At 33.1% G+C, this 128,086-nt stretch overlaps 1 protein-coding gene across 3 annotated transcripts; it reads right to left on the bottom strand.

The window, feature by feature from the left end:
* Positions 1 to 8,944: 8,944 nt before the first annotated feature.
* On the bottom strand, positions 8,945 to 123,170 carry LOC129225158 (protein hu-li tai shao-like). Of its 3 annotated transcripts, XM_054859719.1 has the most exons (18): positions 123,120 to 123,170; positions 85,185 to 85,367; positions 79,643 to 79,937; positions 75,359 to 75,589; positions 60,077 to 60,220; positions 50,103 to 50,201; positions 49,307 to 49,534; positions 47,938 to 48,068; positions 42,421 to 42,547; positions 37,172 to 37,282; positions 21,635 to 21,727; positions 18,348 to 18,543; positions 17,453 to 17,581; positions 15,220 to 15,279; positions 14,950 to 15,015; positions 13,361 to 13,440; positions 11,874 to 12,035; positions 8,946 to 11,048 (listed from the first exon to the last, which is right to left on the bottom strand). In XM_054859719.1, exons 2-17 carry the CDS (start codon positions 85,349 to 85,351, stop codon positions 11,877 to 11,879), a joined length of 2,316 nt encoding a protein of 771 aa, XP_054715694.1. In that variant the 5' UTR covers positions 85,352 to 85,367; positions 123,120 to 123,170; the 3' UTR covers positions 8,946 to 11,048; positions 11,874 to 11,876. The 3 variants fall into 3 exon arrangements, with proteins under 3 accessions (XP_054715696.1, XP_054715694.1, XP_054715695.1); XM_054859721.1 differs by lacking the exon at positions 37,172 to 37,282 and having other exon boundaries at positions 8,945 to 11,048; XM_054859720.1 differs by lacking the exon at positions 14,950 to 15,015 and having other exon boundaries at positions 8,947 to 11,048.
* Positions 123,171 to 128,086: the final 4,916 nt, after the last annotated feature.

Raw genomic sequence — 128,086 nt, 5'->3', positions numbered from 1 at the left:
AAATGGGAATTAATGAAGCTAATATCATAGATTAACAATGGAAATTTCAGTGTCCAAGCTGCTGCTGAACTCCTTGAAATTCCTAACTTCACACTCATTTAATGGAAACTGAAAAACTCATCAGTAGTAAAACATGCTAAAGAACTATTTCCTACACCAGGGGTGCCCTGTCTGCGCCATACCCCCCCCCCCCCCCCCAAGTGGGCATCTCTGCCTATACTCCTGCAGAGTAGGAGAATAAATTGGCTGCTTACCTAATAAATGTGCAAAAGATTTGCTTTGACTACATTAAAATAATTCAGATAAAATTTAAAAAATAAATGAGATTCCAAATTCATTCGAAATTCACTTACGAAAATCTTGTCTCAAAGATGATATGCATGGGTGGTTTAAGATTTGACAAGTTCATTTTATTCATTAGTACAATCTGTGAAAAATCCCTCTTCTCAAAAGATCAAAAGTAGTGGCCATTTGAACCATTTGTTAGTTACGAATCCCATGCCTTACTTTTCCTTTTTGAACTTCAGAAGATGAGCCTTCTTATGCTTATTCTATAAAAGAGCAATTTTTTACACCCATTTAAGACAAGACCATAGCTGTCCAAGGTTTTTGTTAAAATTAAAGTTAATTTTGTAGCTTTTTTTTAATTATCCTATCAGCTGATTGACTATGTCTTGCTGATTTATTGATCTAATGTAGTGCTTGTTAATTAGTGTTAATCACTCTTCAAGTACTTCTGTATTTAAAAAAACCTGCAAGATCCATAATTGTCCCAGAAGAAACTCAGAATTAATTCCGAGTCAGATAAAATTTAAAATATTTCAAATTGTATATTAAAGTTAAAATTTTTTGGCAGTTATCAAATTTTGTTTGGGCTAACCATAATGCACACCACTTTCTCCCCTGCAGCAGCAGCCATTTCCGTTTCTAAGCTCAACCGGCAGTCAACTATGCTATTGACTTCAGGCAATTGATACCAGAAAAAATTTTCCACGTTGTTCAATCTTTTGCAGCAAACTGCAATTTATTTTACCCGTTTTGTGTTTTTGTGATTGACGTTTAAAACGGTAAAGATCTTTCCTGGATACTCTGTAGTATCCTTCATGAATTTCAATTTTCTTTTTTTTTCAACTAAATTGTCAGTCATCATTTATTTATTTTTTTTCAGCATCATAAGTTTATTGCATGACCTAACCAGTAAACCATACAATAGTGCAATAATGAAAACAAAAATTAAATAACAATTGATAGGATATAGTAAAACATGTTTTCGGATGCATAAATTATTTGCCTTTGTGTTCCTGTTATCAATATATGAGGTCTTTAAGTTTGTAAGAAAAGTCAACAAACTTAGCATGTTTTGGTAAGTAGTAAAAGACTTCTTACACACGCTTTTCAGATGAATGTGCTACCACATGCAGGTGTTGAAATCGAGAGGTTACTTTCAATTTCTCCTCAAGTCTTTAAATTTGGCACTTTTCTTAAAATTTTGGTCAACTTTAAGATTAAATATCTCAATAATGAGGACACGAGGGAAAATAATTTTCGTGTCTTGAAAATGTCTCAATATGCTCTTTAGTTAGCTACCGTATACAATATTTTTAATTATTACATTATTCGTGTGGCCCCGATACACATGGCCATAGCCATAGGGAGGGGCAAGCATAGATGCAACAAAATAGTGGCCTTTAGTTGGCCCCCCTCCCCCCAGTACAGACATCAGAAATTGCTTGAAATTCTAGTCCTCCTCACCCTCTAAAAAAGCATTTTATGCTATTTTTGGTCAGGTGAGAGCAGAAAAAGCGGTGTCTCTCCCCCGGACATTTTTTCAAATTGAAGTCCTACAATTGCAATGCTAAATAAATAATCTTTGGTGACACGGTGACAGTTGGAAAGTGTGGGTGTTTAAGATTCCCCTCTAGTGAGGAGCATTTGCCCCTCTCTACCCCCTTTGGCTATGACCATGCTGGTACATACCAATATTAAACACGTCAACAACATAAAACACTCAAAGAAGAGAGACATTTATAAATAAATTAGTTTATTTATAGTTTCATCTGGCTATTTTCAACAAAATTGCAATAGCAGCAGTTGCCTCTTGAGACAAACTACACATAAAACATGCAGTTTCTTTACAGAATGTAAATTTAACATTCAGTCTTCAATAAATAAAATCAACATTTCTTAAATCACATAAAACAATGAAAAAAATGTAAATGTTTAACATGTCTTATAACTTCTATATTACAGATTTAAATATCAATATTGCTGGCGCAATTGTAAAGCATGCATATTGAAAACAATCCATAAATGTACAATTTAGAAGTAACAAATGCTCTTAGGACTTATGCAAATCATTATAAGTTAATAGGAACTAAAAAAAATTGTTTTGGAAGTAGAAAGAATCCCTGAATCCACAGGAAATACTCTGAATTTCCGCCAACAATTAAATATATATAAATGTCAATCAATATACTGTACTTTTAACTGTGAGGAATGAATTTTTTTATCTCTGTTTATAAAATAAATATAAGTATATGTAACTGATTTTCTAAAATACTACACATTTTTTATTTTGAATCAATGGGACAATGTTAAAAGAGCATTTTCAACCAAGAACATCATTCTTATGAAATTTTTATTGCAAAAGAATTAATTAGATTAAGAAAATATATTTTGCTGCAAATAGAACACAAACGAATAGTGTAAAACCCCTTTATATGAAATCTAGAATGTAACGGTTCTCATCTTTCCCATAAACTGAAATATTAACCCATTTTAACAGCTTAATAAAATAAACTGGGAACAATATTCAAAAAGAAACTTTCATAACAGAAGGAAAAATTCTTAAGTAATTGATAAACAATAGATATTTTTCTTAATTTAATCAAACATATACCTTATACTGAAGCTCGGATCTACAAATTTCGGGCCCCCCTGCAAAAAAATGTGCAAGGTCCCTCCTCAAGGGCCAGCAGTGTATATTTGCAAAGTTAATAAGTCTTAAATGTTTTTTTTTCCTATTTTTTTCTTCAATTTCTTGGGCTGTTGGTCCCCTTAAGGGCGTGCCGACCCCCCCCCCCCCCCATCCGCACCTGCTCATACTAAAATGACAGCAATGTAAGGTTTAGAACTTAATAGTATAAGATTAGCAATTTTTAAAAGATCTTAAATACATTATAGATTTTTACTGATTCATCACTTATTTCATATTAATATAGTAAGCGAGGAAAACTTTATAATGCACCTAAATAAAAGACCATCATTTATAAATGACTGGACGATCAATGATAATGTACAACAAAAAGTGCAGAAAATAATGAGTAAAAAGTTGAAGTAATGATGCCAGAACAGCAGCAAGTACTCCCCCGAAGGGGCGGGGAAGTATTTCTCATGAAAGCAGTTTATATAAACTCTAACTTAGTAGAGCACTAACTACTTGCAATGCCTAAATAATCAGCGCTTAGCTTGAAATTTTCAACAGTTTAATAAACATTAACAATTTTACTTCCTTTCACTTCTTGTAAAAATTATTATCACTTAATTTTACGCTCATTATTTATTTAAAGCGAACTTAAACTATTCTTAACAAAAAGGAAATTTTGACAAGAACAATAAAATAAATATAAGTTGCATTCTAGTGAATTTTAGTTTCACTTTAACACGAAAGCATTAATTTTCATAAATTTATCAGCCTTCAACATTTATGTATGCAAAATTTTGCTTTAACCGTTTTGTCTTTTTTTAATGTGATTTTAAGATGAAATCTAAGACAAGCAACAGACCATACAAATACAATTCTATCTTTTTTTAAAACTATCTAGACACCCTTAAAGTAAAAGATGCAATTGTGTATGTCACAATCAATTTGAAAGGTAAAATTTAACAATCTACTTGATATTGTATAAAAAAACTCCAAAAATTATCAATAAAAATTGGATTAATGGAAGCTACTTTCAATACTTTAAATTTAAAAGAATTTGCTAACATACATTTTTCTTTAAATTAAATAATTTTCACATTGCTTCGAATCATTTGTTATAAAGCCGATTATGTTCATCTTGCTATTTCCAACTTGTGAAATATTGAAAAATTAAAATAAATTCATAGTTTGAAAATGATAATTATTAGCATTTTAAAATAATATATCATTTTTGTACTTAAATTTACAACATTGAGATAATGATAAATTTTGCTTTTGAGTAGAGAAAATTTAATTATTTTTTTTTTAAATTTATGAGCAAAACCTGATAGATAGCATATCTAAGGAAAAAAGCAAAACTTAGATCCATGAACTAAGTTACGTTTGAAGCTCAAAAAAAAAAAAAAAAAAGATTAACATTTATTAAACATATACAATGAGATGGACCAACATTCTTCACACTAATGCTCTTGGCTGATATTAAATGAACCGAGTTTAATTCATAAAATATTGAAACCCAAATAACATTATGCCATTCATTCAAAGATGGAAAATATTGTAATTGATTTGGAAAATTTAAAATATTTATATATAACTCTACAAATTCAAAATACATTTCAAGCATTCACAGAATATGTAAGCACCAAATGTCATGAATTTCTAAAACTGTAATATAATGTTCAATGTACTTGAAAAACAGTAAAATGGCAGAATTCCTTTAAAACGCTGTCATGTAAAAACACATTGTCGAAATAGGGATTCTACATAGCCAGAGAACAAAGACTTTGCTCATATAAAAACAATACCTACTATCTATTATCCAAGTCAAAGTTTTATTGAAATACAAACAGAAACAAGCAATGTTTAAGCATATAGTATAAATGTACAATTACAAATGGATGTTTTAAATTACTTGCGTCAACACTTGCATAAAAATAAGCGAGCTGTTTAGGTACATTCATAGTTCAAATTGACATTGCCAGTTCCTGAAGTATTTCTGTCATACTTGAAGTGTAAAATTTGCAATACAAATATTTTTCAGTGGCAGTGATATTTGTAGAATATAGCAATTTAATGGAATAAAAAATTGTAATCAATGGAAAAGTTCAGCAACAACTATTTCAATTTCATAAATGAGAGTACAGGATGTGTTTACAAATAATCTTTGTTGATGTCAAACAAAATGTTCTATCTGTATGTTAAAATAAAAACATAAAAAAGAGGGAAAGAAATGTCATGGTGTCAATAAGCTCTTCAAAGCAAAGAAAAAAAAATTGTGCACATGCTAAAAAGTAACAAAAACAAATGAAATTCATATGCTTTTCACAAGCATAACTTTGTTTAAACCATTGAAGAAAAAGTATTACATATATATGTATGTATATTTAATGCAAAAATGCCTCATTAAAATACAGCAGAAATATTAGTTGCTAACACAAATGAATCAACACTTTATTACACTTAAATCTTTATTATAAAGGCTTTTCAAATAGCCTTCATTACTCTTCTGTTTTAAAAAGTAAAAGTGGTTGTGTTTCCTCATAAAAAATTATACCCCCCCCCCAGTGGTACGTTTGATTTTAGCATATAATGCCAACCCCAATGCATAGTATCTAATATATACAGGCGTCCTTTGAATAACATGGTTAATTTGTTCCGTGTAGTATCGGAAACGTGTAATACGAGACTTTTTTAAAAATACATTTTTAACTTAATTTTTACACTAGTTAATCATAGTAAAAATCATGTAAATATGTATCGTGTTGTATCGAAATCTTATTTCGTGTTACATGTAAACCGTGTTATACAAGATGTAGAAATAATGTGAATCAAGGGATGTGTACCATGTTATATCAAAACCAAGTTTCATAAAAACAAAGTAAAAAATTATCAAACATTAACAGAATATATTAAACAAAAATTTAAAAAATTTCATCTTTTTTAAACATAACTTTCATTTAAAATCAACAGTGTTATGCAAGTACTGTGTTATACGAGAGATGCCTGCATGTATATGTATGTATATATATGAGGTAGCGGGAAGCAAAGGGATGCAAGTGGCAAAATTAAAAATTTGGAGATAACCAGCACAAATGGTAGGTGAACCCCTCCTCTGTCTTGGGGCAAGAGATAGTACTAGTAGCCCTGGTAGGTGTGCTGCTGTACCGCATGATTTAAAAAAAAATTCAATGAAAGCCTACCAGGGACGTAATCTTTATACACGTTTTACTCATAACTTGAAAATGTCCCCTTGCATCCCTTTGCTTCTCACTGCTCATATGTGTGTGTTGAAGGACTTTCCCCATATTTTGATAAATTTTCTTTTGCCTTTTTCTATTTATGTTATATACCCACCTATAATTCACTTTATGTCTCATTTTAATAAATGCAATGGGCAAATTCTGCTGTATTCAGATAGTTCATGTCACAAAATGGACGAATAAATTAGTTTTTTTAAACTAGTAACGTGAAATGCCTTGACTAGAATTTTAAACGAGCTGATGTGTGTGCATCACATGACTTCCTTTTACTCCAATTTAATGTCATTTCCCCATTACTGGCAATTTTAATGTGATTCAATAGTTTACTAGTAGTTTTATAGTATATCACCAACAGTGGCCAAATTGAAATCAGATTTAAAAAAAAAAAAAATCACCAAATTTTTTGCCAAGTTGGCGACAAAACTTGGCGATCAAAAGACTGGCGATATATCGCCAAGTGTCCGCCAAATTATAACACCACTTAAGTTTACATCGAAATTAACAATGGTTTCTCCCCAGAAAGGGACAAAAGACCTCTTTAGAAATACCCGAATGCAACCAGAAGGGGAGGTGCACAACTAGACCCCACTAGGAGCCTACGTACCAAATTTCAACTTTCTAGGACATACCGTTCTTGAGTTATGTGACATACATACGCACATATGTACATACAGATGTCACGAGAAAACTCTTAATTAACTCGGGAATTGTCAAAATGGATATTTCACATGTCTATATGTTCTTAGGCACTTATCCACGTGTGGTCCAGGGTCGGATTTAGGGGAGGGCAGGCGGGGCTACTGCCCCGGGGCCTCCACAACAAAGGGGCCCCCACAATAAAATTTTTACAAAACATCCTAACTTTCACGGGTCAGCAAATTTTACGTTTTTCCTCCCCTATAAATTATAATTATAAAAAAATAAATAGCAGTAACTTCAGGATGTATTTACTATTAAAGCGCTGATCGAAAATATCGGATATATACATATATATCAAAATATTCGGATATATATCAAAGTATCGAATATTTTCGAAAATATGATGATGTTTTCGAGCCCTGATTAGGGGCCTCCACTCCTTCATTGCCCCGAGGTCTCCACACTTCCAAATCCGGCCCTGTTGTGGTTGAGTCGAAAAAACCTCATCATTCATTCGGGGTGAGTAAAATGGAACTTAAGATCGATTTTTGAGTGAAAATTTTTTCGCGAACACATTACTTCCTTTTTTGTAAAAGGAAGTAAAAAGCAGTGATAAAAAATGGAACCAAGCTAAAATAAAGAAGCAGGAAAAAATGTTTTCAAAATTACCAAATAGCAATTTCCCATAAATATTAAACACAATACATGAAAATTAAATTTCAATTTTTAATATAAATATCAATAATCCACTCATTTTAAACATAGTAAAATATCTCCAAAAAAGATCACTTTTTAAAGAAAGATGTTTTGTTTACTATGGAAGGTATATTCCAAAAATGTCTGTCATATGATATTCAAAATGTGTTAAGCATAATACAGGGTATCCGAGAAAGATCCGTTCAACATCAAAAATTTATTGAAAAAGAAACAATAGGGTTACAGCGAAACTAATTAGTACATTAGATAGAATAACTCAAAAAGTTTTTTTCTGCAGTATATTACTGACGCTATATGGCACTTCACGTCACACAAAGGAATATTAAAGCATTTTAGTTATTTCAATGATGGATCGCGTGAAGAAAGCTCAATGTGTTGGGTGGTTTATCGAAACAAAATCCGATACGCAAACACAACGGAACAAAACATCCAAACAGCTGTAGCTACTGTTGATGCTGAAACGGTTGTGGATGGAATTGGATTATCGTCTTGATATTGTTCGTGCTACGAAAGGGTCTCATGTAGAAATTTCCTAAGGTAATAACTTAAGTTGTAGGAAAAAAGATTTTTAAGTTATTCTATCTAATGTACTAATTAGTTTCGCTGTAACCCTATTGTTTCTTTTTCAATAAATTTTTGAAGTTGTACGGATCTTTCTCGGACACCCTGTATGATCACATGAATTTCTATGCAAGAGCTATGCATGTTTTCTGTTTTTATCATCAAAATAATACAGTGTGTTTAATTTATGAAAATTCCACCAACACAATTTCAAAATGGTGATTGCTTACATCAACACTGCTTAGTGAGAAGTAGCTGAGCAGTGATCTAGGTTGAATTATGTTTAATTTGCAAAAAAATAATGCTAATGAAAAGTGTTTATTATATAAAAGCAGTCTGCCAGATTTTAATATGAATAAAACTCCTTTTTTTTTAGATATATCATAGAGAAAAATAAATAGGTGCATGATCTCAATTTTTGTGTATTAATTTATTTGAATTGATAACATCGAAAATTTGATCCGATATTATATAAAAGTCAAACTACGCACTAAAGTACTTGGAGAAAATGATTTTGCAGAAATTCATAGGAATTTATGTGTTCATAGAAAATCATTAATTATTCCAATGAAAATTCTTTGACTAACATTTTGATTACATTTGTTATGAAAGGAATACGTCTGAACGTAATATAAAACTATGGGATATGTTTTTATGGATGGATACAAATGTTAGAATAGCCCATAATGTAATGAAATGCTCTTTTAAAAAGCTCTAATAAGAATCACAATTTTGTAATTTGCAAAAAAAAAAAAAAAAAAGAATAATAAACAAAACAAAAAAACTAACAGCTTAAACATTCATGAATTGATAGCAAATAAAAATGTAAAAAATCCTATTTACTAAAAAAAGAGAGGTCTTCATATTAATTTTTATATTTGTTTAATTGGATGGAGCACAGTACTAAAGTCATGAAAGGTTCAAATTTTTTAATATTATTTTTCCCGACACTTAGGATTTTCACTACAGCTAAGTTGTGGGGGGAAGGGAAGAATTGTAAATTTACAAAAAGTTACGGAATTGACTTAAATTAGTAAAATGGCATTAGAAAAAAAATTACCAGGAACAGCAAAACTAATGAGTTCAATTTCAAGAATTATTGCAATTTTTCAGTAAAGATAATGCTTAACGTCTAAAATTTATAGTACATGTAAAATGTATCATGAAAATTGATTTTCCACTCATATGATTGTTTTGTTACCCCAGGTTATACTCCGATCAATTGCTGGGCTTAAAAATTAATAACAAATTTCCCATTTACCAAAATTCAACCAACTAACATGATGATTAAAATATGGTGTAATAAATACTTATTTTAAACAGGAAATGAAAATACATTCAAACTCAATGTGATATGTAGCCAAGTCTACTGAGAAGACTGCAAACCAAAAAAATTCTTCCACAAGTAAGGTAAATTAAAATTGTTTTGGAGCTTATAATGTGTCTACATCATGAGGGATCATTTATACCTAATTGAATCAATAAAAATAATTGATTTTTTTTTAAAATCAGAAAAACAATTGTAAAAAACTAATTTGAAATTTGGAGTGTACTATTGTTACACAAAAACAATATGCACATGCATAATTTTCTTTGTTGTAGATTTATTCCTTCCCCAACCTCCTAATGGAATACTTATAAACTGTAATCACCAGCAAATACTGAAATGCGACATAATATGTATTTTTAATTTTAAACTTCAACACCAAGTATGTGTGTGTGATACGGTTTGTAAGTTTTTTAGTGCTTATTTCTTCTTGATAGATTCTGCCTTGTATTTCGGTGGGTTTTACAGTAGCCTTTGAAAAAATAACAAATTAAGCTAATTTTTTCCATTAAGCTTAGTTAAATTAAAATTCATTTTTCTGTGACTAAGTTTGATTTTGCTTGTGAAATGAGGAACCATTTTTCTTTGTTACTTAATCTAAACAAAAATAGTTTGACTAGAATTAAAAATGAATAAAAATGGTTAGTGATGCAAATGCTTTAACTTATGCTTGGATGATACACATACTAGTGCTTATATTAACGCAGTTCAACTCCCCTAACTTAACAAAATTTTTATCAGAGAAAATTAACTAGAATGACAATATTGAAATCTGTTTTTTTTTTTTTTAAGAGATATATAATCTATAGTGAAATCTTTAAATTTTCACAGATAAAATACTTTTATGTGAAAAAAAAGTAAAAATAAAAGGGGGGAGGGATTAAAATACACTTTTATGAATTCTTACATTAAATTTTCAAGGGTATTTTTCAAATACAAAAATCTAAGTAATTACAGAATTCAAGAAAATTATTTTTTTTTTCAGTTATAACTATTTTGTTTGATGAAATAATCCTTACAAAATAGAAACTAAACAAGACTCCCTTTTATATCTACTAACTATCTTAAAGGAGTTAGCTGCATATCTAAAGAAACATATTTCCATCTGTTTTACTCAAAATAAACACTTTGAAAAATATTTATCACAAAATCAATTATTTGTAGACTAAAAGAATACTACAAATAATAAAATGGGAAAAGAAAATATCTATTTCAACATTTTGATTAAAAGCAGATCAATGTAAAAGTTCAAAACATTGTATGAAAACATTAAAACCTTTTACAAGTGAGTAGTTATTAACTTTTAAAACAATTTCAGTAAATATTTAAAAGCCAAAATGAATTTAAAAATGCAAATCTAGCATAAATAACTTGTAAGAAACAGCTAAAATGCAACTGTTTTTTGTCAAGCACATAATTACATTTTGCAACGGTAAATTTCCTCTCGATAAAACGCTTCTCCTCTAGGTCAACCAATCTATAAAAATTCAGCAATAAAATAAATATATGTATGAAAAATTCTCTAAAAAGCACTATTGAAGTGTTGTATGCAGATAGATGAATATTATGCACATTTCATGAACAATCACTTCACATTCTTTTCAATTCATTCCAAAAATATCTGGAAAAGAAAAATGAAGACAATGATCAACAGAAAACGCAGCAACATCTACATTATTGGCAACCAATACAAATGTGACCACCAGCAACAGGCTCTGGGACCAACTAGGCTGTTCTTAGTCAATTTACAAGTCCCGAATGAAGATAAATAATGGCCCTCTTAAAGTTATCCACCCTTTACTCATTACTGCCTCTTCCAGTAAGCTGTTCCAAATACCCACGACTCTACTAAAGAAGTAACTTTTCCTAATAATAAAATAAACAAGCACAGGCTCGATAATAAAGTAAAAGTTTTGGTTAGTACTGTAGTTAGAAAAAAATATTTAGGGGAACTCACCTTGGGGCTCAGGGAGACTCACCAAAAGAAAAGGTAGCTAGGAGTCAATTAAAGTTACAACAGCGTCCTTTTTATGATTCAAAAAAATATTTCCAAGGATGGCGTCCCTCCATGTTCCAACCTAATTACAGCACTGGCTTTGGACCGTATTTTGTTTGAATTCTAAATGGACGAGCTCTTTTTGTTTTGAGCTTCTCCATTACTTGGACATTTTTGTCTGAGATATGTTTATTTGAGTAAAAACCACACACAACCAGCCCACAAATAACATTTTTTTTACAGTTTTGTATTTTTCAGTATGTTGAAAAAAAAATTGAAAGTGGTACACCTTTAACATTTTTCTCCAGAAACTGGCACTGTTCTGAAAAAGTCTGGCCACCCCTGCACTCAATGCATTTATTTACTTTCACAAAATTTTCAGATTATTGTATTTCTCCACAAACCTGCTTACTTTACATCATTGACTATTTTTCACAACAAAACAATTACCTTTTACATTTCAGATGCCCCTTTTTCTTTTCTTTCCTTTTCTTTTTTGTGCTTTTTCTTAGACTTTAAAAAGGATGGAGCTTTAATACCACCTTTCTTCTTCTCTTTCTTTTCTTTTTCTTTTTTAGGTGAAGTTTCACTTAATTCTTTAGTAGGAGAACCCTATAAATGAACATAAATAAGAATTTGAACAGTAAAAGTCATTAAATTTCTCATAAATATATTTAAAGTGTTGGCTTAAGACAGTCTAAGCATTTCTTGATTTTAAATGGCAATGTCTGGGTGAATTAAACTAGTATAAAAAAAAATGTGAGAAATGAATTAAATTGAAATATTTCGACAGTTAAATGAAAGTTGGAAGCCCAGTGGTAGCGCTTCGTACTTCACACTGCTGACCAGAGGGTTCTATTCTCGGGTTGGCCAGTGTCGACTCAGCTTTTCATTCTTTCAGTGGGTTGATAAAATGAGCACCAAGCATGCTTGGGAACTAAACTAAGGGGGTTCCAAGTTCGGATAACTATATAACTGGAATATCTGCCTTGCACCCCAGAGCTCTTGGTCTAAACTGAGGTGGGCACAGTAGGCTTTGACCCCCATGGGCTATTGCACCACTGAGTTTAGTTCAGTAAATGAAAGTTGTCTGCTTCTATTTCTTCACTTTTAATGGGATTGCATTAATCAAATTATAAAAATATTGATGTGAATAGTAATTGCTATTGAAAGGTGTATTCACTTTATTCTTCCAGAAAATGAATTAATCTTCAAATAATTTGAATCTAAAATTAAATTTTGGAAAGAATGTATTTTAAAATATGCAATTTCTCTCTTCATCCAATCGATTTGGCTGTTTGATCTTGGTTGGACTGTTTGATTTTGCAAACAGATCAAACTAGGTTACATCCAAAAGGTATAGGGGAGGAGAATTTTTTTTTTTTTTTTGAACAACACTGTTCTGGTCACTTGTTCACACATTTAGGTAGAGTAGATCTAAAGATCAGGTTTCAACTATAAGTGCAGTTATAAAATCAGTACAATAGTGCAGTTCTACACAGTAAGAAGTATGGATCTAAAATTGTGGTTTCATCCTCTTCTGTGGTTCTATTTCATCTTCATATCTTCTAGTCAAGTTTTGGTGAACTTGAAAAGTTTGATTTCATTGTGTCACGGGAAAGAAGGGCTAAGAAAGAAACAGGAATTTCTAAAAACAGATTCTGCACATGTTAAGGTAAACTGGGTTCATTTATATGCATTCAGTTAATCATCGCCAGAAAAAAAAATGTGTTTGAAAGTGTGAAAGGCTGCAGATAATTGGGAGTCTACTGTAGTAAGAAAGCATCAATAAAAGCTTTTTAACCAGCAAACATTTTTACCCCAAAGATTAGGAATGTATTCCTTAGAAATTGATAACACAATGGTTTTAGAAAATAAACTTTTAATAAATACTTAATTAAATCATTCATTTAAGCAGTAATATCAATTCAAATTACCTCTTTGCTACTTTGCGAGGTTACAGATACTTCACCACTTCCCAAGGACTTCATTTTTTGTCCATTGATTACTTGTGCAGCTGAAAATTCAGTACACAAATTATGCAAATTTTTTCAATAGTAATTAATGTCATTTTTTTTTTCAGTAATAAGATGAAGTAGCTAAAACAATAAGTGAAAAAATGCGTAAAACAGAAGAAAGCTTTTAAAAACGTAGAATCTTCTTTGTTTTTTTAACTCGCCAAAAAGTTGGAAATTATATTTAAACAAAATTATAAGTAGAGGAATTTTTGCTTTTAATATTTGAAGACTTCTATAACCTCTATATCAATTTCCCCCCGTAACTTATTTATTTTAGGGTTTGTTCACCTCTAATTCTAAATAATTCTTACGTTTATCATGTACTGTGCCTCTCTTACATTATTTATGAATTATTGAATGCAAAAAAAAGAAAAACTTTTTTATAAAACATCTTTGTTTTATTTAATTTTTCATTTTTTCTCCGTTGAGGTTCTTATGAATAAAAGATATCAAAATATGAATTAAAAGATATCAAAATCGAGGCATGTATGAAATATGCAAAGTAATAAAATAGGTTTTAGGTAAAAATATGCAGTTTCAAAAAAAAAAAAAATCTCAGATACTAACTAGGCTTCATCAGATTACAATTTTCTTTAAACATCACTTCAAAACAAAACTCAAAAAATTAATTTCAAAAATAAATATTTTTTTAGGGAAATGTAAAATTGATATTTAAGATGATAGAGAAAATTCCTGCCTGAATACAATTATGAAAGAAGACTTATTTCACTCATGCTTTAATTTTTAACTAGTGATACTTCATGATGAAGTTAACACATCTTATCAACTTATGAGAAAGCATTGAACATAACTGCAGCTTCATATTCTGGTTAAATAAACATTTACAAAAATTCAATACTCTGAATGAATGTAAATTTTTATTACATACATTTGAAACAGAATTGTGGATAATTAGAGAGAGGTTTTCTAAAAGCATTATACAGTAAATCCTCATTTATCCATACCATAAAAGCTACACAGCTGTTTAGATGGGCATACTGTCTAAATAAAAGGCAAGTTAGCACAATAATGTATTGTAGGCCGTATTTTGTATTTTTAATTTTCTTTTCTGCAGTTTTATATTTCATTCTTTTGAACTTAAATACAATTTTTACTGTATACAGCAGTTTGTTTCTGTACACTGGCTAATTTTATAGTGATTTTGTTTGATCCATGCTTCTATTAACTTGGGACGACGTGGATCCCCTATTAGTTTGGATCAATGAGGTTCTACTGTATGATTAAATAGCATGAAAATATATTGAATATTGTTGCTTATCTATAACTTGCCAGTATGAAGTAAAGAGAGAAATTTTTTTTGAAAACATCAAAACATGCTGTAGAATTAAAAAGCAGCGTTTATAAAATACAAAGTGCACTGAAGTATGCTTCCAAATGTTTGAATTTAGTAAAAGAAATAAGAAATGTCCATCAAACTTTTTAACAGTAATTAAAATGTAAGAATATCATTAAATAAATAGAAATAAAATCACAGTCTAAGTACTCACATTTTGTTTTAGATTTCCTCTCAGAAAAAGTGCGTTTGAAGAAATTCGATTTTTTTTCTATACTGTCTAAAATACATGCAAAACATTTAAATATTTCATGCACAATAGAAAAAATACTCAAATGCACACTTTAAAATTATCATGCATAAATTTACAAACTATAAGCAAAAATGAAGTGATGTAACATGCAAAAGTCTGAAAGACATTTAGGTTAAAACTTTTAAAAACAGTTGATCAAGCTATAGAGAATATATTTGAATAGAATTATACCTTGCTCTGCAATAGCAGATGACATTGCCTTCTGGACAGCAACATTTTCAGAATCCTTACCTGTGTACAAAAACATTTTCAAAATGAGTGCACTTATGTGGGAAATAATTTAAATAACAATCACTATCAAATATTAAAGCACATTAAATCAAATTGTAATGCAATAAAAATTATGCTTATTTTAAGCTGTTTAAAATACTTTTGGCAATAGGACATTTTCTTTCAGTTTCCTACAGTTGAAAGTGAAATATTTAATGACTTTTTCAAGTAAGCAAATACCTTCTTGAAATTTCATAAGTGCATTATTAGCATACGCAACAATGAAAGATGATTCATTTCCAAGTCATAATTTCAATTAGTTTGTAATTGAGTTTGTTTATAAGGATGCTATACCTTTTGAAAGATCTATAAGACGAACCAAAATTTGAATGTTATGACTACAGAACTAAATATATAACTATATATGATAGTATATCACTTAACTCTAGTCAGTATATTGATTCCAGTGAAATTTACAGGCATTGAAGAAGTCACAGTTGGTCTTTGCCGAAAGTCCTTTAGAGCCTTGGTGCAAGTCTCTTGAATGTTGTCAAATATCTCAAAATAATGCTATTTCATATTAGTTTTGAAGGAACAAGAATAAATTGAGGGAAGTCACTCCAGAATTATAGTTAAGCAAGGGCATAGTTGCCACCTTTGAATATCAGCCAAAAGACTGGGCACAAGCTTTGCACACTTTTCACGCTTGTAGACAATTCATAACAATCTTTTGAACAGCATTTTTGGAACGCTTAATGTCTGTGCCATCCAAGAAACACTCATTAGACATTATGAGTTCATGATTTTGGCCACATATTTCCATCTGTAGTGGTTATTGAGGCCCTTTCACAGAGCGATTCAACGTTAAACCCTTCACAGCCTTAAAAAATGATTGTGTCCTTCAAAATCTGTTTTAAAGAAATGGAAGGTTTGCCATTTTGTTACATAACCATTACCAATAGCTCTCTACATCACGCAAAAAGTTCCCATTTCAGACATGCCGAGTTTCATACAAAGCATGTCATTTTTCGGAATTGAGTGCGACTTGCATGGAATATTAAAACAAGATACACAAAAATGCCCGTCCTTATTCATCCGAGAATTAGAACTGTCATTGGAAGCAACATATTGACTCGGGAAGAGTCAACTTCAAGCCTTTATATATATTTTCATTTTCCGATCAACATATATCTTAGAACCAATTTTGACATCAGGGTAAAAGCACCAAATATGGGGTACCTTTTGTTTTTGTCACTTACAACTAACATGGTTAAGAAAAAGAGGAAAATATTGAGCATAATACAAAATTCGTTCTGAGATTAGGACCATCTGAGTTCAAATGCTTAAATCAAAAATTTTGCCAATAAATTTTAATTTTTTTTAAATCCAGAAAAAGTTTGTTTTTACAACACATTTCCAATTTTGATACCACAAAAATAACTTTAGAAAACAACCATTTGCATTTCATAAATCATTTATTTGCACTTCTAGCAAATGATACTATTTTTTAAACTATCAGTGCAGTTTATACTTTCAAATTGGAGTCATTTTTGCCCCAAACCCACTACTCACCTCCTGGTCACTAGAAAAGGAGTATGCAACACAGACACACACAACACTATTTTCATCTTCACATTCACGTCACAATTCTCCCTTTTCAGAAGAAAAAGAATCTTCCTTCACCCTATATAGCATATTTTTCAGGATATTGCACCCAAGCCCATATTACGTACTTATCCGACTTGATTTCCATTCTCAATCAGATGCATCAACTATGTTGGAAGTCATAAAAATATTGAAAACGTATGTATTTAAAGTGAATACTGAAAAAATAATAACTTATAAAATTTCAATTTTCAACCGATAAGAATGGTGAAACGTTACTACCTCAGCACTGTAAAAACACTTTGGAAGTGTCAAACAAACAGTTATAACCTCCAACTACAGGTCAAACCGCCTTTACTAGTCACAACAAAAAGTATCAACTTTTTCTCAACTTCTTCCGACATTCTAGGTGTTGGATAAGTACGTACAAAAATACATAAGTTCCCCACCCCATATTAGGAAGTACCACACATTATCCTACCTTCCAGACAGACCAGTGAAAATAGAAACTTTGAGAAAATAAGAGATTCAAATGTATTAAGTGTGAATAATAATTTTATAAATATTTAACGTTTGTGTCAATTCTTACTTTTTGTTGGACGAGGAGAAACAGGTGGCGGTGATTTTCCAGTGGGCGGAGTCGAGATTTGCGGTTTTGATGGTTGACTAACAGGTTCCATTAATAGATGCTTTATTTCATCTGGAACTTCTTCTTCAACTAAAAAATTGGTTATGGCATTTAGTTCATGTTTCAAGATATTCAAAACAATCATTCCCAAATTCAAGCAGATCTTGTACTTGTGTAAATTGCTATCAGCTCAATAAATTTGAACACTAATAGACACGAATGTCTTCGACTCACAAGGTACACTATAAGTTGTTTTCAGCTTTAAAAACAATTCTACAACAAAATTCAGAATTTAGTCCTGCATTAAGAAAAAAAAAAAAAAAAAAAACACACACACACACACACACAAAAAAAAAAAAAAAAAAAAACTTTTAAAATGGGATTTTTGTTTAATTCTTGTTTAAAATCTAATGCAACAGAAAGTGTACAATCTTGTTTATTGGGACTAACTAGGATAGCTAAAATTTGTTTTACATTCTAAACACAAGAACATTTTAAATAAATGAATTTTAAAAAAGCCACTTTTAAAAAATGAAAAAGACTTCTCTTTCAAAATATAGAAGTGCAATTTTGCATCATTAATGATTCTTTACTAAGTTCAATTATCATCTTGAACTCTATTTTTAATCTAATTAAAACTTCTTATCCTTAAAAATGTCTGCATAAAGAGTTAAATAATTTAAGTTATTTTCCAGTAAAAATATTGGCAGATAAATACTTATACAGAAAGTATAGCAATTACCTTTGAATATAACGTGACTGCTATAATGCTGATTCTAATTAAATTATTGGAAAAAATGTACCGAGTTGAAAATCATCAGTAAAATTGTGTAGTTGAAAATTGTACTCTACTCACTTGATTCCCCTCTTTGCCTTCGTTCTACAATGTTCCTGTACTCCTCTAAATCTTGTTCTGTGATGTTATCGAATGGATTTTTGGAATAAGCACTCTTGTATACCATAGCATTATGCTGATATTCACGTTGAATTATTCCCTTAGAGGCAGCACCAACTAAAACAACTTGGTCTCCAGCTGCATTTACCATTGCATCCTAAAATTAAATTTAATGAAAGCAAAATTAGTGTTGCATTATCATGCATGAAAATTTTAGCAAAGAGCAGTATTTTAGTATTTCATATAAATAATTCATTTTACTTTTTTTTCATGAAATTTTTATATTGGTTAATATTAATTTAAAAACGAGCTGATGTGTGCATCACGACTTCCTTTTACACCAATTTAATGTTATTTCTCCATTATTGGCAATTTTAATGTGGTTCAATAGATAACTCTCTAAATATTGCCAATAGTGGCCAAAATGAAAACAAATTTAAAAAAAAAAAAACTGCCAAATTTGTCGTCAAGTTGGTGACAGAACTTGGCGAATCATTCAGATACTTCCATTCAGCTAATTTAGTAACTTGTAATTTAAAACTGCTTTTAGTTCATGGGCGGATTTATGGGGGGGGCAGAGGGGGGCAATGCCCCCCCAGTTTTGGGAGGACTTTATGTAGTGACAGCACGTCTTCCAAAAATTAAAAAAATATATATATATATTATTATTTCTTTTTTGAATAGTTCAGAAGGGCATGGGTCGATTTATAGGGGGCAATGCCCCCCAGTTTTGGGAGGACTTTATATAGTAACAACACATCTTCCAAAATCTTGAAACAAAAAAATCATGACTTTTTCTTTTTTGAATAGTTCAATTAAAACGAAGAGAAAAGCGAATGTCCTTTTCTGATGGGAGAAAAGAAAAGGAAAAAAAATGAACATTAAGTACAAATAGTAGAGGTGTCACTGGGGTGCTGAAACTGTGTCTAAATTTACTATTTTGGATTAAAAACCATTTGGACAAGTATATAAATGAAAATATAGGCTAAACGATCTATACATTAAGCTGCAATACTTATAATAATTGACGATTATTTTAATAAATTAGAACCTAAAGCAAAGGGGAAAAAACTTGAGTCATCCAAAGTTTCGGAAAAATTTGCTGAAATTTCATAAAAGTCTATAAAAACCTAACAAAGATTGGTAAAATCATAAAAATCCTTTAACTGTAAAAACTGACGAATTTTCGTAAAAAATACAAAAAATCAAGCAAAAATCTGCAGGTAAGAGTGAATTTCAAACAGGGCTGAATTTGCCTATAAGATAAACAAGCTATTGCTTAGGGCCCCTGCTTCGAAGTGGGTTCCTAACTTCCAAAAAAAAAAATCATGATTCGTCTCTTAAAAAATGAAAATTGCTTGAAAAAACTAATTTCATTTTTAAGTGCTTGTAAACCTTGAATATTTGGAAACGTATGGCTACAAACCTTAAATTTTAAAATTTCTAACAAATGGTAGAGGGGGAGGAATGCCAAAATATGTTAAATTCAGATCCCTGCCACATCCTGTATTAAAAATGTAAAAATCATGATTCTCACATTTGTAACATATTATTTTAAAAATAAATTTTTGTGACTCACATGTTTCATATCTTGCTATTTATTCAATCCCAAATGCAGTATTTTGGAAATTCTTTTGTATTGATTCCTTTTATCGTATTTCTTCTGCATATTGTCTATCTGTTTAGCACGGAAAAAAATACACACTACTTCTATTTCTTTTCGTTTTCTGCCCCACTTGCAACTGAAGAAAAGTTGTCATGAGAAATCTATGGTTTCTTTTTTCTTTTAAATTTAAAATAGCTATTTCTTACAAAGTTGGAACAGGACTGTAAAAATTTACAATCAAGTACTAAAATATCAGAGACTGTAAAGTACAAATGAAGTGCGTTAAATAATTTTATTTATTCTAGAGTCCTTGAAAATAATAAGATAAGTCTTTGAAAATCCTAAGCAAAGTGTTCTTAAACTCTCAATTACTTCTACTGCATATTGTTAATCTGTTTAGCCAGGAAAAAAAATGATACACTACCTCTATTCCTTTTCGTTTTTTGCACTACTTATAATTAAAAAAAGGTTGTTGTAATGAAAAATCTATAGTTTATTTTTTCTTTCAAACTTAAAATGGCTGTTCCTTACAAAGTTTGAACAATGCTGTACAACTGTATAATCTAGTTATCAATTTCTATGTCTATCCAATTAACCTTTATAAAGCTTCAAAATGCAGAATTTTATATCCATTTTACAAAATTTCCTCCGGGGGAGAAACCCCCGGCCCCTCTAAAATTGGAGATATTCTATTTCCCACTTAAAAGGGAGCCTTGCGCCACCCTCTTATACCAGCTCCCTCTCTTAAGGTCAATGTAAAAAAGGACAGCATGAAAACACACATCAATGAAAATGACACACAAAAAAGTAAAGCATGGACTTATGCATCACAGGAAACAGACAAAAACATGGGAGTGGGGGGCAATAAAAATGTTGCTCAAAAAAAAAAAAAAAAAAAAAAAAATCCTGCCCCCCCATGAACTCGGTCCTAAATCCGCCTATGTTTTAGTTAAGTCATTGTAATTTTAATTTGCAAAAATAAACGTTTGTTCTAAATCGAAAAAAAAAAAACATTTTATTTGTCCTGGATTTTTTTCGGTTATTGTTATCAGTCGCTTATTGTTATCAAATTGTATTTGTCCCAAAGTGATCACATTAAGCAGTGTCTACTGTATATAATAAATGATTACTAAATTAAACCTATAAAACACATTTTTCATCTAAAAATAATTCTGAACATGAAAAAGCATTATTGTCAAAAAAAAAAAGGAAAAAAAATGCTGTAGAAAGGTAGTATATAATAATGAGAACTAAAATAAATCTTTAAAACACATATTTCACCTAAAGTAGTTCTGAACAAGTCACACACAAAAAAAAAAGTATTTAGACTTGGCAAAAAAATGAAGCCGAAAATTAGAGATTAGTAAGTTGGGCATATAACGGTAAAATATAAACACTATTTACCCCCCCCCCCCCAAAAAAAATGGTACTTTAACAATGACCAAGAAAGAAAGTTAGGTCAGCAATTATACAAATTTAAAACACTCTAGGCTAATTTTTTGATATATATAGGATGGACATTTGAAAAATATGAATAATATTATAATTCAAAAAATTCAGTGCATCTCTATTATGGCACTATATAATTATAATCTTCCATGAGAAATCATACTCGACTTATATAAAAAATTTGAGTACTTACTTGCATTTTACGAATTTCTTCCCATGTGACTCCTTCTAAGATATTTGATTGAGGACCAGCTGTGACTTTGGATTTCATTCGATTTTCTTTCAACTACATGAAAAGTTTAAGCATCGAATTAGAACTGCATTTCTTAAGAAAAAACTTAAAAATTGAATTTATGAAATTAAAAAAAAACATTTATAGAGATTTTTAGGGAAATACAACATACCATATAGAACCTCACTCAAGAGAGAGTTTTTTAATATAATATCTTCTTAAATTTCACAGCAAGTATCAATCAAGGGCTTCTTAATACAGTGGACTTGCACTACAACGCGATTTGACATATGAGAAATAGCTATAACGATAGTTTTTTTTACGAGTAACAAATTTTAGAGCTGATTGAAATTCCTCACCCGCAACAGGAAAATTTTTGGAAGGGAATTGTGGGTTTATAGTGCCTTTATTACTGGCTACTAAATATTGGTTTCATGAATGATTTCATCATGGGCTTTTCCTGTAGCATCACTGAAAGCAGAAGTTCCCTACACTGTACTAGTCTAAACATCGCTTTGTTAGTGTGTAGAAATAACCATTTATAGTTTTCATTAATTTTTTTTTTTTAAATTCTAAATATGAAATTTGATGAAATATGTCACCTAAATATGCTAGTTATCTTAAGTTTGTGAAAATGGAAAGAAAAAAAGAAAGTATGATAATTAAAGGTTTTCAATATTCTTACACTAAAAAGTGTGTCGAATACAAATACTGTATCAACTGTAGAGTGCTATAAGTGATGCATTTTGTTATTACTACATACCCTTCACACAGTAAGTACTGTTTCATTTCATGCCTCTCTCTCCCATTGATTTTGTATATTATAACAGTATTTTATATCGAACAACACAGCTTTATTTTACTTATTTATTTTGAAATACAATGAAAATCCAGTCCTTTATGTGAAAGATGCTAAGATAAAGAAATTGGTTAAAACAGTTTGAGGGAGGTTTAAAAATGTCTAAAATAATTCGGTATCTTCATTAAAAAAAATGTCGCACCCTTTTCTATAACGCGAAATTTCGACTAACAAGGAGACGTTACGGTCTCGGAAATTCAGATTGGGATGAGATTTGGCAGATTAGTAGTATCCCTTAAGGGTACTCTCAGGGTAAAGTAATAAAGCACACTAGCCATAAAATTCCAAGAAAACAGCCTTTAAAGACTTACGCGCAACTTATAAACTAGTAGAGTTTGTTCGTAAATAAGTGCCCGGTGGTCATGTGAGCAGCGCTCTGGGGTTCCATGCGGCCGATCCGGGTTCAAATCCACTGCAAGTTTCTTTTTGGTTCATTTATAAAGTGACTATTACCACTTTTTGCAGTTTGAATTGAAGGTAATACTTAATTTTAAAAATATGATGTATTTTTAATGTGTGATAGTACATTAAAACTCTATTTACTATTCTCACAAACAAGTGATTGCACATTGTTAGATATTATAAACTTTGACGAAGTAAATGATTTTTGCAATAAATACATAATCAGTTTCTTTGTGGAAGAGTGAAAATGTTGTTTTATTGCACATAAGCAGGCAGTCAAATTTTAAAAACCCTAACCGTACTTATCGAGCAATGTTTTTGCTCTATGATTCTGTTATTTGTAAATTTATCATCTGCTGTATTTTACATTGAATATTCAACTCTTTACTTTCCATCTATTATCGTCTGCAGTGTTCATATTTGTTTTCATCATTAAATTTATTTATTGTCTGTGCTGTATATTAGACTGGAACATTCTATACCATGAAAAAGGATTTCAGTTTTTAAAATATTAAGAATCGAAATGGTCGGTTATTGAAGTAACCCCGAAACAAATAAAATCTGTTGGCAAAATGGATCAAAATTTATTGCACAGTGAAATGTTGAAGCAGAGATTAAAAGATGTGGTCGTTTATTACGAGAGCTTGTTTACTGAAAATCATTTGATTGCATCAGAATCATCAAGTTCAATTTCTCGTGAAGCGATGTTATTGGGCGAAAAAATTTATGAACGTGCTATGGATATGCTGGTTGAAAAAATATTTGTAACTGATGACGAACTTGCTCGTGAAAATGAAAACTGTGAGGAGGAACCTTTTGAGCAAGTCGAAATTCAAAGCTCATCAGCTGAATACGAACTAGAAGAGAAAAAAAGAAGAGAGGTAGAGCATCTTCCTTTGGATTACAAAATTAAAGTTGTGAACACAGCAACGGCTCACCATACATGGAATCTACAAACATTACAAAAGAAAGGATGCAGTCGGTTTAAAAAAAATGAATATTTATCGCAATGGGAGAAAGAAATAAAAAATGGAGGAAATCTATTCGATAAATACGATGTAATCAATTCTTGGACATATGATTGTTTTCTAGAAGCTTGAGAGAATTACCAACAAGTTTCTGTATGGAACTTGCAACAGTGGGCTTTAGCAGGAGCACGACAGTTTACAGATTTTGAATTTAAAGCATCTGACAGTTGGGTAAAAAAATTCAAAAGCAAGCATGCCATTCATCAACGAAAAGTCACAAAATTTGTTTCAAAAAGAGAAACTGCGACGATCGAAGAAATTTTGGCTTTTGTAGACACTTTTGTAATTCAGACGTTAAAGTTGATACCGAATTTCAAAAACGATTATGTTATCAATACTGACCAAACAGGTAAGTAATTAAAAACTTATTTTACGATCTTCAGAACAAGGGCGGATCCAGCTTCTGGTTTAGGAGGAGGTCATTTTCGGAAAGGGAGGGGTAAAAGGGTAATTTTTGCGCAAAATGGGCAATTTTTTTTTTTTTTTTGAAATATGTCTCAAAAATGCAATTTTATTCTATATTTGGTCATTTAAAAGATGGGTCATGACCCCCCTCCCCCCCAGAACCCTCTCTCTGGATCCGCGCCTTCTTTTGACAAAATATTTTAATTCCCATTTCCTTTTTCTTGGATGTCAGTATCAGTCGGTGTACAACAGGACTTTAGCTCAAAAGGGAAGTAAAACTATTTTTGTCAAAAGGCACGACATGAATAGAGTAACGCAAACGCATTCATACACCGCTCAATATTCTCTTACCCTGTCTGGAAAAGTTCTGCTCCTTGCATTTCTTTGTTTGCAAGAAGTGACTGGTATTTTTCTCCCCCGAATTCAAAAAACAATTGATGAATACTCGCAAAAATATAAAAATGTCATAATAACATCTTTGAAATCAGGAAAGCTAACGACAGGACTATACATCGAATTTTTGAACCGTTGCTTGAAGTTTTATGTGGGAAAAGAAGAATTTCTATTGATTATCGACTCTTGAGGAGGACAAACAAAACCTGAACTATATGAACAAATTTTCCAGGATGATGAAAAATCTCCAACTTGTACAGTTAAAGTGATTCTACCAAAATGTACTCCCCTTGTTCAACCTTGCGACGTCTATTTTTATCGACAGGTAAAGAATTTAATAAAACGTATACAAAATTGAGCGTATCTCGTTGAAAATAGAGAAATAAATACCCGTGAAGACTGCATAAAAATACAATCAATTGTCCATCATCAACTGTCATCGCCAATTTTTGATAAAATGATTCGATATGCCTGGTATACTTCTAAACTTTCTGACAAAAGAGAAATTTTCCTGAGTGTAAATGAAGTACGTCTTCCAACGACTCTTTCACAAAAAAGTTGCTCCTGTAAGCAATCTTCCTCTATAAATTGTGCGAGATGTCAAAACAGTTATTGTTTCCCATGTTTTTATGATAAATATCATTCTGGTGTATGTATATAAATAACAACTATATTGTTAAAAATCATCTATAAATTAAGCTCTACAATAATTTTGTAGCCGTTGTAATTCAAATTTTAACTTGTATCGATTTAATTTATCTGCCTTTTCTCTATTAAAGTGCCTTACGTGTTTAAAAATTTTGCATTATCTTCAATTCAAATTGCACAAAGCTGCAACAGTTACTTTTTAAATTAACAAAAAAGAAACTTGCAGCGGATATGAACCCGGATCGGCCGCATAGAACCCCAGAGCGCTGCCCACATGATCACAGGGCACTTGTTTACGAACAATCCCTACTAGTTTATAAGTTACGAGTAAATCTTTAAAGGCTGTTTTCTTGGAATTTTATGGCTAGTGTGCTTTATTACTTTACCTTGAGAGTATCCTTAAAGGATACTACTAATCTGCCAAATCTCATCCCGATCTGAATTTCCGAGACCGTACCGTCTCCTTGTAAGAGTAATTCTCACATTGTCTGCAATGTTTTTCACTCCCTATAACCAATGTTCGGTCAGTGTTACCATGCCATCTCGTACGGAATCTCAATGAGACAAGCAACTAGATATTTGACGTCCATCCAGTTCTGAGAGATGACACAGTCGCATTTCAGTGGTCTCCCCAAGATGAGAGCGCTATCTCTCTATTAGGTGAATACTGTTGTTAGAGCAACCGGATATTTCACCGAAATCTCTGCTAGTTTTAAAATGTAATTTTTGTTGAACGTTGTGAAAATTAAAGAGCTTTTTTTAGACGTACATATATAATTCTGAACCGCAGGTTGAACAGAAAAGATCCTTAATAAAATCCATAACGCCTGCCTACAAAATCAAACTCTTCATTTTATTTTTTTCTTCGAACAATGCTTACAATGCCAGATGCTAAGTTTTCCATATACATTTTAGCGAAAGCACATTTACTAGTTATATTGCCATATTTTTAATCTTTAAATTTAATTATAATTTAAAAGGTTTTACAACCACTGCTGCCACTTTTCATCTACCAAACTTAACAATTGTCATATGTTTTACATGCATCCGCAGTATATGAATACTTTTCCCCTTTTGGAAAATGTACCTCCGTCCACTTATTGTGGTGAATGTGATCTTCAGACTTGTGTGAATTACTCCTGACGCGAGGTATCTTGGAACACATCCCTTGCATAAGTTGCGACTGGACTGTACAGATGTTTTTTTTTAAAAATGAGGCAATTAAAAAAAAAAAAACTACTTAGAACTACCTCCTTTTTGATTGAATTATATACTGTGTAGAGTGTAAGCTTTCGAGTTTCATGCAGATGCCTCCCCCTTCCTGAAATATTAGCCAAACTGGAGATGCGTATAACAGCAATCATAGAAGCAGTCATTGTAGAAGCAGACATGCTTGCAAACATTTGGGACAGATTCAACTATTGTGTTGACCAGTGGTTGGAAAAACTACATTTTTTTTGTAGCGAACTACAACTACAACTACTTTGTTACAAATGTAGGTAACTACAACTACAACTACTTTTTTCAAAATGTAGCAACTACAAACTACTTCTGAAATGTAGTCGCTACTTCGCTACTTTCCAAAAAATAAGTAAATACAAAGCATACACAATAGGTTGTCCCTCAAAAAATGAAAGTCAATTTTTCAAATTGCATACACTCTTGTATTTTTCCTCGTGTAAAAACAATCGTGAAAATAAATTACTTTTAAATTAAAAAAAAAAAAAAAACCACCTTCAAAAAAATACCCAGGAACTAAAAAGCAAAAAATAACTGATTACTCTTACATTCTATTTCCTACCCAAACATAGAAACGAAATTTATTTTACTATTCCAGTACGTAAATCAATGAAACTAAACACCGAATTATAAAATAATCGGCACTTGTTGCCGTTGTTCAAATTATATGATTTTTTTTGACGTAAAAGGATAAAATATAATAAAGTGTGCGACTTGAAAAAACAACTTTCGATTTTTTTTGGGGGGGGGGGGGGCGGGACACACTAATACACAAACACACCATAAGAGGATTGAACAAAAACAGGTTGATAAATTAGCTCATCAGAAGACACCAAGAAAAATTTCCGTTATCATACTCTCATACACTGTAATGCTCGCATTTATTGTAAGGCCTCCAGAACAGTTCAATATCATCCTTTTCTATAACAGTTTCAGTAGCTTCTTTTTATTTGGTGAATACTGTCAAAAATTTAAGCCTCGCTAAAATATCTTTGTTTTTCAATCTTCAGTCTGTTCATATAAAATTCACCAAATTTTCAACTCGCGAAATCACCGATATCTTCATTTTCACGAAAATTAGTGCTTTTTTCAATGTAAATATTGGTGAAATATAAAAATTACGACGGCAAACAAACTAAAGGCGTCGAACAGATAGCAGGTATGGCGTCAAAATGAAATACCTGAGGTTAGCTCGTATTTTTACTTATTTCTTATTGCATCTGCCAATGTACTTGTGTAAAATTTGCGCCAGTCAAATTCGTTCGAACATTGATTTTTTTTTTTTTTTTTTTTTCAGTTTATTTGAAAGTAGTTTCCAGGAATCGCTACAAACTACTATTTTTTTGTAGTTAACTACTCACTACACTACTTTTTTTAAAAAGTAGTGCGCTACACTACAAACTACTCAAAAATGTAGCTACTACAGTAGCGTCGCTACTTGTAGCGCGCTACTTCCAACCACTGGTGTTGACCATTATAGTCAACACAATTGTTGAATTGCTCGTGCTCAACCTTTTATTTACCTGAGGGTAACATCTCATATCAAGATCAGTCTGGCAGGCCATAACACTTATAAAATTTAACTACATTTTTTTTTCTAGATAGCATGGGAAAACAAGGAAAAGAAACCTACAAACTGTTTTATCATTTTTACAAGCTTATTTTATTAATACAAAAGCTCCATTTGAGGCAGTGAGACGCAAAAGGGAAGTAAGTGTTAAAACTAAAAATTTGGAGATAACCAGTACAAATGATAGATGAACCTCTCCTCAATTTAGGGGCAAGAGACAGTAATTGCAGCTCTGGTAGGGGCTGATATACAGTATGACTTAGAATAGTTTCAGTGAAAGCCTACCTAGGACCTTATCTGTAAACACGTTTTACTCAAAACTTGAAAATTTCCATTTACATCCCTTTGTAACTCACTGTCTCATTTGTATTTTAGAAACTAATTTTTGACTATTTGGCTCATATTTTCAACAATCATTCCAAAATCCGAACAGAAATTTTTTTTTTCGAAGGTTAAAGAACCCAGTTTTTGAAACCTACTATCAAACACAGCAACAGGCTGCATGAATCACTTTTGTGGGTTATAGATTGTGCACCACTGGGTTAGACATACTTGTATGTCATACCAGTCAAACCCCTTCCAGAACTCCAACACATTCATTTTTCTCCCACAAGAAAAAGAAGAAAAAAAAACAGTATTTAAATGTTTCCAAACAAAACAGGTTTTAACAAAATAACTTAGTGTACTCAGGAAGTAATTACAAATTACTTTCCAATTCTTAAACATTCAAGTTCTATTTTGTGATTAGCACCCCAACTGATATAACTAAAGTGCTAAAACGGTGGTCTTAGTAAAATTCAAAAGCGGATAATGATCAGCGACCATGATACTACTGCCAGCATCCACTGATCCCCACTGACGAATATGCAGAAATTTTTAAGGAAACCAAGAGAGAGGATGCCCACCACTCTGGATTTTCTGCACCTGCTTTCCAACTCGCATTGAGAGATTCAAATCGTTAGTAGCCTGCATTTTAAAGTGACCTTACTATTATCCTGGTTTCGACCTACATGCATACTTCACTTTGCGAGAATTTTAAACAGATATTTAAGTAACATAAAATGCTCTTCATTCATTTCTTGAACTTAGGACTTCTATACACCGATTTCAGAAAAAAGATTAAATTGCCTAGCTCTCATGTACATTCAGATGTGTAGGCTCGGGAAGGGGGGGGGGGGGTAAATAATTTTGCAAAAGAAATCACGCAAAATGGATAATTAAATTAAAATTAATATAATGATAAGCACACTGGTGTGTAAAACTTAAGAAACAGGCGGCTTTTTTAGTATAACTCCACGAGAAATTCAGAAATGAGAGATGGCATTTTGCACTTAAACAATGACGAAAGCATAGTTTCAGAAAAATGGAAAAAATGGTGCTGGTGGATGGAAAAATTGGTGCTTTTTTAAAATCCACTTCAAAAAGGAAGTGACTATCAGTTCATACCATATGTTTGTTTTTGTTAGCTTATAACGCCTCACTGGGTGAACCGATTTTGACAATTCTTGTTTTTGATAGATAAGGAATGTTCTAACTAAAGTCTTGTTCCACCAAATTTGTTCTTCAGAAAAAAAGTTACGGGTAAAAAAACAGCAAGTGTAACATAATTTGTATGTAAGGTAAGATATTTCTTTATCCGAAAGGGTTCAAAAAAGGGCTACTGAGGGGGCTTTCAGACTTAGATTATGATGCCAGGCTTAAAAAACTTTAGTCAGAAAGGACATTATTCAGTTGTTTGAATTTATCAAAATGAAAGATGTTAATGGGTTTAATTTTTGCACAGAAAGCAGGACATGGGGTCCCTCTTAATAGCTATTCAAATCTCAGGCTAATCTGGAAATTAGGAAAAATTGTTACTTTAGTAAGGTTGTGGGCACTTAAAACAGCTTACCAGAAGATGCTGTAATGAGAAACAGTGTAGATAGCTTAAAAAGGGCCATTGACCTTCATTGAAGACTAATAAACTGACTAGGACCTGCCTAGCTGGGCCTAGAGCCTGCTGCTGGTCGTCATGTTTGTATTAGTAATTTATTTATTAAATGATTAGCTATATAAAACTCAATGTTAAAAAAATTGGTTTGCCATAAAGCAGTAATATTAATAGCATTCACAATGAGAATTTTGAATGAAGGCTTCTCTAAAGCAAACAGGAAATTCATTCACTATCATTGCTTGAGTGGTACAGTGAAACCTGTGTATAACAACACTGTCTATAACAATAAACCTGTCTATAACGATATTTTCCATGGTTCCGCCAGCAATATGTCAGCATTAATAATCAAACTGTCTATAACGATAACCTGTCTATAACAATACTTTTTTTAGGTCCCAACAGTACCATTGTAGACAGGTTTTACTTTATTAACTTTATCTATACCAATAAACAGGACTATGGAAGAAAACATTGGATTTTTATCTTAAGTTACTGGGCATGACTTAAAGTAGAGACGCCATACTAGAAATTGAAGCTGGAATTTACACTGATGTATCCCAAGCTTGTTAGATTCTAGTTAAAGATTTTGGGAATACATTGATTCAAAACATTGCATCATTGAATCTCAATTGAGTGTTAATTTAAACTTAGGTATTGTTGCAATTTTATGAGGCAAGTTTTTGAAATTGTATTAATAATGTGAATTAAAACAAACCATTTAGCCAGCTCCTTGATTCGTTCGCTTTGCAAGATTGGATAACCAATCTCAGGAAACGACCACATTATCATAATCCCTCTTATTTCTGGGATGGTTTATCCCATAATTGCGCATTTATTTTCATTTTCTTTTTACCATAGCTGTGTCATTCTTACCAAGTAACTTGTATTTCGCGATAGATAAATCAGTTACGGAAACCATATTTGAAGGGTTCTAATTACCATCCAAATAAATCCCAGGGAGGAACAAAGATTAGTTTTTAGTGCTAAACGCTTAAAATTTTTGACATGTTGATAGTTTATTTTTTAGTATGAAGCATTTACATGAGCAAATGAGGTGAAGTTTTGTGATCGTAATATCAACTTTTTCGGAATTATATTTACACTAAAAATAAGAAAAATATTTTCGAAAAAAAAGAAAAAATAGAATCTACTTCAAAACTGCAGCTGAGAATTGCTCTAAAAAGTAAAAAAAAGTTTTATTCTCTGAACATCATCAATACTACTCTTGAACATAGTTTTTGAAGCAGGTGCAACAACAATAGGTAAAAGTCGGTCGTAACCACAATTCAATTACAGTCAAACCTTGATATCTCGAACCTCCTTATCTCAAAACCCTTGATGTCTCGAAACAAAAATTTTCCCCAGCATTTTCTATAAAAACCCCTATGTATTTTCCATAGTTATCTCGAAATTTATTTTTCGAAACCCTTGATATGGCGAAATTTTTTACACAGAAGCAAGTTACAACTGTCGTTTTGCTTCGACAATTTTTGTAGTAAAACCAGTTCCAGGACAATTGCTTAACGTTTTTCATCTCTTTTTTTTTAGAAATTTGTGAATAGGGGATTGGGGCAAGATAATAGGGGAGTGTTGGCATGAAGGGGGTGCAGTGTTTTCCCCAGAATTTAGAATCTTTGTGCATTTCTCTCGAACATGTCCATTTAGAGGAAAGGGGTTCGATTTTTCGTCCGTCAGTTTTCAAGCGAAAACGGAAAATGCGTTCCTTGTTTTCTTCATTCAGCTTTTTTAGCTCCTACAAAATGGCTGCTGAGAACATTTTGAATGTGAGGTTACTGGTTAAAGATAAAATTAGAATTTTTAAATTTTTAGGTGAAAAAACCAAGTTGAAATTTTTGTTCATTTCAAAATCTCATCCTGTGCACTTTCGACAATTGGAAAATTTCAAATGTAGTGAAATATTGAAGACTACTTTATTGATCGTAATTCGATGTGGTCCAGTAGTACATATATAAATGCATATAGCGTACGTGTGCAGGGCCGATCCTAGCAGGCGTGCAGAGTGTGCACCGCACAAGGGCGGCCAAAGCAAGGGGCGGCCGCAGGCAGCATCATACAGTTCTTTTAAGCAAGCAAAATTCCTCAAGAATTTCTCAAGATAACATAATAAGTCAAATAAATATGCAAAATTTGTTATGTTCAATTATCAAAGTAAGTGCCAGTTTTCCAACAGCATAGCATATTAAGAAAAATGGAATGCTAGAGCACATTGTGTTACTCCATTATCCATTAATATCAACTCTCAACTCACATGCTTCATTTGATTGCAAAATTTGTAACAGAATTGGTAATCAGGTATGGATACAGGGGAGGGGCAATGACGGAAATCCCCCCCCCCCCCCCCCCGAAACATGAAAGGGTGCCTTCTAAAGGCCACTAATGCTCATCCCCAGCCTCCCAAACTGTTATTGACCCTTAACAATGAAGACATATTTTATGTGAAAAAAATAAAACTATGCTGATAGAATACTCTCGCAAGTATTTCAAACAACAAATTCTGCGTCCAGCAGTCGTGGATGCGTGGAGACTGGAGAGACAATGGAAAATTGCGACTCCCCTGCGAGTCTGGGGGACAGCCCTTCCTAACGTCATCAAAAATTGCTCAATAATATTTTTCGAATCTCTTTTTTGAAATTTTTACGGTAGACGGCTCTGAAATTCATTCTCTAAGATTACTACCAAAGATGGTCTGAATTAGTGTCTCTAAGAGAGGCCCCCAATCCTACCCCCTCCCCTCACTTAACTTATTCAAAAACAAACTAAAATTGAGTTTTTCAATCATCAGTTTCGAAGAACTTTGGGGGAAATACCGCGGATCCCCCTTTTCTCCAACGTAATCACTATAGCTCAAACTTTCGTTTTTAGATGGTTCCGTGAAACCCTTCCTGCCTAAACTAGCCTGAAATTGACTTCAGTTTCAAAATACTGTTCTTGAGGGCACACTGAATCCCCAACCGCTCTTTGTCCCATCGTTATCAAACAATGCCTAAAATACGATTTTGGGACTTCCATTTCTAAAAAATTCCGGATGGCTTAAGTAAATTTTCACGGCGCCAGGGCATCCGGCATCCCCCATCAATCGGAGACACGTCTTTAGTTGTATTTTTCAGATATTAATATCGAAAAATATTCAGAAAGATCCCCGCTGAAGCTTCTCGGTTTCCTTAACGTCACCAAAGACGGTACAAAATTGCGCTTTTTGGAACCCCAAAACCCTTCCTTCACAAAAATAACTAAAAATTGATTTTAATTCCGAAAAATATTTTTCTCGGTTCGGAATATTTTCCCGTTTCCCCAATCGTGTCCAAATCTAGCGAAAAATGTGTTTTTGAAACAATTGTGCCGATAAATTACCAGAGGAAAGATGCCAGACCCCCTACCGTCACCAAAGACAGCCCAAATTTGAGTTTTAAACTTCAATTTTGAAAACTTTTGATAGGAGACGACCGAATCTAATTCCCTCCAGCAACGTTAACAAAGATAACCCAAAATTTCTAGTTTAAAACTTCCGTTTCAGAAAATTTTCTGGAAGAGCGCCGATTCTTTCTATACTAATGTTACAAAAAATAGCTGTAATTTAACATCAATTTTGAAAGAATTTTAGGAAAGAACTCCAACATTACTTTCCCCTCAAGTCTCGAAAAATTTCCTAGAATTGCAATTTTTGACGTCCGTCTTGAAAATTTCTCCGTGGACCTTGAATGTTCCCGACTCTTTTGTCCTTGCAATCAAACACAACCAAAAATTAATTACAGCTATTTTTCATACGCCAATTTCGAATATTTTATGGGGGAGATCACCCCCCCCCCCCCCCCCCCGTTTCTCCCTCCTCCGTCTTTCCTCTGATGACAGACTATAAAATGCGTTTTTACGACTAGTAAATTTTTTGTACCTATTACTTTCTTCAAAGATATAAATTGTACCTAAAGAGTTTTTCCAAACTTTTTACGTAAATTCATCCTTCTTCTGTTTTTTTTTTTTAACTAGATACAGAAATTTGAAGGAAGATTCATATGGACGTTATAGTCAAAACATGCAAATTGTTCTTCAGGGGGGGGCACATTAGGTCTTTGCACACGGGCTGCCTAGGATCGGCCCTGTACGTGTGTGTGTAAATTTGAGAGTTAGTAGTGTAATTTTTTAAAAATCTTGATAACTCGAAGTCTCAAATTTTTTCCCCGTCCTGTGAGATTTGAGACATCGAGGTTGTACTGTACAAACATGAATTTAAATGAACCCAGGTTCTTCGCATGTGTAATAGTGATAACATATCTGTGTAGCATTTGAAATGTTAAGTCTTGATTTTAATCAGTTTTTTTTTTTTTTTTTTTGAAAAATGTAAACAAGATATTAATACACATCATTTTACCTATCGGTTTTGTGCCAATTTCAAAAATTAGTAGAAGTAGTATTGATGGTGTTCAAAAGTAAAAAAATTTTTAAAGTTTTTATTCTCAGAAACTTATTATTCTCCGATGCAGTTTTGAATTTTTTATTACTTTGTATATATAAAATTTCATTTTTTTTTAAAACTTGTTTTTTGATGTTCTTCATCTGTTCTGCATTGTTTAGCTACATCATAATTCCCTTTTTCTTCTTTCATTAATTTACTACATACTCATAATTTGTATTTACTTGATTCTAGATCATCCAATATTTTAATTTATTATTTTTAAATTATGTTTACGGTCAAATGTTCTTTGACTGAAATTCCTATTTGGTTATTCCAATATTGTTAGTATTACAGGGAGAAAACTTGAAGCTACTAAAAAGTCAACTACATTTTTAAACCTTAATGTAAATGTCTGGCTTTGTGAAAAATTATAGAACAGCTGTTCTAAGCCTGCTCTCTAAAACTTAGATTGCAAAGGAACTCATAGATGTGTTTAAAGTCACAGATGTGTCTTTAAACACATCACATGTGTTTTTAAATCAATTTTTGATGGGTCATGGCTTTTTGTTGACTTGTTTAGTCTTATCTTTAGATCGGATGATTATTCAGCTTACTAGAATTTTCTAAGGGGATAGCATGGAGGATGGTGGCTTTAAAACACCTCAAAAATTCTTGTGTGTGAATGGTAATGAAAGCAATATTTATATTAATTATGATTAATTCAAATGCTATTTTTTATTTGTAGTCTCTTATTCTTAAAAAGCATAGTTTATAGCAAACAGTAAGTTGAAAATATTTCAGCAATTTTAATGTACAAAAAAGCTTTTTCTCATATGAACCACATATGGAGTTTAATATTACAAACTGTAAAATGTTTAACATGTGCAAGGACACGTGGTGTTTTCAGGTACGACCCAATAGGAGTTCACTGGATGTTAATGTGGCCACCAATGGGGGACTTATGTCCTAAATGTCACATTTATGAGGGGGTTCCAACAACCATAGAGCTCATGAAAGGAATTTAAAAATGCAAATGATGTTTTGCACAATTCTGGGATAGACAAAGGGGCCCCAAAAATGCAATGTGCCCAAACTTTTAAATCCTTTATTGGCGACCACCAAAAACTTTTCTTATTTGCAAACTTTGACAAGCGGAAAATTTGGAGACATTGAAAAAATAGCTTTTATCTTTTTTTAGTAATGCCTCATGTAACTTCCTCTTTGAATGTAGGTATGCATGCTCACATGTTTTTTTATTATTATTTCAATCATTCAGTAAAATTCAGGGTCTCATTCAGTAAATAGAGAATTTCCTCCCTTACAAAAATTTTGTTTTGGGATACCCCTATGATTAATGCAGTATCTAATGTTTAACATATACAAGGCTCAATGCTTTCCTACTTTTTAAAGGCAAGCCTAAACTAAGGACTTTAAACAGTTAGGTGGTGATGGTTGAGATAATTTGATACATTAAAACTTCAGTTAAACTTCTAATGTTGACGTTAGACACCAGCATTGTAATAAAGAAAAACAGCAGATACATCACATTTTGTACCAACATGATAGATGTAAGATTGCTTTTAGAAGATATAATGCAATAGTGAGTTTTAGTGATACAATAGACAAAGGGGGGGGGGGGGAGTGCAGTACATGCTATATAAAATGTTAGAATGAATTTTGGCAAATTAACTTGCTGATATCTAGTAAACGCCAGATGCAGAATAGCATCTGAACGATTTAGTCGCTGAAGAAGTATAGTGTAAAAGAAAAAAGCTGAGCATCAAATGCCAATTATAAAAACATTTTCATTTTTAAAAGATTTCAGTCCTAGTGAGATTGGATTACTAAAGATGCAAGGTACTGTTAAGTTATGTATGCATTAAACCTCATTATCCAGTTACTCTTGGCACTTTCTAAACATATTGCAAGCAATGTGATGTCTAAACCAAAGTTGGTTCAAAACACATAATTAAACATATAATTAGCTCCTCTCAACTTCATAATCTGATTCAACAGTGACCTGACAGTCTGAAAATGTCATCCAAGCATTCTAATAGCAACGTTTTTTGAATGTGTATATATTTATGAAAAGAGTGAGAATGCTGTTTGTATTTGATCAAATAAAAAAATGATTAATCTTGTGATATCTTAATATTTACTGTAGAAGATATGTAATTAAATTTTTAATGTCAAGCTCAAAAATGTCGAGTGATCACTGCCAATTCATTTTTTTAAAGAAATTCTCAAAATTGATATTTTATGTAACAGTCAAAATTATTCTCTTCATACTCCCATCAATTGTTTCTTGATTTTACTTCATGTCGTCGGTTTAAAAAAAAAATGCAACTTATGGTTTGCACTTTTAAAATTTTATATTCAATAAATAACATTTTAAGATTCACATTTCGCATATTATGCATGTAGCAATACAAATTGTTAGCTAAAAATAAATAAATTAAAAACAATAAGAAGGAAGAATATTTCATCATTTTAAATTCTAAATATTTAAAAAATTAATGATATAATAATTAAGAGGTATTTCATAACTTGGAAACATTAAAACTGATAAAGATTAAAGCAAAATATGCAAATAATGAGGTATAAACTGACCTCTTTCTGTTTGCGTTTAAACTCTCCAATGTCACTAATTTTGGGAATGAACTGATGTGGAGTCTGAATTTTGATAGCAGTGCTGTGCGATGGGGAACCCTCCTGTACCCACTGTTGGGAAAAGAAAGAAGAGGGACAAAGTCAAAGAAAAAGTATTTGACACAAAAAGAAAGTAAGCAGAGATTTAAAGAGAACAAGCTACATAAAAAAGAATGTTTTCTGCCATAGTTTCAATTTCTTTTTTTTTTTTTAACAAACTTTGAATAACAACTTCTTAATTACAATATTTTAAATTCAGAACTGTACATAACTTAGTCTGTACTCAAGTATAATTTTGAATACATTACTAATTAACAGCATATAAAAACTTTTCCAAATGTAATATAAAATATTTCTTTTGTAATTCAATGACTTCAGTCAACAAATGAAACTTGTTTCTACAGCAACTTTTGAAAAAAGAAAAGGAGAAAGAAATCATAAAGAAGGAACGATGGAAATCTTTTATAAACAATAAGGTAGTTTCACAGGAAAACTTAAACTTCTTAACTAATTTCGTTACAAGGCAATTAAAACTGGGAGAAAACGTTAAGCAATTTTAAAAAGAAACAGGACACATGTAAAAGACATTTGCTATTTGAAATTAGTGGGTACAGCATAGGATTTTCATGACAACAGCACTAGCAACTTCTGAGTGTTAGTGAATTTAGGTAATTAATCAAATATTATTTCCGGAAATAATGTTATGTTGTAAAATAGTCTTTCAAAACATTAAGATTTTTCATAGATTTCAAACTTTATCATACTTGCAATGGTTAAACTTGCATTGTTATCATATTCAGTGACATACAAAAACGTGACAAAAAATGATTATTATCTTTACTTTAAAAGGATAACGTGTTTTATTGAAGCCTGAAAATTTCATGTTTTTAGAGTTGAAATTTGTGTTATTTGCCCTAACAGAATTTACATTCTTAGAATGGTTAGCATTCCAATAGACTACACAAGCATTAAAATGGATAATGAGTATTATTAGTGTTAATAGGAAACAGAAAAAAAACAACACAATGAGGAATTTTAAGGATTTTAATATTGCTTTTGTTTAATACATTTAATATTATAGCAAGATTTGTTAAGCTAATATAAACTACAGCTTAAAAAAATAAAATATTAAAGATGTACATGTCTTTTATATCATTTGCAAACTGATGTACAAGTATGGTAAATTTTAACAAGTTATTAACACAAAATAAAAATTTGCAGTTGATAAACAGATAGTAATCAATTCTAGCATGCTAGCATCCAGAACCAAATTACAAACATAATTCAACTTGATTCTTCTCCATTAATATTTCACCAAGATTCTCTTTATATAAATGTAGACAAGGCGATGCAAGAATTATAGCATGATAAAGTTAATTTACTGAAACATTAAAAGAGATAAACAAAGGTGGTCTATGGCATTAAATAGCTGTAAAAAATGCAAGTTACTCGTAAACAACATATAACAGCTTTTAAAGAAAGAAAAATACATGGATTAGATTACGTTGAGGTTAAGTATTTTTACTACAATTAGTATAGGTAACTGTAGAAATAAAATTTAAGGATTATACTTGAAATACATTTGAAGATTTTTTAAAAACTGCATAAGCAAAACATTACTAAAATACTATAGTCAGATTGAAGAAACTTGATAGGACCTCAAAAGCTCTACCAGTGTCTCTAGACTTATTACTGAAGGTAATATCACAATTTACACGCAACTTGTGAAATGCTTAATATTAAGTGAAGTAAGAATGTATTAAAATTATTTCTATATTTTAATACTTTGATTAAATTTCTATTTATGTATTATTTGCATTGGAATATTTGAAAACTCAACTAAAAATAGAAGTTTGATTTTCCTCCTTTGATAAACTAATAAGCTTAAAAACCTGTAGCACTTAAAAAGCCATTCAAGTAATAACTAAAAAAGTTGCATTCAAGTTATTTTTTAAACATTTAATATTTGTTAATGCAACAAAATAATTTTGGTTCTAAAAGCATCTAAGGAATCAACAAAAAGAGATTTTATTCTAAATCGATTCAATTCAACTTCAGACTGAATGGATTCTGAAATATGTTTAAAATATTGGAATACATTTACTCTGCAAGAGTAGCTTTGTACATAAAAGAAAACTTAACAAATTTTCACGAATTTAAGTTTTTCCCTCAGCCAATCAAAAAATCTTGCATGAGGAACAGAAGTTTGCTTCTTATAATAACCAGAAAAATTACATTTATATAGAGTGACTAGTACACCTCAGAAATGCCCAATATGAAGTATAGTCGAACTTGCTTCTTGGCATCACAATCTTGATATAGCACAACAACCACAGGTGCAAATGCAGAGTGCAATATGTAACAATTTATACACCAGAAGATATTTATATAGTAGAATATTTCACAATTAAGCATTATTTATACATAAAGTTTCATTCTTGAGATTTTTTACATGGAATGATGAAAATATGATAAAACACATATGCCTACAATAAATGCAAGAGTTTTCAGAGAAAAAACTAAATAAACTTCACGTTAATAAGAATTAAAAATGAAAAATACATGTCAAACAAAATATTTTACCCAAAAAAAATTTAAAAATAAACGCACAATAAGTTCTACAGAAAATCAGAAACAAGTAATAGTGTGTATAAAAAAAGCATATATAATGCAGGAACTTCAAAACTGTATTTAAAATCAACACAGAACTAAATAATAGCATCACATTTAAATCAGTCTAAGTATAAAAATACAAAAAAAAAAAAAATGCTAGATAACTAAATAAAAATAATTCTAAATGATAATATAAATTGCATATGAAATAAATCATATGCACTGAACAACACATTTTAAATTGCAATACAGAAATACACATGTAAACATAAAGCTGAGACCATCCTATCAATGATTGAATAGAATAAAAAAGATGATGACATTATTAAGGATTCATCCTTAAATTATAACTGAAGTTTTTCAGTTTTCACTGTGGAAAATATTTTAAAAAAGTTTTAGCAAAAATATGAATCAAACTAACAAATTTAGGAATTTTTCTTATATTTAAAAAATTTACAATTTAATACATTTTTTAACTTATGTGTAATTTTGTTAGTATTTTACTTTTAATACTGTAACCTAAAATTATGATAAAAGGTCTGAAACCAAAATACGTTTTTTAACTTTCATACTCACTGATTTTTACTCACTGAAAGCAGAAAAAATATTTTTAATTCCATTATGTCTTTTAGCTTTTCTTGCAACATTCTTTAGTTATATTCAGCATAAAATCACTGCCCAAAAGTAGGAATGCTTCAGATCTGCGCTTTGCGTCCCTTCAAATGTTAAATGTCCTCCAACAGTTTTGGAGTTTTTACTGGCCCCAAAATATGAAAACTTATCCAATCATTTCCCTCCAGTAACAATAAGGAAGGAAACACACATGGAATTAATGGACATAGTTTACAGGATTTTGGGAATTTCTGGAGAATGTCTCTACAAAATTATTGTATAATGCAAATTGGCTGTGTACAAGGTGTCCTGAAATAGAGTGATTGTTTTCAAAAATTTATCACAGGAAAACGGTTCGTGGTAAAAATATAATTCTTGCAGAAAATTCATGTGGTGAGCCAAAATTTTTGTCCCCCAGAGTAACAAATTTTAGTTCAAGAACTTTCCAATAGATGACGCTGCAGACCGTAAATCAAAGAAATTTTGAAAATTACAGCATAGTTTTTCGAAAAACGTTTTTAATTAGCAAAATTACACAACATTTTCAAAATGTCTGCCAACGGCTGCAATCACATGTCGCAATCAGAGGAAAAATAGATGAATTTCAATTTATTTTTTTTTTGACTTAAAGGCTTACTATCTGCAGCACCATCTATTGAGACTTTTTGAACTAAAGTTTGGAGCTCTGGGGAAAAAAATTTACGGCCCATCACATGAATTTTCTGCAAGAATTTGTTTTTTTTTATTGTTAACTGTTTTCCTGTTATACATTTTTGAAATCAGTCAGTCTATTTCAGGACACCCTGTATAAAGTTCAAACAGATGCAGAATGACGTTAAAAGTACCCTCAATTCCTACACTCAGATATCAGCTCTTTTTCTTCAAAAACTTAGAAGTCTAAAAAGCAGGATTTTCTCAACATTATGTCTGAAAAAAAGATGCTTTAACATACAAGCCAATAACTGTGGGATGCTCAAGCTATGCACAATAGGTGAGCATGTTCAGAAAAGCCTCATAGAGAAGAAAAGGTTTCACATACCAAAAAGAGTTAACATGTAATATTTTATACATGATTTCTTTTCCTTGTTTTCTCAGTTGCATTAAAAAGTTATGCATAAAAAATTATTTTAATGTGAAAGTTAGAAGTTATTACTGTGCTTTTTCAATGTGAACTTCCAATGTTTTACAACAAAAAAAAGTCAACTAAATGTAGGTGGGGAAAAGGAATTTTCAGGTTCAGTACCTGAAGAAGCATTGAGCTCATTTAAAGTATGAAATACATTGAGAAAACAATACATAAATTCTTCATAACTGTGTAGTGTGAAAAAAAAAATGGAGAGATATTCCACAGAAAGGTTTCAAAAGATGCAACCTTAAAATCTAGAATAAAAAGTTTAGCTTTTTTTTTGGGGGGGGGGGGGGAGGTTAAATTTCTAACTCTTAACAAAACCTATTCAATGGAAATTTCTAATTTCAAGTTCCCACAGACAATTTGTGATTCACTTGAGGTAGGGGGGGGGGGTATTAATATTGAACATAAAAATTCTTATAGATAAATACATAAAATGGAAACTAATGGAAGATCCCCCATAATCAGAAATCTTTGGCATTTTCCATCCATTTATGACTGACAAAAACAAGTATAACATAAAAAAACAAACTAAAATATTTTAAATACCACATATGTTTTAAATAACATAACATAACTTTGATCTTTAAGAGAGTTGAGTCAAATTCAGTTAAACTGAATAGAAATATTGGAATTTGTGTGAAATATGAATTTTCTTTCATAATACACAACCATAAAATATCAAATCACAATTTAACCATTTATCATAACTTTGATGAAGAAAATGCAACACTATAGTAGCACAATTACAACAAATTTTCAACAAATACTTAAGTTACTCAAAAAAATGAAATTTAAAGCAGGTAACTTTAGCACAATTAAAAATAGGTCTCACAACCAAAAATCAAGCTTCTACCTTAGTAATTTTTTTTGGGTCAGGTGTTCCTGTTTCCAAAACTTCTACTTTTTGGTATACATTTGGCGAATTTACCCAGCGAAGTTTATCCTGAGTTTTACGACCTTCTACAAGTTTCTTCAGTGGGCTATAATAAAAAATAAAAATAATTTTTAAAATCTTTCATTGGAGATTGAAAATTTGCATCATTTCACATAAATGGTAGAGTTGGTAAAAAAAATTTTTGTTTGAAAAAAAAAACTAGTTTTTTGGTTTAAAACAGGTTTATTTGGTTTAAACACTATTTCTAAGAAAAAGAATTTTATTTTAGGGAAATCATGAAGATTTTATGAATTAATTGTTAAAGAATGTTTTATATTTATATTTGTACCTTATTTCTTCATGAAAAATTAAATAATTAAGAGAAATTTTGTAATGTCATTCCTCATATGTAGACATTTCTGTAGGAGAACAATGTTTGAAAATCTTTAAATATTATACAAAATACAATATGTAAATAGACCTTGGTATAAATAATCAAAGAAATAATTTACTGTGACAGCTCTGACATTAGTAATTACAAATAACCAAGAATAAATTCTTGTAAATTAATTTCCTCATTATCATTTTAGCTATCTACTATAAATAAAAAAATAAAAGTAAAATTAAAATCAGGAATTCTTTAACTTGGAAAGTATTTTGCAGTATGTATCTACTAATGAATCACAAGTCATTTCTTTCTTTCTCTGACTGCATCGTCTATCAGAGCTGTAAAAAAGTGTGCAGGTATAAGCACAATTTTAAGAATACTCTAAGCAGGGGCGGTTCGTCACTATGGGCCGGGTGGGCCAGTCCCACCCAGAAAAATTGTACACAACTAAATAGATAATGTCAAAATAAAGTTTAGTATTTCGCTAAAATATTTTTAAAAAAAACATCGAATTGGGGACATGAAACACATTTTAAATCTCTAACACTCTGCATATCGCTTCTAAAAGGTGAAACGTTTTCCATCTGTTAGCGTTTGCGCTTGCAAACTCTGAGAATGATTCTTGGGTCTTCGACTGGTTTGCCCCTCGACTGACTTGCCACACCTCCGCTCCTAACCAATCACGATGATTCAACCAGACACCAAAACGGCAAGTCCGCGCCACCCCGATTCCTTCTGCTTGGGCTCCAGCTCCCTAGCCCTCCGAAAAAACACTTTACCCAATAACAGTAGACGAGCAGTAGCAGGCGGGGAAGGATTTGACACACGTCACTTGTACGAAACAGCTCGAAAAAGGCTGAAAAGGACAAAAAAACACTAGCCTGTTGAAGAATGAAAGAAAGTGCTCTTATCGTTTTCCACCGTCCTTCTTTTGTATTTGTCTTTAATCTTAAACGGCTGTAAATATCTGGAACAGGCATTTTCCATTTTATGCGTTCCTCCAGATTATACCGCATCGAATGCATGCATATTTTTATTTATTTTTCTGTATGGAACTAATATGATCAGAATTTCTGAATGAAGAGTTTTTTGTTTTCGAATAATTGGTTTTGAGTGTGAAAAGTTCTGAATTTTTACAAAAAAAAAACTTCACTTGGGCGAGATCTATTCAAATTTCTTTTTTGTTCTGATATTTGGCTAAAGTAATAAGTATTAATCGTAGAATAGATCTTATCGATATGTGTTTTCTATTCTGTAGTACTCTAAGGCGGCACAAACCTAAATTATTTCAGTTTTTGATCCGGTACATCGCTTAAAGTCCTTAAAGGCGTAGGGTCACATAACCTCAAAAATAACCAAACTATTCGATTTTTTATTGTTTATTTTAAAACTTCAGATTGTTTCAAACTTTATGAAGGGAGTTTCAATGCTCAAGTTTAATTATTTAAAAAGTTATTGGCTTTAGGTCACTCACACTAGGTGCGCTTTTTCTCGATTTCGAATGGGGTGGGTGTCTTGTCTTTAAATTTAGGTTGTTTAACTTGAATTTTCAAAAAATGCGCAAGTGGATATTTTTCTAAAACAATTTCAACTTTGAAGTGGAAGAGAAGTTCGAAATGAAACAACTGCAATAAGGACTATCTTATATTGTTCAGCATTACTAACTGCAGTCCTCTCCATTGTATATGTATAAATATTATTGAGGAAATCTTAAACAGCGGAGCCCACCCGCTAAATTAAGGCACGATCCGCCACTAACTCTAAGTGTTCTTGGACTTTAGTTACTTTTTTCTTTCGTGTCATTTAAATATTCTAGCCTTAAAATTTATACACTATGAAATGCTGCAATGGTATATAATCTATCTCAATAAATCTTAAGTAATCAAGCAAATTAGAAAGTAAATGATATTTTTGGCTGAAATATGCTTTTTGAAATATTTTGAAATGCAAAAGATAGAAAAATAATAATAACTGAATAAATAAAAAAAAGCTACTTGGATTTTTCCTCCATATAATTTTAGAAAAATTAAGTTTGTCTGCCTTCTATATTTACGTACCTAATAGGAAAAAATGCATTGGTAGAAAAAAAAGAAAGAAAAAAAACTATTTAGCAAAATTGCATTACCTTAAAAAATATAAGTTTCTAAATTTAATAAATGTAATTTATCTATAAAGCTTTACTGGTTACTTTGCTTTAACTAGATTTTACTCTTTGCAATAATGTGTAAAATTTATCAAAACATTTGAGGAAAAATGATGAAGTTTTCCAAAAAAAAAAAAAATATATATATATATATATATATATATATATATATATATATAAAACACTTGGTTTAAACCACGGTTTAAACGAAACAACCCTGGTAAATGGTACACATGTTTTTAAAAACCTCACAGTTAGAAGCAATTCATTTTGTAAGCATGTCTGATTTGATTCTAAGAGAGCTTTGGATATGATTCTACATAAAGTATTTGAAAATATGCTACTTTAGGCACATGATGTTTTGTCAGAAAAATATGCTAACAAGAGTAAAAAGACATTTTATGCAAATAACAAATTTTTAATATACAAGTTGATCGGATAATATTTTCTGTGAAGAGCAAAGAGAACTTTGTTTTAAATCTGAGGAAATGAAGTTGAGCAACCGGTGACCCATCATCACAGGAGGAATTGATTTGGGATAGAAACTTGCAGGCATAGCTCCTGGGGTAGGGGACCAATGCCACCGCTTGGGTCAGCAGATTTTAGGGGCGGCAAATTTCACTATGGCAAAATGTAACAAGAAGTTCTGACTAGAACTTAATGAGCCTACTTTCCCGTATACCCATACTACTTTCTAGTACCTGATCAATATTCTCAAAAATAGCTAAAATCGCAAATTGTTTCACACATAATTTTTTAATAATTTAAGCTGATTTCTAAGGCTAAAATATGTCTCACTCATTTAAAAAATTAGATGCGTAATAAATAAATAAACGAACAAATAAAATAGCAGCACCTTTTAAATAAAGCACTTTTTTCATCAAAAAAAAAAATTCTGTAACCGCTTTCAAAACGAAAAAATAATTAAAATTATTGAGCTCATTAAAATAAATACATCGAAAAAAAATCGTTTCTTTTTCCCCTGTTGCCAAAAATAATTTTTTAAATGAATTAATGCACTTACCAAAATAAATAAAAACAATTAAATGTCAACTTAAAGAAATACTTTTAATTGTCAAAAAAAAAAAAAACATCGTCTGCGCATATCGTTATGTAGAAACATAAATGACCGAGTTTACTCGCCGAAAACTGAATACCTAAATTAAAACTTTAGAGGAAAAAAAAAACAAGTCATATTAACAATAATTATTTCATAGTTAAAACCATGGCTGTGGAGTGAGAGTCAATCTCATTTTGGGATAAAGGAGTCGGAGTCGAATATCCAAGAATCGGAGTCAGTCATTTATCCTTCCGCGTATAAATTTTTGCCAAAGCTACGAAGTCAGAGTCGAAATCGGAGTCCGATTAATTGTCGGGCACAGGATTTGGAGTTGGAGTCAGGTGCCCCTAAATTCTTGGAGTCCGAGTCTGGAGTTTGGCATCAAGAGCTATTGCCAACAAAATTTGTTTTGAAGTAAATCCTCCTTCAAGTACGGAATCTACATTGACTTTCAGTTTCCCGTAGGCACTAATGTTAAGGGATTTGAACTGTTCAAAATTGAACGGAAAATTGTTCAAATCAAAAAGATATTTTATATACAAGTTTTTCATCAAAAGCTTTTTCCTACAACGTTTGTTTGAAGCAAATTCGCCTCGCAGTTCGGAAATGGCTTGAATTTCCCCGTAGGTGCTAATGTTAAGTTTTTTTGAACTGTTCAAAATTGAACAAAAAATAGTTCAAATCAAAAAGTGAAATATAGGAATGAGGTGTCCTTGACGAAAATTTTTTTTGTTCGAATCAGACAATTCACTCAAAAGATATTAGGGGGGACAGGCCGACCGTCAGACAGACAGACCGACAGACAGACATTTCCCCCCATCTCAATACCTACTTTCCAATTTTTATTTTTCGATATTTATTTAATTATTTTTCTTATTTGACTTTTTTTTATTTTTTGTAATATTTTCAAGATACATTAAGCCTTCTTTCATGCTTTTTCTTCTTTCTCCAACTTTTACTGGGAAAGTAGGCTAAAAAGGCAAAAATAGAAAAAAATGAAAAACTCAAATTTGTTCCTCAGTTTTTTTTTCTTTGCAACTCAAATTGCAGCAATGCATGAGAGTATGCTCGATGATTTTAAATCATCTTGGGCGACACTTGCCAACATCACCTGGGGTGGCAAAAGGACTAGAGCAGTCTTCGAAACTTGGAGGACTTTGCGACCATGACAGATGCATCAGATGCCATTTGCATACACAAAAGGATCTTCCACTGGCTGGCATTGATACAATGACTCTCTAGTTGCAAGTCCAATACTTTACCGATCAGTCCACCAACACCTTCATACATTGCACTCTGGGGTTAACGTACCTATCACTAAGCATGGTTCAACCGGTTGGATGGGGCCTTGGAGACAGCTCTGTTTTTCTATCAAGATCAGGAGTCTAGAAACCTCTGATCCAGAACCCCCATAGGTATTAATTTGGAATGGGAACTTGAGAGAACCTTGTGACCATGGCATATTTAACGTACCCCAGTCACCTTAAATGAACACTGAGGAACTTCGAATGGCAGGCATCAATCCCAGAACCCTCGAGTCACAAGTCAACTGCCTTATTGATCAGGACAACATGGCCCTATAAATTTATGCATCAATCCCTGAGGGCCAACAGTACCTGTCACTGTCATGACTTTCCCTACATATCTTTATTGATCACTTCATACTCCAGGGTTCCCCGTACCTTAACTGTTTGTGATTTTACTGGTTGAACGGGCCTTGAAGAAAGTTCTATTTTTTTACTCAGACCAGAAGCCGAGCAATACCTGGTAAAGCAACTCCAGAGGTATTGATTCACTTGGAAGACTTTGTAACTTGGACATATTTAATATGCACAAGTCACCATTGTGTGCTTAAAATTTTCATTATTAAATAATTATTCTATTTTAGAATAATAAACACATTACCTTAACCACTTGTCTTCTCCAAAATACTGAGAATATGAAGATGCTGCAGGTGGAACCTCTACATCATTCTTTTGCCGTACTTGATCTGTTCTAATCATAGGTTGTTTAAATGTGTAACCAGTACGAAAACCCTGAAAAATAACAATTTCTTTGAAAATTTCATTTTTACTTACTTCGGTGTGTTTCAAAATTGATTTGGTTTTGAAAAATACTTTTTACATTCATAATTTAACTTGAAATAATTATCAGACAAAAATAAATTATGTAAAAGTTCATCAATTATTATATTTTAAACTTATTATGAGGATGGTTTTGTTAGGGACTGGATATTTAATATTCCAGTTTACTGCTAATTTATATTAATGCTCTGTGAGAAACAAAAAAATTAGGTTATTGAACTTACTTAAATCTAAAACTTTCTCTTTAAAAAAATAAAAAAAAAAAAGACAAGAAAAATGAGTGTGCCTATTTCCATTCAAACTACAAACTTAAAGAAAAGTAACTTAATTTTAACTATGCACTGGGAGTAAACAGAAAACAAAAGGTAATGGCCAGTGCAGCAGGAAGTGTATAGAAAAGGAGAATTGGTATCTTTAGAAAGGAGGAAGAATCTGAAGCAAAAACATTTTTTGTAGCGATTTGCTGAAGTTATAATGTTGACTTAATGCTAGCATTGTTTGGTTAAGCTAAAATTTCAGATTATGTTGTATGCTGGGGGAAAAAAAAAAACAAAAAACAAAAAAAAACAAAAACTGCCATTTGTTGGCATATTTGGTATTTCCAAGACTAATATTTGCCATTAGAAGAAGTAGAATACACACAAAAAAAGTTTAAGATTAAATACTGAATTGTTTTGGTATGTTGCAGCTGAGAAAGTATTGTTGTTCGAAAGTTTTTACTATTCAAGAACAATGTATCAACATCGAACAGAATAAATACTGAAAAATAAAACATGAAACTAAATCACAAGATGTTCTCAATTTAAAATTTTAAAACTGAATAACTAACAGACCAAGAAAGATTTACTACAATCCTTAAACAATAAACCAGAGTAAAAGATCTTCAACCGGATATTTTGCATTGAATATCACAAAATAATCATTATAGTGAAATCCCGTTACAAGGAATAGCAATACAACAAATATCCCTTTCAACAAAATAAACTTTCAGTCCCAAATTGAATTTCATTACATTGATTGAATTCCATTACAGCAAAATTATCGTTACAATGAACAAAATCTGCAGTCCCTTGAAGCTTGCTGCAATGGAATTTCACTGTATTTTGTTTTGTAAATGTCAGTCGAGCATGGAATTGCTCCAAAATATTTTCAACAATCAAATTAACTAGAAAAGGACACAATCAACTCACTGCATTATCCAACATTCTCATTAAAGCTTCAAATTCTAAATCCCAGATTCTCCATTTTTTGGGCTTTTCTTTCGGTTCAGCACGTTCTTTGTCTTCATCTCCTCCGGGTGGTTCATCATCTTTAATTTCCGGGGGATATCCGCCAGCTGCAATGATATCTCTTTCATGCTTAATTGCTTGGTCAGACATCATTTGGATGTTATCAATTCCAATTGGCATCAACCTGACCTACAAAATAATTTATATACTTAATATTGATGATGTGAAAAGAAACTAACACTAAAACACAAAAGCAAATTTAATAAGTCAAGAGTGTAAAATTCAAAGAATAGATGAGCAAATACAAGAGCAATTTTCCTTATTGGTCAAAGCTTTTTTATGACAACTATATTGAAATTCATTTGTTTTCTTCAAAATATAACTTTCTGGTTCACCAAACAGGTTTCATCAAAAACATACATCTAATAATATATATGTAAAGATCTTTTAGCCTTCAAAAAGTTTCTACTTAAAACATTTTAGAACATAAATATTTGCACAAAACTAAATCCGCAACATTTGAAAAGAAAGTATGATCAAATTGCTGTATTTTGAACATTGATCTAGATCTAAATTACAAATTAGTTTCTCCTATACAAAATAAAAAAAATATCTTTTTTAATTTTGTTAGATTATTCAGATTCAAATATCATGTTAAACATTTCTAGAATTTAGCAAGAAACATTTATTTGCACACAATATTTAAAGTAATAATAAAAATTTGGTACAAACATATATTAACTAGAAATACATGTACCTGAGTTTCACAAGCCGCAACTGCCTTATGCAACATAAACACAGCTTCTTCAATTGATTCTCCACAAACTAGCAATCCTCTATTTCTTAAAATCAAGACCTGTTAAAAACAAAGAATTATACAGAATGATTACCTTTGCACCCTTCCTTTAAAAAAAAAAAAGGACATGTTAACAAAAACTGCTGGAATTAGATTTGTTAAGGCACTAAAAATATACACAAAGGTACTCTAAATTTGTTTATGTTTTGTGAGTAACAGTAGAAATACTATAGTTGGGGAACACCTAAGCTGGCAGGGTCTTAATACTATGCTTAGAATCTGCGTAGCCTTCATAATGCTGCCAGGTTAGGTTTGTCCCTACTGTAGATCACATAACAAGCACTTTTCAACTTTGATCAACTAGCTATTGAAGAAAAGAGCTACCTGAATGAGCAGTAACCACTCCATGGCTCTTTACAGAGATCGATTCTTCAGGTCCTGATTACGTTATTTTTGTATTAATAATACCACCCACTTTCAAGTAAAAGGGGTAGGAAGGAGGGATTCCAGAAGGAGGGGTGGGAGAACAGCCCAAAAAAGGAACACTTTAAAGTAAAATGAATTAATAAGATTTTAAAGAAGATTTTAAATAATTTACTTCTTTGATGATTAGACATTTAATTAGCATCCACTAGGAACAAATAAATGAAAGGCTTTCAACTTAAGACAATGGAAAATTTTGTGGTTATGAATCACCTTAATATATTTTTCAACACAAAAGTTTACCAGCAAATAAACTTTCAAAGAACATTATTCATCCCAGGGTTCATGCTACAGTGCAGGATTTCACAATTCCCACAACTTTTTTAAAAATCCTACTCTATAAAAATTATTTTACCCACAGCACACCCTGTTCCCCATTAATAGACATACTATAAAATATCCCAAAATTTTTCATCTCTGGTTTTTCTGTTTCTCGTACTTGTTTTAGAAAGAAAGCCAGTATAAATGGAATGGCTGACAATAACTTTCAAAAGCCATCTCTTTGTTACCAATGAAAAGAAGAATCTAAGAATTTAGCCACAAAGAAACAAGAACAGATCACAAATAGTGTTATTCTTTTGCTTTGCTGCATACTCAGATATATTCAAGCTTATCTTCTGCTCCTAGTTGCAGAAAACAAAATGTGTTTTTTCACCCACATGGTGCCCAAGTTGCACCAAAACGCATTTCCTGTCAAGGTCACCATTTTTAGACTTTTTTTTTTTTTTTTTTGAAGCACCAAGATCCTTTTTTAGGACAGTTGAAAGTTGAAAGTACTTCATTAGCAAAATGTTTAATAGTAGCACATTGTTTCATACAAGGAATAATGAATGACTGATACGTAATGCAATGAAACTTCAATCCAGGGGCGGACTGGCCACGCGTGAGATGTGGAAAATTCCACATGGGCCGTCCTTAACTCGGGCCGTTTTCTGTGCATTCAATGTGTACGTGCCGTTTTCCTCAATTTTATTTAAAAAAAAAGTTCTTAGCTAGGCCGGCCGTTCTTGTGTCGTGGGCTGCAGCCAGAACTGCTCTTTTTTGGGTGGGGGGAGGGAGAGGAGGACAGCCGCTCCTTTTCCAACGGTCACTCTCAGGACGTTACTCTGTTCTTGCCTAACTATTACCGTATCTTGTTACGTAGGGAAAACGAAACAATGTCTTTGTTGGGTGGTCTTCGTCCGAAGCGAAGCCTTCAGGGTCCATGGGTGTCTCTCGTATCTGTTCGGGATTGATGTTTCCTGGAATTCTGGTAAGGAGTTTTATTGGGGGTGGGGATCTTTTTTTGTGGCCATCTGTCTGGGAAAAGATTACATTGAACCTTTTTCAAATGAAATAAGAGAAAGGCGCCATCCTAAGAATAGAATGAATAGGAGCAAAACGTCTGCTAAAAAGCTTTTTTTTTTCCTTTTCAACCTTCGTTTTTTTTTTTTTCCCTCAACAATTAGATAATTTTGAGAACTCCTCAATTTCGTCTCTGAGGAAAAAAAACGAGTCATTTGTTATACACCGTGTTGACTGCTCAATGGGATTGCATGTGTTTTAAATCCAACGGTGACAAGAATTTTTTTTAGGTAAGTTTAATATTTTTAATCATCATGTGTTTTTTATTTTTTTTATTTTTATTTATTTATTTATTTATTTATTTATTTATTTTTTGTTGTCATCAGCACTTTAAATAATAAGAACTTGAACTATCGGTTATAATTATAACAAACTGACGATGTTACACAAATATGGGTCAACCCACCAAGCAGTACTTTTGAGTAAATTGAGTTCTAAACTGAACTTCATAGATGGCATTTTAAAATAGAATTTGGCTTAAATCGTCTTTGTATCCCCGTAGTGTATCAGTTTATCTGCCAACCTATGTGAATAACTCATTATTTTTTTGATAATTTTTGTTGGATAACTCTTTTTTGTATAACACCGTCCAATTCATCTATTTTCGTTTAACAAAGATAAAATTTATAAAAGTACTAACAGTATAAATATTTAAGAGCCATTATTTTGAAATTCAGACAAAAAACGGAAATTTTGGCAGTGACCATTTTTGATTTTCCTAATTTTTTTATATCTCAAAGTAGGCCATAAGAAGTAAACATTCTGAAATTTTTAGCTTTCCAAAAATTGTTTTTCGCTCGTTAAAAATTCCCAAAGTTTGACGTTTTGTAGCGCTTTTTAGAAAAATTCTAAAAGTCGCATTTCAGTTCGCTTTAGCACTTTACAGAAACACCACCCCACGGTTATGTTTATATTTATTGGTTGTACTGTATCTAGTGATGACGACTTCATAGTTATTTTGGTTGGGGGTTGTTGCTTTCTTCAGATAAGGGGTCGCAAAGTATGGATTTTATCCGTTTTCGCGCAAGTTGAACCTGCGTTATTTCCCCCAAAAAGCCACTCCCCGAAAAAAATGTAACATATACTGAAAGTTTATGCTATGAAGAAAGTAAGTGACACAAAATTTGTTTGAGGTTTAATTTTTTTTAGGAGAAAAACGCCCTGATATTTTTCAAATTATCAAAAAATGTGCTTTTTTGATCACAATTAACTCAAAACAGCATCACTAGGAAAAAAACCTTTTATATATTATGGTACCTGGCTATGTGTAAAACATCATGAAAAAGAAAGCAGCATGGGATCTCTTCTTGTTTTCCAGAAAATAATTTTTTTTGTAGCTCATTTTATGCATTTTCTCGTACGTAAAACGTGTGTCCAGCATGCAGATTAGATCTTTTAAAACTTTAAGGATGTAGTAAGAATGTATATATGTGTGTATAGAGAAAGAAAAAGACTAGTAATCATGAACAATATCTGTTTCACTTTCCTCTAAATGCCTTTTTTCTATGTCATCTTCAAATACCTCTAAAAGGCTGTCGGTTCTTGATAAATCAGTATTATCTGCTTTTTTTTTCCTTTGTACATCGGTTAAAAGCAGCTTCAATTTGACTTTTTGCCAGATATTCGTTCGGTTGGAATATTTTTATGTCTTCAATCATCTCTATTCTCATTGCATGTTCTGCAACAAAAGAGAAAACAAAGAAGAAAACATTTTGGAAATCTCATGTGAGGGGTGGGCTCTCCCAACTTGTAAAAGTACACAATTTTCATTGAAACAAATAGAATTCCTTTATGAAAAGTTCCTTTATGGTAAAAAACCGGCAGAAAACAGACGTCCGACCAAGTAGAACATGCAATGAGAACAGAGATGATTGAAGACATAAAAATATCCCAACCGAACGAATATCTGACAAAAAGTCAAATTCAAACTGTTTTTAGCTGATATCCGAAGCAAGAAAAAGCAAATAATACTGATTTATCAAGAACTGACAGCCTTTTAGAGGTATTTGAAGATGACATAGAAAATAGACATTTAGAGGAAAGTGAAGCAGATATTGTTCATGATATTTATATATATATATATATATATATATATATATATATATATAATATGGATTTATCGTTTTCTGAATTACCTGCAATTAAAATACCATCAATTTGTAAAAATCAGAAAAATAAAGTATTACTAGTCTTTTTCTTTCTCTATACACACATATATACATTCTTACTACATCCTTAAAGTTTTAGAAGATCTAATCTGCATACTGGACACACGTTTTACGTACGAGAAAACGCATAAAATGAGCTACAAAAAAAATTATTTTCTGGAAAACAAGAAGAGATCCCATGCTGCTTTCTTTTTCATGATGTTTTACACATAGCCAGGTACCATAATATATAAAATGTTTTTTTTCCTAGTGATGCTGTTTTGAGTTAATTGCGATCAAAAAAGCACAATTTTTGATAATTTGAAAAATATCAGGGTATTTTTCTCCTAAAAAAAATTAAACCTCAAACAAATTTTGTGCCATTTACTCTCTTCATAGTATAAACTTACAGTATATGTTACATTTTTTTCGGGGGGTGGCTTTTTGGGGGAAATAACGCAGGTTCAACTTGCGCAAAAACGGATAAAATCCATACTTTGCGACCCCTTATCTGAAGAAAGCAACAACCCCCAACCAAAATAACTAAGAAGTCATCATCACTAGATACAGTACAACCAATAAATATAAACATAACCGTGGGGTGGTGTTTCTGTAAAGAGCTAAAGCGCACTGAAACGCGACTTTTAGAATTTTTCTAAAAAGCGCTGCAAAACGTCAAACTTTGGGAATTTTTAACGAGCAAAAAAATTTTTTTGGAAGGCTAAAAATTTCAGAATGTTCACTTCTCATAACCTACTTTGACATATAAAAAAATTATAAAAATCAAAAATGGTCACTGCCACACTTTGTCTGAACTTTAAAATAATGGCTCTTAAAACAGTGATTTCCAACATTTTTTTATCCGTCACCCCCCTTACCTTTTCCTTTAAAAAGGCAAATCTTAGAGCAACGTAAAATCGATATTAGGTATTTTTTGTATACAGTGAAACCTGTGTAAGTTGACCACTCGCGGTGCAGTACTTTGGTGGTCAACTTATAAAGGGCAGTAATGATTTTTTGAAATATTTTTTGTCATTTCTCGCACTGTGTATTCATTTTTCGAGGAATTCACCTTTTATTACTCTTTCTGTTTAACTAACTTTCATTGTTTAACATTATTGAAAGTGAAACCATAATTGAAAATACTATTTAAATAGTTTTATTATTTTTTCCTTGTTTTAAACTATATTAGACGCCATAGTTTTAGAAATTCCATATGTGCCAGCTAATTTTCTCCGACTTTCTCCTTTTTCAGTTCATTTTAATATTTCATACTTTTTATTAATTTCAAGTTCAAAACTTTCTTTTTGAAGTCTTTTTATGTAACACTTACAGCCCAAAGAGCAACAAGCTCGACTCTCTCAGTTCATAAAGGCAAAATTAAAATGTCTTATATCTTAATCCCTTGCACCCAAAATAAGCCAGAAGGACTCTTTAGCAAGCCCATATCTGCGTACCCGCAGTGCGGGGGGCTCACTTCCTCAAGGGGGCTGACGTCCCTAGAAATTGAAGAAAAACTGGCATTAAGACTTATTAACTTTACAAATAGACACTGGGCCACTAGGGAGATGCCCTATCCATTTTGTTTCAGAGGGCCCAAAATGTACAGATCCGGGCCTTAGCGCAATTACAGTATTGCCACAACCTATTGCAACTGAAAGAAAACAATTTGTACTTTTCTACTGACACCTATTTTTATTGAACAAAGTACAAAAAACTATCTCAAATAGAACAACAAATGAAAAACAAGTTTGGAGAATAAAGAGCAGCATAAGTTTTATGCTGCTGTTTAGTTAGTAAAATGCTAGTCCGTCATCAAAGCATTAAAAACATTCTTGGGAAGCTATCAAATATTAATAATAATACAATAATAATAAATTAATAAATAATAAAATAAAATAATTTACCGAAGAAAGTTTTAAAAAATAAACCAAATGATAAACTTACAAAGGTTTTTTTTTTTTTTTTTACAATACTCCAAACCAAATTTGGCGTACATTAGTGGTCAAGATAGACAGGTGGTTAAGTTACAGAAGTTTTCCTTCATTATATAAGATAGGACTAATTCCATTCCTGACAAAAAAGGTCAACATAGACAGGTCGTCAACTTACAAGGATGGTCAACTCTACAGGTTTTACTGAATTTAATTTTAATTTAAAGCCTAAATACTGTACCAATTTTATCCACTTATTGTTACACACATTTTTTATGTTTTTTTTTCAAGAGTAATTAATTTGTGAAGGGAGATAATAAACTAAGATTATTAATATACTTCTCAAAGACAGCAGAACATTTTTCTCCCCCCCCCCCTTTTTGGTATAAAATTTAGGATTTGGAAGAATAAAATACTTTGACAGTTTAAACTTGAAGGAAAAAAAAAACAGAAGAGAGAGAAGGATTTGTTCCGGTATCCAGAACCCAGAACCTGCCATGAGTACAATTCGTATGCTTGTCCAAGATATGAGGATGTGCATAGCCCTCCTGAACTTCATTTTTTTAAACTCATGATTTTTTGTCTAACCCTTTCTCAAGAAAATTTAGAAGCTCTCATGTTGATGTCTGTAGAGAAGGACACTTTAAATCAAATAGATTCAGAGGATACCATTGATGTTGTTGCTCAACAAAGTAGACTTTTTGTAAGAAAGATTAATGTTGTAGAAATGTGTTTTTTACGGGAACCGGACAAAACGTCCAGATCCAAAACGTCCACGGACATAACATCCATGACCAAAACGTCCAACGGACAAAACATCCAAGGGACGTAACGTCCGACGGACATAACGTCTAACGGACACAATGTCTGACGGACAAAAGGTCCAAAGACAGAACGTCCACATTTTTGGACAGCTAGGACATAACGTCCAGTTTTCTGAGCAGGCTGGACAAAACGTCCGGATTTTAAAGTTTTTCCTTTGTCTCAACCAATTTTGTTGAATATATTTGTGTTTGTGTTTCTTTTATTTTTATCTTTAGTACCAAGTAGTCTTTAACGGACATTCATAATCTATTACTTTTAAGAAAAAAAATATAAGTTACATGCTTTGAAGGAAATGTTTTGATAAAATCAAAAAGGAATGCTGAAAAATTTAAGTAATTATTATGTCTTAAATACTGTAAAATTTTGTTTCCCTATCTTTTAAAGGGATACACTAAGTTATAGAAGAAAAAAAAAATAGCTTCTTTAACCATATATGTATTAAGTATTTAATAATATTTCATCAAATAATCTTTATTTTTGAAGTTTTTTCCTGTTAAATGATTTGTAATGCTTGTTTATAGATTTTTATTTCTTAACTAGATTGATAAGTGTGATTGCTTTAAGTGTTTTTGCCCATTTTAATCATAAATAACGTATCTATTTTCACTTATATTTTTAATGTTACAATCGTAAAAGCGAATCTAAAATTTCCGAATCTGAAATTCAGTATTCCCAGAAACTATTATTTTTTAATTCATAAGTAGCACTACCATATTGCAACTAGTACGAAAAGTACATTTTTAAAAATCTTATCATATACTTTTCAATTTTAATGTTATTATTCAGTGTCAAATTGATAAATGCAATGTTTAAATTCGTTAAGTAGCATACATTCAAATTTCGGATAAAATTTTTCCGGATAAAATGATAAGATTTAACACTAATTTGAAATTTACAAAGTTATTATTAGTTTGACGAAATTAGGGCCTGGTATGAAAACATTTTTACTGGTTCTTGAAGAGTATTATTATTTTTGTCATTTTTAGTTTATTACTTTTGAGTAACTTTTTTTCAAATATTATTTCGTTTTCATTCATTTCGTTTAATTTATGTCATTAAAAAGGTTTAAGTCGGACCATTTCTGTGTTGTGCTTTCTTTCGTTACTCGATTATTATTTATTTTCAGCAAGCATGTAAACTCGTACAATAGAAGTATAAATAGTTATATTTTTGGTTTAAGCGGTTGAGTCTCACTTTGTTGAACATCTTCGTAGGTTAAGCTCTACTTGAACATATTTACTTACGATAAAGAATACGCACATCTTATTGCTTTTCCCAATACATTTCTTTTTCGTTTTCACTTTAAATCTTGGAAGCTGATAAATAAATTGTTCTTACTTGAAAAGGTTGTGAGTTAGTGGAATATTATTATTAAAGGCAAGTTAATATGTAGCATAGGCCACACATATACCATAAAGCACAAGCGCTGCCAGAACTTGCCTTCTGTGGAGAGGGGAGTTTGGTCATAACCATCTTTACATGCATATAAACTACTGTATTAAAATTATTGGCAATCTAAATCTACTTTAAAACCAAGGGCTCGGGAAGGAGACCGCAATCCCCCCACCCCAAGTGTATATCCCATGATTTTCACTTTAGTTCTTAGAACCTGACAAATAAATTTCATTCACTGGATAACAATTTGAGAGATATCTTTGAAAATCAGTTTTCTGACTGAGACAAATGGCAACTTTTTCGGGCGAAACTCTTTTTTTTTTTTTTGTAGATTTATTCGGGCTTATCCGATATTTCCGATCAGTTCTCACTGTCTCATGATCTGTGATGTATTCATTCTGAACGGATCTATTTCGTTTGGTTTAGATGAAATTTTTCATCAGTTTGAATACGTACAATACAATTTAAAGAAAAGACTTTTAAAAAAAAGAGTTTTTTCTAAAGGGTAAATAGTACCGCTTATAGCCATATGAGGTAGTGAGATGCAAGGGATGCAAGAGGAAAAATTTAAAATTTGGAGATAACCAGTAGAAATGGTAGGTGGACCCCTCCTCTGTCTTGGGGCAAGAGATAGTACCAGCAGCCCTGGTAGGTGCCGCTGTATAGCATGATTTAGAAAAAATTCAATGAAAGCCTACTTAGGATGTAATCTTTATATGAATTTTACTCAAAACTTGAAAATGTCTACTTACACCCCTTTGCTTCTCACTGCCTCAAATGTATTACGTTTTGTTTTAAATAAAATTTTTATTCACTTTTACATAACCGAAATACTCTTAAATGCGGATTTTCAAAGAAGCCACACAGTTCACAGTGGTTTTTTATTTCGTAGAGCAATTTAAGCTTGCAAATATTTTTGAGAAAGTTAGATCCTTGAAAGATCATCTGTATATTATGGGCGTTTGCTGTATGCTTAGTTTAAATCAATCAGCCCACTAGTTTGCTTCAAATGAAAAGTTAAATAAGGATTTCTGAAAAAAAAAAAAAAATCTTGGTATTTCAGCAGGAGGGGGGGGGGGGGGGAGAGGTAAGGGCTGTTGGAAGAACCTTTTTTTTTTTTTTTTTTTTTTGAAAAAACACACTAGAAACTTTTTAGGTTTGGAAAACTACAGCCAAATTTTTTTGGATGGGGCCGGCATGAATTTTTTTTTCCACATTAAAGGTTTAGGGCCAGTCCGCCCCTGCTTCAATCTGTGGATGTGATATCCAGGTGTATGGTATATTGCATGAAGTTCTGCCTTAGCCCTGACTTAGTGGCAGTAAATTACTTCTGGTACCAAATGGTTTGTACCTTTTTTAACCGATGATACAAGGGCGCCCATATAGGGGGGCAAGGAGGCTCAATCACCCCCCCCCCTTGAAATTAGAACTTCCTTGCTTTTAGTACTTTTTTCTTTGCAATAATGTGAAAACATTTCTTCTGCCATTAAAATGATTAAGTTATTATCAAATTTTAATAACTCTAATCTGCACTAAAATCAGTTTCCATGGGGAAAAATATTCTGTTAAACCATGGGGAAAATATCTGAGCCCCCCCCCCCTTACAATTTTGCATATGGGCACCCTTGCGATGATAGTCAAGGGCTTTTTAAGGAATTCTTTATTAGCTGGATACAAAATCTCAATACACAGTAAATCAGTACTTTTTTTGTAAAAAGAAAAGTATTTTGCAGAAAAAGCTTTGAATTTGATATATGGTACTAAACTTCCAACACCATCGCTAAAATAAAAAACTAACTATATTTACCTTATTGATAGGTCCTAAACTCCGAGCAATATGTTCTCTTTCCGACTGATCAGATGGCACACCATGAAAATCACAGTAGCTGATTTCACCCAAAATTGCCGCTTCTTGACTAATTGGTAATAAACCGCATTTAGTTGCAGAAACCTGGAATAAAATGAAACATTGAAAGTTTTGACATTCTTGTAATTTAACAAATGATCTTATTAAGCTAGAACATTCTGCAACGAATTAATTACAAATAATTAGTTTATGCTTTTTCGAGCCAATTAAATGGTTGCAAAACAAGTAAACCTTATGCTCAAATTCTAAGCAATTGACTCTTGGGAACCAGTCCCAACAGTTCAACAATGCACAATACTGAAGGAGGGTGGGGAGAGAGAGGGAGAAAAAATATGGGGTAAAAAAAATTTTATTTGTGTAGTTGGAGGACTAGCCAAAATAAGGCTTGCCAGATGTCCCGGTTTTTTGGACAAGATATTGGTGTCCCGGCTAGATATCTTCACTTCCAGGTAAAAGAGATTTGATTACAAATGACCAAAAAAGGCTAAAAAATGATAAGGCTGAAAAATTATTTTGGATTATTACTTTATCATTTGTAATATTGACTTGTAAATCTAATATTGGATTAGCTGTGGGAATTTTTCAACATAGTTAAAACCAAAAGAAAAAAAAAAAAGACTTAGTAAAAAAGGTAATATTCAGTGAAATGTACATGTAGATATTGCTCAAATTTTTATTCCTCATTTAAATTGTTCAAAGCAACTTATAAATATTAACATGAAGGAAATAAAATGTTGAAATTTATCTGCTTCTGTCACCTATTATTACTCCAGGTTTAAGGTTCATAATTCGTAACCATTTATTCACTGCAATGAGAATTAACTGTCCTCCATAAAACACTAAAAAAAAAAAAAAAAAAACCAGGGTTGTGTACCACCTAGGGGGAGAGGGGGGCGGCATTCCGGCATACTGGTGGAACATTTCAGAAATCCGGCAAGCCTAACAAAAATGTACGCTACATAACTTTTTTAAATATTTGACACTGCAAAAAACTAATTTTAGAAACAACAGACATCAAAATAAATATTAATTAAGCTTTTTCATGGTTCTCTCTGTACAAACTCAAATAAAATCAAAAAACTTTTAAAATAAAAAAAAAACAACTTTTCGTTCATTTAACTAACCTGCAGTCAATATTAGAAAAAAAATATTTCCAACTTTTTTATTTGTATTTAACACAATTTACAGAACATTTTAGATAAAACCATTAAAATCACTTTGAGTTGAATTTCCAGACCAAAAGTAAATTCATTTTATAACATTTAAAACTCAACCTTTAAATTGAAAGAAATACCATTGACAGGGGTGACCCCCCCCCACCAAAAAAAAAGCAAAAGTGCACTCCTTAAATATTGCAAAGCCCCCCCCCCCAACAAGAGCCTCCCTTAAGGCGATACGGGGGTTTAAATTTTTTTTAAGTAATTTTCAATGAATTTCTTTGAAATTTTCAGCATAGTTACATGAAGCTAATACCACCTCAAATATAAAATTTCATTGAATTATTTTAAAATTTAATTTATTTTTAAATTTAAATTTAGATTTTATAACGCTTTGGTTATATTACTCCTTGCAAACGAAAATTCATCAAATTTATAAAATACTAGCTAAATATGATGCGTAAAACAACCGAAATTAGGATGTTGGAATTACTTTTTCAAAATTTTGTAATAAAGATAAATAATGAGAAAAAAAACCAAAAACTAGACGTTTTCGATAAAATATGTTCATATTTCAATAAAATATAGCAAATAAACTCCACAAAACTAATCAAACAGAAAAATCTTTCACAACAAATGTTAACAAACCACTTAAATACTTGGCATAAAATTTTCAGCAGATTTAAATAATAATAATTCGTTTGCAAGGAGCAGTTTGAGTTTTGTAATTATGTCGAAAACTAGGTTTTGAGGAAATCGGCATTTTCTGTTTTATATTGCAAATTTCGTTATTGAATAAACAATTTAGTTTTTAATACTAATTCACCACAAATAAGGTCTTATGATTCATTAGAAATGGTATTAGTATTAAAAATTTAAATATTACATGCTTTTTTTTTTATTCATGCATTTTATATGCATTTCTTATATGCATTTTTTAGTAAAAAAAGGGGGCGTGGCTCCCACAAAAAGTGTCATAACTTGGCCAGTTTTCCACCGATTCAGTTTTTTTTTTTTTTTTTAAACGGTTTAGCTAAAGGTGTAGTTTTTAAAAAATTTAATGAATGAAAAAACTTTTGTTTGACCAATCTTTACTCATCTGAAAGCCCCTTATCGCCTTAAAAAACTAGTATGTTGTGGCCATCACGAAACTTTCTTCTATATTTTTCCTTTTTCTGATCCCTCCCCATGCTTGACGAGGAAGCAATATTCCCATACCTGCCAACATGTCTACTTGGAAAACCTTACAATCTCCCGTTCAAAACCTTACAATGATTCAAAATTACAATAACACTCTAATTTCCTTTACATTTTTATTACATTACAAGAAACATAACTGTACTAGAAAACATAGAAGGCCATTGAAAACTAAAAATAGATCTTGATGAGGTACTGGGGTACCTAATTTTGGTCCAACCTCATACTGCAAATTAAAAAAAAAAAATTACTCTGCCTCCATACTTTTTAAATGTTTATACGAAGCAGATTTAGCCTTAGCCAAAAACTCTTTATTAAAATTCTGTTGATAGCAGAATTGTTTCTGCATGTTTTTGGCTAGTAAAACATTTTCTAAGTTCTCGTTTGATAAAGAACTTCGGGTTTCAGTTCTTGTTTTCCGCACACAGCTGAATACTCTTTCACATTCACAGTTACTGTGTGGTATTGTTAAGATGCACAACATGAATCTAGCTATTCTACTATATTTAAGTGATCCATCCGCTGCTTTAAGTTTCCCCAAAACAAACCACTTTTTATCCACTGTTTCTTCATTTATTACCTCAAGTGGTAAGTCATCAATTTGTAGAGCACAAAATTCTGCTTGGAGTTGATCTTTGGCCTCATCTTCAGTTTCGTTAGAATTTTTGAAACTAATAGCTGGAAGGATATCTAAAAAATAATGCACATCCATGAAAGACTTTTGGGAAATTTTGTCAATGTCCGCAACTTCAGCATGCATTAATACATCGCTATTAATCGGAAACTTGAGTCGGATATAATTGCAGCATGCAGAAAAGTACTGTCTAACATCAGAATAAAATTGCTGTTTTTCCTTACTTTCTAATTTACTAACTACTTTTAAGGTAGCACTACCAATTAACAAATCTTGGTCATTTTTCTGGTTGCATCTCTCAGCATACTTCACATCAGTTATACATACACAACTTTTGAGAACAAATGGCTGAACAAATTTGCATAAAATATCTTTAAACATTTCTAACAATAAAGAATTCAAAATATGAATTTTCGGTTCTGCAGACTGCAATATTACATTTGTTTTTTCAAAAATTGGTATCATGAAGTTCAAAAATAAACAATAAGCTTTGTTCAGATCAGAAGTTAAAACATAAGTAATTGTTCCTCTCTTGTCAAATAACTCTGAGTACATACAGTGCTTTTCTTACTTGAACTTGGCATATTCATAGCACAACTTGAATTTGTCTTCAATTTTTTGGTTGGCTGCTCACTGCTGCATGAAGAGCTTTTCTTAGATGTTTTCAAGGGAATTCGGTATGATTCAAGTGAAGAATTTTTCTTAGAATTATCCGCTTGCACGATCTGATTTTTAAAAAAACTACAATGTACATCCCATTGTTCTAATAACCGTTTTAAACTCCTGCCTAGAGACAGCCACCTAGTACACACGTGTTTAAGAATTTTGTGGTTTTCCACATCAAATTGGTCTTGCAAATCCTTTAACTCTTCTTTTCTCTTTGCACTTTTCTCCAAATAATAAAATATGTCGACTAAAATGTCATCCACCGATACAGAAAGGGAGTTGGCTGCCTTCTCAGCAGCTAAGTGAATAAGGTGACAAACACAGCCCATGACAATGAGATTTTCATTTCTGCTTTTAAGATGAGCAGCAACACCCTTCTTATCGCCAATCATTACATTTGCATTGTCTGCACTATAAGCTATGCAGTTCTCTACACTAATGCTTTTTACCTGTAAGGTATCAAGTAATAATTTCCCAATGTTTTCTCCAGTACAGCGCCCAGATAGCACAGGAAGAGCTAGTAGAGAATTTTTTATTTTGCCCTCTTCAGTGTTGAAATAAACTACCACAATAGGATAAATTTGTGCATTCGAATCATTGCTACCATCAACAGAGATTGTAAACACTGTTTTTTGTAGAATGTCCCTTAATGAGTTTTTACCTTCTAACGCCATCTCCTTAATTATGGCGCTCGTTTTAGTCCGACCACATGCAAATTTTTTAGCAATTTCACATTTAGGAAACATTTTTTTAAAGAGTTGCCCTGCATGATCAGCTATTACTATAGGCAGATTATGCTCTAATATGAAACTGGTGAAGAGGCACTCCGCGCGTATGACATCACTTCCCGCAGCATCGTCCACACGATTAAAGAATGTCCCGAGTCTCTGAGATTTTTCTTAAATTGCCATATAATCTTGGTGCTTTTTAGTTGCAACATGGTCCTTAATATCACTTTTGCCACCATGCGCAATTTTTATATCGCAACTGCAAATGGTATAGAGCGCAAATGAGGGCCCTTTCCTTGACTGTTTTATGCAGGGGATTTCTTGTGCATAGGATTCCAGAAACACTTGATTATAACTTTTTCCTTTTTTTCTTTTCCATTTCACGGCAGTGACGATTATTCAATCCAGAAAGAAAGAACACTGTTACGGAAGCAAAATCCAAAAATAAATTCACACGAGGCGAGCAACGCCGATTACGCTATTGCTGCACGTCTTTCTAGCCGGCAGGAGTGGATGCTCAACGAGTTGCTAAAAATCACGATCGACGCATGGAGGCGGGCTTAAGCATTGCGCGGTGGCTCCGGTCGATCGTAGATAGATGGGCTTGAGCGCGTTCGATTGTTTGAACGAAAGTTTTGCATTTTTAGGTTTTGGGGGAAATTTTACGCGAAACCGTACAATTTTAGTACATAACCTTACAACCGTACAATTTGTACCAAAACCGTACAATGTACGGCCAAACCGTACAAGTTGGCAGGTATGTATTCCTAACAAAAACAAAATTACACATGCAAAAACTTGACGACCATCCCAATGTCTGAATTATTGTAAAAACAAAACAAAGAGCGAAAATTGAAAGTTACTTTAAAAGCCTTACTTGAATTAATTACAAATATTTTATTTATCAACAAACATAAGATGGCAACAGTTAAAAATTTTAAATCATTGAGATAATATTTCCGATCATTTCCATACAATTAAAATCACAAGAAATACGCAGACGACAATCTATTACGATTTATCTTTCTTATTGTTGCATTAATAAAGCTATTTTTATTCGCAAAAAAAATAAAAAAATCAACACCTCTTGAAGCGATTGGAGTCAAAATTGAACCAAAGCCTGTTTACGTATGGATTCACATACATTCCAAATTTCAACCAGAGCGTAGCATTACTTCTTGACATAGGGCACTCACAATGGAAAAAAAGAACGGGCGATTGCGCTACCCCCCCTTTTTAGCTGTTGACACCAAAATAAAATCAGCTCTTATACCCACTAAGGGCTACTTGTCAAAAAATTTTTGTTAGAGTCCGTTCGTTATTTCTTGAGATACAGCAGTCACAATTGACGACAAAAAATGTTCTATAGCTCAACCCCCGTTAGAGTTATTGACACCAAAATTGAATCAGCACCTGTTCCTGTTAATGGCAACATATGGACCAAATTTTGTTTGATTCCGCCAGTTACTTCCTGAGGAATAGCAAGCACGCGTAACTCAAAAAACGTCCCATTGCTCCACCCCCCTTGGAGGAATTCGAGCCAAAAACCAATGGGCACAAGTTCACATAGGGGCACATATGTGTACCAAATTTCGTTCAATTTCATAAGGTAGTTTTTGCTGTAGAGCGGCCACAAAAAACTGGTCACACACAGACGTGACACACACACACACATAGACACACACACACATACACACACACACACAGACAGACAGACATTTTCCAAAAATAGTCGAAATGGACTCAGCACACCTCAAAACGTTCAAATCCGTCAAAATTCGAAATTCGAAAATTTGCACAAATCCAATACTTTCTTCTATATATTAGATATAGAAGAAAGTAAAAAGGGAAAATTACCCCTCAAAACAATCCCCCTGAAAATTTCAATGGGGCTTTGGACATCAAAAATATTTACATGGAGCAAACCAGTTTTGCTCTTGCATTGAGAAGCATTTCTTATCTGCCGGGTTAAAGGAGGCCTTCTTTTAAAAATAGGGCTCAATTTTCAGTACTATGTTAAGAGCATTTCTCTAAAAGAGAGGTTCGATATCAATGCCTTTGCTCAAAAGGGCAGCAAGATACTTCAAATGGTCACAGGGTGCTGAGTTTTCAAAATAAGCTTAGCATCATTTTTAAGTATGTTGTGAAAACCAATTATCAATTTAAACATTTCTACTTGTTATTTTTCAAATAGAGTTGCAACCTTGCAACTGAATTGTAAACAACTTTAATGCACTAATTGCACATGATTCTTTCTTGCAGTGCCACAAAGACACTCTAGTTTTGAATTTTACTTTTGAGTACCAACCCCCCCCCCCCCCCCCGGATCAAATACAATATATTCCATCTCCCTGCTCACTTTCAAACTACATTAGCAGGGACAGAGATGGGTTTCACTGTACCTAGTTTTCCTCATTCTTATACAGTGAAACCAGTGTAAGTTGACCGCTTACAGTGCACTACTTTAGTGGTCAACTTATAGAGGTTGATTTATATGATATAGGACTAATTCTGAAAAATGCGGTCAACTTAGACAGGTGGTCAACTTACAAGGGAGGTCAGCTTTACAAGTTTTACTGTATAAAGTTTCAAAGAAATAGTTCTACAGATAATTCTACAGAAGAATATCCCAAGGAACACTTTTGCAAAAGATATCAATGGAAAATGTCCACAAAAGCATTTTCATCAAATTTGTATACCTGTTAAATTTTCAAGAAAAAAATCCAGTAAATAATTGTAATGTAATGGTACGCTGCAGTGTTTCTGAAACAATTTTCAAGTGGTCCACGAACAGCTAGTGAAAATTAATTTTATTTTTGTAGTTGTAATTAAATGTATTGAAGAAAGCTTTTGGGTCCCATTAATTTTTCTGAGGGTATACTCCTGGTAGTCCATTACGCACAATATGTGTCTGCAGTGGCGTATACAAGGGGGGGATTACCCCCCCCCCCTTTTTGACAAAACTTTATGTTGTAATGCGAACTTGTGTGAACTTTTTATGATGATTTTTAATGATATATATATATTTCATTAAAACTCATCGTATGATCAAATCTTCCCCTTGGAAAAATCCTGGATATGTCACTGTGTGTATGTGATCACATACATAGTATGTCATAATATGAAATTTTATGAAGCTTGAGGGTACACGCTATGTCTAAAAAATGTTTGAGAATACACAGAGTATATAGAGTTATACCCTATAAGAACACCACTGGTCATCTCATTTTATGTAATATAATTGTTATGGAAAGATTATTTCCATCTTATGTGGTCTGCTTAAGTTTAGAGAGGGTACCAAGTGGTCCTCAACAGTGAAAAGGTTGAGAATCTCTGGTATATTGGGTTATTTGTTGTTGTTGAGCAAAAAATATAAGTTTTTTACTACCGCTCAAAACACATCGAATGCAAGTTTCTTAGGTTGTGTACACATAGTGATGTGGATCGGGTAAATACCCAGCGAGTACGTAAATATTTTTTGGGTATTTACCCCAGGCCTGGGTAAATACTCAAAAGCTGAGTATTTTACAAAAAAAAAAAAATGCAAAAAGTGAATGGGCTTTTTTTTTTTTTTAAATCTAAATATGAAATAATTGGTAAAACTGATACATATACATGAGGCAATGAGAAGCAAAGGGATGCAAGTGGCAAAATTAAAAATTTGGAGATAACCAGTACACATGGTAGATGAACCTCTCCTCTGTCTTGGGGCAAGAGATTGTATTAGTAGCCCTGGCAGGTGCAGCTATACAGCATGATTTAGAAAAAAAATTTCAATGAAAGTCTACTTAGGATCTAATCTTTAAACGCGTTTTACTCGACACTTAAAATAGTCCACTTGCATCCCTTTGCTTCTCACTGCCTCATATGTATTACAGAGTTTATAATATTTTTTATTGAAAGACTTGATGAAATTATGAAAGAAACATATCGTGAACCAAAGAATCTTTCTTTTCAATGTCATACTTGGAGAAGTATAAGCAATTCAATGATGAACATCAGGATTTCAAAATCACAATCTAGGTTAGTCATATCCAAAATGAATAAAAAAGGAAGCATGAGGGATGTTTGGAAGAATAAACTGAAAAGTTATTAAGACTATAATGTTATTTATTTTATTACTTTTTAAGCGATAACGTGGCAAATATAGAAACAGTTTTCCCATTAATAAGCAAAAAACAAAATATTGTTTTCTGTTGCCTTGCTCATTTGCATTTGTTCCCGGTATTTCATGATGAAATTTTATTCGAACTATTTTTAATATACGCAATTAGTGATGTAGGGTGGGAAAGCAAATATTTTTTTGGGGTATATCCGAAGGCAGAGTAAATCCCTTAGTAATTGCACATTTGGCAAAAAAAAAAAATAGGTATTATCAAAAGGTGATGATTTTCTTTTTAAAACATAAACCGTAAAATGAAAGATTAAAAATATAAAAATTTATAAATTATATTTTTTTTTAAATTAAAGGCTTAATGAAAAAATGAGATGCAGAATAGGCCTGAACACTTGCACTAGGTATGGAGGAAATTTCTGCAAAAGATATAAGAAAAAAAATAGTAATAATAAATTGAGCGACATTTTGGTACATTTTGATGGTATGCAGAGACATATTACTGGGTTATAAAAGACTAGAACCTTAAAAAATTGCTTTTTGCTTTTTTTTTTTTTTTTGTTACTAGTTAAGCTTTTTACACCTGAAATTCGGCTATCAACATTGATTAGGCATATCCAACACATTTAATGTGAATATCATTTTAGATTGCTAAGTTGTTTCACACAATAATTCTTTGAATAGGTGATCAAAATACAATTTTTGGCCAAATACAGTGGTTGGTTATATATATATATATATAATATATATATATATATATATATATATATATATATATATATATATATATATATATATATATATATATATATATAAAATTAAGCAAACAGAATTACAAATATTAAACAAATTATAAAAGTATTAATGGCAAAGCAATGGGAGCTAATTTTAGCTCTACATTAGCCAACCTTTTTCTTTTATATTATGAGCGAAAATATTTAATTGACAATCCTTCCTCTACACCTCTTTGTTGCAGATACATTGAGGACCTTTTGTGTATAAATTTTCCTAATTTTTCTGAACTTAGCAAAACTATTTATCATAGTTCATTAACGCTCAAAAAGACCAGTTCTAATCAAAATAGCTTTAATTTCTTGGATATCAACATACAAATTGACTCAAATTGTTCCACTACAATCTATGATAAAAGACGTGAATTCAATTTCACAGTTAACAGCTTACAAGATTTTTCCTCCTGCCTAAGTAAAAAGGTTTTTATTGGCATTATTGTTTCGCAAGCTATCAGAATTAAAAGAATTTGCAATACCATTTCTGCATTTAAGCAAGAAATTTCAGTACTCAAAAACTTACTTTTTAATAATAACTTCCCTAAAAATCTAGTTGAAAACATTTGCTTAAGTATAGCCTTTGATGAACATTTCGCTTCCTTTGAAACTGTTTAACTGTGTAAATGTATGATACAACCGTGACAAACCATTTTTTATGAATCACCGGGGTGGATGAATTTTACACGTGCGAAACAGGCGACTCGGTATGTCTATGGACTGATTTCTGGATATGTTTTTATGTTTTTAATGTTTTGTTGACAAATGGAATAGTTTTTTTTATCAGGTTGAACAATGGATTTGATTTTGTTTACGTGGATTTCAAGGTAAGACAATTTTGTTATTGGCAGGTACTGTCCCGTGGAAGGCTAATTATCGGAACTTGTTTTCCTAATTAGTCGAGGCGAAACCCCCTGCTTTTAGTTTTAGGTTTGAGCTCTAGTTTATTGTTTTTAGCTTAGCAAGTGGTGCTTTTGCCCATTGTTACTCTATATTACATGTACTGGAGCTTAAACATTCTCTTCTAGTTCATAGTTAAAATTTTGGTCTTTTGACCATAATTAATGAATCCTCCACGGCTGATGAGCTCTGGATTCACTCTTTATCTATTCCTACTTAATAGCTGTTTGCATTTTTCCTTTTTATCATCATTTGTTATTTATAATTTGTTTAATATTTGTAATTCTGTTTGCTTAATTTTATATTTACTTGGCTTTTTAATTTTACTGTGTTGCGCATCTATGGGCTCTTGGTGTGGTCTTTTCAATATTTTTCACTTTTATTATTATTATATATATATATATATAGTGTATTTTAGTTGAATATAAATTTTTGAAATAAATACCCAGGTAAATATCCATTTTGGGTATTAACCCGGGTATGGGTATTTACCCCTAAAAATAAATACTCTGGTATTTCACATCACTATGTACACATAAAAAAAACTGATTGAAACATGACTGAAGAATACAATTCAAATTAGCACTTAGTATATAATAAAAGTTTATTTAGGAGAAAATAGGAGATTAAATAAATTGAGAGAAGATCTATGGGTCATTCCATACAAAATGAGCAAAATTCGCAAAAAAGTGGTGGCCGCATGGAAACAGATTTTTATGAAATTTGGTATACAGGTTCCTTTTATGCCTATATAAAAATATCTAAAATATTTTTGTTTAAAATTTTTTATTTGAATAGTTACATGCAATCGAAAATTGGTCAAATTGAACAGCATTCTCATAAATGCTAAATGTTGCATTTTTGAAGGCTTGTATCTTATTAACTATTTAATGAAAACATAAAAGTTATATGTTGTTGCACTCTATGGAGTAGGATAATTAATCTGATGTCAGTAAAATTTTCAAAGTTTTTATAGTTAACTCTTAACTGAGTTTCAAAAACTGAAAATATTTCAATTTTCTCATAATTAAGCATTTTATTTTTTAATCTCAATCTTTAAGGAATGCATTAGCTTTGATGAAATTAATACCCAATAATGTGCTAAAGTATCATAAAAGAAATACCTTACTTTTGAAGTTGTATTTTAACTCCTTTGTCTTCAAAATGAGTTTTAAACTTAGTGCCATTTTGTAAAATGATGATTTTCCCCTTCACATACACACAAAAATTCAAATGAGGTAAAATTCAGACAACTTCAAAATTTTACAAGAATATAGAGCTGTGTTTCTACTATTTGCTTGGAGAAACTCAAAATTGGTTTTTGATTTCCAAACGTAAAATAAAATTCAGAAAAATAGCATTTTCTTTGTGTTTTATGGGTCAATCCATACAGGTTAGATGGATTTGTGCGCTCAACCATTTTTAATTTTTTTGAAATTTATATCCCTAAAAGCTGGATATTAAAAATGTTTAAAACACTTTTATTTTTTCTCTCAACTGGACCTTTGATTTTTTTAGAGGTCATCAAAAGTGATTTGTCGTAGTCAAAAATGGTACTTTTAGATCTTTGCATTTTGGCCAAAATCTATTTGAATCACATTTATGACAATTACTTTAACGCTTTGATGTCAAAGCGCATAAATTGATAGTCTTACATGCTGAGTTATGTAGCTGTAAGTTAATAATTAAAATAACGGCAACAGGTTAAAGTTCAGGGCCTAATGTAAAAATTTTACTCATTTCAAAGGGAGATAACTCGCGTAGGAGACGGAAACACAAAATGAAATACTGCAAAAACTAATCACTGGAACCATGTTTAAAAGAATATGTAACTGTTGCTGTGTGTTTGTGCAGTCTTTATAGATTACAGCCCCTCAAAAATCGGAAAAATGACAAAAATGACATTTTTAGACCCCTGTAAACCAAAAGGGGATGGAATTAAAAATAAAATTTCGTGGTCAATTGAATATTCCATTCAAGTACTATGCATATTATACATATTGTTTTTTGTATTTGGTTTGTAAAAAAGATACAGGTCTTTGAAATTGAGAAATTTTGCTAGTCAATTCACACACTAAACAACAAGAAGTTCTGTCTAGAACTAGACGAGCCTACTTTCCCGTATACCCATACTACTTTCTAGTACCTGATCAACATTCTCAAAAATAGCTACAATCGCAAATGTTTTCAAACATATTTTTAAAATACTTTAAGCTGATTTCTAGGAATAAAACATTCCTCACTCATCTAAAAAATTAGATGCGTAAAAAAAAACTGAACAAATAAAATAGCAACAACTTTTAAACAAAGCAGCTAATACACTTTTTTCCATTAAAAAAATCTTTAACAGCTTTCAAAACGAAAAAATACTAATTAAAATTAATAAGCTCATTAAAATAAATACATCATATCAAAAAAAAAAAAAAATCGTTTCTTTTTCCCGGTTGCCAAAAACAGTTTTTCAAATGAATTAATGCACTGAGCAAAATAAATAAAAACAATAAAATGTCAACTTAAAGAAGTAATTTTCATTGTCAAAAAAAAAAAATCGTCTGCGCATATCTTTATGTAGAAACATATATGACTTCGAGTTTATTCGCCGAAACTTGAATACCTAAATTAAAACTTTAGCGTAAAAATAAAAACAAGTCAAATCAACAATAATTATTTCACAGTCAAAACCATAACGTCGGAGTCGGAGTCAATCTCATTTTGGGATAAAGAAGTCGGAGTCGAATATCTAAGAATCGGAGTCAGTCATTTGTCCTTCGTGTATAAATTTTTGCCAAAGCTACGAAGTCAGATTCAAAGTCGGGAAATCGGAGTCCAAGTAATTTTCGGGCACAGGAGTCGGAGTCGGAGTCAGGTGCGCCAAAATTGTCGGAGTCGGGAGTAGGTCGTCAAGAGCTATTTCCAACAAAGTTTATTTGAAGTAAATCCGCCTTCAAGTAGGGAATCTACATTGACTTTCAGTTTCCCCGTAGGCGCTAATGTTAAAGGATTTGAACTGTTCAAAATTGAAGGGAAAATTGTTCAAATCAAAAAGATATTTTATATACAAGTTTTTCATCAAAAGCTTTTTCCTACAAAGTTTGTTTGAAGCAAATTCGCCTTACAGTTCGGAATTGCCTTGAATTTCCCCGTAGGCGCTAATGTTAAGTTTTTTTGAACTGTTCAAAATTGAACAAAAAATAGTTCAAATCAAAAAGTGAAATATGGGAATGAGGTGTCCTCGCCGAGATCTTTCGAACAAAAAAAAGTTTGTTTGAATCGGACTATTCATTCGAAAGTTATTAAGGGGGGGGGGGGACAGACAGACAGACAGACCGACAGACATTTTTCCCCATCTCAATACCCTACTTTCCAATTTTTAATTTTTCGATATTTATTTAATTATTTTGTTTATTTTTGACTTTTTTTTTTTTTTTGTTTTTCGCGATATTTTTAAGATGCATTAAGCCTTCTTTCATGCTTTTTTCTTCTTTTTCCGACTTTTACTGGGAAAGTAGGCTAAAAAGTGTGAAAACTTCATTGCATCTTCTTAAATTACGTATATTGTGCCCTATATAATACATTATACTGAAAAAACATTGTAATTTTCAAAATAATTATTTTAATTTTTTAACTTAGAACTATTTGAACATGAATGAATAGTTTATACTGTATGGAACATGTATGGATTGACTCTTATGTGAAATTACGAGTATTCAAAACACTAGATAAACGACTCAATGATGCAAAAGCAAGTATATTTAATATTTATTTCGATTTTAAAAAGATGTACATTTTAGCAAATACTTCATAAACATGCTTTTGAGAAAATGAAACACGAAAGAAATGGTTAATTTTGCTAAACTTAAAATAAAAAGAACTAACTAATGAAAATTTGCCTAAATCCAAATTACTCTAGTAACAAAAATACGCTGATACCAATGATTAAAATTTAATAGCATCTAAAATACACTTTAATATATTACATAAAAAAACTTGAGTAAATTTAGAGCATTCCCTCATCTCCAAAAAAACATCTGAAATAGAGGAAAAAATGAAATTTTCAATTTTTTTAAGTACAATTTCGTCATCAAGAAATTCATAAACAGTTACTACATTAGAGCAGATAGTTACTTATAGATAGTTTTTCAATCTGAATCATTTTTACTGTTATTTTTTCATTAAAAGAGCTAGAAGAGATTTGAAATCTGAAGTAAATTGGCAAAATTTCAATATTTGTTAATATCTAAGATTCAAAAAGAGATCCGAATAAATTTTACTTTGCTTTTTCCCAATAGAGATTTGTTTATAGAATGCGGAAATATTTATTTTTTAAGTGTACGTTTATAACTTATGGAATTATTGAGTCACAAACTGGCAGCAATGAACTCCGAAAATTTAGGCTTAGCGTAAGCATCAACTTTTAATGTCAATAACGAAGCAACAAACAGTTTTTAAACTCCCATACTTTGCATTTCCTCATAGATATGCATGGTTTACCTAAATAAAAATTTTCATTGAAATCTGTGACATGTCAGTCACAGCTGATTTGCTCATTTCGCATGGAATGACCCCTATGCAAAAGTAATTGTACTGGGACTGTTATTCATTTTTCAAAAATTCCCTAAACAAGGGGATTTTTTCCCCCTAAGTTTTATAAAAGCCTGTAGATTTCTATTAGAAATTGAGATAAACTCAAAATCCAGGAAACTTCTGAAAAAAGCAGTGTTGGCAGGTATGCATTTGATTAGCCAAATGCATAACTATGATAAATACACAAGAAGCCAAATTATGAATATTATACTAACCACGGATTGTATGGAAAGGCAAACATCCGGTTTACACGCGGAAATGGGAGCATCTATTAGTTTTCAGGGATGTCAGATTTTGCAGATGTATGTTAGCCTCTGAATTAAGCAGAGTCTCATTCAAATGAGCGGAATACGCACATCAAATTTTTATTTTTCCCCTCATTCAGATGGAGTCGCCTTAACTGGATGTTTGCCAATTCCATACAATCCGTGGTCAAACAGTACACAAAACTACTCACAGCTATACATGGAGGATGATGAACTTGAATGATGCATTTCAAGTCAGGTCTGGCAGCATGGATGGCTGCATGAAGAGAAAACCCAGATCGATTGAATGTGTAATTTGTTGTACCAGGATCAATGACATTCCCCTGCATGTCCACTTTCAGCAAAGCAGATGCAGTGATTTCATGATACTGTAAGCCATACGGATGTAAAAGGAAATGCTCCTGGTCTTGACTTACACGAACCTACAGAAAAAAAGAGTGAAAGTAAAATAAACAAGAAATAAATTTTAATATCATACAAAAACACAACTTAATGAATGATTTTTTTTTTCCTAAAAAATTATATAATATTACTGTATAAAATTTTATAAATTTAAAAGTTTCAGTAAAAAGTCGTTCTTAAAACTATTAACCAGGAAAAAGAGTTTGTTGCTGGATGTTGATTGGACACAAGTGCATAACATTCAAAATTTTAAAAGATTATTGGCTGTAAACTAATTTAGTAGATAAATACAGCAATATTTTCACCATACAGCAATGCAAATGAAAAGAATCTGAAAAATACAGAACATTTCCAGTTCTAAAGTATCACTTTTAGTACTTAACCCATTCCATGATCAGATCAAAACCCTTAGTGTGCATGTCACAGACAACCAATGGAGTTGCTTTTTGCTACATTGTAAAAGCACTTTTCTCCCCATTTTGCTATCGGGATTTTAATGTTTTTGCTGTTGTGCTGGCTTTTGAAAATCGCTTCGTTTTATTAGTTTTTAGGCACTGGATTAAATAGTGCAATAATATACAAGCTTGCTAATATGTACTGAAATATTCATTAAATTTACACAGTGCATAACGGGGAAAATAATAAGCAATAGATGATAGGATATAAAGCAATAATTTTTATAAGACTAATTATTTTATTAATTTACTTTTATTTTTACTTCTTAGTATCATTTTTTTCTCTTTTTGTAAACCTAAAAAACTGTAAGATGATCTATCTTTCTCAAGGCCTCAACAAAACATTCTTCAAACCATTGACTGATAGACTCAACCTGTGAGCAAGGGAATTGAATGGACAAAAATGCTTTAAGTGTGTGAATGATTTTCTAAGAGGATAAAAAGTATTCTTCGATGCATTTTGATACATTGTGACACTTTGAAACGACCAATGTACACAGAAACAATTCTTTGCTGGTCAGTTCTTTTATCGTAACTCCTATGACTTATAAACTCCTTCTGAGTGCCAAGATATCAGTTGCTCAAGTGTGGGAAGTATTTTAAAGATAAATGAGTACAAAAGATCAAAACTTGAGGCTAATCCCCTATTTCCTTAAAGGATATTTCTGTGCATGTAACCAAGGTCGGCTCTAGTAGTTTTGCCGCCCTAGGCGATATTGACAAGTGCCGCCCCTTCTTTTGAATAATAATGATAATAATAATATAAAATAATATATTTATAAAATAAAAATAATAGTAAAGTGCTTAAAATGTTTGTGAGTTTCTAGTTAAATTCCAAACTGGGTTTTGTATATCCAAGTACTGATACACACTTTAAATTATCTCTTTCAGCATTAAAGTAGTGCATCTTATGACAACTGAAACAGATTACAGTCGGACCTCCATATATCAAAGTAGCAAATTGCCCGAAAAAAATGCGATATATAGAAATTTCGATATATAGAAACGATCTTATTTTATCCTAAAAATCTCCTAAAACATTAAAATTCAAGCTTATTTTCGTGTATGAAACCCAATTTCTAATTTATACGAGCATCAGATTAAAAGTTAAGAATTGAAAAATTAACAGAAATTACACTTTTGCTTCGTCACACATCTTCATTTTTCGTCAATTCAACTTGATCCGCAATATTAGGGTATTTTCGTTTTGACAATGTGATCGAGAGAAAAAGAAAAAAAACCACAATCTATACTTAACCTGAATGATTTTTACTGAAGTTAAAAGACTAAAAATGATAATCAACAGACAAAAGGGATAACTTGAAACTGATTTTACAGTGTTACTGGTAATAAGATTTGAAATGAACTTGACGGAATTTTAGAACTCCAGAACGGAACAACGACATATCTACACACCTCTCAGCCCCAGATTCCATATGAGTTTCATAGCAACCTTTAGTGAACATAATATTCTCCCCTAACCTTCATTTTTCATGAGACAAACAGTTTAAAGTGGAAAAAAAATCTACGAATGTCTCGAGAAAAATTTCGATGTATAGAGATTTTTTCGATATACAGAAACAATTTTTCTATGTAATGAACATGGAAACGTGCTGGAATTTCGATATATAGAAAATTTCGATATGTGGAAGTTCGATATATGGAGGTCCGACTGTATTTTCAAAAGATTTTTAAATCACATAGTTGCTACCTCTAAAATTAAATTGAATTTCTAGTTAAATTCCGAACTATGTCTTGCATTAAGCATTAAATAAATACCTTTGTGCCTAGGAATAACAGGAAATATCCAATGTTGTTTAGCACAAATAAGCAGATTACAGATTCTGTAATTTGCTTATTTATGCTAAACAATGTAGGAAATTTCCTGTTATGTCCAGCATATTCTAGCACTAGTACACATTTTAAAATATTTTTTTAGCATTGAAGCTGTGAACCTTATAGCGTTGAAACAGATATTCAGGCTTTTTCTAAAAAAATGCTTCAACTTCAAAGTTTGCCGCCCCTAAAACCTGCCACCCTAGGCGGCCGCCTACCCCAAGAGCTAGGACTGCACATAACTAAAAGCCCCCCAGCTAAGAGAGGAATAACACAGACGCCCTGGGAGATCCATTCCCTAAGGAGCGCTTTTCGCAAACAACCGAGCAAGTTAGTTCCATTCAAAGAGTGGTCAGAAAGCCATGGTGTCTTGTGGTCAACCCTTCCACATCATTTTCTTACAACAAAACAGTTGAAATGGGAAAGGAATTTCAAAGCAAGCTTTACTACTGCTATATTTTAGAACAAGTGATGTAAACTTCAGAAGAAAAAGAAGGAAATCTTGCTTGAAATAGAGTCAGATTTTTTTTCTTTCTTTTAAACATACTTTGATAAATGTTAGTTTCATGGGATTATTTACTAATTAAGGCAATTTGAATATTGAAAAGAAACCAAATATTTTACTTCTATTTTAAAAATCTCATAAAAGAAGGTAATTAAAACATTGGAGTTATTTTAAGACAGTAAATAAAATTTGAAAAAGAAAGGGAGACAAGGAATGTTTTGTTTCATATGAGTAAAGCGTACATTAAACAAAAGAATTCGACATTTTATTTGTGCTTTCTTACATATTACGCTTTCCGTGGTCAACTTTTACGTATAGTCAATGTGGTCGTCAAAATTTTTGTTTCTGAAATTAAAAAATATTCAAAACCGTTTCACTAGAAATTCATCAACGGGTGCCGCAAATCTAAAAAGTTATAATTTAAGTTTGTAAATAACATCATTTAAAAATAAATGAAAAATAAATAATAATAAATAAAAAGCGTAGTAAACATATGATAATTTTAAAAAATATACTCATACAAAATTAAAATATGCAAGAGAATTTTAAGAAACAATATTGTGCAAAATAAATTATAAAATTTGAGGATTATGATAAATTTAGTGAAGGATGCTTTATGAGAAGGTGGGTCTTTGATAAGAGAAAAATATTTCTGTTTCTTTTTGCCTCATTCAAGCACAAAAATATTTGTAACTGTAAGGAAACATTTTCACACTTATTCATCATGAGTTCAAATGCCAGAATGCTGAGAAACAAAGCTTCCACGGAAAGATTAAATCCTAATCATTTAAAGCATTATAATACATGTACTGTATACTATGGTTAATATCTTAGTAAAATAAAATAAATTACAACTGTTTCTTAAAACACTATAAGTTATGTCCCTTTTGACTAAGGAAAAGAGCTTGAGTACCGCTCCCCTAAAAGTACCAGAACCCAACAGAGAAGTGCAATAACGTGATTCTGTCCCTGGAAGGATCGCCGATATACATTCGGCAGCAGCAAAAACTGCTAGAAACACAGTGACGATACATGATCGTCGAAACCAGTTAGGAACCATTTTCTTGTGACCTGCCTGCATTGGCCGCGTCAGTTTTAACAGACTGCTAAGGCCGATCCTGTATCCTCCGGGGCAGGGAATGGGTTAAACCTCAGCTTTAGAGTAAATTCGCAATAAGTGAAATTCTAATATTATCCGAGTTACAAATTTCAGTCGGGATAATTTATTGCTTTGTGATTTTTGTGAAGATTTTAAAAATAAATAAAAACAAACTTACAGTAATGTTGTTGAACATACTTTCAGCCCATCCATATAAATCTATCAGCCTGTACACTGCAGCCAATTTAGCTCTTTGAACCTTTTCTCCTTTGGCGTATCGTAGTCCATCAACACCCCGAATGTCATTGATCGGAATGACACAAAAGCCTGACCGTACCATAGAACTACTTGAGCGTGATGTGTGAGGCATCAGCAATTCTGTCACTTGTTGGAGAGCAGATAGGTTTGCTTGCACATGGCCTTCACTCATCTGTGATTCGATTATTCGCTCCAGTTCTTCACGAAATACTTGGCTGAAAATGAAAAATTAACCTTAAAGAATGGTATTGTTAAGTGATGGAATATCTAAATGAAATTATTCCTATTACCCCGTAGCAGACAAAAAAGTGGCAGAATAATAAAATTACCATATTTTCATGCGTATTATACACGGTGGCGTATAATCCGCAAGTCCTAAAAATGGCCTAAATACTGAAAAAAATGTGTATAATTTGCGGTGTTTGTACGTGTTCACTTAGAGGGTGCTGCACATCCCTTGCGATCCCTCACGACTGAACTTTGACTCTCCTGAGTCAGTTGGTTTTGTCCTCTGTGACGAGGAAGAGAGGAGAACGTTGTTCTTGGCCGCTGAGGGGGAATGTGTAAGGTATTCAAATGTATCAATAATATAATCATGTATCTGAGTTCAAATTAAATAACATGAAAGATTAATGCTCTCCCACCATTTACTGCTTCGTGAAGTTTTCATGTGGATAATACGACAAAAAAAAATGAAGTTTTGTTTTAACATCCAATTTTAGCAACTAAATTAAAAATGTGAAGGAGTAATAACTTTTAAGGTACAATCAAACTTAATCTAAAAGATAATGATTTCTACTTGAAATCATGACTATAGTACCCTTAATTATGCAAAGACAAAAAGTCAAGACAAAGGAGCAAATGGTCTAATCTTGTGCAAATGAAGGCTTGCAACTGTATGGTTGTTTATTTCAGACAGTCTTAATTGCCTAAGAGGAGTAGTTAAGTTTGTAAAATAAACAACCTAGAGGCAGCGAAAGAACATTTAATCTCATAGGCGGATTTATGGGGGGGCAGAGGGGGGCAATGCCCCCCCCCCCAGTTTTGGGAGGACTTTATATAGTAACAACACATCTTCCAAATATTTAAAAAAATATTATTATTTTTTCTTTTTTGAATAGTTCAGAAGGGCATGGGTGGATTTAGAGGGGGGCATAGGGGCAATGCCCCCCAGTTTTGGGAGGACTTTATATAGTAACAACACATCTTCCAAAATCTCAAAACAAAAAATCATGACTTTTTCTTTTTTGAATAGTTCAATGAAAATGAAGAGAAAAGCGAATGTCCTTTTTTGATGAGAGAAAAGAAAAAGGGGGGGGGGGGGACGAACATTAAATAAAAATAGTACAGCTGTCACTGGAGTGTTGAAAATGTGTCAAAATTCACTATTTTGAACTGAAAAACCTTTTGGAAAAGTATATGAATGAAAATATAGGCTAAACGAGCTATACATTAAGCTGCAACACTTATAATAATTGACGATTATTTTAACAAATTAGAACCTAAAGCAAGGGGGGGCAACCCCCCCCCCCCCCCCCATTAGCGCTAACAGAACGATCTACTCGTTATGATTTGTTTCCACATTTCAAGTACATTTATGCATAATATTTATGTTCTTAGTAGATTAATTGGCCTTTTGAGAAATTCTAAAAAACAAAAAACATAGTTTTTTTTCCTTCTCTCTCTCTCTCTTAAAAAGAGAGAGAGAGAAGGAAAAAAGGTAGTATTTATTTTAAGGTAGTTATTTAAAGGTAGTATTTATTATTGCGGTAGTATTTATTTTCTCTCTCTCTTAAAAAGAGAGAGAAAATAAATACTACAGCAAACTGAATAAATTTCAGTTATCTGAGTGTTCTGATTAAATGAATCTTTTTACTTAGAGGGAGAGTACAATTTTACTTATGGTGAGTGCTAAAGTTCGTGCGGAGTTGCAATAGATGGCGTTAGAACGGGCGTAACGTGTTGTCATTAATACCACTATCTACGTAAGTCAGATCGTTGAAAAGGTGACGTGTGCAGCTTTCCTTCCAATCAAAAATATTTGTGCAGATACAAACTGCTTCGAGAAAGATTACTTTTAAAATGAGTGTTGATAAAGTGCATTTACGGCATGTTATGCTTTTCGAACTTCGGAAGGGAATAAACGTTGCAACAGCCGTAAAAAACATTCAAGACGTTTATCAAAATCAAGCACCAGCTAAACAAACTGGAAAAATGGTTTGCAAAATTTCGTTGCGGAGATTTTTAGCTGGAAGACGAAACACGCTCAGGTCGACCTTCCGACATTGATGGCGACGTTTTGTGTTCTTTAGTTCAGAATACTCCGCGAATTTCAACAGAGGAAGTTGCTACAGCACTTAACGTTGACCAATCAACCGCTTTTCGGCGTTAAAAAAAAATCGGATTTGATTTAAAGCTCGATATATGGGTGCCCCATTTGTTGACTGACAGCAACAAAATCCAGCGAATTTCTGCTGCCATAAATTTACTCGAGCAGCTCAAAAACGAGCCGTTTTTGGATCGATTAGTGACGGGCAATGAAAAATGGGTCCTGTACGATAACGTTCAGCGCAAACGCACATGGAAACAGGCAGGTGAACATGGTGACGCAATGGCAAAGGCCAGTTTGCACCCGATGAAGGTGATGCTCTGTGTTTATTGGGATTGCAAGGGTATAATTTATTTTGAGTTTCTCCCCGCCGGCCAAACGATTGATTCGGACAAGTACTGTCATCAATTAACTAATCTGAACCGAAAAGTCAAACAGAAACGTCCGAGTTTGTCAAATCGCAAAGGCGTAGTCTTTCATCCAAATAACGCTAGACCACACGTTTCAAGACAGACGCTACGCAAACTGAACAGCCTGAAATGGGATGTCCTAACTCATCTTCCGTATTCTCCTGATATCGCAACATCGGATTATCACTTATTCAGGTCAATGCAAAATCATTTAAATGGAAAAAAACTTGACTCTTTAAATGCCTTACAAAACGTCGTGTCTTCGTTCTTCGAATCTAAACCATGCAGTTTTTATGATCGGAGCATCCGTGTGCTACCAGAACGTTGGAAGAAGATTATAGACAACGATGGAGAATATATCATTGATTGAATAAAGAGTTTTGCTTTCCTAATCACTGTATGACTTTCTTTCACAAACTCCGCACGAACTTTTGCACTCACTACTTTATAAATACTGTTTAAAAAGTAAGGTAAGTCATAATCATCTAAGTCTAATTGAGTCAGACCTTGTCATTTTTGAAATCTAAATAATTGAGCCATCAAAAGTTTTGGAAAAATTTGCTGAAATTTTTTAAAAGTCTATAAAAACCCAACAAAGATTGGTAAAATCGTAAAAATCCTTTAACCGTAAAAACTGACGAATTTTCGTAAAAATTACAAACAAATCAAGCAAAAATTTGCAGGTAAGAGTGAATTACAAACAGGGCCGAATTTGCCTATAAGGTAAACAAGCTATTGCTTAGGGCCCCTGCTTTAAAGTGGGTTCCTAACTCCCCCCCCCCCCCCCCCCAAAAAAAAAAAAAAATTCATGATTCGTTCCTTAAAAAAATGGAAATTGCTTGGAAAAAACTAATTTCATTTTTAAGTGCTTGAAAACCTTGAATATTTGGAAAAGTGTGGCTACAAACCTTAAATTTTAAAATTTCGAACAAATGGTAGAGAGGGAGGAATGCCAAAATATGTCAAATTCAGCTCCTTGCCACATCATGTATCAAAAATGTAAAAATCGTGGTTCTCACGTTCGTAACATATTATTTGAAATTAATTTTTGTGACTCACATGTTTCATATCTTGCTATTTATTCAATCCTAAATGCAAAATTTTGGAAATTCTTTTGGTGTTGCTTGCTTTTATCTTACTTCTGCATATTGTCAATCTGTTTAGCCCAAAAATAAAATTACACTCTACTTCTATTCCTCTTTGTTCTCTGTCCCACTTGTAACTGAATAGAAGTTGTTGTAATGAGAAATCTATGGTTTTTTTTCCTTTTAAATTTAAAATAGCTATTTCTCACAAAGTTAGAACAGGACTGTAAAACTTTACACTCAAGTATTAAAATATCAGAGACTGGAAAGTACAAATGAAGTGCGTTAAATAATTTTATTTATTCTAGAGTCCTTGAAAATAATTAGATAAGTCTTTGAAAATCCTAAGCAAAGTGGGCTCCAATTACTTCTACTGCATATTGTTAATCTGTTTTGCCAGGAAAAAAATATACACTACCTCTATTTCTTTTCGTTTTCTTCACTACTTATAATTAAAAAAAGTTGCTGTAATGAGAAATCTATAGTTTATTTTTTCTTTCAAACTTAAAATGGCTCTTTCTTACAAAATTTGAACAATATGTATAACTGTATAATCTGGTTATCAATTTCTATGTCTATACAATTAACCTTCAAAATGCAGAATTTTATAACCATTTTACAAAATTTCCTCCGGGGGAGAAACCCCCGGCCCCCTAAAATTGGAGCCCTGCGTCACTCTCTTGATACCAACTCCCTCTCTTTAGGTCAATTCAAAAAGGACAGCATGAAAACACGCATCAATGAAAACGACACACAAAAAAGTAAAGCATGGACTTATGCATCACAGGAAACAGACAAAAACATGAGAGTGGGGGGCAATAAAAATGCTGCTAAAAAAAAAATCCTGCCCCCCCAGGAACTCAGTCCTAAATCCGCCTATGTTTAATCTATGTAAAATAAACAAGCTATAGGCAGCGAAAGAACATTTAAGCTATGTAAAATAAACAACCTACAGGCAGCAAAACGGTCTATATTGGTGAATCTTACTGTAAATATAAAGGTTCAATGTGTTAGTGTTGAGAAAAAAAGCACTGATAATCTGCATCAGCGTATAAGGAAAATATGGCAGGCATAAGTTTCAGGTTAATCCAGCAGTTACAAAGTAACTGTTTTGCAAAATAACCATTGTGGTGTTTTGGGCTACAAATGTACTGTTCAGGTCACTAGAGAGGCTTATAAACTGCCTCAACAGCTTTAATCTTATCCTCTTAAACAGCTTACTATTATTCCTCTAAAAAGGCTTGTTCCACGATGCAGTGTAAGATAAAAAAGAAATTCAGAAATGTACACCAAGACACAGGAAAACCTGCAAAAATATTTTGACTACACCTTCTCCTCAGGAAATGTCAAGGCACATTGCTGTGTCGAACTTAAGTTGCCACTTTTTATCAATTTTTTGTACTAACCCTTATAGTGCAAAGGTGTTGTTTCTTCTCAGGACTATCCCCTCTGTTCTACAAGTGACTATATGAATTTTAATTATCTTTTAATGTTTGTCTCATCTTCAAGCATATCACTTTTCTGTTGCTGGCTTTTTTAGTCTAGCAAAACTCTACTGGACCGTTTCTGCAGCGTTATGGTCTTTCGACTATCCCTTAATGCAGGGGGAATAACTATCATAAAACGAAGAAGGCTCACCTGTTCATAATAATTTCTACTCGCTTTCGCCGCTCCATTTCTTGAACATCTTGCTTTATGTCAGGTGGCCTCCACATTTGTCGCTGACACTCTGGATCATCAGGATCAAATATTTCAGGGCTTTTTAGGTCATCCTGGTTCTCATTTGCATTCTCTTTATGAGACATTTTGGAAGCCAAGTGACTGTAAAAATTAAACTACATTGAAATTTAGCAGTCTTTACTACATTATCCACATAGACAGGTACATAAACAAAACTTTTACAGAGATCAATTTAATTTAAAAATAAAAAATACAGCAAGAAGTTCACAAAATATTTTAACAATAAGTTGATGAACAATTTATTTTTCACTTCCTTTAGGTTTACTTTTCGTAATCACACACGTGCACGGAGGGATGCACTCGATTTTTAAACATAAAATTTAAAATTAATTAATACTAATTTGACACTTTTTTAATATTTGTTTATTTTTTGAATCTTTTCAATACTCTTTACTTTTAATACCAAAAATACTAGTGCAAAATTCCTTCCCCCCCCCCCTACTTTTAGGGAGAAAATTGGGGGGAAAATCGAAAACACGCGTATAAATCGAGCCCCCCCCCCCCTTTCTGAAAAAAATCGGAAACGTTTTGCTGCTATTTTTGAATACAAATGGAAACAAAGTAAGAAAAGTTAAAAGCAATTAACATTATGGTAAAAAAATCCGATTCTTATTCTTTTGGACAAAAATGGTTCATTTCTGCGATCATCATTTTTGTCAGGGCTGTGGAGTCGGACTGATTTTGGGGTAAAGGAGTCCGAGTCGCTCGAAAACATGCCAAATCTGACTCCAGGTTTTTTTTATTTCTTTAATTTCCACTGACTCTCCTTGCATTATTTTAAAACTGACTACCTATTAATTTGATTACATGCTACTAATAAGAAAATGTTTGTCATTATGGCAAACAGCTGGCTTGATTGTTTATCAAGCTTTTTCTAACAGCTACCTACCCTGCCTCCTAGTTTGCTTATTTTTTAACTTGAAGTGATAGCAACTGTCAGCGAAAAGTTTTGCTGCTTAACATTTCCTAACTAATCACTTTCAAATAAAAAAAATATATATATTTTTTTTACCACGATCACAGTTATAAAATGGTAAAAGGAATGTATGAATCGCTTGGGCAAGTAGGGAAATTTCTGAGGGTGCTTAGTAAATTCATGACCCCCCCAAATCATTCACAACAGTATACGTCCATAATGTAAACAATTCAGTAGCAATTTCAATTCATTAATCATTTTTGAAAGTAAGTATCCCCCTCTCTTTTTTTTAAAATTATAATTAGTACAGAATCATTTTTTAGGAGTTAATTATGAACGACAAGATTTTATGAAATAATTGTAGGGCTTTTAGCACTAATTTTTACTACATTCATGAAAAAAAAAAAGAAAAAGAAATAAGTAGAAATTTCGATAGCATTTTAAAAGCTATAAAAATGCATTTTGGAAAACTTAAGTGAAGACAGGTTATTATTTATTTATTTTTGCAAAATAAATAGATAAGCAAATAGATGAGAAGTAACAAACTGCATATTAGATGAAATAGTTTTAGTTTATCGCAAAACCTCTGAAGTGGTGAGGATCAAATACAATTTTTCTGATAAAATTTCACTTTTACAGAAAATAATTTAAAAAATAATACATGATTTCCGGCCCTTTTTATGAAATTCTCAGTAGTTTTCACTGAGATAGGCATCCAATTCTGTTTTTGGAAACTCAGGCAATTTATAGTCTTGTCTGCTTGCTGCTTCTATCTTGCGAGTGACCAAACACGGCGACTACGCGAAAAATGTTGCATATAACTAATTATAAATAATTAAAAACGATAAAAAAACTATAATTTAGATGAAAGTGTCAGTTTTTAGCTCATTAGCGTCCAAAACAATAAGGATAAAATAATATTCCGAGGATAAAATTTGATAATTTGAGGGAAAAAATTTTGCATTTTTCAAGAAAATAATTAATTATTCAGGTAGAAAAAAAAATGCACATTTTCCTGAATGTTCCATAGTTTGCATTGTATTACAATAGACATTCAATTCTGTTTTTGAAAACTTAAGCACTTAAAGAATCTTGTCTACTTTCATCTTGGAAGTGACCAAATATGGCGACTGCGATTGAAAATTTAAATTTCGGTTTTTGAATTTGTAGCACAAAAATAATTACAAAATAAAAACCCTAATTAAACACCAATTTAATTGAACTGTAATAGCTTTTAGCACATTAGCGTCCAATGCAATAAAAGTAAGATGAACTTTTAAATACAAAATTTTTCATTTCTCAAGAAAACTATTTTAAGTAATCAAAAAAAAAAGAAAAAAAAATTATGTATAAATACAGAAAATGCTTTACAGCACATTTTACGCTATTTTCATTAGTTTGCGTTTAAATAAACATCAAATTCTGTTCTGTTTTTGGAAACTTAAGCATTTTGCCTACTTCCATCTTGTGAGTGACCAAATATGGCGTCTATGTTTCACGCGTGACTGATAAGTATTGCTATTCTGATCAAAAAACGATCTTCCTTGATATGCTAACTCTCAAGCGTATGCTTCCTAAGCTATATATTTTCTTCAACCCTCTTGAGTTAGTGCATAATTCCTATTCATCCCAAGATATTTTTTCTTAGAAACAACGGGAGGGAGGGGATGGCGACGGACTTTTTTAGGTCGCCCCTTTACAAACTAGGTCTGATCTTTACTGGCTTACTCTGCTGGAATGTGAAGCATGTGCTTCATCGCACCGCACAAGAGGGGAATTCTTTCGTAGAAATCATAGTCTTCAAAGACTTTTCAAAACCTTCAAGGACTTCATATGACTTTCAAGTACTTTTGGGGGCCCTTGAAAGCAGGGCTGCGGAGTCGGAAGGAAAATGTCCGACTCCGACCCCGACTCCGACTCCTGGATTTTGAAACGCCCGACTCCGACTCCAACTCCGACTCCGACTCCGGATTTTTTTAATTGTATTTTTCAATTCCCTCTCTCTCTTTAGGAGAAGGGGGGAAACCTTTAAACAGAGATTAAAATATTAATTCCTTTTTATGAAAATTTCGCATTTTTTTTGTAAACCCAAGATGCATACAACGTTAGAAATTCAATTTAAAAATCAAATTTTCCAACAGTTACGAGTTTAAAAATGAAATGACTTAAAAATTCCTTTAAAAAAATTGAAAAGGATTACCTTGCCCCCTTTAATATTTAACAAATAGATATTGATCAAATCGTGTGTTTTCAATTTTTGAAAGCTGTAATTTGGGAGGAAAAAAGCTTTTTTTTTTTCTAAGTCCAAGTTCTCGAGAGGGTGTGGTTTGCCCCGGGTGACACCCATGTGGTAGGTGACACCTAAAGTTAATTTCAGAGTTTATAAAAGGTATAAATACTTTAATTCTGAAAATTCTCCCGATTATATTTTAAATTATATTTCATCAATAAAATTTCAACGAAAATAGGGCACATATACGTCAGGAGCAAATTTTACACAAAATGCGGCGGTATACAGATTTATACGAATAGTTTTTACTATAACTATATTTCTTCTTCGCTAAATTTTTAATTTCAATTTTATTGGCTGCTTTAGAATTAACCTTAATGTGAAGATTTTAAGATTAACTGCAATTATTTAGTATTGTAATCAAGAAATCATTTATACTTATTTTGCTCCAAATTTTTTAGTGAGAACCAAACTTATAGAAATAGTCTTAATAAAGAAAAAAAAACATTAGATTATTTCATCGGATCTTTTGTATTCGTGTTTTCGCGCAAGAACTTATTTGAATTTGTCGATCACTCTCAAAAGTTTCCACCTGAGGTACGGGCCCCGACTTACTAAATTGTTACGTCCCTTTTACTATTTTATAACTGAGATCGAACAAAACACTATATTTTTATTTTTATTTGAAATTGATTACTTGAAAATGTTAGGCGATAAAACTGTTTGCTGACAGTTGCTGTATATTAGTTAAGTTAAAAAGCAAGCAAACTAGGGGACGGCTACAGAAAGTTCGATAAGCACTCAAGCTAGCTGATTGCCATTGCAGCAGTTATTTTTTTTCATTAGTAACTTTTTATACATGTAATCGAACCAATTGCTAGTAGTCAGTTTCTAAAAAATGCAATGAGAATCAGTAAAAATGAAAGACAAAAAGAAGCCCGGAGTCGGAGTCGGAGTCGACATGTTTTCTAACGACTCCGACTCCGACTCCTTTACCCCAAAATTAGTCCGACTCCGACTCTTCGACTCCGACTCCGACTCCACAGCCCTGCTTGAAAGTCAAAATGAGATTCAAGGACTTTTCAAGGATTTTTCAAGGCCGCGAGAACCCTGTTACACATAGATAATAACCCTCCCCTAATAAATAATAATAACACCCTCGAAGTATTTTGAGGTGTCACAAACACTTGGTAATAATTTCATAATTTTATTAAACAAGTATGGCTTGCTTAAGTAAAAGAATTGATTTAGTAATATTAAAACAATGATTACATAAACTAAAAGTTACTGCTTGTGCTATATTGTTGTGTAAACAGATTTTCAAAGTATAACAAATACAGTAGACCCTCGTTTTACGCGGGGGTTACTTTCTTCGGCAATGCCGCGTAAATTAAAATTTAATATTAGTGATAAAATAGGGGTTAGATTCTGTAAAGGACAAAAGGTACTTCATTCTAGTGATGATTAATTGTATAATAAGTTTAATGTGTACGTATATCGATTTCTATGCACAACATGCATAAAGAAAACATAAATTAATTTAATGTTTATGAAAAGGAGTCTTTTGGCAAACAAGAATTTTTCTCTGTAGTTCGTTTCAGAGCATTAACGCATCCATGATCATTTCCATGATAGAATCTTCCTTCATTAACAAAATCAGAAAGATCATTTCTATTGTCAAGGAATGACTTAAAATTTTCAATGTGAACGTTTTTGGTTCTGTGTCATCGATGTCGGTATCCTCGTTGCTTTTGCCCTCCTTTGTCCCTCCTAAAAGGTCTTCTTCCAGTGAGTTCTGAACTGTGTGAGTTTGTAACTTCACTTCTGGAAAGAGCTCTGGAACCAATTGCATAAAATGTCTCCAGTGGCCCAAGATCGGTTAATAGCACGCCAAAATGCTGTTTATTGCGCATAATCTGAAATCTGTAGGAGTTTGAATTTTGTAAGAGGGGAAATTTTTATCTGTTTGCATTGTCGCATCTGCGTAAAACTGAAACTTATCCGCGTAAAATAAAATAAAGGTCCCAAATCTTAAATCGCGTATAATCGAAACCGCGTAAAATAAACTCGCGTAAAACGAGGGTCTACTGCAATCTTGTTCTGAAAATTTTGAGATTTCTGCTTTTTTAAAATAATTTCTAGCTTTGGAAAATAAAATACGGCGATAAGGGGGGGGGGGGGCATTGACGACACTGCTCCTACCACTTGTACTGGATATCTAAAAAAAATTTTAATTTTGCCACTTATATCCCTTTGCTTCTTACTGTCTCAATTTGCAAACAGTAAACAAAATTGGTGAAATATCAGCAGATACATCAACACCAATCCGTAAAAAATAATAAACAACCTGTAGCTGCTTATTAAATGCACAATTAAAAAAAAAAAACGTACAAACTGCTAATTGTTTTAAAGAACGACAAAGACTAAAATGAAAATTTATTCTTCGAAGTAAAACATCGAATATTTCACATTCAATACAATTCGCAGAAAAAGAATAAATTCGATTTATTTTTCCCAAAAATTGTACCGCAAGTGGAAAGAATACTCGACTAATAGCAATTCTCTTTGCTTTTTTAAATTTTTGGTCAGAAAAATGCGAAAATATTTTGGTTACTTAGTATGCTAAATGCTATGCAGAAAACATAAAACAAATTTAACAAGTAATAAAGTTACTAATGAGTATAGTCTACATTTCGGGATTCTTCCATTGTTCCTTTAAGACAATGCATCCTTGTCCAGTATGACGAACTATTGTTTTGATTCCATTGGCGCTAGTTTAAAAAACCGGAGAAAATGATGCTTTCCACCATCTGGTGCTCTCAGTGCAAAAACTAAATAAATATAACGGGGGCATATTTTCTATTTATAAGTCAAGGGCCAACAGGAACGAAAAATCTACTCATTAAAGACATTTCCTAGAAGTTGATGTCGAACTAGTAACTCCTAACTCAAAAGGTTTGCGCTTGGTTCGAGCGGAAGAAAAGAATTTGTCCTTATCACATAAGGTCAAAACTCACAAGTAATAAATAGTGGAGTATAAAATAGTTGAATCATTGCTTGGAAAACACAAGCGTGGGAAGAAGAGCAAACGGAAGGAGCATCAGAGAGAAAAAATAAAAGATATCTAGCATTGCAATTTTATTAGAGAAGAAAAAGAATATAAAAGTATTCAACTTGATAAAACTGCCGAATTAAATCGATAATCGTTGGAAATATCTCGTTAATTATTCCGAGTAGCATTGCTCATGTGGATCACAAACAGTTTTTTTTTTTTTTTTTTTTTTTTTCAGAATTCAACAAAATGCAGAGAAAACCGAAGCAATGGACGTTTGCTTAAACATCAATGAAAGTACTTGTTCGACAAAATTTTAATTTCGAAAATGATTTTGAAAATCATGGTGATAGTCACATTTACGATCTTGAATAAAAATTTACATTTTTATCCTGAATTTTTCCGAATTGAAGTCCGAAAAAGAAATTTTGGACAGTTTTCTTACAGCATGTAAATTTAAGGGGGTAAGTCAAGTTTTGGAATTAAAGTCCTAAAAACGCAAGAATCCACCACATTTGATGACGTAAGGGGAAGGAATTGCACTTAAAACTCCTTCCGCCCGGAAACTTTTCGAAATTGAAGTTTCATAAAGACAGTTTTAGACGACAATTGGTAATGTTAGCAATGGGTGCGGTTTACAGGGCTTCCTCTGGATATTTTAGAAAAGTTTTAGTCATTAGGGGTAAGGAATTGCGTTCAGGACTTTCTCCCGGGTAATTTTTCAAAGTTTCAAAATATGCAATTTCAGACGACCTTCGATAATGTTAGGGGCAGGGGATTTCATAACATTTCCTCGGAATTATTACGATAGTGTTCTAAAAACGTAATTTTTTAAGAATACCTTTCGTTTCGGAAAAGGAAAGGAATAGGTTTGGGGATTTTCTGCTTCTCTCCTAGCCAAAATCTCAAAACTTAGGTTCTTCAAACAAACGGCTTATCCCCAGTTTCGCTGGCATTTCAGATTTCCTCCCCGTTTAATATATAAAAAGGTATGACTAAAACTGAACATTTGGGGGGGGGGGGATTTCGTGTCGGCGAAATTGGGGATGTACCAGACAAACATGCGTCACCCCCCCCCCCTCACTCCGTATGTGAACAGAGGCATGCACAGGGGAGAAGGGACACCTGTTGACAAGGGCCCAAGCCTGAAGGGGGCCAAATATTTTTAAAACTAGGCGTGAAATATAGGGGTAAACAATATGGAGGTACGTCGGGAAAAGTAATTTTTATGACGGGACCCCAAATTTCTGTGCACGTCCCTGCATGCGAGTATCAGACATATAGTAAGGAAAGCAAAAATATCAATCGGCTTTTCCTTGATCTAAAACTGCAAACAAAATACTTCAAACATTCATCTGTGAACAAAAAAAAAAAAAATCAATAGAATAGTGCCTTAGAGCAGCGGTTCCCAACCTCTTCCCAGTCGGCGAACCCCTTGAGTACTAAGTAATAAATAACAAGTAAAAAGAAAAAAAAAAAAAAAAACGAGCACTCCCACGCACAGACAATAAAATTTGGGATTAATTTTTTATTTTTTAGCTTGATGCTGCTCAGTAGTTTCTAACAAGAATGGAAACAATTGCAAAATATATAATTACAAATTTTGCTTCGAACTAAAATGATCGCTAAAAAATGAATACAAACCAAATTCACCAAAAAATAAACACAGTGATTATCTTGTGTTGAGCTTCAATCAACTTTGAAAATGAGATATTTGCAGAACAAAGAGGCTCGCTCAAAAGTTAAGCTGAAATTTTTCTGACACTAGAGTACATTTATCTCTAATCACTAAATCAGAAGTCAATTAAAGAATGATCTTTAAAATACCTTTCAGGGAACTCGTAATTATGTTATAAGTGCAGAGTAAAATGCGTATTTACTTCCTGTGGTATTCTTGGATTGCTGGCTATTCTCTCCCTTTTTCGACAATAAAGCTCGAGGTAGATAATTGTAGTCAATGTAGTGTGAAAATCATAGCTACAAACAGCGTGATCTCACTGCTATGCATTTTTGACAACACAAGAGAAGAGCGATAGCTTTCGTTCGACTCAAATAGTAAAGAAACTAAACGTTCAAATATTTTAGATGCTTGTATATGCTCCCTGTAATGTTTTCATCAAGTTTAATCAATCTTTCCTATCAAAAGCTTCTGAGGAAACGAAAGCTTTCAAATTCTTTCATCTGAGGACATTGTATTCATTAGTAGAGTTTTTTCAGAATGGATTCAGGACTATCATTGTCAATGGAAGCGCTAAAACCGGCACTTCGCAATGACATACTAAATTATTTAAATGTAAAATATGTCAGGAAGTATGCAAATATTTGAATGCCAAGAGTATCGAATGTGGGAGAGACAAATAAATAAAAAAGGAGCAAAATTTGCCTGAAACCACTTGAACATGAAACTTCATCAGAAGTAGGCATGTTAAAACTCCGCCATTACAATATTTTTTTCGCGAACCCCCTGAAAACCTCTAGCGAACCCCCAATTGGGAACCTATGCCTTATTAGAGGGAGCAAGAAAATACTATGGTAATTACGCTCCTTGTTTGTCACGAACCAATGCAAAAAGTGTTTTACAGAGATCTATTTCCTAAATATTGAAAATTTAAACATGATTCAATGGATTACTCGCTAAATATCGTCAATAGAGTCAAGTTGGTACCCGATTCAAAAAACCATTTTTGAAGCAAAATTTGTCGCCATTATAATAGCTAAAGTCTGCATTGAAATTAAACACACCGTAAAACAGGTTTAAAACCTCTTTAGGAACATCCGAATACAACCAAAAGAGGAGAATCAGAACTAGAATCTATTCAGAGTATACATACGAAATTTCAACCTTCTACGGTATACCATTTTGATATATGTGTGATAAACGTCGTACACACATGCGCACATAGAGACGTCACGAGAAAACTCGTGCTAACTCAATCGGGGATGCTCGAAATGTATATTTCGGTTGTCAGTGCGTTCTTAGGTACATATCACGACGGGACGTACCAAAGGGTTGGCAGCAGTGGCTCTCGCCAGGGGCGCAACAAAAAAGAAAAGTGGCAATTTGGCAAGATTTCGAAAATTTCTCATGATTTTTAGGTGAAATACTTCACTTATTTTATGGCAGAAAATAAGTTAAAATAGAGCTAAAAAAGGGAAGAGGAATCCCTAATCCCCCCCCTTAAAAAAGAAGAATTTTGCATGTATATAGATAGTCCAGTCAATGAGTGCTCAAAACAGGGGTGTAGCGTGCATGGAATGCGATAATTTTTGACTTCAGAATATTGTTAGGGGTAGTTGGTAAGTAAACATACTAAAAGTTCCCGACACTGGGTGGTGAGCTAAAGGTGGGACGGAGGGGGGAAGAAAACTTTGGGTTTTTCGAGAAAATGTCGGAAGCGGAGGAAAAAATGCGTTTAAAATAAAAATTCAAGCTAAATAAATTTATTATGAAACTGTTTCTACACATATGTGTCAAATTTCCAATAATTTTCCGGGTATACGTTATGAAAAATCGATGATTTTCGGAAAAATGCTCTCTTTTTGTCAAACATTTGCTTCTAGTGCCTCTCAGAATCAGTATTCCTGAAAATTGTCAGTGACAAAGTTGTAGAGCTTAAAATTTCCTTAAATTTGATATGCTACTTTGTTATATTTTATTCAACCAATGAAAAGTTACAGAATTTCAAACACGCACTGTCATGGCAAAAAAAAATGGAACACTTGCCATTCACACATTTCAAACTGACTCGAAAGGATCACGCACTTTTTCTTTCTTCAATGAATTCGACAATCCTGATGAACAATAAAAAAGTATTTGTGGATTACTACAACTCAAATGATGTTTAAGGGTTGGGGTGGGGGTCATAAAATTAGGGTTGGGGGTGGTAAAATTGTGGTTTGGGAGAAGGGGAGGGAAAGAATAAGAAGTAAAAAATTAGTTTATGAAAAGTACTTTGTAACAAATGAGGAGGGGGTCAAAATGTTGAGAAAAAGCGTAACATCATTTGATTTGCAGAACTACGTTTATGCAGTATGAATTAGCTCCATACCCATTGCGTTATTTAACGGTGCAGAAAGCCAGCATTTCCTCAGAAAGAAATTTCTTAGAAGTAAGTAATAAGTAAATATACTGAAAGTCCCCGACGCTGGGGGGGGGGGAGTTAAAGGTGAGAAGTGGGAGCGAAATTTTGTGGTTTTCGATTATATCTCGGAAACGGCAGGAAAAATGTGTTCCGAATAAAAGTAAAAGTTAACTAAATTTATTGTGAAATTGTTTTCATACATATATGTATGTCACATTTTCAGTGTTATTTTAGGTACGCGTTCTTGAAAACCAATACTTTTGGAGAAAAAAAAAATCTCGTTCTTTTTGTCCCAGAGTGTCTGTGCCAAGCAGGCGCTCAAGGGATCTTGTGCAGCAATCATGTGACAAGGACCCTGACGGTTTTCTGTGTCTTGAAAATCCACCGGCTGAGCACTTGAACTGCAGATTCAAACCTGATACCTAAGAAATACGAAGCCTATGCCCAATCACAGCGACACCCAGCTGACAAGCAATCAAAAACTGAAGTTATAGCATGAAATCAAATTCGTTACTCTTATTGAAATGAATATGTGACGCTATAGCAGGATAATGAAAATTTCAATAATAGAAATAAGGTAAATGTAGTTGATCGGCAGTACCTTTTTGTAATTATAGTTCTTATTACTTTACTATTAATCGTATTTTGAAAGTATGTATATGGACTGACAGTGATTAGAAAATAAAAATATCATCTTTAAGGTGACATCTTGGTTCTATTCTGAGACGGAAGGGTCATGTCAACAGCAGTGGAAAAGTTCTTAGAAATCGGTAATGTATTGATGTGATCGTCGTTCCCTTCGTCCTGAATAAATATTTTGATTCCGTTGTTGCAATTGCCCATGCAATGCAAGTTTGCGACAGAGTGGTCTAACGATGATTTTCTACAAGTGACCTCCTGGTCACTTGTAGAAAAGCAATCTGTCAAAATCATCTTCCAGATTCCGTCAGGAGCAACATCCGATTCCGAGAGTTTCAGCACAAGTTATTCATTCCTCCTTTCCCAAACCCCCAATCCAGTACTTCACCATTAAGTTCCTAACTACAGGTTAACTTGGTGGTACGGCAGAGTTAGAGATCAGTCTTGATGTTTACAGCTACTTTGATAAATGCTCTGTAACGGAACTCATTGAGGAACTTTTCTGTGGCTAGAACACCATACCACGAGAGATAGATATGACTCCAGCAGTCTCAATGGATTCAGGGCAGGGTTGGCAAAAACCCGGTTTTTTTTTTTTTTTTAAAGCCCATGGACCCAGGGTTTTTTGGGTTTTTTTAAACAAAACCCAAAAAACCCAACTAAAGCTGGGTTTTTAAAAAGAAATGCGGTTTTTTTTTTTGTGTGTCTTTTTTTAGGGGAAAGGTGGGGTACTCATAGCATATTGTAGCATAAGTATATGGACAAAGCCCAAAAATTGTCTTCATAAAAAAAGCTGGGAAATTCAGCGTTTTCTGAAGAAAGGTATAAAAGACGACAAAATTCAAGAATGGTGAAGTTTCAGATTTTTTTAGTTTCCATGATTACCAACAGTTAAGGCAAAGTTACTTCTTGAGTGATAAAATCTATTGTTTATTTGTTCGTTTTTAATTTCGACATTTTTTTTTTTTTTTTTTTGGTATTTTACTTTATTGTATTTCATTTTGTTATGTAAAAAAAAAACTACTGTAGAACCTCAAGTAGTTTAAATCCCTTTTTACTGAATTCCAGCTTAATCAGCTCAATCTTTGAACTTTATGTTGCCTGTTTTTCTATTTATGTGTACAGAGTAAGAAATATTAAACTTTTTCGTAAGATAATGAAAATACTGTACATCCTATTCCGTTTTCTGTTCGACCATTTGTAAAACCTGTTAATTTCTAAAAAATATACCTCGTTTATTCGAGTTTTGTGACGTGTTGGTTTGCAGAAAATAATTCACATGAGAGCCTTTTAGCTAAAGTAGTATCCTTTGTACAATCTGCAAATATTGAGAAAATCTGACGTGACAGGACTTAGTCAAGATAAGTTGAGTTCCTTATTGACCAGTTGAAGGAAAAAAGTTAAATATATTTATTTAAAATCTTTGAAGCATTTTTTAATGCCCTTAAGAGTTAAGAAATACTATTAAAGTTCAAAATTCATTTTTTATGTCCATTGCCTATTGTGAAGAAGAAATAAAAAAGAAGTTTAAATTGTAAAAGTATTTAAATTAATTATTTTTAAAAAAAAAGTTCTCAGAAAATTTTAAAAAACCCAAAAGTGGGCTAAATAATGGGTTTTTTTAAATGGGTTTTTTCAAAAAAAAAAAACCCATTGGGTCCAACCCAATTGGGTCCAGTCCGGCCAACCCTGATTCAGGGGAATAAGAACTGTTAATATATACCTTAGATACATGTTGTATGATTTTAGATTTCTGGCAGAATGTTGTGATGTGTTGAAAATTTCATTTGGCTATCAAGGGGACAACCAGGAGGACTTCCTCTCAAATGATAGCTACCGAGGAATTTTGCCATCTGATCCGTCTTCGCAATATCAACGTCAACATCACCAAAAGCTCGGAGCGTATTTGTCTCGTTTTTCAGCAGCTTCATCATTAGCAGATTTGTCAGCTGATTGTTATTATGAAAGTTGGGCAGAAACCTTCATGTTTGACCGTCGTTTCAATTTTCTAACTGACGTTGATGTCCATATGGTTTATACAGTCGTCTCTTTTTGCCTAACAGTTTTGTAAACTAGGTATAATCAATAACAAATTGAAATTTCATTAAATTAATGTCGTTATCAATTTCCTTAAACATTATGTATAGTGCTGACTTTCTGCACATCCTCAGTCCACCAATTCATACTGCACATACGTAATTTTGCAACTCTTCGTCCGATTCCTTGATAAAGGGCTGTCCATATAATGTTACACTTTTTTTCAACATTTCTAACTCTCTACCCCCCCCCCCCCTTTCCCTTTGTCACAAAGTTCGCTTTACAAGTTTTACAAGTTACTTTTCATAAAAATATTCGTATTAAAAAATGCTTGATGTCACACTCCTTACTTTTTCGTTCCCCCTTGTCACAAAGTCGCAATTTTACGCCCCCCTCCTCCCCCCCCCCCCGCCAACCCTTCAACATCATGGCAAGTGTTCCATTTTTTGCCATGACAGTGCGTGTTTGAAATTCTGTAACTTTTCATTGGTTTAATAAAATATAACAAAGTAGCATATCAGATTGAAGGATATTTAAAGCTTAACAATTTTGTCACTGACAATTTTCATTAATACTGATTCTGAGAGGCACTAGGAGTTGTGGCGTAATGGTAGTATGTGTGACTGAGTGGAAAGCAAGTAGTTACCAGGGGTAAACTTAACATTGTTTATTTACACAGCTATTTACAAGATTCTGAAGTACACAATTGATTCGTGGTTAGATAGATTTCTGGAGAGTCAGAAAAACATGACTGACCTCTCCAAAGTTTTTGATCGTTCTCCTCGTTTTCCGAGTCGGCCGCGCCCCAGCCCCCGCAAAATTCATCTCCCCTTTTTCTTGGAAAATAAACGGGGATTCTCTCTCTCCTTTCCCAAGGATGCAGCTGGTCCATGGATGCAGGTGGCCATCCTGGGAACGGAATGTTAAACTTGAGCCAAAACGACCAAAGGTCAGCTTGGGGGCGGAACCTAGTGTTTTATGGATTTGAAAGAATTCGATGCAGCTGGCTTCAAAGCGTGGGAATGAGTAAAAAGTCTGGGAAACAGTGGCATCCATTGACAGAAAGCGTACTATGCCACAACTCCTCCCCCCTTTAGAACTTTCAAATCCATTAAGAAATTAAACAATAATACGTAATGCAAATTCATATCAAAACATCAAGTATTTCTTTCCTATAAGTTGGTTGTGATACAAAAATAAACAGCTTGTCTGGTCTTAACTCATTTAAATTTTCAAAATTTTAGTTTAAATTAAACTTTCAAAACATTCAAGATGTATAGCATAATAACGTGACCAGTGCAGTTGCTTTAAAAATGCACAGTTAACACATTTTCAGATTTTTAGTAGTGTCACTAAAATAATTTTCAACCAATTTAAAATTCAAAAAACCCTGAAAAATCATTAACCAATCATTTGTCAAATGATGAACAGATTCAATCACAAATGATAACATACTTAATACATTCAGTAATACTTGTACATACACAAAACCAAAATTTTAGAAATTTTGCAACTACATTGAAACTTTAGTAAGTGGAACATTATTTTATGACTGTCATCAAAGTTTTCCATGCTAGGGAAACTCTTTAAGTCGAATTTTCTTTCTTTTTTTCTTTTTGCTCCTCAAAAAGTAAGAACAAAAAATAAGAAATCGGCGCCATCGCCTTGCCTCAAAATTGATTCCAAAAAATGCCTCTCGAATAATTGAAATTAGTTTCAAAAGGGCTTTCTTCTTATCAGTTGACTTCCCAGCTATCTGACGTTTATGTCTAGCTCCGATCAACTTCTCCATTTGCTTAAGGCAATCAGACCAGAAAAAATTTTGACTCAAATTTTCCCCAGACTTTGTCATTCCCTCATCTGCAGAGGTACCCTCCTGACAAAGAGTAAGTATTTTACTTCTCAAACTTTCCGGGACAACCGCTAATTTTCTAGTGTTACCCATGTGATCCTCCTGAAACCAAAACAGTTTTCCATTTTCAAGACAATAATAGTCCTTTTCCTTTAGACCCGTATTTTTCCCCGTTAACTCAAAGAGGGGCTTAAGAGTGGGGCACTCTATCTGCGCTGACTTGAATTCCTCAGGACTTATCCTGGCTAACGAAAATTCTGGCGCATTTATGTCGACTTCTGGAATTTCTACGTTTTCCAAAGGCGTTGCGGGAAAAATTGGAGCATTGTCCAAAGAAACCATACACTTCTCAGAAGGATTTTTTTCTTCTAAACGTTTTTGTTTTTCGCGAGCCTGAGCTCGAGTTGTTACAGCATCTAAAGCATCTCCGTGCGAGCAATAATTTTCGAAGCTGTCCCCTAACAAAAGCGCAGTTCTATTTCCTAATAAATATCTCCCTTGATCTAATTCGTCACTTATGACTGCCGCCTTAGTTTTCACTTTTCCAAATTTACCTTCTAAGTAAACACTGGCAAGGGGTAAACAAACTTTATTTTTATTTAAAGGAGTTTGTAACCAAACATTTTCCCCGGTAAAATCGTTATGGTTTACATATTTTCTACAAACCAAGTCAATAGAGCTACCACTGTCCCGAAGAATACGAATGGGAAAAGAATTCACAGTTCCCTCAGTAATGAATGGAGCTAATAGCTCTTCTCCAGCGAGATTTTTCACGCAATTGACTACTTCTTCCGCCACGGGGAATCCACTATTCTTTTTATTCTTAGGACAAGTCGGCCACAAATGTGTCTCGCTGCTACACCCAAAGCACCGCAGGGGTCTTCGCCTCTCAAAACTGCTGTTGACCCTATCGGAAAGGGATCTGTTTTGGGGTTTATCGCTTTCGTTCTTTATTAGCTCCGTCTTTTCAGACAAATTATTCCTGTCCTTCTTTTTTTCCGAATTTGGATTTTTAAATTTCCTTACTTCATCGTAGTTATCAAGCATGTCTGCTAACTTCGATGAGCTTTTTATTGTTGACCAGTCATCTAGAAAGTGTTCTTTTGCTTCCGATGGGGCTCTTTTTTTCATTTGATCCGTAATCATCAGGTCTTTTAAATTTTCAAAATCCTTAACCTCTAGACTGTCAATCCATTCATTTAGATAATTTCGAAGCTCAAAAACAAAGTCTTTCCAGGTACTGTCGTCACGTTTTTGGTGCTGAACGAATTTCTTCCGGAAGCTTTCGGCACTTAACTTAAATCGCTTTAAGAGCAAATTTTTAACAAAAGAATAATTTTCAGCGTCCTCATCTGATTCACGCGCTATTAGCTGGGCTATTTCTAAGGGCAATAATGGTATCAAATGTGATACCCAATCACTTTCCTCAATGCCCGCGCGTCTAACTTGCCGTTCAAACATGACTAAATAGAGGCAAATATCACTTTGGGAAGAATCAAATTTAGGTATTAAATTGTGAATACTGGATTGAATTACTCTAGTGGAAGAATTTGCTGTCCCTCCATTCGTGCTCGTGCGCATAGCAAGTTCAAAAGCACGTTGCTTATCCTTTTCCTCTCTCTCAATTCTATCCCTTTCTTCTTTCTCTTTCTTATCCCTAGTTTCAACAATTTCCTCTAAAAGAATCTGAGCTACTTCTTCCTCATAATCAGTACATTCAGTAATTTGTTTAATCAAATCTAGCTTCCGTACTTTGGAAGTAAATTGTACCCCGAACTCTGTTGCGAGTTCTTCAAGGTCCACCTTCTTAACTTTTATCAAAAATGCCATGTTAAAGAAAAATGCAATTTACAATGAACAAAACTCTTTCAGTAATTTAAAAGAACACACACACAAGAGTGTTTAAGCGGCACAAAAATTAAGTTATTTGAAAAGCATTAGATCAAACAACAAAAGCACAAAAAAAAATAAACAATTCAATCTGATGTAAATAAGCAAATGCACTGTTTCGAATTTTTACCAAGAAGCTATTCACAACCAACAATAAGGAAAAAAAACTTACGCTGACTGCACCCTGGCACTGCTTCAAAGTAATCCAATGCAATTTAAATGTTCACATCACATAGCACTCGCGAAAAAATGAGTCACTTTGTTCTAAATATCACATTTCTTGGACAGAACTAAATGCGCGGTTAAACACACAGTTCAGGAGCGGACGTTCCGACCAGAATCAGACCAAGTTGTCCTCACAATTCACAAATAAATTTGTTCACAAATTTCCCCGGAGAACAGGATGTCTCCTTAACGCATGTCACAGCGTCACACAGTCGACAGGAATAGCCCAGGAACAACACAATCGGCTAGGGTAGCCGTAAGAACAACGCAACAGGCAAGGATCGCCACTGGAACACTTCGCACATACACATCTGCCAGGTTGGACAGAGAAAAATTTCGAATCTTTCGAAAAATATATCTCAGAGATCAGGATAATCGCGAGACGACTACGAAGTTCCGTTTTTCTCAACAGATCCGCAGGGCGATCTTTTCACTCACTTTCGACTTCTCATATCAAGATCGGGGTCGATCTTCTCCATTCAACAGAAGAAACCAGCAGGAGGTCCTTCACGCCGGAGCAAGGAAGCAGGAGCGAAGTCATAAAAACTGACCATAAAATAAGATCGGGGGTCGATCTTTCTTTTTTCGCAGCTAGGCTGCAGCAACACAACTTCTCAAAGAAAGATTGCCTTTCTTCAATACAGAGAAGGGAGGACGAAAAACTCTCATTTTCTATCTAACTTTCAATCTCCACCGCTGGCACCAAAATTTATATAGCTGTGGCGTAATGGTAGTATGTGTGACTGAGTGGAAAGCAAGTAGTTACCAGGGGTAAACTTAACATTGTTTATTTACACAGCTATTTACAAGATTCTGAAGTACACAATTGATTCGTGGTTAGATAGATTTCTGGAGAGTCAGAAAAACATGACTGACCTCTCCAAAGTTTTTGATCGTTCTCCTCGTTTTCCGAGTCGGCCGCGCCCCAGCCCCCGCAAAATTCATCTCCCCTTTTTCTTGGAAAATAAACGGGGATTCTCTCTCTCCTTTCCCAAGGATGCAGCTGGTCCATGGATGCAGGTGGCCATCCTGGGAACGGAATGTTAAACTTGAGCCAAAACGACCAAAGGTCAGCTTGGGGGCGGAACCTAGTGTTTTATGGATTTGAAAGAATTCGATGCAGCTGGCTTCAAAGCGTGGGAATGAGTAAAAAGTCTGGGAAACAGTGGCATCCATTGACAGAAAGCGTACTATGCCACAGAGTAAATGTTTGCCAAAAAGAGAGAATTTTTCCGAAAATCATCGATTTTTCATAACATATACCCAGAAAATTATTGGAAATTTGACAAATATGTGTAAAAAGAGTTTTATAGTAACTTTATTTAGCTTGAATTTTTATTTTAAACGCATTTTTTCCTCCGCTTCCGACATTTTCTAGAAAAAACCAAAATTTTCTTCCCCCCTCCGTCCCACCTTTAGCTCACCCCCCAGTGTCGGGAACTTTTAGTATGTTTACTTACTAACTACCCCTAACAATATTCTGAAGTCAAAAATTATCGCATATTCCATGCACGCTACAATGTGTTCATTGACTGGACTAAGAGCATTTTCTGGGTCAGTTTAATACTTCTACATAGCAGTGGGTTGAGGAACCGCTTTTCGCCCAGACGATTCCTCTTTGTTGGGTAGGGGATGGCATTTTAACCAAGGGCGCCCATATAAGGGGGCAAGGGGGCTCAACCCCCCCCCCCTTCGAAATTAGAACTTCCTTGCTTTTAGTACTTTTTTCTTTGCAAAAGTGTAAAAACATTTCTTCTCCAGCCATTAATGAATTAGTTATTAAAAATTTCGAATTTAAATGACTCTAATCTGTCTTGAAATCTGCTTCCATGGGGAAAATATCCTGCTGAACCATGGGGAAAATATCTTAGCCCCCCTTAACAATTTTGCATGTGGGCCCCCATGATTTTAACTCTCGATGGGAAAAGAATTATTTTGAACAATTTTCCAATAAGATACAATCTATTATCTTTTATAATTAAGAAGGAGAGAAAATTCTTTAAAATGTTACCTAAGTTCGTCTAAAACTGCGTTTTTGAAACGACAACTTAAATTTTTCCGGGGAGCGTCTCCCCTCTCTCGCCAGCAACATTTAAGAGAGTCGTAAATTTTGAAATTTTCTGAGGGAGAACCCCCGAAAACTCCTGTCACTAATACCATCGAAGATCGGCTAAAATTACGGTTTCTGAGCTTCAATTTTGAAAAGTTTCCGAGTCTGCCCAGAAATCTCATCTTAACATCACCTAAAACAGAGTTTCGAACCATAATGTCGAAAATTTCTGAGGTATCTCAAATGGAAGTAAAATTTTTGGGGTTGCAAAGCCTTTTTCGAAAAACAGTCGAAGATAATTACTGTTGCGTTTCTATTTCGAGAACTTGCCGAGGGAGGGTTCCTCAGGCCCGAAGAGAAGCCATGTCAGCCTAATAGTCAGAAACGAGGGGGCCCCAGCCTTAGGGGGGAGGGGCGACACTGACGCAAAATATAAAAGAAATTAAAAAGAAAAAAGGTGGAGGGAGCTCCGAATAAGAGAAAACGTAAAGATTAAGTAAAATTTACTCTTTTGATATTTACTGTTATGGCACTATCGTTTTCTAGAAAGCAGTTCTGATTTTTTCCCCACTTTTTTCTCTTTTTTCCTCATTTTTCTACTCCTCTCCCCTTTTTTTTTTCTTATTTTCACCACTTTCTTTTTTTGGGGGGGTGGGGGACAGGAGGGGCCCGCCTTGGGTCTCTTCGGCCCTGGGGTTCCCGACACTAACACTACCGAATACCGTATGAAACTGCGTTTTTAGCGATTCTTTTCATTTTTGAATATTTATTGAATATAAGTAAGACTTGAACCTGAAAAAATGTATTTTGAGTTCGAATAAATTATTAAACAGGGCCACCGGGAGCCAAGGCGGGTTCTTTATCACTTGGGTCACCGGGCCCGCCTCCCCCCATAAATTTTTCTACTCCTATTCCAAGCCAGCCCAGCTCCCCTCCACCCTTACGGAAGGTGCTCCTAGTTTCCAACTAGGCTGACATGGCATCTTGTCAGACCTGGTATTAAAAAATATATATATATAAAAGATTTTTTGAAACTATGCCCTTGCGTAGTGATTCTCAACCGTTGGTCTGGCGCCGGTCCGCAGAAAAATTCAACCGGTCCTCAAGAGATTTTGCTCCGTTAAAGAAAAATCCTTTCTTTAAAAAATACAAAAACAAATATCCCACATACATCTTTTACTCAAAAGTTTCAGAAACACTGTCCTAGTGTATCTTTTGCAAGACTGGCCACCTGGGGGTTGGGGAGGGGCCATGGGGCGCAGATTACACCATTGAAATTTTTAGGAAGGAGGTGTTTTGAGGGGGTGTTTGAGGGTTTTTGAAGGGGTGTTTTGATTTTCTCATTTTGGGGCCTCTTGATATCGGGTTGGAGTCTCCGCGATATTGGGGGGGGGGGGGGTGCACCCTTGCTCTTGGGGGGGTGAGCCCCCTTGCCTTCCGCAACAAAATTAATACAAGATCGGGTCTTGTATTCGAGGGAGCACGGTATGCAAAAATTCACATGCTTGCCTAGTGCCTAAAGAGCACATAAAACGTCACCAAGACAAATTACACGATTCAAAGCAATAAGAGAAGTGACGCCATAAATGAGTTCCGACTGAATGCCGAGCAACAGCTGTATCAGTGGGGCAGTCGAGGCATCCAGTTGGTATTGATCGGCCGCCAGACGCCAGGTAGACCAAATCAATAAAATAATGCCAGAGTCACGCAGGGAGCGATGGCCTCGAGAGGAAAATGGCGAGGGCGTACGAACCGCTAAACATAAATAGTTAAACGCCATGACAAATTTCAGATGCTCCAACTCTGAGACTATTCAACTGCGGTCGACATTTCACTTCATCTAAATATAATATCCACAGGAGCAAAAGTTAGAATGTTTACGAGCCTTCTTTTAAGCGATAAGAGGCCATTCATTTATTACGTAAGGATGATTTTGGCAATTTTTGACCCCCCTCCCCCAAGTAGAGTACGTAAGAATTTTCACCCCCCCCCCCCCCTCTTATTCTTACGTAAGATTCCATATCGTTTTTCAAAATGATAAAATAACAAATATTGGAATCGTTACATCACTGTAATCGTTATTAAATTCGCATTCTTAAATTAAACCTTTTGCGTAAAGAAATATTTACTGAAAAGTTAGAATCTACACTGAATGTTTTTCGACCTTTTATTGTTTTGATGCAACATTAAAAATAAAACATGCCATATTTCCATACACAGTGCGACTCTTATATTTTATATACTATTCCTTCTTTGTAAAACAAATGAAAACATCTTATCCTGACACGTTTCTGACCTTCCAGACGCACGAAAGACCCACGAAATCGGGATAAAAAATTAATGAAGCTAGTTTTTATTGTTTGGTTTAAGTTTGCTCACAAATAATTTTTCATACTTTTAGCCTCAAAAGAAAAAACAAAATAAATGAACCCCTCTCTTTCATTCTCTCTCTCTTTTTTCTAGTCAGTATGAAAAAAGAGTCTTCAAAATTCTACGACCTTAACTCTCCTCCCCGCAAGAACTTTCAAATACTGTTTAATTATTCGGTTGAAGTATTCATAAATAATTTTCAAACACTTAACTCCAAAAAGTATACACTACTAGAGGAGAAAGAAGTCGTGCCCGCCGAACTGAAGGAGCCCCGTAACCCGTAACTTTTAATCTCTTCACCAGTTGTGAAATGAAAGCATAGGCGCTTCTCAGTGCTCGATTTTGTGCGGAAAATCGAGACCCGTGTACCAGATGGCAACTTCGGAAGGCAGCAAATTCAACTGTGGTGCCAAGCACGGATTCAAAGGAAGATCATAATCTCCTTGACGAGATTCCGAGATTCTAAACAGTTCCGCTTTTAGAACTTTAGTTTAGTTGCGTATTTAAGACTTCAATATCCAAAAAAATTCGGAAGAGATCTCCTTTCCCGCTTCTTCTCCATCACTTCGGTCAAACCTAGTTTCAAATGGCCTTTTATGGATCTAAAATTCAAACAATTTCCGGTAAATGATCTCCCCTTTACTTTACTAACTATTTCAAAGATAGCTCAGAAAAATGTTTTTAGAAAAGAGAACTCCCGATTTTCGCACCCTTTTCACTATCATCAAATATAATTTTAAATTAAAATTCAAAGTATGTACGCCGAATATATTTCGGGAGAGCCCCTATTTCCGAATAAACAGGCTTTTCTCATGTTATTATTTTATAAGAATTGAAATCGAACTTCGCATTGAAAGGAGGGGGCGTATGTTGTAGTCCCGATTAATGAGACAGTGTAAAGTTAAAAACTCAACAATTAAGAAAAAAAGAAAAACATCAGCGTTCGGAGCACTGCTCCTCTACTTCTCCCCCCTCCCTGTATCTCTTTTGACCCCACACTTTTTTATGCCTCTGTCACTCTAATACACTTTTATAATGTCCCCCCCCCCTTTTACAGGTGAGTAATTAATTCTATGTCAGATCATCAAAAGAAAAAAGTTTTTAACCTTACCATTTTCGATTTTTGTAAAATTTGGCACAGAGGACACATTTGCTTAGGAAAGGAATCCAGCCAACTGTTGTATTTTTACGAGTACTTTGAAAATTTCAAAATAGAAGACTAAAAATTAGGGTGGAGCGAATTTTTTTTTTTTTTTTTTTTTTTTTTTTTTTTTTGCGAGTTGCTATAGTGCGGAAAAGTTGCGATTGGTAAAGACTTAAAAAACAAAAAAAAATTTTTTTTTTTTTTTCGAAATTTGATATTATCTTCCGATTGCGCAACGAGCCTGAAAATTCGGAAAAATGGAAAATTATTTTTTAAAGGATTTTTTAAACATTTTGTTTCAATGGTTTTTTTTTTTAATGTTTTAAGACAGAAAAATTGCGATTAGTAAAGCCTTGAGAAATTGAAAAGAAATGTTGAAATCGAATAATACATTATAATTCAGGAACAAGCCTAAAAAATCGAAAAAATTGAGAATTTTAGTTTTTCTTTGAAATTTAAAAAGTTATCTAACTTTTTTTCCGTGTTTTCCCCCAGCAATATAGAGAAAACCCTTGTAAAAAGCACTATATTCCACATAAGCATCAATTTATTTCTTGATTTTGAAGCTATCTTCTAAGAGTTATCTGAAGCTATATGCAGAAGGCCCTTTCTTTACAATAGAATTAGCCATTTTAAGATAATAAAAGATTACAAAATACACTGAAACCTGTGTATAACAATACTGTCTATAACAATAAACCTGTATATAACGCTATTTTCCCTGGTCCCAGCAAAATGTTAGCACAAATAATCAAACTGTTTATAACGATAACCTGTCAATAACAATATGTTTTTAGGTCCCAACAGTATCGTTGTAGACAGGTTTTACTAGCAAAATTGCTACCATCCAGTACACAAGTCTTACTGTTTTAAGTGTGACTTGTTGAATCTAATTAATCAGATTTTTTGGAAAACTCGGACATAATTGATCTGCATTTCAATGTTGCTCTTATGTTAGCCATCTCTTGATTTTAATTCGCTAACTTTAAGTAAAGCCACGTGTCTTCTCTAATCTCCGGATCAGCCATAGACATAGTGAATAGCAGTGTTTCATATCTAAATGAACAACGAATTTCACTAAAATACTTCGACTAAAATTTATATCAGGTGAAAAGTAGCGCGAGTCGTCAATTTGAAATTTATGTTGGACGACCATTGCAATGGACAATTTGTTTATTCCATTTCATCAAATTGTCTTTGTCATTTTTTCGGCATTTGAATGGTGAAACAACCGGTTCAAGTTTATTTTCTAGACCAATAGGAGAACGTCTTAGAGGTTGTGAAAAACTGCCGGTAATAGATTTTCTGGTAATTGACTGTACAAAGTACAACCACAGAGTATAGATAATCAGGGGTCTGGCCAGAGGATATCTGGGTCCGTTAACGGACCCTTCACAAAAATCCGATCAACCAAAACGGACCTTTCACAAAATCCCGATCAAACAAAACGGACCTTTCACAAAATCCCATCAAACAAAACAGACCCTTCACAAAATTCTAATAAACAAGATCGGATCTGTCAAATTGTTTATTGAAAGAGCAAATCTGAAAGCAAAATAACACACATTTCTGTGTATAAACCGATAATTTTTGGAACCTTTTTTAAAGTCAAATTAGAGGGATCAGCTTATACAAAATCGGCTAATTTTGGAAAAAAAAAAAAAAAAATCGGCACTCTTGGGATGCTCCTGCAAGCGATAAATAATTGCTACTGCCAAATAAATATAATAGTTGTTTGTTTTATCACAGCTAATTAGCAGCGGTGTTTTTGTAAACTTTTCTGAAAAGGCATAGGTAAGCACTTTTCTCCGCTCATGATTTAATAAACAATAATAATATATATCTGCGAAATGAACTTAGAACTGCAAAGGGATAGTAAGGGTGAGGAAAAAATGCGATCGCTTCAGATAGTGTTACCAACTTCAAAATTATCACCACTTAGCGTCTGGCGTTGAACCTTTATAATGACTTGATTAGAAAATATTCGGTGCGATGTTTAATTGTTATTTTGGGAGAAAATTATATGGGTTTTGATTTTTCGATGCTAACAAGGATGATTAACTTTAAATAAACTCTTTTAATTACCGTTTTTTTTTTCTTTAGATGTCTACATTTTGAAAAATGCAATCTTTTAACATCCGATATGAGAATCATATATTGTTCTTTTTTCAAGCTAACTTCGCTTTATTAGGATTCAAATAAATGAAAAGTCTCTTTATTTCTGTTAGAACTCTCATTTCAAGTTTTTAAAGCAAAATTCCATTTTCTGTTATGAGTCAAAAATTAAAATGCTGAATAAATGGTTTATTTTATTTTATTTTTTGGGGAAACTGTGTCCACAGATATTAATGATATGTTTATCATAGGACTCTAAAATGCAATTTTAAAATAATTTTATCAAAAATATTTCTTTTTCAAGCCGTTGTTATACTTTTGATGCCTTCACTTTGAGAATTGCGATCTCTTTGCATCCGATTTTCCGAATTTTTAATGGTTATTACGCTTTGTTAAGAGGTAAACAATTGAAATATCTTTTTATTTTTGTTAAAATCACGGAATTTATAAGTTTTAAACGAAATTCTGTGCTTTTTAAGAGTGTCTTGGGTCAAAAAGTAGAATGCTGAACCCTATTCTGAATTTTATTTTATTTATTTATATTTTTGTTACAATTATTTTAAGTACTGTACAGAAATATATCTAGTATAATTTAACATAATGTAGAATGGTAGATAAATATTGATACTTGAAAGAGCGATGCCCCCCCCCCCCCCCCGCCAAATATCAGGAAAAAAAATCCAGAATGATTTTCTCGACGTAGAAAAGGAAAACACTCAACTTTAAGTTTAATTGATGCAGTTTGTGCCATCTCTAAATTCTAAAATTTAGTTTTAACAAAAAAAAAAAATTTTTTTTGCAAAATTTTTTGATTTTTCACAAAATTAATTCATTTTTCACAAAATTATTTGATTTTTCACAAAAAACGGACCCTGTGAAAAATCCTGGACAGACCACTGATAATAGAATATCGTTGGTACAACTATAGTTCAACTATAGAAGTAAACAGAAAATGCTTGAGTAAGGATCAACGGTATCTTTTGGATATACAGGGTGTGTTAAGGTACGCCTTCATTTTGGAGAGCAATAAATAAAATACTATTAAATGTAGAGGATTGGAATTTTTTTTATTACCTTCGGTACTTCAGTTTTTTTACATTACCGTTTAAAAACGATTTTTGCAAGATGGCGGCCTCTGGAAACTTAGCCTTTAGGCTACGTTTTGACACATCTGAATCAGAATGGCGTTCACCTCTTCAATGATTCTCCTTTTCATTTCTTGTAGGGTATGGGCATCGTCCCCATACCAAAGGTAATAAAAAAAAATTCCACTCCTCTACATTTAATAGTGTTTTATTTATTGCTCTCCAAAATGAGGGCATACTTTTCGCCGCACCCGGTATCTCAAGCAATAAAAATTTGCAATTGTTCAAATGATTGACCAAATTTTAAACCCCGGCCCACTCTCACATTCCAGATGGTTCACTTGTGCAAATAGACTAACGTACATGTAACGATTCCATTAGATGCATTAAAACACATTGTTACTTTTATCTTGAAATGTTACACGCTAGTCTGATTTGAAATAATAAACTGCAAAAACTTCACGAAAGGTCCCATTCATGTTTACAAAACAATTTAAACATGTGGATACTTGCCTGAGAACCTGAAGCAAGTTGTTTTACCCTGCAATTGAAAGAAACTCTTTCTTTGCGCATCCCGAAAACGTATTGATAGCCAGGATTTTTGATGAAAGGAGGCACGTATAAGAACTAGAGTTTTTAAAAGGTTTCAAAAGCCAGAGTGCCTGTTTCTAAAGCAAAAAATATCAGAAAATTTGTTATTCCATCCCTAAATTTCGAAGCCACTGATTGCATCGAGATTACGCTTGGAGCACGACAAAATTATCTCCACCACTTTTTCTTCGAGAAATTAATAACGAAGACGGTAAATATTTTATCAAAACAGGTACTACACCAGACTAGGATGTCAAGTTATTCCCCTGCCATCACGCAAGCCGTCGAAAGATAATGCGTGAAGAGAAGACAGAGGCTTCGCTTTAATGCGAATTAAAACCAAAAGATGGCCTACACAAGAGAAACATTGATATCCAAATCAATTTCTACCCAAGTTTCCAAAACCGTAAAAAAACATAAAATTTTCCGTTTTTCAGACCCATTGCACGATTGGAAGATATTATCCGATTTCAAAAAAAAAAAATTATGTTTTTTAAGTCTTTACCAATCACAACTTTACCGCACTATAGCAACTCGCAAAATAAAAAAATTCGTTTTTTTTTTCGCTCTACTGTACTAAAAATACTTAAAATGTGCGAAAAGAGTGAAAAGTGCGTCCATTAAAATGACAGTAACCAGTGACGTACCTAGCACAGCAGACACCAGAGCTGTAATTTGAGGTGCCCCCCCCCCCCCTCCAACAACCGCAGGGAAAAAAAGGTTTTAACATTGTATAAAAACATTAACTTTATACGATTTTCAGAAACAAAAATTTTATGTGAGTCAATGTACAGGAGACAAAAACTATGAACGCTTTTTATATAACTTGCCCCTAGACGCATATGTGCAGAGCTGTTGCGAGGTTTTAAAAATAAGGGAGTGTATTACAAACTATCTTAAACACAGGGGAAAATAATGGTTTTTTAGTGCTTTGGTTTAAGATTAAGAAGAAGTCACCACTAGGTCTAATTTAATTTGTAGTGTCTTAAAAATGCATTTTAGCTTTATAATTTTCATAAACTAGCAATTCTACTTCGGGTGTCATCCCCAAACGGGTGACACCCCCCTGGGCGGACTGCCCCCCCCCCGGAATAACTTCTCTCCTAATTGTAGTAGAATAAAAAATTTTAAAAACCATTGCACAGCTAAGGAATAGAGCTTTCCATTGATATATTACATAACTTTCTTACGCCAGATTTAGGTTTCAAGGTCCTTCACCGTGACTTTCGACCTTGAATATCTTACCCCTCCCCCCTTCTTAGAATTTTCCGAAAAAAAATATATATTGCTCCAACACTTTACACTGTACCAAAAATTAGGTTGGGGCCACAATGGCAAGGCAATACAAAAAAAAAGAAAAGAAACAAACAGGAATGTTGACATATTTTCCGTGGATGAGAAATTCTGTGTCGCATCAAGCCAAAAAAATGGAGTTTTTGACCAGAAATTTGTAAACATGTCTGGTTTTTTTCAGTGCCTTGCCATTGTGGTGTCAGCTTAATTTTTAGTACAGTGGAAGAATAGTGTTGGAGCAACAAAATATTTTTGATTAAACACATCCTAGTGGGTATTTTCAGATATTCAAGGTCAAATGTCACGCTGAACGACCTTGAAACAAATTTGTCGAAAGAAAGCCATATCAATAGAAATCTGTTTCTCACCTCTACAATGGCTTTTAGATTTTTATTCTTTTACAATTGGAAGAGAGGTTACGGTCATTTGAAATAAAACATTCTCCCCCCCCCCCTGCACTTTGAGTTTTTTTACAACCCTTTATTTTTTAGCAGGACTACTTATCTTGTCACATGTGTCCTAAAGGTCAAATTTTATCAAAATCAAAAATGGTCAGATCCCCCCCCCCCCCCGCCCAAGATGGTGATTGATCTGACATGGAATGGAGTCGTTTCTAAAATTTTTAAAGTATTTTTTTCGGAAAGGGTATGCTTAAAAACATAGGAACTGACCATTTTTTAAATAATTTGTTTAAGTTTAATATTTTTAAAAAATTACTTAAATTGGCGCGCTTTTATTGCTTATGCGTCTGCTGATGACATCAAAAATGATAAAATGCCATTCACTGTTGCCATTCAGAAAAGCACAATATTTAATTCGCATCTATACTCACATGTATTAGCAACAATATGGTTGATAGCAAGCGTAGAGCGCAATTTTAATTCGCTTCTTGATTATCATAACGTGGAAACGCGATAGAAAGATGTGCCAAAGAGCATTTGTGACGTCATCAAGTCCAGGCCTTGTTTGGAAAATTGGATATTTAAAAAAAATATTTAAAAATAACTGTTGGGAAAATGAAAGTATTTTCTGGGTCCATGTTAATTTTTTTGCTTATTCTATCAATTTCAGTGATAAAAAGTACTACTTTTGACTGAAGGAAACAACCCCATTGCTCACTTTCCTGTTTACATTTCGTTGCAGTTTCATTCCTCGGAAGCCAACAAAATTTCAAATAAAGTCCGTAAATTTTACAGCTCTACTGGTGCTACCATTGCAGTAGAACCCCGATAATTCGGATTAATTGGGATCGACCCAATCCGGAGAATGAAAAAAATAATAATAAAACACGCTTATTGAAAATCTCCTTTATATGAAACATATAGAATTACACATAAACAGTAGGTAAACATGTTTACTTTGTTATTATAAAGTTTGTAACCTTCTGCTGTGACAGTCCCTATCGAGGAAAAAAAAAACTATTCTAAAGTTGCATTGCCAAGAAAAGGGAACTCAATCAACGACATAACACGGTCTTGCTCATGAGAGGGTTAAATAAATTAATGTTATGGAAATTTGGCGATTGCTCCTCAAATTAAGAAAAAATAGATCAAATCGATGGATACGTATTATCCATACTAACAGGGTCCGAATTTGCGGGGTTCTACTGTATTTATAATCCACAATTTATCAAACCAAAATATTATTGAAATAACTTTTCCCTTCCATTCCAAATTGAAATTGCACAAGAGCAATGTTTTAACCAACGATGACTATGAATTACTATAATAGTGAGTAGAGTGAATGTCGTCTGCATAAAAATATTATTTTATATATGATAATTGACAGTAGCAAAAGAATGTTTACCAACTATGCTTTAAACAGCACAGAGCCTTAATACTAAACCATTTTGAAAAAGAATTTAAAAAAATAAAATTGTTACAGCAAAATGATTAAACAGAGTGCGCTCATAATGCCAGCCATAAAACAGTGAACGCAATTTCAGAAGGGTGTGCCAGAGAAATTCAGAGGTGGGTGAATGCAATTGAATACCTAAATGCATCTGATTACAAATGAAAGAATTACGAAGAATAAGATGCATACACAGCTATCTCAAAACACATTTTAAACCTTCCTACACTTCAGTAATCTGTTAAATTAGATTTCGGAAAAGCATGTACAGTCGACTCCCGCTACAACGCGATTCGACCAGGGCCGGATATGGAAGTGTGGAGGCCCTGGGGCAACGAAGGAGTGGAAGCCCCTAATCAGGGTTCGAGAAGATCATATTTTGGAAAATATCTGATATCTCGATATATATCTGAATATTTTTATAATATATGTATATATCCGACATTTTCTACCCATGAAAGTTAGGATAGTTTGTAAAAATTTTATTGTGGGGACTCCTTTGTTGTGGATGTCCCGGGGCAGTAGCCCGGCCTGCCCTCCCCTAAATCCGGCCCTGGATTCGACTTACGCGAAATGGCTATAGCGCAACTTTTCACCAGTAAATATTTTTAGACCTCACGCGAATTATTCGCCCACAACACGAAAATTTTCAGAAGGGATTTGCAGTGTGAAAGTATCGGCTTTGTTATTGGCTACCAAAAATATTTTTTCCAAGAATGGACCTTCATTCTTTTGGCATTAATAGCAGCGAAAGTTCCCACACTGTATTAGTCTGAACATAGCTTTGTGTGTGTATACAAATAACTTTCCGCATTTACCGTATTTTTTCATTCTAAATTTGAAAATGGTGAAATATAATGATACCTAAGAGCACTGTTCCATCTAAAGTTTGTCAAGACAGAAAGAAAAAGTTTCTGACAATTAAAGAAAAACTAAAGGTTCTCGATATGCTTGAACAACTAAAAAATGCGTCTAAGGTAACAACATTAGTAGGTGTGAGTGAATCTTCTATATGTACATTTAAAAGTCAAATAAGGAAATCCATAAAAGTTTGCAGAGTAAGTGTCCATGAAAAGTGCAAAAATTATGAAAATGAAAGCTCCTCTTTGAGCATTAAACCAAGGAAGAGGGGTGTTTCACATAGATGGAAACTTTATATAAAAGCAAAGCAACTGTATTTAAAAGTACATTAGAATAATGATTTGATTATGCAGCATAAATCATCAATACCTTCATTTATTGAAGTTGCAACTATCATTACTGGATCTACCGCACAGTATTATTATAGAACATCATTTTATTATTACTACATACTGTACGTACCGTACTGGTTGATTTTATGTCTCTTTCAAGCTGATCACTGATTTTGTGCATTGTAACAGCATTTTATGTTGATTAAGATAGCTTTTTCTTCTTTATCTTTACTAATAATAAAGCTGAAAGTCTCTGTCTGGATCTCTGTGACGCGCACAGCGCCTAGACTGTCCAGCCAATTTTCATGAAATTTGGCACAAACTAAGCTTGTAGCATGGGGGTGTGCACCTCGAGGCAATTTTTCGAAAATTTGATGTGGTTCTTTTTCTATTCCAATTTTAAGAACAAAAATATCATAAGATGAATGAGTAAATTACGAAATTGTCATAACGTGGAACAACCGTAACATGGGCACAAGCCAATTGGTGAGATACGAAATTATCATAACGTAGAACCGTAACATAGGTACAAGCCAAGCGAGAAAATTCACCATACATTACTTGTAAATATACAAGAGAAACAAAAGACCTTTTAATTTTTCTATTACAGGCAAAGTCGTGAGGGTACCATTAGTTATAAAAATAAAATTCAGTTTTTTATGTAAGAAATGGTAATGTACGATTAAGGAATGGTTTAAAATAGTTTGAGGTGGTGTTAAGTGTCTAAAATAACTAAATATGTTTATAAAAGCATTTACACATTCCCTTTTCCACAACGCCAAATTTTGACTTACCCAAGTGGTCTTGGAATGCATCTATTGTGCAAGTGGAGATTCGACTGTATTATTAAAATTGTGTAAATATGAATCTGCCAAAGAAAAAGAAAGAATCTCTAGCAGGATTGATTGATTTAAATAGGATGACTTTTTTTAATTTTACACATCATCGATTTTCTTTTTTTTTTTCAAATCAAGTTTTCAAACTCCGAAGGGCATAAAGACGCTATTGAGTATAGATGAACGATTTTATGATGATTATTACACAGGGGAATGTCAGAATGTGGGGCAAAGAGCAATAGTTAATGTGACTTACGTTTTTCAAAATAAAAAAATTTGAAATTTGTTTTGAAAACTACGGTACATAAAGAAAGAACAATATATTTTATAATAAAATGTGCGTTGAAACATTTTTTATCTTTGACAGTAAATTTGTATCTTCAAAAAAAAAAAAAGGTGGAAATTTTTCCCTTCTTTTCATGGAGCAAAGTAAAAAATTAAATATTTTGCTAATGAAATATTTTCTATTCGATTGTTAAAGATATTTTTGATCAAATAAATAAGTAAATAAAAGAACGAATGAAAAAATAAAATGAAATAATAAAAGAATAAATAAATAGATAAATAAGTTAATATGAAGAAAAATAAATGAATCAATAAAATAGTGAATGAATAAGAAAATAAGTGAATGAACGAAAAAATCAAGGACTTTTGAAATGAAAGAATGAGTCAAACAACTAATGAAAAAGTAAGTAATTTTTTAAAAGATTGAATAAGTAAATGAAATGGACTATTTCACTTTGCCACGCATGAACTTGACTAACTGTACAAAGCATTTCAAATACAAATAAGCTGAATATTAAACAAATAAATGCTGCACCGAATATTAGTAGGTCTCAATTAATATTTAAAATATTAATTTTAAAAACATTATCATTTAATTATTACAAAAATAATTTTTGACTTACAACATATATACTTGACATATTCTTTGATTTTCAGAGGTTAATTTTTCGCAACTGGGATAGACTACATAGTGGCATAGCATAGGTTTCTGCCGTCCGGGGCAGGCACAAAATTCCGCCCCTCTTACATTCTTCTGCTAAACCGTAATTCTCCTGCTTTACCTCGACTCCCCAAAGGGTGCAAAAAAAAAAAAAAAAATTGCACAGATTTGAGGATGCAAAGAAAAAAAAGGGGGGGGGGGGGAGGGAAACGAGTGCAATCAGGTTTGAGAGGATTTTTATCGGAAAATAACAGCTGGAGTATAGCTTTTATGTGAAAGAAATTACAGAGAAATCTGTCTCTTATTTCTCGAGAAATCTGTGAAAATCTGAATTTTTGAAAGTGTCCCAATGCTTTTAGTTGTATAGTGTAGTCAAAATATTTCTAGGCAGGTGGTGCTAATAGCAGAGTAAATATTTTTTCATTTCACTTTACCTCGCTATTTTACTTTGCCCTACATTCCCCTACTAATGATTATTTTACAAATACAAAAGTGACAACCAGCAACAGGCTCTGGGCCCAGCTAGACTGGTTCCTAGTCAATTTACAATCCCCAATGAAGATCAATGGCCCTCTTAAAACTATCTACTCCCTTGCTCATTACCATCTCTTCCGGTGGTAAGCTGTTCCAAGGTTCCACTACCCTGCTAAAATAATTTTTCCTAATATCCATGTTAGCCTGAGATTTAAATAGTTTAAAACAATGATCCCTTGTAATGTTTTCAGTGCTAAACTTCAGCCCCGTAACATCTTTCATTTTAATAAATTTAAACAACTGAATATGTCCCTTCGGTCTCTTTTTTGCTCAAGACTACATTTTTAGCCTTCTAAGCCTGGAATCACAGTCTAAGTGAGAAAGTCCATTTATTAGCCTTGTAGCCCGCCTTTGAACCCTTTCCAATACATTAATATCTTTCTTAAGATAAGGAGACCAAAACTGAACGGCATACTCCAAATGAGGTCTTACCAAACTTCTATATAAGGGCAGAATAACTTCTTTAGATTTGTTTGTAATAGATCTATTGATAAACCCAAGCATCTTATTGACTTCGTTACTAGCTATGCTACCCTGTTGGCTGAACTTTAAATCCTGACTTATTAAGACCCCCAGATCAGTAGTAACTTTGTCTGCCTGACTAATGACTGAATCTTGCAAATAATAACTTGTACACTGATTTCCATGCCCTAAATATAGCACTTGACATTTCCCAACATTAACAGCCGTACCCCATTTATCAGCCCACTCCGTAATATGATCTAGATCCTATTGCAGCTGATTTGCTTGTTCTTCATTTTTTAGATTCCCCGTAACTTTGACATCATCAGCAAAACAATTCATGTTCCCAGAAATATTTTTATGAATATCGTTCATAAAAACAATGAACAAAACAGGCTCTAACACTGATCCTTGAGGAACTCCGCTTAAAACCTCACTCCAATTAGAATAATTTCCCCTTACAACTACCTTTTGTTTCCTTCTGGTCAGCCAGTTCTTTACTCAAATGAAAGTTTTCCCTCCTATTCCTATATCAGCTAATTTGCTAAGTAGAGCAACATGCAGTAACTTATCAAAAGCTTTTTGAAAATCAATGTAAACAACATCTACAGGCTTCTTATTGTCCAAAGCCACGGTGACTTTGTCATAGAAATGTAATAAATTAGTTGCACAAGATTTACCTTTCTTGAGTCATTGCAGGACTCTGAGCTACAGTTCTGTTACTGTTCAGAAATCAGGAAACAAAACAAATTTAACATGGTAAATCGCAGTATAACGTTTTAAAAATATTTTAACAAAAGAGAGGCACTGATTTTAATTCATTTTATAGCTTCACTAGTGATACCCGCACGGCTTTGCCCGTAATAGAAAAATTAAAAGGTCTTTTGGTTTGTCTGTATATTTACAAATGTATGGTGAATTTTCTCGTCCATTGGCTTGTACCCATGTTACGGTTCCACGTTATGATCATTTCGTATCTCGCTAATTGGCTTGTGCCCATGTTACGGTTCCACGTTATGATAATTTCGTAATTTACTCGTCCATCATTTGATATTTTTTTTCTTAAAATTGGAATAGAAAAAGAACCACATCGAATGTTCAAAAAATCGCTTTGAGGTGCACACCCCCATGCTACAAACTAACTTTGTGCCAAATTTCATGAAAATCGGCCGAACGGTCTAGGCGCTATGCGCGTCACAGACATCCTACAGACATCCAGACATCCTCCGGACAGAGAGACTTTCAGCTTTATTATTAGTAAAGATTACACATTGCTTTATGCATAGCATTTTGATTGTAGGCCCATTAGCTCAGTTAGTAAAACTGTTAACCTTAAGGTGGTGTGATTTTCAATGACTGATGTTCTTCTGCAGAATTCGGATCCAAGTTTCCATGAATGAACTTGTTGCGGCCAGGATTCTAAACCACAGATATGTTGTTGCATTGAAACCAGAAAAACAAAGTTTATTTTTTCATGGTAAATCAGAGACCACGTTAAGCATTCGCCACCAGTGCCCAATGTGATAAAATCCTAAATTTGGCAAATTTATTGGCAAACAGAAAATTTTCTGAAATTTCTATTGTCCCTAACCTCAAAAGATTGTCAATAATGAAGTTATACTTCAATCTGACTAAATATTTCTACAGACAAAAATACATTAGAATCAGTTAAAGTTAGTCTTTGGCTAAGACTTTTGAAATTTGGCTAACACCTTTAAAATATATTCATGGAATTTTGAATCGAAATATACCTTTTCCGAAGAGATTTTGCAAGAGTCTTCAGATTTTTTGAGAAAATCATATGCTGCAGTGAATCAATCACTAACTAACTACTCGTAATAAAAAAAAATTTATTTTTTATTAATGATTTCATTTTAGTTGTCTAATATATACAGAACCTTTTAGCACTAGAAAATTGATTATATAATGTTAAGGGAAAATTTTGACAGCACTTTATTACTATTTCGCATCGTATTTCGAGAAATAATTCAGCCTTCATTGTCCCTAGAACATTCATTGCGTAACGCTTGTGAACATTTCAAACAAAGTTCAACCTCATCTAGAATGTTTTGCATCTCTTCCACATAATGTGGATGAGATAAATGAATTTATATTCAAGGTTCTAACATTAAGAGCCATGTCTACTACTGCCAAAAATTGAAACACTGAAAGGGGAGCGGGGGTGGTCTCACAGACCGCTTCTAAAGAATGCAATGAAATTTAAACCATATGCACTTGCCTAAAGATACTGATAAGCAAGGTACTGATAAACAAAAAGCTATTGGGAAAAACCATCCGATCGGACTGAAAATGAAACAGGGGTGATCGGATGAACTTTTGAGTGGTCTGTGAGACCTCACCTCCCCTGTTAATGATCAAACCTTAACTGAACAGTTTATCCCCAGCTGTGCCGATATTTCAAATTTCTTCCCTCTTTTAAAATATTAAAAAGTATGATTGAAACTGAAAAATAGGAGAAGGGGGATTTCGTGTTGGCGAAACTGGGGAGACACCAACAGAATATTAGGCTAAGATTTGCTTGAAAACAGGAATATATAAAGATATTTTAGAATATATCTATTTCATGGGTAGATATGAGAGAAGGGTCATGCCTAAACTGTCAACAATATTGCCCATCTACCGTGTTGAAATAATTCATGAATGAAATATAAACAATTACAGTATTCTTTTTAATTCATTTGTTATTTTTAAAAGTAAATGTTTGGAATACTCTTTCCTTTTATAGCTTATAGACGTAACTGGTGAGGTAGGCATACCTGCCAACATCTACTGGAAAAAAAATCCAGTAGATGATTGAGACACACAGCAATATCACATTTTTCATTGTTGTTTAAGAAAAATAGAACTTTTTTAACATCCTTCAAAGTATACAATAAAATGCAAATTCCTTACATTACATACACAATCGAGATAAATTTCAAAATGAAAGAACATCCCGTAAAATCCAACAGAGTTGGCAGATATGGGTTTATGTTATAATTAGTACCTTGTTCCTGGTCGATTTAGTCCTGCACCCAAGCAGTTTTAACGAAAACAATACATTCTTCAGAATGACTCCCCAGCCCCACCCCCCTAAAATTGTAGTCTGTGTCCACTAGAGATGAGACAAGCTCTAGAACCGAAAATAGGTTTCGGGCTGGCTCAAGCAAAGATATTCAATTGTCAATCTCCAAACAAATTCAAAGCAAATAAAGACTTACCTACTGCGAGAAAATGAAAGAAACATTTAAATCAGTTCAATCAATATGAAAAGTAAACCAAAAAAAAAAGAAGAAATTAATGCTTATTTATAGTGTTTTTTTACGATTACTATTGTAATGTCATACAGTAACACATTTGAAGTGGAACATTTTGAGAAAATTTAGAAACTTCTGCTAATGAAGAACATTTGACATAACATTTTTCATTAACAGAGAGATCAGGTCAGATTGTAGAAGGTTCGGTTTTTGATACAAGAAAGTTTCCTTTGGGTTCGGGCGGGCTCAGATTTTGGTCCAAGACAATATCACCCGGGCTCGGTTACAAATTTTCGGGCTCGGGCCAGCCCGGGCTCTCAAAAATGAGCACGAACTCATCTCTAGTGTCCACCCCTGATCTACTCTGCCCACAGTACATAGCATTAAAAAAGGCAATGTGTAATTATCACTAATTAAGGGGATAAGTTCACTGAATTTTTAACAAGTGATTTGTTCCACATGAAACCTTGAATACAGTAAACCTGATTCCTACAACATCATTGAAGTATTTTGTATTCTCTTTACCACCTCAAGACATCAGTAAAACAGAATTTTCCTACCAGATATCATTGAATGCACAAATATACTATATTTATAAATTAAAAACAGATGACTAAGTTTTAAAATGAAGCGCGCGTAGAAAGATAAATGTTGGTACTCATTTGCTACAGACTGAGCTTCCTAAATTGCATACAAATTATAAAATTTCTACAGCAATAACAATTAAATTTCTCAACACCTCATAACCAATTTAAATATAGTGGCAGCTTTCTAGGTGGAATTATGCACGCATTCTGCACGGTTTGCCTTCCGTGTGAAGCTGTTCAACGTCAAAGAAGTCTTTTCAACAATACAATGTGATGTTCAAGTGACAACATAATGCCTTGTTATGGTGAGAATCTTGGGCATATATACGTATGAATCAGGAAGTTAATTAGTTCAAGAAGATACGCGTGTTCTAAATTGCAGCACACTTTCATTTCAGACGAAACATTAATAAACACGCCGCATCTAAGTAAAAAACTGATCTAGTCTTAAGTCCATAACGAGACAGCATAATTTTATCATTATATAGCAGCAGAGTAATGAACAAATTTTTGTGAAAACATATGTCAGCAAGATATTTGTATGCAAGACAAGCTTTGGAAACAAATATAAGAATTTAAAGGGACAATAATCATACCTGAGCCGACTGCCAAACGAGTAGCTTCGGACCGTTCGTAGGGTGCGGTGATTGACGCTATTGCCAGATTCATATTTTCTAAAATAAATAGTTCCAGTTTTAGATGACCATTTAATTCTACACATTATTTACTATATTTTTGGCAACACAATCGAAACAGAAACAATAGACATTAATCACTTTTTTATGATCTTAGAAATTGTTACAGAGAAATTTTCAGAGAAAAGTTACGTCTCTTTGAACCACCCAAGCAGAAAAGGTTTGTTTAGGTGGCATCCCATTTAACTATCAACTATCAAAGGGACCTCTGGCCCTCAAACAATGAAGGACTGCGTGCCAGGCGCCTTGCCCTCTGGCATCCCATTTTTCGTCAAAAACTTAAAGGGATGTCCCGCATATTTATGATACGGCCAAACAATAATTTAAGCCCATAAACGTGAATAATTGGTTTGTAAACATTTAAAATGTTTAATAAGGACTCGAGGCAAAATGATCCTTTGATTACGTTTATTAAACGTTAATTTGATCCCAGTTGCGTTTAAAGGAGGTATTATCATCATTTGCAATTTTTGGTGACTACTTACAACGCTTTATAATCTTAATTGATTAAAGACATATATTTCACGACTTAGCTCAATTTCGAGGAAGTGACTTGACAACATTTTAAAGCTAACGAGAACTGAAAGTTGGGGCCTGTCGCATACGTCACACTCGTGCCTATTGCGCATGTGCCAGTTGTGTGTCTACACAGTCGGCGGTTACCGCCCGCGTAGTGTGTGATCGTCCGTAGTCTAATAAACATGTCTGGTTTGTAACCGCCTCGAGTCATTGTATTACTCACATCGCTGCATGGCGTCAGAAGTAATAATTAAAATAATAAAATGACACAGCAAGAGGCAGGAATGAGTGGTTTAAAACCACCGATGTCGCTCAAAATTCGCCAAGATAATATGGCAGACGTTTGGAATGACTTCAAGCAACAGTTTCAATGGTATTCCGTAGCTTCTAATCTAATACAAATACAAATACAAATACAAAAGTGACGACCAGCAACAGGCTCTGGGCCCAGCTAGACTGGTCCTAGTCAATTTACAATCCCCAGTGAATATCAATGGCTCTCTTAAAACTGTCTACTCCTTTGCTCATTACCACCTCTTCCGGTAAGCTGTTCCAAGGTTCCACTACCCTGCTAAAATAATAATTTTTCCTAATATCCATGTTAGCCTGAGATTTAAATAGCTTAAAACAATGACCCCTTGTCCTGTTTTCAGTGCTAAACTTTAGCCCCGTAACATCTTTCGTTTTAATAAATTTAAACAGCTGAATCATGTCCCCTCGGTCTCTTCTTTGCTCAAGACTGTACATTTTTAGCGTTCTAAGCCTGGAATCATAATCTAAGTGGGAAAGTCCACTTATTAGCCTTGTAGCCCGCCTTTGAACCCTTTCCAATACATTAATGTCTTTCTTAAGATAAGGAGACCAAAACTGAACAGCATACTCCAAATGGGGTCTTACCAAACTTCTATATAAGGGCAGAAGAACTTCTTTAGATTTATTTGAAATAGATCTATTGATAAACCCAAGCATCTTATTGGCTTTGTTGCTAGCAATGCTGCACTGATGGCTAAACTTTAAATCCTGACTTATTAGGACCCCAGATCAGTAACTTTGTCTGCCTGACTAATGACTGAACCTTGAAAATAATAACTTGTACACTTATTTCCATGCCCTAAATGTAGCACTTGACATTTCCCAACATTAACAGCCATACCCCATTTATCAGCCCATTCCGTAATATGATCTAGATCCTCTTGCAGGTGATTTGCTTGTTCTTCATTTTCTACAGTCCCCATAACTTTGACATCATCAGCAAAACAATTCATGTTCCCAGAAATATTTTTGTGAATATCGTTCATAAAGACGATGAACAAAACAGGCCCTAACACTGATTCTTGAGGAACCCCGCTTAAGACCCCACACCAATTAGAATAATTTCCATTTACAACTACTCTTTGTTTCCTTCCGGTCAGCCAATTTTTTACCCAAATGAAAGTTTTCCCTCCTATTCCTATATCAGCTAATTTGCTAAGTAGAGCAACATGCGGTACCTTATCGAAAGCTTTTTGAAAATCAATGTAAACAACATCTACAGGCTTCTTATTGTCCAAAGCCATGGTAACTTTGTCATAGAAATGTAATAAATTAGTTGCACAAGATTTACCTTTCCTAAAACCGTACTGAAAACTAGTCAATAGATTATTAGTCTCTAGAAAATTTACTATCTTAATTTTCATCAATGTTTCAAAAATTTTGCAAACCACCGAAGTTAGACTCACAGGTCTATAATTTCCCGCACTCCCTTTAGACCCTTTCTTGAAAAGCGGTGTAATGTTAGCCAGCTTCCAGTCCTCTGGCACTGTCCCCGAATTATAAGAAGCATTGAAAATGTTTGCGATTACATCTGCTAATTCCTCTGCACATTCAACTAAAGTTTTCGGATAAATATTATCTGGCCCCGGAGCCTTAGTCTCTTTAATTTTTTTCAAATGAAGTAAAACGTCATCCCTGGAAAATACAAAATCCTCAAGCTGCACTATAGCTTGTGTCTTGTTGGTGTCAACTGTTGAGATACAGTTATCGTTAAAAACACTCGAAAAAAAGTTATTAAGAACATTAGCAATATCACTATCGTCCTGAATTAAAATTCCGTGCTCATCAACCAGTGGCCCAATATGACTATTTCGAACTTTCCCCGAATTAGCGTATGCAAAAAACCTCTTGGGATTCCTGTTTATGTTATCTGCCAGTCTTTGCTCCAACTCTCTTTTCTGAATCCGTACCAAATACTTAAATTTACGCCTTGCCTTACAATATTGGAGCCTATCTGCACTGTGACCGGTTTCTCTAAACCTATGAAAAGCAGCTTGCTTGTAATTTAGAGCGTCTTTAGTTTCCCTGGAGAACCACATTGGCCAAATTTTAGTGTTGACACCCTTTCTCCTAAAAGGAACATGATCCCTAACCGTATTCGCTAGATTTTCCTTAAACTCTGCCCACTGAAGATTCACATCGCTATTGTCCAATCCAGAAGAAAAAACTGCTTTCAAACTCTGCCGTAGTGCCACAAAGTCAGTATTTCTGAAATTGGGCACAAACCTAAAATTCTCTACTTTGTGCATATCAAATTTTATCCCAAACCTAATACTGTTGTGATCACTATCTCCAATGTGTTCCCCTACACATAACCCCTGAACAGAGCCTTCCATGTCGCAGAAAACTAGATCTAAAATTGCGTCCTGTCGAGTACCCTGAGTTACAATTTGATCTAAGAAACAGTCACCGATTACTTTCAAAAAATCCTCTTCTCTGCTATTACTATGGTAAAAATTATTCCAATCAATTCCTGGAAAATTAAAATCTCCCATTATGATGACTGACCCCTTGCTAGAAATGTCACTAATAATACTAAACATCTGTTCGTCTTGACCCTGGCTTAAGTTGGGTGGCCTATAAATGTTCCCCAAACGTAGTTTTTTGCCCTTATTACTAATCAACTCCAGCCAAATCATATCAATCTCATTAGGTTTATCATTAATTACCAATTCATTGCAAATTAAAGTGTCTCTGACATAAAATAAAACCCCACCACCTCTTTTACCTACTCTATCTTGTCTAAACAAATTATACCCAGCAATAGATAATAAATCATCATCACTTTCGGTATCCCTTGTCTCGGTAACTCCAATAATATCCAACCTCTCGTCTATAATTATGCTTTTCAATTCTTCCATCTTGTTCCTAATACTACGAGCATTTGTATAAAAAACCTTAAGTAAGCCCATCTTACTTTTATTTAATGCTGCACGATTGTTTGAATCCGAAGTGTTAAAATCTTTTCTCTTATTAGCCACCCTATTTCCGTTTCTACTAAAATCCCGATAGTTAGTACCCTTTCGAATTCTGCTCCTTAAACCATGCCCCCCATTCCAACTTAGTTTTTTGATTCTGAATCCTCTAAAACCAAACCATCTGGAAGCAAACCAGCAGAAGTTCAAGCGGCGGTGCTTATGACAACAATAGGTCATGAAGCGATAAGTATATTTAATGCTTTCAAATTAAGTGATGAAGATTCCAAAGATATAGATGATATTTTGCAGAACTTCGAAGATTATTTCGCTCCGAAGAAAAATGAATCCTTCACAAGATGGAATTTCTTTAAACTGAAGAAACGCGAAAGCGAAACGTTTGATGAATTCGTCACCGAAGCTAAAAAAAGAATTCAAGGCTGCAACTTTAACGAACTGACCGACGGTCTCTTGCGAGATAAGATTGTGTTCGGTATCATTAATGACAACGTGCGAGAAAAATTATTAGCAGAGGAAGATCTAACATCAACGAAAGCTATACAAATTTGTCGTATTTCGGAACAAGCGTCGAAACAGCTAAAAGAATTAAAGAACGATCCGAAATTAGAAGCTGATCGTATCAAATCGAAACAAAACTTCAAAAAAATCAAGAAATCCGGCTCATACAGAAACAACAGGAGTGGATTTTACAAAAATCGAGTTCGAGTGCCAGCGTTGTGGTACAAAACACGGCGTTAAATCGTGTCCGGCATTTAACAAGCGCTGTAGAAAATGTAATAAGATAGGTCACTTCTCTAAAGTTTGTAATTCTAAGAATATTCATGTTTTGAATAATTTTGAGAACAACAATAATGAGAATGATAAATGTTATTCTAGTGGTGAGTCTAAAGTATATTTAGGCAGTGTGAAGGTAAATTTCAATATAAAATCTATTGATAATGATTGGCATGAAATTATTCATTTTTCTAATAAATCTGTTAAATTTAAGTTAGATACGGGGGCTCAGTGTAACGTTGTTAGCTATGAATTAGCTAAAGAACTGGAAGTCCCGATTGTCAAAACAAAAGTAAAAAATTTGATTTCGTATAGTAATCATGAAAT

Source organism: Uloborus diversus, chromosome 6 (assembly GCF_026930045.1).
Source record: "Uloborus diversus isolate 005 chromosome 6, Udiv.v.3.1, whole genome shotgun sequence".
In the NCBI taxonomy this organism is placed as follows: Eukaryota; Metazoa; Arthropoda; class Arachnida; order Araneae; family Uloboridae; genus Uloborus; species Uloborus diversus.
Note: the sequence above shows the minus strand (reverse complement) of the source record. Positions and strands in the feature narration are given on the sequence as shown.

Coding starts and splice junctions, on each gene's coding strand:
- LOC129225158 (XM_054859719.1), bottom strand. CDS start 85,351: ATGTCTCATAAAGAGAATGCAAATGAGAACCAGGATGACCTAAAAAGC. Junction 42,548..47,937: donor GGAGAAGACAAGTGGTTAAG/GTAATGTGTTTA, acceptor TTTTTATTATAG/CCCACTGAAGAAACTTGTAG. Junction 13,441..14,949: donor GAGGAAATCTAAAACAAAAT/GTGAGTACTTAG, acceptor CTGAATTTTCAG/CTGCACAAGTAATCAATGGA.